At 38.3% G+C, this 120,805-nt stretch overlaps 3 protein-coding genes across 13 annotated transcripts; all 3 read left to right on the top strand.

Moving 5' to 3' along the window:
* The first annotated feature begins 981 nt into the window (after positions 1 to 981).
* CCNJ (cyclin J) lies at positions 982 to 11,011 on the top strand. 7 transcript variants are annotated; one of them, XM_062000979.1, is made up of 6 exons: positions 982 to 1,013; positions 1,330 to 1,430; positions 3,299 to 3,509; positions 5,893 to 6,192; positions 6,284 to 6,443; positions 7,869 to 11,011. In XM_062000979.1, exons 2-6 carry the CDS (start codon positions 1,362 to 1,364, stop codon positions 8,272 to 8,274), a joined length of 1,146 nt encoding a protein of 381 aa, XP_061856963.1. In that variant the 5' UTR covers positions 982 to 1,013; positions 1,330 to 1,361; the 3' UTR covers positions 8,275 to 11,011. The 7 variants fall into 7 exon arrangements, with proteins under 7 accessions (XP_061856963.1, XP_061856968.1, XP_061856962.1 ...); XM_062000981.1 differs by lacking the exon at positions 982 to 1,013 and adding an exon at positions 1,722 to 1,799 and having other exon boundaries at positions 1,366 to 1,430; XM_062000984.1 differs by lacking the exon at positions 1,330 to 1,430 and having other exon boundaries at positions 992 to 1,013.
* Positions 11,012 to 34,266: 23,255 nt separating this feature from the next.
* DUSP11 (dual specificity phosphatase 11) lies at positions 34,267 to 57,970 on the top strand. Of its 5 annotated transcripts, XM_062001660.1 has the most exons (12): positions 34,267 to 34,355; positions 35,302 to 35,378; positions 41,478 to 41,553; positions 41,979 to 42,110; positions 42,942 to 43,065; positions 45,630 to 45,690; positions 45,794 to 45,840; positions 46,298 to 46,373; positions 50,420 to 50,521; positions 51,068 to 51,943; positions 52,757 to 52,867; positions 54,002 to 56,827. In XM_062001660.1, the coding sequence occupies exons 2-12, from the start codon at positions 35,350 to 35,352 to the stop codon at positions 54,312 to 54,314; spliced, it is 1,947 nt and encodes a 648-aa protein (XP_061857644.1). In that variant the 5' UTR covers positions 34,267 to 34,355; positions 35,302 to 35,349; the 3' UTR covers positions 54,315 to 56,827. The 5 variants fall into 5 exon arrangements, with proteins under 5 accessions (XP_061857644.1, XP_061857643.1, XP_061857646.1 ...); XM_062001659.1 differs by lacking the exon at positions 34,267 to 34,355 and having other exon boundaries at positions 34,589 to 35,378; XM_062001662.1 differs by lacking the exons at positions 34,267 to 34,355; positions 35,302 to 35,378 and adding an exon at positions 57,893 to 57,970 and having other exon boundaries at positions 41,330 to 41,553; positions 54,002 to 54,165.
* Positions 57,971 to 66,432: 8,462 nt separating this feature from the next.
* BTAF1 (B-TFIID TATA-box binding protein associated factor 1) lies at positions 66,433 to 111,155 on the top strand. The gene is made up of 38 exons (XM_062000814.1): positions 66,433 to 66,858; positions 75,751 to 75,874; positions 76,826 to 76,940; positions 79,606 to 79,752; positions 81,908 to 82,071; positions 82,368 to 82,504; positions 83,146 to 83,257; positions 85,139 to 85,207; positions 87,640 to 87,729; positions 89,168 to 89,263; positions 89,507 to 89,683; positions 90,237 to 90,377; positions 90,504 to 90,628; positions 91,653 to 91,773; positions 91,867 to 91,971; positions 92,192 to 92,341; positions 92,929 to 93,071; positions 93,249 to 93,423; positions 93,904 to 94,107; positions 95,040 to 95,466; positions 96,528 to 96,718; positions 97,653 to 97,806; positions 97,898 to 98,007; positions 99,933 to 100,134; positions 100,546 to 100,694; positions 102,355 to 102,507; positions 103,004 to 103,125; positions 103,329 to 103,496; positions 103,673 to 103,750; positions 103,833 to 103,962; positions 105,397 to 105,538; positions 105,691 to 105,821; positions 106,292 to 106,417; positions 107,418 to 107,570; positions 108,128 to 108,339; positions 108,477 to 108,636; positions 109,182 to 109,352; positions 109,570 to 111,155. Exons 1-38 carry the CDS (start codon positions 66,845 to 66,847, stop codon positions 109,714 to 109,716), a joined length of 5,535 nt encoding a protein of 1,844 aa, XP_061856798.1. The 5' UTR covers positions 66,433 to 66,844; the 3' UTR covers positions 109,717 to 111,155.
* Positions 111,156 to 120,805: the final 9,650 nt, after the last annotated feature.

The following is a 120,805-nucleotide window of genomic DNA, read 5'->3' as shown; positions in this document are numbered from 1 at the left end:
ATCTCTGTAGCAGGGGATTACCAGCAAGTGGAAAGCATCCACAGAAGGGCCTTCTGAACACAAAGCAGGTGCACAGCACTTACTGCTAAACCGGAAGCACATGTGGGGCCTTCATCTAGCCATCTGTCAGGACGCAGAGGCCCCTTCACTCAGGTAAATAGCTCAAGCTATTTAAGATGATTGTTGCAGTTATTACAAACATTGTCCCTGGAAATTATCTAGCAGTGAACAGAAGCTCACCCACAAAATAATTCTAACACTTGAGCCCCTTAGCTTTTGCACCCTAAGTGTATGTCCGTTTATCCCTAAGGGGAAAACATGCCTGAAGTGTAAAGATGACACAGCTCCTGAGACAATCACTCCACGTGTCAAAAACCTCGCAAGTGAATCACAACAGGGACAAGCCAGGTGGAAAAAGAAAAAGGTGAGAAAGGTGGCATCAGGTGCTCGGGGGATCAAGCAGCACCGTGCCCCAGGCGGGCAGAGTCCCGAGATACTCAGTCGGAAGGCCCCAGGCACCCCACAGCCCACGGTAATGGTTACAGCCCGTCCAGGGTCCCCGCGAAACGCTGCAGAGCAAACCCCCCGAGCCCCCTCTGCCTCCCTGGGGTCACGTCCAGCAGCACCACCCCTGACTGCAGCCGGCTCCTCCCGCAAAGAGCCAACCCCGCCTCCGCCCCTTCTCTCTGGGCCTTTACCGGGGCGGCTACGGCAACCCCACGGGCCCAAAGCCTGCCCGCGTGTGGCCGCGGGGCTCGGCGTGCCCCGTGAGTGCCGCGCCTTGATTGGCGCCGGGCAGGCGGGCTGTGCTGTAAGGCGGCAGGCGATTGGCGGGAGGGCGGCCGCGTGCGGGCGCTGCCTGGCTTTGTACACACGCCGGCCCGCTCGGCCCTTTAACAATGGGCGAGGCGGGCGGCGCCGCGTGATGGCGGGGGAGCCCTCAGGACGCCGCGCCGCGCTCAGGTGCCCTGGGCCAGGCCCCGCCGCGGCCGCCAGCCGCGCCGCTGCGTAGGGTGAGTGGCGGCGTCGGCGGGGAAAGCGCCGCCGGCCTCTGCCGGGGCGCGATCGCCTTCCCCCAGCGCCGCGGCCGCCAGCGCCTCCGCGGACCCCCTTCTCCCGGCCGTGCCCCGCGGCGGGAGGGGGAGGCTTAACGAGCTTCAGTTGTGCCCCGCATGGCGGCCAGCTGGGCCGGGGGGCCGGGGGCGCCCCGCGGCGCGGGCGGCAGCTGAACGCCTTTAACTGGAGGCGAGCGAGGAAGGGGCCGAGGGTGGCGTTGCCCGTCCCGCCTCACCCGCGCTCAGCGAGCGCCGCTTCCTCCCCTGTGCCCAGGCCCCGGCTGCTGCGCCGTCGCCGCCCCGCCGATGGAGCTGGAGGCGCAGTGGTGGACAGGACAGCTGGCTGCCGACATCCACCAAGCGCTTCGCTACAAGGTAGCCCAGCGGGGGGAGCCCGGGGGAGGCGAGGGGGAGGCCGCCCGCTCCGGCCCCGTTGCGCGGGGGAAGAGGGGGACTGGCGGTGCCGGCGCCTTTGTGAGGGCGCTGATAATCGGAGCCGGGCCGGCGGCGGGGAGTCGGCGCGGCGGCCCGGAGAGGGGTGGGAAGCCCAGGGGAGGCAGCTGCCGCTCGGCCCGGCGGGGATTTCGTGGCGTTTGCTTTTCTAAACCCTGAGAAATGCGGTGTCTGCTCCTCAGTTCTCAGGCTGTTTGCCCTCACTCTTGACAGGTACTTTGACTGACCAGACTCTTCTCTCTCAGCCTTTAGCAAAATGGTCACGGTGCGCTTGGTTTTCTGTTTGCTTGTGTAAGTGGGTCCACGCTTAAACTCAACAGAAAGCTTTGCTATTGTAACAAAACAAACCAAACAAAAAAACAAACCCACCAAAAACCAAACAAACAAGAACTAGGTATAGTAAGAATAGCCGAATGTTTAGGCAATACTGCTTCGAAGTTGTTTCGACTAAGTTGCTCTTTGGGGCTACTTCCATAATACAACACATCTTCTGCCTAGAGCTGAAAGTCTGTTTACAGTGCGTCTACTAAAATGTGCTTTTGACACCTGACGGTACCTGATGAGTGGATTATCTTTATTGAAGGTGTGACTGCTGAAGGAGCTTTTTTTTCTTTTTCAAGGGTGGGGAGGAACCCAAGAAAACAGGATTTATTCACCACCAAAGTTACCATTGCTAAAACTAAGTGTTATGAAAGGTGGATTCTAAAGCTTAAAGACGGATTTTAAAGCTTGCTTAGGGGTGAGGAGGCGTTGTTTTGTTGGTTGGGTTTTTTTTCACTTCAACAGCAAGTTTCAGAACTTTGAATTGACTTTAAAACTTTGAAAGTTTTGTGTGACTCCATTCCAACTTGATGCTATCAGACTGCCCCGCTGCAAGTTTAATTGTATGCAAAATCCTACTTACAGTAAGTAGGCTGCACAATCCAACTCATAAATTTATTCATGATAACAGAAGACAGCACTGCTGTCCTGCTGAATACAAGAGCAGATACTAAATACGAGGCAGGAGCTTGGGGAGCGTTCTTTCTACCAGTGCAAATTTTGTATTCAAAATAGATCATACCACAGATTTTTCTCATCTGTAGGGTTGGTAAGGCTTTTGTTTTGTGGGGTGTCCTATTCTTTCTCTCCTCTAAATCTGAGACCATGTGAGGTTTAGCTATGCTAAACTAGATGCCTGAGAGCATGCTGTAATCATGTCAGTGCAACATCAAATCAGATCAGATTAAGTCAAGGTTTAAACAAATGCATGCAACAAATGTTGACACATGCATGCTTCATTCCTCTTCCTAAGGTTGCTACCTTAGCTAGCTGTAGTGCCCTTCTCCTGAAGGCACCTGCAGGAGATCTGGCAGCATTGGAACACGCAAACACTTCAGTACAAAGTCTGATTGAGCTGTGGCAGGACAGGACTGTGTTAACTATTGGACTTTGCATTGAAGCAGCTGAGGACTACTAGCTTACCCATGCTGTTTTTCTCCTGGCAGGTACAGCCTTTACAGTAGAGGTAATAAAACAGAAACAGTAAAAGCAAAAGTCACTTGCTGGTTGTCCAGTTGAAAGGTCTTAAATTTTAAATTGTACTAACATTGTATAGAACCAAATGATTTCGTAGTTCTTTAATACCACAAATAAATTTTGTTCAGTGAAAGGGGATGCTGAAACAGAAGGAAGGGGGGAGAAATCCTTTAAAATTATGTGATAAATTTGAGAGTGTCACCTGTATTAATCTAATACCAACTAAAACTAAATGATGGTTTTCATCAAATTATATGCTGCTGTCTGTCTAGGAGCTGAAGCTGCCCTCCTACAAAGGTCAATCTCCCCAGTTACATCTGAGAAGATACTTTGCAGATCTGATTGCCATTGTGAGCAATCGATTCAGACTCTGTCCTGCTGCAAGACATCTAGCTGTCTATCTGTTGGACCTCTTTATGGATCGTTATGACATATCTATACAGCAGCTGCATGTGGTTGCTCTTTCCTGTTTACTTTTAGCAAGTAAGTATGTAGCACCAAACTTTTAACTACAGTAATATAGGTTCCACTGCCAAATATAAGGCGTGTCTTGATGGAATATAGCAGATAGGGGAAGCAAAGTAGTTATAAAGACAGGCAGATAAGTGTGTATCAGTTTGGCCCAATGGTAGAGCTTTTCTTTACACTCTTGTTTTGACTTGTGTTGGCAGCTGATGAAACTGAGGGGAGAAAAAACAAACTGCAATTAAAAACTCTATGTTTCTGCTTAGAAACAAATTATTACAAGGTGAACTTTCAGAGCTGTATTGTAGGACTAGAAAGACTGTCTTTCTGAGGACATCTCAAAATAGGTAGATCCAGTGCTGGAAATGAGAAACTTGCGTGGCTGTGACAAAGGAAGAAATTAAACACGATGTAGACTGCACTGCACCCTGCTGATGGTGCTGTGGTTCTGGAATACTTCAGATTTCATAAATGGCAATGTTCTTCAAGGAAGCTAAGGCTGTAAATAAATTCTGTATTGTCCTATGCAAAATATAAGACTGGTGAAATTCATGGGTGAATGCACAGTGCTCTGAAGACAAGAATTAATTAAAAATGCTCATTGTGAAGAGTGCTGCTTGTACTGACCTTGGTTAGATTCTTGTGGTATGTATCCATCATTTGACCTTTGTGGGCTTCTTTTAGATCTCCCCAAAGAAACAGGGGTGTAGGTTGCTGGGATACCTACTGGCATTTGTTCTTTAAAACAATAGATTCAGAGAAACACATCCTGACAGCAGAACTAACTGTTGTTTCAGTTTCTGCTGATCATATTTTTAAATAAGCGATATTGCATTGTAGCTCTGGGCCCTCTTTGCTAGAAAACCAGAGCACTGAGGTTTTGGCTATTTTTAGTATACTGCTTCCTTTCATTGCATCCCCTGTCTCCACCAGTACAGCTATTCAACAAAACAAGAAAAAGGTTATTTCAGATTCTTTTGGGGTAAGTTTTGACTGGATGCCCCCAGCCAGCAACCTTCTCTTTGCAAACAATGAGGTGCTGAGTATAAAAACCTTGCATCAGAAACTAGTGTAATCCATTTAGGAAAATGGATTGACTTTGAACTAATGCCAGGTTTTCAAATTAAATTCATGTTCTGAAGACAATTACTTTTTTTTTTTTTAAATCACCTCTGCCACATTTCATGACAAGCTGCAAATATAGCTCCAAAGGCCTGGAGTACTCTCTTCTAAGAAGCAGTGTATGAATTGGTTCAGAAGGCACAAACCAGAGTGCTATTTTAAACTTTTGACCTCTGTGGCTTGAACAAGCAGTTTAATCAACAGTGCAATAAGTTGGACAAATCACACTGTGATAAATCTGATAAGGCTATAGAAGTAGTAAGAGAAATTATGATGTGACTCCTGAAGCTTTTATTTCTGTAACTACTAGAGTACGGGAAACAAAAACTAACAGACTGAGACTGCTGTTGGATTAAGTCCTGTATAAGTACCTCCACTCTTGAAAAGAAGCAAACTTTCAGTATATTCAGTCCTGCAAAACTCTACAAATGTGCATTTACAATATATCATGTAGTACTGAATTGAGAGTGTAAGCTGGAAAGAATGTGCAATGAAATTGAAATAGCACAACCATATGGCAAACTGTATGGAAATGTGACACTTGTTTCTTTTATTCATGGGTTTTCTACATACACTATTTTGCTTCAGGCTAAAAACATACAGGCCTGAAAGCTAAAGTTACTGGCAGTGTTCTAGTTGAAACAACAGTGTATGACAATGTGGGTTTTCAGATGCATGTTACTGAAATCCCATTGTTTGAACTGCTGGCCTGGTTTGCCAGCTATCAAATCTAAACCTGAACCTCCCATAACGGGCAGTAAAAGCTGCACATTGGCTGCAGCTCTAGCTATACTCGAGTTTTAGAAACAAAAAGGGTATGTGGGGCAAGGAGAGTGATTAAAGCCTAATGCTGTGGTTTTTTGTGTACTGAGTCACATCACAGTGGTATTTCATTGATTATTGACATTATACAATTATTTTGTGACAAATACTTGTATGTGCACTGCGAGTGATGTCCTAGTACAGTTTACTTCTGCTCTTGCCAACTGGCTCCTTTGTGCTGGAGTAGGAAAACTGACAGGAAACAGGGCACTGCACAAGCTCCTAAGCAGTGTTTGACATGATGTGCTGAAATTTATCCCTTTATAGTACATAGCCCTTTTTGTCCCTGATGACGTCTTCCATTTGAGCTTTGCATCTGCAGGAAAGTCTCAAACTTGTTTGACATAGTAGAATTGAAATATGACCAATGCAGACATGAGATACAATCCATCTTATAATTCATGTGTGCTCAACCTTTTTTCCCCCCCCCCCCCCTCCTCTTTCTGTTCATCTGAAGGTAAATTTGAAGAAAAGGAAGACAGCGTTCCCAAACTTGAACAGTTGAACAGCTTGGGTTGTATGACTAACATGAATTTGGTACTAACAAAACAGAATTTGCTTCATATGGAGTTGTTGTTACTAGAAACATTTCAGTGGAATTTGTGCCTCCCAACTGCTGCTCATTTCGTCGACTATTATCTTTCTATTGCTGTCCATGAGACTGACCTTCATGATGGCTGGCCAATGGTTTGCTTAGAGAAGACTAAGTTATATATGGCAAAATACGCTGATTACTTTCTGGAGGTATCACTGCAAGGTGCGTTAGGTATTTCAGGTAATGACTCCTTGGTTGTCTAGACAGACAGTGTCCAACTTAAATGAATCTTTTTCTTATTCCTTCTTTCTAGATCATGCATTTTTAAATTATGCCCCTTCTTTAGTTGCTACTGCCTGTGTAGCTTCTTCAAGGATTATCTTGCGTCTCTCACCAACGTGGCCCACCCGACTGCACCATCTTACTGCATATTCCTGGGATTTCCTAGTGCCATGTATTGAGCGACTATTAATGTAAGTTAACAGCAGCAGCTCTTTTAAGCCCATTTCCACATCTGTTGGTATGCTCAATTAAGTAAATTTATTTTTAGTTTCAAATTTTCTATTCTAAAAACACTTAGCTAAAATTGTTAGTTAACCATTGTTTTGTTTTTTCCAAAAAAGAAAACCTTACCATATCTAACCTCTTTCTTGTTCTCTCAACAAACAAACCTCAGCATTTCCACTGAACACCTTCTTGCATGCTTTGAGGATCTGTTAAATAGCTTGTTCCTCATCTCTGTAGTCTGCTCGGAGAGCAAAAAGTGATAGGCACAGGAGCATCTACTTAATGAAGACTCTGGCTTGGAAGTTCAGGCTCCAAACCTGTTATGAATCAAACATGCAGACTGAGTAGCCAGCTTTGCAGTGAAGAAATGACCAGGATGTTGTATCTATTTTTGCTGTATCCATTTTTGCACTACAGTAGAGAGATACAGCTGACATATGATGAAAATGCCACTGAATACCAAGCGAACCTTACAGGGAAGGGAATGTTACACAATCAGTTCTTCTGTTCTAAACCTTAAAACCATAACGCCACCATAACTGCTTTCCTCCTACAGAAGTCTGCTCTTGCCCAGGTCTAAACATAGTCCTATTTGGAAGAATCATTATCTCCCTTATTAGTGTAACATTATCACCTGTGGTGGCCTCTTGCCTTCACTGATGTAAGGAAAGGAATAGTACCAAAAGGATCCAAGTCCTGTTGCAGAAGTGTTTTCAGTGTTGCTTTCAAACATGGAGGGCACAAAGCCTTCCAGTCATCTTTGCAGTGTACCATAAAAAGTTAGCAATCTTGCAGGAAAAACTGGTGAAGGGTTGAACCCCAACTATCTTCAAGAGATCTGCCCTATATAGGCAGTACCAAAAATCTTTGGTTTAGGCTTGCCTGAAGTGTGTAGGTGGCACCTGAGCAAGGGTATGTCTAAATACATTTCAGACAGGTGTAAATCAAAGGCAAGTCAGGTGAGCTAAACTGGGTGAGGTAGGAAAAAATGTGGGAGGAAAAAAAATAGGCATTTTTACTCCCCAGAACAAGACCTGATAACTATACATACAATCTTTAATTACTATATAATGTAGATCTTCAAAAACCCTCAGCATATCTTTAAAACCCCTAAATTCTGTTAACCAGGTTAAATGAAGTAGAAGTGGTAAGTAAGTTTTATTTTCAGGTTCTGGTAATTTGGCTGAAAATTAAAATTTATGTCTCCAGGATATATTTTAAGCTTTGGATGATTTTAAAGGGTAGCCTAAATGCTTTTGGTTTTTTTAAAAGTTTTGGAAGCTTTCAGGTAATTGCACTGTTTTTTAGAGTGCTCTTAAAACTTAAACCAAAAGAGTTTAAATTATTTTAATCTCTATTTTCATGTATTCTGTCTTCTCAATTTGTTTTAGTGCGCACGATAATGACGTGAAGGAAGCAAACAAGCAAAAAGGACAACATGCTCAGTCTGCCCAACATACTGTATTTCAGACTCCAGCTCCCCAGCAGGCTAATGCTCAACAGCACATACCACAGTATCTCCAAGCCCATCAGTCTTCATTACAGTATCACCATCAGACATCACAGCAGCAAAACTGTCAACAGGTATTATCATCTAATCATACAGCATCTTACCCACTTCAGACTTGCCCTGCTGCCTTACAGTCTAGCACTCAGGCTCGAGGCCACGTACAGACTGGTGCTGCAATGTCCCTCGCCGTCCCGCTAGAAGTGAAGCCATGTGTAAGTGTCTCCTACAACCGGAGTTACCAAGTGAACGGACGATACTCCTGTATTACTCCCTGCTTTGAGAGGTGATAAGTACAAAAGAGTTTTGTGCCCATTTGTTTGGGGCAGGAAATGGTGTTGAGGGAGAATTGTTTTGTTTCTTTGTTAAGCCTCAACTAAGTTTGAGGGTAACAAATTGAATAAAAAATGTCTTTCCAGAAAAAAAAAGCAGCTGGAATGGCAACCAGTACCATAGCTCAAGTACAGACTGCAAAAAAATAAGCACACAGAACACCCTTTAAAAAGAATGTGCATAGCTGGGGGTAATAAGTTTTTACTCTGGCACTCAGAATACTCTGTGCTTCTAACACACATCTTTGAAATGCTACTCAAAAGAACAATAGCTGTGGACTAACTAATTACAGACTTACCTTTTAATGAAGGAGATATGCAGTATTATGTTGAAGACATTTATGTAATACCACTGTACAGTATTAACACTCACTTCAAATTTCCTGAAACTTAAGAATCCATTGAATGTCAGACTTCTCCAGATGCATGGGGACCCCAGGAAGAAACAAATCTCATCTAGCTAATTCCATACTCTTGCCCCTTTTTCAGCACTTGTGTTGGATGTTTAGGCTAAGACATTTAACTGTTTTTTGGGCTACTTTAAAAGTTTTGTACCTCACAGGATAGACACTATGGTTTTCCTTTTGTTTCTCCTCCCTATCCTTCTTATGTTTCAAGTAACTCTTTCATACTAACTCAGGGAATGTTCTACTTGTCACTCTGTGCTGCTGGGTTGTACACTTCATTGTGTATAACTTAAGGGAGGAAAGTAGAGAGGGAAGAGACTATACAAGTGGAGTGGCTTTTCAGGGCATCTATATACAGAGTACCAAAGGGGTATGTGAGTGTTCACAGAATGTACATGTGAACTACTGCCCAGCAGTGTGGTATTGAGTAATTGAAGAAAAGAGAAAGTTTCAGCTGAACTTATATTAGAACTTCTATGGTGGCTGTGATTCCTCTGTGTACACACACACACACACAAGTACTAGTAACCAACAGAAAGCATCCTCCAATTGTACTGACAGTATCACTCATACAAAAACAGTACAGCAAAATACTTGTAGAAATCTGCTTCTGTCAGGCTTACAGTGGAGGACAATTCTCAGGTAATCATGGGGCAACGTTTTCTTCTACTACTTGGGAGTTCATGAAGAAAAGGCAGAGATTTACTCTTCTAAACGGGTGGATCAAAAATATATTGTATAGTGAACTGCTTTATCACAAGGTGCTAATTACATAACTTTATGGAATTACACTATCTCCTGTGGAGTGGATAGTCTGATGGTAGAAAACTGCACTCATCCAACTCATGGATGAAAGTGGTGGTATGAGATATAAATGGAGGAGTTTTGGGTTTTTTTTTTCTCTAAATGAGAAGATACCTGACTTTCTTCTGTGTTACAGTATGGGAGGAGGAGGTATGGATGACAGCCTTCTTACTACTTTAAGGTATCTTTACAGTATGTGAACTTAAAAGAGGTTTCTTGTTTTGTTCTTTTACCACCTTCTCCCCAGTCTTAGTGGCAGCACTTAAAAATGTGTACCATCTAATAACACTGAAGTAGTTGAGAATCTTACAGAGAATGTTTTGAAAGTAGGGGTGATTAAGATACATTGTCATTAGCAAGATGAAGGCATTATCACAGGAGAGGGGGCCTTACTTTAAGGTTCAGAAAGGAGGAAGGACAGCTGTGTTCATTCTTTCTGGGGCTGAGTGGTAATATGCTATAAAAACCTATTTATTGTTGAGGAGAAGAAATCCAGTTTTTCTTGGTTTGTTGTTTTTTTGGTTGTTGTGGACTTTTGTACCATATATGTGCAAGTCAAGGGGGATAGGAGGGTGAATGAAGGAGATGACCCTCTGGTTTTTGATAGAGAATCAACTTGGAAATAGGCATAGTGTGGTCCATTCTTAAATAAAGTGCAAGTTGTTTTGGGTTGTGTTTTTTTTTTTTCCCCCTCCTCTCTTCATCTCACAATGAGGATTTCCCCATGTCTGAGAGTAGTGTTAAGTAGAGACTTTCCACCTCGTAAGACCCCATACTTCTTATTGTTACCCGTTTAAGAGGGAAATGAACGTCTTTCTGACAGTTTGTTTTGGGTTTTTTTGCAATTCTATATCTAAGTCCTCAGTGCTCTAACTACCTCTGATGCTATGAATGTACAGTCTTGTAATAGACCATGACTTGAAATAACAGCAGATGCCTGTAGCGGGGTTTTGTTTTGGTTTTTTTTCTGTAAAATCTTTAAATCAGTTAAATTGTCATCTTTATTTGTGACACAGCAGTATAGGCTCTTCTTTTTTGGGGTATTTAGTAAATTTATCCCATAGGCATATGATATATAAAATTTAACTAATACTTAACACTGGAATTATGATGGGCGGGGGGCTTATTCAGTTAGTTAATACTGCAAATTTACATTTACTAGGGTATCTTTTATTTTACTATTTTAAGATGTTAGGTCAACTCTAAAAAGATTCACTACATGCTGTTTGTTTTTAATTTATTACTTAGTTTGAGGGTTTTTTCTGACACTACAGCTGCAGAATGACTACAGAGAAAATGTACACTAACAGTTTCAATATGTTATTTAAAAGGGCTTTACCAGTGTACATTAAAAATACACTGTTCTTACTATTAGAACCAAAATGTGATTTTTATGGCATAAATAAGAATGGTGCTCCTAAATGCAAAATGTCCAAAACAATGGAATCTTTGTGAGTGCTATGCATTCAACTTATTTTTTAAAATAAAACTAGTTTTGAGTAAGAAGGCTCCAGTGTGTATTGTGCTCTTGTGTGTGTGTGTGGTTCTTTTAAAATATGTAAACTGACCCTCATGTAAACTTATCCCTATGGATGGACTGAAGATATGAAGACTTTCTTCTTTCTCTTCCCTCCTTTCTGTAACATTATACTAAGCTTCAAGAACACTCTGACTTTACAATTAAAAAACCAAAACAACCAGGAAGGAAATAATGCAGGAAGGGGCTTCAAAACTAAGTGGACCCGTAGCACATGCTAAATGTTGTACACTTCAACAGTGTCTAAGTGCATAGGTGCAACAAAGAAGTCAAGAACAAAAGAACTGTAGTAGTTCAAGAGCAAGGGGTAAATTGATTGTGTTCTCATTTTGTAAGAAAAAAAATGATAGTGGCACTCTTGCACTTCAAATAGAAATAGAAAAAAAGGAGATTTAGGAACAGCGTAGCAAGAGCTACATGCACTTAGGTTATTTATAGAAGGGGTGAAAGTTCAATCAGGCAAAAGGCAGCATAACATCATGTTAGCATCCTAGCAGAAGTATTTTTATCTGCTTAGAATTGGACAATTGCTTACTCAAAAATTCTAGTTCTTCCTACTAACATGCACACTTCAGCCTTGTAACAAGGTCATGGCAGGAGGGCGAGCGCCTCAAAAATGAAGGGAGAAAATTAAATTCTGAGGTCACTCTTAGCTTGCACCAATCAATTTAGGAATAAACTTGTGATTGTGAAAAACTCTTCTTTGAGGGCTTGGAGACAGGGAGAGGAAGCTGTACTGTCCCACTACAGCAGGGGAGCAGTGCTTCAGGCTGGTGGTGGCATGCCTCTGACAGGAATACTTTGGAGAGTTACATCCTTGCCTGCAGAGCAGCGTGACAAGTCTGTCCAGACTGTCTCCTTGAAATCTCAAGTTTTCATATTTTTTACAGTAATTACAAAATAGGAACTGGTCATGACCTTAATGAGTCTCTAACAACTATACCGATTGCCAGCTACTTTTCACTTCAATATTTCAGTACAAGTCTCAAGTTCAGATTTTCAGTTGCATGCCTGAGGCTTTGTGTTTGTACATAAGAAAAGCTTTATCCCTGCTTCCCCTGAGCCAGATTCATTATCTACATTAAATATGAGGATATTTATATTCTTCCAGCATTTCAAATTAAACTCTAATCTTTTAAGCTAAAATGTTGGTGACTTAACACAGCGGCAGCAATAAAGGGTTTTTTTCCAACTGTAATACTGCTGTTAGGAATATATAAGCCAGAAAGCACTGTAGTATCAGCCTTCAATAATTTATTAGCTCTACATTCTGAATGTTCACGGGAATGAAAGTCCCTGGAGTAGATAAGGCTTTATCTGACTGAACACAAGTGCCCAGTTAGTCTTACTATGTCTGTCAACAGCAATTTTTTAAAACATCAAGTAAAGCAGCAATAACAAAATACACAGTGTTATTTTTAGTCGCCATTGCAATATTTCAGAAGTTGTGGCACAAGCACACACATTTCTGAAGTTTACATGTTTTTCATGTAATGAATTTCTGAAACTTCAATAAACAAGATGTACATTCTGACAAAGGAAAGCATTTGCTACTAAACATTCCAAAAAAACCCCAATTTATAACTGAATAATTAAAGAGTAACAATATAGAAAATAGGTCCAGCTTTTAAAAATTCTCAGTGCAACCCAGGATGTGGGCTTCTGCTGCCAGTCCTACCAAGAGAAGGGAACTTGAGGAAGACTTACAGGTATTAAAACCACAAACCTGAGATTCAGTATGTAATATTCATATTCATCAGTGCACACCTGGTATTCACACTAATTAACTGGTCTATGCTTTCTAAAACTGATCAGAAGTATTGCCTCCTTTTCTTTGAACATTTGAATTTACTCTCCTGAAACATCCCGATAAAAGAACAACCTATGAAAGGTCTTAAACTATACATATTCTGTATTCTGAGTCATTTGAAAGACTAAGACAATATATTTCATTGGAATGTTTTCCTTCCCTTCCAATTGAAATATTCTATTACCTTATTCAATGAGATAAGCAACAGCAAAAAAGCAACAGCAACGTTGGTTTTAGTTTTCTAATGTTTAAAAAAAACACTTATTCATGATTGATCAAAAAAACTAAGCAGACCCACACAAACAATGTATTATTTGGATATTGATGAAAATGCATATCAAGAGAAATTTCTTCGATAGCAATTTTTGAAAAAAATAGTGCTGCTTTGGTACAGTTTGAGTTAACTGCAAATGCACGTGTGGCATCTGGATATCGTATCTGATAACTGGGGAAAACATTTCAGCTGTGACTGCAACTTGGAAGAATTATTTATGAAAAAAATTGTTACATATCTTTATAACCACTCTCTAGATAAAACTAATACATAAAACATGCTCTACCCTATGCAGTGCTTGTAGTTTAAGTGAAGTATTTTACAGTTACCTTTTATGGACTCAATTTCTCTGGTAACCAAGCTCTTATATGTCAAGAAATATTTTCTCCTTAAACACCTTTTTCTATTCACTTTCAGGTGTCTCAGTATCTTTATTGTATTTAAGAAAACAAAGATATGTAAAGTGTTACAAATGTTAAATTAAAACAGACAATTGAGTAGAAGTAGCTGAAAATCACTGTATGTGTATTGACATGTTGACAGTTACATTATAGATATTCCAATACTCAAGCTTATCAGACTGAGTACTTTTAAGACATATCCTCCTTTCAGTTTGACATCCAGGTTTACTAATGGGACTCCACAGCAGAAGAGAACAGCACATTGTGCATCTGCCTATTGTCAGCACAATATTGTGAAAGATTTTGCCAGTTGGTGTTCTGCTTTAGCCTTTCCTACAGAGGTCAACTGTAGATACATTTGCATTCCAACCACCTATCAATTATGTTACTTAGAGCAGAGTTTTCTGTTTGGTTGGTTTTAAAACAGTGACAGCAGTAACATTTCACTATGTGTTTAGATGCATGGATTTTGCAGGAGGGTAAATAGCACTCCAGATGGCATTTCCAGAGATGGAGAAATTCTTCTGAAATGCCACAGAGAGGTGAGTTTCCAGGGAAAGTGCTTGTATTTTGAAGAGTGGTTCTATGTTTCTAACCTTGCATCATATCTTGGTGCTGTTATCTTAGTGCTTACTCACTGTAGCACAATAAGGACCATCTCCAAGGATGCAGATATTCCATATCCTTCCTTCTAGTAGAGATTATGCATACCAAGAAGACTATCTTCACTGACAGATGAAAGACTGCACATGCAGCCATGCATCCAAAAGACTGCTGAATGACAGATGTGAAAATAGGATAAGATCCTACTAGGAAATGGGTTTTCTACTAGTAGAAAACTCTCTCTCAGGCTTCTATACCTGGGTTCAGATTCTGTGCTCTAAAGGGATCCTCCCTCAACACAGAGATGGTTTTAAGTTTGTTTTGAGAATCTCTTAGGACAAAGGCTAAGATATATCAAGACTTCTTTACCCTTCCTCAATCAAGTAGATTGTGAGAACACAAGAAGTCACTTGGAAGCTTTCCATCACCACCTTCTTTTCAAGAATGCTGCCTGCTTTGTTTGTTTCCATAAGCCATTCCCTGTTTATATATTCCTATTTACAATAACGTTAGTACATGCATTGGTTTCTATTTAACAGGAAACCATTCTATGTCCTTGCTGACTTAACTACATATTCTTTACATTCTCTCTGTAGCAGTCAACATTCTGGAGAGGATAAAAATCTATCAAACTGCTCATAACTTGTACTACAGCTCCATTAAGAGATTCCAAAACAATTTTTCCAGAATTAGTACAGATGACATTTTTTCCCCATATCAAGACAAAATAAGTATCAACAATGATGTACACTTCCAGTGGAAAAGAAAGGAAAAAGGTTATCTAGCTTTCTTATACACTTGCAATAAGACTATAGACCAGATTTAAAGCAACACTTTTCTTCTGCAGCCTTTTACAAATTGTTCTCCTTCCTTTGGAAAAACAGTGCAGGACAGCTCTGAATAGTTCAAAGTCTTTCACATGTCGAAAGAATAACTACAGCACAAATTACAGTTTCAAATACGACTGTGAATTGAAAAAAAACAGGATTAAAGGCATCAAATTCCATATTTACTTTTACCTCATAAAATTGCAGTGACTGCACTGACAAACTGAACAAAAATAGTATTAAAGAAGATTCTAGTAAGAGCAAACAGCAGCGAGGTGCAAAATAATAGGGCAGACAGGGTAAAATTGGCATTCTTATTCATCTCTCCATTATATAAAAAGATAAAACACAGAACATTTAGTGGACCTGGAAGTCAACATATTTAAATGTAAAATGAACTAGAACAAATTATCACAGTTTTCAACAAGGGCAAGAGCTTAGCAGGATTTTCAAGAGATTAAGCATTTATGTAGCTGATGAAATCATTCAGGATTTAAGCCAAATATTAACGGAGGCAAGGAAGAAATACCTCTTAACACAAATTAGTCAGTAAGTGGTTACAATAGAATTTCTTGCACTTTCCACTTAGCAGATCTGACTAAATGCAGAAAGCAGAGGACTTCACTAGACTTGACACAGTACAGCAGTTACTTTTCAATACATTTTTGTGGTATAATAGATATAGATTCAAGTTTGCTAAGCACTTCATATGCTGTATGCTTTTCTTAGGCCTAGAAATAAAAGTGTCAAACATTTAATGAATTAAATACTTGCTTCTAAACAGACATTCACAAAAGCACGCATGATTTCCTCCCAGAAATATAGAAAATATTTACACAGGAGTATCACATGTTGTTCTTACTTTCCACAGCCAAACTGATGCATTACGATGTGTAAAAGTATAAGGAATAAACTGTTAACCAGAATTCGCCCCCTCTCTGTAATACTGTTTCTTTCCTAGACACAAGTTAAGATAATTCCATTCTTCCTCTGCCCCACACACTTTCTCTAGAGCTCTTGGAGGAAAGAGTTGCCAGTGCTTGCATAACTCTCCTTGAACTTGAAACTTGAAAACTCTCCTGGAACTGTATTATTATATGGTTATTGTCATACTCAGGTTTGACTCTTAGCAAATCATATAGTCTGTATTTAGCTAGCAATTAAAGATTTTATTTTCCCCTCTCTGTAAAGCAAATAATTATTCTGCAAGAATTTAAATGAACTTAAAACAGATTGTTTCAGTCATCTCCTATCTCATTTACATTTATGATTTATTATGCAATTTTTACTTCTGATGTTCTCTAAATATCAACATCCTTCTCATCCACTGTGTTTGATCTATAAGGTATTAAAAATACAAAAAAAAGGAACTACAAAAATTAAAATTTATGTAAATAGACTGCACATAAAAGTGGTGAATGAACTACAATCTATGTTATTTACAAACCATCTATAGGAATTATGACAAAGATTATACTCTATTAGCTTCCATCGCCACTGCCAGCAAGTTATCAATTACAGTGTTAGATTGTGAGTCAGAGACTAATTTCACAACTTCTGGGTTTTTTACTAGCTGCTGAAAAATAAACTCATATTTAAGTTATGAAAAATACCCAATAGCTTTTACAGCAGATTCAGCAGTTTTAATGCAGTTCACTAAAACTCTTCTGCCTTCATTATTAAAACCCGCAACTTATTATTGTAAAAAAAATGCATGCTCTTTGAAGAACTGTCCTACAAACTAGAACATACAAATTACTTAGATTTGTAACCTCAAAGCCTGACTACAAAGGAAAATCATGTACATAAATAACATTGCGTGCTCCAAGGGATTAATCCATCTTGTTTTGCAATTCATAATGAATACACATACCTACTAAACTGATATTTAAATTATTTTGGACTATTTTGAGTGGATAATAATTGGTTTGACTGTTGCAATGACGGTTAAAAATTGTATTATCATGAAAATTCTGTCCGTCATACATATCTGTAGGGAATAAATGTCTTCTTCAAGGTGTACCCAAGTAAAACCTGTGGTATAGTCACACAACAAGCACTATAATTATGTCTTTTTGCCCATAGATCTGTATTGTATAAACTCACTTTAATACAGTATAAGAAATTGCATTTGAGGTATTAAATCTATTTGATTCCATTTATATCATATGAAATAAAAGGAAATATTAACTATCTTTCTCAAAGGATTTTGCTCACTAACTTCTGGAAAAGGACACCAAATTCTCATGGGAAACAGTCTTTATTAGTGTTATAGTATAAGAAAAGTGGAAGAGAAATCTTGGAATTATACACTTAAACATGAAAATCTAAGGGACCTGTAAAATGAAATTGACTTGACAGTGCTAGGTGTATGGTTGGATTCTATAATCTTAAGGGTTTTTTCTAACTAAATGTTTCTCTGACTCTATTCTATGATGTTAAGAGCTCCAGTATTCTGCAATTCAAATTGACAAAGGTAATTTAAATAAAAGGAATCTGTAAAATAGATTAAGAAAAATTTTTGTAAACAGCTATATTCTAAATACTCTTTAATTCTCTCTTTTCTCACAAAACTCCTACTACATTCTCAAGAAAGGCATCACCTATGGCGGAATGCAGAGTATGGAGCCTGGACAGGACAATCAAAATATTGTGAATTCTGTTCTTCTCTGAACAGTCTGTTGCTCTGACAAACTTAATTTCAGTTCTTTGAGGCCTCCATGCTGTCTTCATCACGGGGGAAACATGCCCCCACCCTTCATTGTAGTCACAAACTGGACAAAAGAAGTGCTTCCTTAAAAAGTTTGGGGAAAGGCTATTTTGGAATCATGGTAGCAAAGTGGGGGGCCTTCATGTCAGCTTTAATACACAGAGACACACAGTCATACACAATAATACCCACTGCAATTGTTGTTATAATATATACTTCAGAACAATGATTTTCTACAGTATCCACTAAACTTAAACATTTTATCAATTTGCTTTTATAACAACCAAACCTCCTACAGAGTTTTGTGAACACCATAAGAATATCTTATATTTGATTTTATATTACTTTCAACTGCTCCAGAGGAGCTGAGAACAGAATTATAACTGGCTTGGATCATTTCCTTCTCATATGAGTGGCCATTGCAGTACTAACGGCATTTCCTATCAAAAGGCAAAGATGATATAACTGAGAATACAAAGCCAAAACTCCTTGTTGGCAGACTGAACAAGTAACTGCTAACAGCGGTGCAGATACCAGATACTGCTTCCTCACATGCTAGCTTGGATCTAGCTGGTTTTCTCAGCTCAAGATGGAGCATAGTGTTTATGTATCTGACTTCCATGGGCTTTGGAAATTATATGACTACATCATTTTCATACAGCATCGCACTTTGAACTAATAAGCACTGCTGGATGCAAGACAATGCTGTACAGATTAAAGACTTAAGAGTCTTAAGCTCAATGTTTATGATTTCAAAAATACAAAAATTATCTCTAGCAAAAAAACTCATAGAACAGCAAAAGAACTATTCGAAAGTATAGCTGCAGTATCCTAGAGGAAGTCCTGTATCAGATGAAGGGTTCCCACAGTGTCGTGAATATTTTCACATTTCACCAGCTGTCAGTCTTCCCCAAACATCACAGAAAGAGAAGCTGACTGTTTTGCATCAAAACATCTGAAAAGTGGCCTCTGATTTTTAACTAACTGGAGAATGGTAATATGGCAATACAGGAAAAGGTTGTTAAGACAGAAAACATCAAGCGAGAAGTCTTGACAAGGGGTCTAGAGCTCAAAGAATAGAAAGAAGATCAAAACTTTAAAATATTATAGAGGCAGAAATGTCAGGTTCTGGTTACACAGGTAAAGCAACACTTTTCTTCATTAGAGTACTGGTGGTGTTCTGCCACCTACTCATACCTTTCAGCTCTCTCTTTTTTACCTGGCAGTTTACTCATAAGATATTCAATAGATGAGTAGGTGACTCAGCAAGCTGCTTTGTCTGGCATATCCACATGCAGTTACACATTTTGAAATTACAAATTTTGAGAGAATACAGCTCTTCAAGTAAACATCCAATGAATAGCCCTGTGCACAGCTGTCACTGATGGTGCAGCACATATGTTGACACATATGCTAACAAGGTCTAAAATAATTCTATAATGCCTATAATGATAATAAATGGAAGGAGTAAGGAGTTAGTCAGGAAATTGTTTTGCAAAAGGTCACCGTGCTACAAAGGGTTTGAGAATTGAGATAGAAAATATCCAATATTATCAATATATTTTGTCAGCTGTACTTTAATTATCAACATTTGTGGCAGTTGTTTATACCAACCTTTATCACAGGCTTTATTCCCTTGCACTGTATGATTCAGGAATCCACACAATCTTTTCTGACCCTAAGGGCAACAATAAAGAAAAATAAACACTGGCAGGAAATCTACAGAAAATCTCCATAAAAATGGACCTAAAAAGCTAGTAACTCCCCAAATACACCCATCTTCCGCAGGAAAGAGTTTACAAACCTGGAATTTAACTGCTAATCTTGGCACAGAGACAGAGCACTATGAAAATATTACAAAAAAAAATAATGACTAGCAAAAGTATTTCAGAGCATGACAGGTTTCTTGAGAAATTTCTGATTGTAGCTAAAAAGTTCAACACTTTTGAGAACCCAGAATGTTTCCAAAACTAGAAACATTTAAATTTAATGATGTCCATGCTAATTTAGTGCCATTGCCTTTGCTGACTCTTGCTGTGCCTCAGAGCTTCATCTCTCATGATAAATTGTTGCAGTTCATTGTCAGGGCTCACAATGTTTCATGGAATATATAGTGCTGTCTATAAAGACTACATGAGAAGCCTTCCATTCTACAAAAATCAGCATGGCAGATGTAGTAGCTATTCAATATGTTAGTTTTCAACTACATCAGAGCTTCACTTTGGGACATATAAGTTGAGGGAAAAATTGTTTGTTTGAATAAGTGTTATAGTATCTAGCCCTAATGCCTGTGAGTAAAATTTTGCATGCTATAGTAAATTTGTATTTGGATCACATAATTTGTACTGTTAATTAATGCTTCCAATATGTTTCCAATTACAGTTAATCTAAAAAAGTCAGAGATTGAAGATGTCACATGTAAGTTAAAACAAAAATTCTACCTGAATTCCTGAAATATTGTATGTGGTATCTCCCTATAAACAGAGGTACTTGAAAATAGGAGAAGTTTAACTATATAAAGTTGTAAATTGCAACAGCTGGAAGCATTTACACTTTTTAATATCTTCTTCAGTAACAAAGTTAAATTCTTTGTGCAGCTGTTCAGGACAAAAGTATTTTGGAATGGTTTGTTCCTTGGATGCTGCATACCATGAAAGAATGCAAGAACGAAGCTCGAGGCTTACAAATTGTCTCAATTTCAAAATATCTTTTACTTCTCTAACCTTTACATAAACATCCTCAAGACTTCTGATAATATATCTTTCTGATTCACACCAATAGCAAAAAACTTATGCTAGTTAGTGGCTTATCTGAGCAGAAATTCTTTATCAGGCCAAATTTTAATGTCTTGGTTGTAAACAAATCCATACTTTACTAGAGTGAATTTTTAGTAAAAGAACACGTTAATGCTTGTTCTACAGCTTGTGGGGTTTTTACTGGATAATCATTAACCATGTAATCATTTAACTGGATTATATTAACCATGTAAAGTTACTACATGCATCAGATGTATGGATCCACATAGGATATGCAGCCTAAATCCAACACATCCCCTCATGTCAGAATTGCAGCCTGTGTTCTCTGAAGTTAATCTGCATACATGCAACGAACCTAATGCATCTCCAACATCCTAGAGTTACTGAGCAAGCACAAGGCATCTGTGCATCCTAGGAAGGACAAGACCTTTATCCCAGTTACAGAAGTGACCTTTATGTAACTGCAGCAAAAGATACACCTTTCTCAATTTGTTTTATTTTTCTGGTACAAGACCTAATCTCCAGCAACAGTTCTGACTGGGGTTTTAAATAACTATAACTACTTACGTTCCTTCACAGCCTTTGCTTTTATCTATTAAACCTTTTAAAAATGTAATTAGTCTTAACTCAGTCCCTGCTATTTGTAATCTTGAAGCCAAAGAGTTTGCCTGAAAAATATCAATAGTATTTTCAAGTATTCTATCTGCTAACACAGTACAGACAATACGTATTTTCTTTTAGAAAATGTGTAGAAATGTGCTCTCAAAATCTGCTAAACATTGCTATAATCAATTCCATCACACATGAATATCATCATACACAAATACTCAGGATATCTGGGATCAAGCTCGACTGCTTTGGCCCCTTCACTGAGTTTATGTATTAATGAGTCATCAATTTCCAGTAGCTATTTCTGCAGTTATCATTTCTTGGCATATCAAAATAAAGTCATCTAGCATTAATTGCAGAACATTTAAAAACAAATCAGAAGTTTCTTATAACGGATACAATTCTTAAAACACATTTCCAATTCTGACAGGTTAATCGCTTCTCTGCTGCAATGTTACAGCTGTTAAACAAAAAAAACCCCAAAGCTTAGTGCTTCCCCTAGGAAGCACTAAGAAATCTTACCCATCATACAAACATTTCCCACAGTTCTGAACATGAAATCCTAACAGATGAGAATCCTGATAAACCATAAAAATATATGATTCATTACCACCTGCATCAAGCAGAACTTATCAGTTGAGAAACAGGTGCTACAGGAAAACACTTCCTTCATCATCTGCCCATAATAAAACATGCATGAGTTTGCCTGACATCAAAGGATGTAGTTTATCTTTTTCATCTAGAAGAAAAGGTACATCTAAGTAAATATTTGTTTACAGAAAACACCATTCAATACAATTGTGCGTGTATCTATTTAAAATATATTTGAAAGGTCATCGTCTTCCTCCTCCAAATGAAGCAAACCTTCCACTTAATTTTAATTGACCATACATGGATTTCAAACAAATTCACACCTTGCTACCTCACAGGCATAGTGCTTCACCTGTTTGTAACAAATGAATGGCCAATAAGCATGTGCTTAAGTATTTTCCTGAAGGAGGATGCCTTCCAGAATTTAGAGTTAATAGAATTGAAAAAAATCAATTCTCTAAAACCTCCAGAAAATATAGAATTTCCAAATGCTTAAAAAGAACAGGCAGAGGTCAATACTGCCAGCCTGTCAGATCAGACTCAGAGAGCTTTTTTTTTTTTTTTTTGGGGGGGGGGGGAAAGACATACCCCTTGGGTTCTCCTTTCAGGATAAAAAGAATGGTGTTCAGAACTCAATCCAGACCAAATACTTATTTTAAGGTATCACCTACCATAGCTGTAACAAAACTCACTACAGAAATGGTACAGTCAAGGACTTGGACTTAAAATAATTTTCTTAAAAACTTTAAGAATAGAAATTAGCAATCCCCACAATCCTTACAGAACTCCAAGAGAATCTCTAGGGGAAAAAGCAGAGCCTTAACAACCACATACTACAGGACTCTATGAAACAAGGAAAATTACTTGAACTGAAATCTGTTATAAAAATCTTGAAAAAAAATCTCATAGATAGAAGCTGGCCTGACAAGATTTAAAGCCTGCAAGTCATGTCTGTGAACTTAACTATATTCATGGACATTTGTCCTTACACCAATGGTTTTAATTTAAATCGTTCTTCCTTTTCTGGGTTTCTCTTCCTGCTCCACTTATAGAAAACAGCTATGGAAGAGCTGCATAACTGTTCACCCCATCACATGTCTAGGAGCACATGTTTCAGTAAGCAATGCTAAAGATGGGAAGAGGAAATTGCAGTCACCTCAGCCTCCTCAGTAAATCCCTCTCTGACCACAACTGCGCCCAGATCTTGGCTCTGCTCAGGATAGTTTTCTATTCTCACAACCAGCCATTCCCAGCATTCTGGTACATCAGTTTTGTTCTGATCTTTCTTGAACACAGGCAACTGGAACTGTACACAGCATTCCAGAAGGGTTCTCAAATGGGGTGTCTCTCACAACAGAGAGAAAAGCAGAAATAGAGAGGAAGAAAAAAAAAAAGCCTTATCTACCCATTAAAATTTAACAAACTCAGAGGAGAAAAATCTTGTATGACTTGAACAAACAAAAGAAATCACAGTGTCTGTGATTTTTACAGACTGAACTAAACAGGAATTGCCGAGGAAAATCCTTACACTCATACAGATTAGTGCTCTAATAATCTAGCTGTTCCTAACACAGGGCTGGATAACATTTAATATTCCTTTGTGTTTGGTTCAGAAGTTCACAAGAAGTAAAATCATTGAAGGCAACACTCATCTTTGAAATTAATCCCTCAAGTCTTTCCAGGCTAAAAAGCAATCTAAAATTGAAGGAATGCGTAGTAACACAGGCAAGGTAATAACATAATACCATTGAATATTTACAAAAGTGTAGCCCTGTTACCTTAGATTCCAGCACGATCTCCAAAAGGATGAAGTCCCCTAGTAAATACTAAGGTAGATAACATTCATGGAAAATAGACTGCAAAGGATATTGCTTTCAATACTGGGGCTATGAAGTTAAAAATTCATTTAGTATGGCTAAGTGACAGGTTGTACCTCTAATTTATGACATAAGCAAACAAAACAAATTTGCACAACACATATATTAGTAACAGAATACTTCCTGTGCCTCCATTTGTAGGTTTAACTTGCAGATCACAGCCGAAGTTTGCTTGGTTTGGTGCCAAAAATATACAAGTCTTATTATTGATTTCACTAAAAGTGTTTCTGTGTAATAACAATTTATCCGTTTAGTGACAGTTATTTTAAGGTCTCATTTTTGTTCAAATCTTAATACTTTAATATCTTACTGATACTGTACATGATAATTTTTATCGAAAAGTCCCTTCCAACCCCTACCATTCTATGATTCTATGAATATCTGATATTAGCATAGAATTCTTAAAATATATTTAATAAATTTATCAACCACCTTTGTAATTTAAGTGATTTTTTTTTTTAAGTAAGATTTATATCTAAGTATACTCCTGTCATTCAGCTACCAACAGAATCTCTTAGATTTTCAGTTCTTGAGGATTGATGTCGCCTCCCTAACAGCAACAGTATTTTTCTGAACCTCAAAAAGAGTTACATCAGTCCCTTGCATGGCAGAGATATTCACAGTGAAAGTAAATTAGGTATCTGTATCTTAAGATTCAGACCAATTTAATACTCAAATACTGAATATCAGGTATCACTTTAAAAACTATTTGTAAGTAAAACACTGATATGCTGGAGACTTGCTTTTTGTTTAAAAATATTTTTGTATAATACTGAACTTTGAGACCACACTTGGAATATTGTGTCCAGTTCTGGGCTCCTCAGTTCAAGAAGGACAGGGAGCTGCTGAAGAGAGTTCAGTGCAGGGCCATGAAGACGATGGAGTGAACCATCTCCCTTATGATGAAAGGCTTAGGGAGGTGGGGCTCTTCAGCTTGAAGAGGAGACTGTGGAGTGACCACATTAATGTTTACAAATATGTAAAGGGTGTGTGTCAGGAAGATGGAGCCAGGCTGTTCCAAATTTTTAAATAAAAATATGAAAAATAATATAAAACTAATTAAACCCATAATGGTAAGACTATAGAATCATATAGGCCTACCTAGAGACTATTATTGTCTTTACCGGAGATTGAAGAGATATCTGCATAGCAAATAAATGATGCTTTCAGTACACTTTCAGCATTAGGTAGCCTGTGTTTTGCATACCTGTTAGTACCTTTATATTAAAATAGTTCATAACAGATTTCTTCCATTAGTTTATCTGGTCCCCTTTTGAACCTATATAAATTTTTAGCCCTAACAATATTCTGGAATATGGTCTTCTACTCTGAAAATTATTCGCTCCTTTTGATTGATACTAACTTGGCCCTGACAGTTCATCTGACATCACCTCTCTAACTTTTCTGTTTTAAGTGAAAGAGAACAGTTAAGCACTGTTCTTTTTTTTGCATTCATTTAATGACTTTATAGGCACTCATCATGTTCTTTCCCCTTCTAAGCCATCTCCTTCCCAAGTCGGCATATACTGGCACATTTAGCTGTAATTCCTTATGTAAGAGCACATCTTTCAATGGATCTCTTTCATTTTTGAAGACAGTTTTCCATCTTTGAGACAGGGGGCAGAACTGCAATACTAGTAAAAAAAGGTGAGGCAGTCTAGGCTTATAAAGTGGCATAACAACAGCCTCGTCTATTCCCTATTCCATTCCTAGTGATTCACAGCACTCATTTCTCGTCTGACTACCACTGAACACTGACCTGATGTTGTCATATGTAATGTAACCATGAAGTTTCAAAACTTGAGAAACTTTTACTAGGTCATAAACTATCACAGGGGGCAGAATTATTATTTTCCTCTATGCTATTTGCCGTTTTCTTGCATAGTCATGCAAAACTTCTGCAATCTTCATGTTTGGTTTTTTCACTTTAATTACTATGGATAGCTTAGGACTGTAAAAAAACCCTGTGCTTTGTGTTCTTACCAGTCATTGCAATATTCCCTAGTTCATACTCTCCAGCTGTAATACAAATGATGGGAACCTAGCTTCCTCCTTTTTCTGAGTTTCAAATTCATCTGAGGGAAAAAATTGCAGTCAATACATATATCAAGTACTTTAACTAGAAGTGATACATCTGTATAGGAAGTAACATGGACAATGAATTTGCATTTCATAATTTGTGCTTTGAGTGCATGTTTCTGGGATACATACTTGAAGAAGACTGCTTCTGAGCTAGAACATTTTTCTGCAGACTCATATGATTATCTATTTTATAGATGTATATGTCTGAATTATACTAATAAATTACTTTTTTAGGTGGATATCTTCTCTGGTTTCATACTGAGCAAGCTACCAGCATCAAGCAAACAATTAAAGCAAATAATCCATTACGCTATGAGCTAAAACATTCAAGTGAAATGGTCAAACAACTGTGGGAGTTGTTACTTCCCTTTTCCCTCTTGCTTTACCAGAGAAAAAAGTTATACTATACTGTATAGATACTAAATACCTGTAAAACAAAAAAGTGCTACATGGAGAATGTCACAATTCAGCAATTTCATAAAGGATTCTTTTTTATTTTCAATTGAGCAAACAAAATCTGCAATCTTTTATAGCCTTTCAGAGTAATTAGCCATAAATATTGATAAAAACCAGACTGAAAACATACATACTGTCTTAAAAGAAAAAAATAAAGCTGAAAGTATTGTCTTCTAGATATAAGCAGCTTGATTGTTCTCAAAGTTACATTATTTTAGTTGCCATTTGTAGTCATCTAGAGTTTTTAGGCTTACTTTGCTTGTTTACAAGTTTTCTCCTATTACTTTTAACATTCAGTGTTCTAACCTGGAATAAAAATCCCATGAATTAACAGACAAAAAGATTCCACATAACTCAAACTACCTTAACATACATTACCCAATCCAAGTAAAATCTACTGGTTTTTAATTACAGTTTTTAAGGTTTTGTATAGACCATTGTTTTGGGTCAGGTTTTGTTAGACCATTCACCTTGAAAAATTACTTTCATTTATGGTAGTTGTAAGTCACAACTGAGCACATTTGACAAAAAGTGTCAAAAAAATATCTAGAAGCATGTTTAATTGCAGTCACAATAGGGGACAGATCTTTATCAGCTTTAGACTCCCAAAAGACAAAAGCCTAACTATGACTGCAATGGAACTCAGGGCATTGGAAGATGTTATCTGATCCTCCTGCTGAGACTTCAGTTTTGCTGATCTTGTCCCATAAATAACTGAAAGAGCAACTCCTCACCACATTCACAGAAAATTCAATCCAACATGAAAAAGTATTAGAAAAATTACCTCAGGTAAGTTTTGACTTAAGAAGTCAAACTATTGAAAATTTAAACTTTCTTTTACAACAGGGCGTCCTTCTTTGTTCAGTAACTTAAAAACCACACTGTCCAACATGACATCAATTGTTCTTTATTATGGTACTGCTACATATAAATACTCCATCTGTAGGACAAAACAGTCAACTGCAGGTACGATTGGCTGGTTTCAAGCACTAGCCGAGAAGTTACCTTGTCCTTTTTTTATTATAATCTGCTATAATCTGAACAAGCAGATACCATTTAAAGTGGCTAAATTCAAATATTATTTTTGTGCATCTGAAAGAACCATTCATTTTAAAGAAAGCAGGACTGATATCACTGAAGTACCTCTCCAGTTCATATTCTACAGTGTAAGCTTCAGATTTTAATATCAATTCACAATTAACAACTTTCAAATGTTGAACAAGCACTGCCTGTTAATGAGCAAGGCCAATATAAGTCAAACATTTCCAACATTGTTTGGAATTCAGGTTTGAGAAGATTTAAATAATTTTACGCATGCTAATCTTGAGCAACCACATATATTGAGGGTACATTTCTAAAATAATTTTATACTGAAGCAGAACAATACACATCCTCAAACTTATTATATTCAAAGTACTGATGGTAGGTGAACTGAGATGAGAAAATACAGATGTATCTCAGTTTTTTATTTTAAAATGGTATTTTGTTCTGTGCTTTGTTGTATCAATGTTGTATCTCAAGAATTCTTGAAACACAAAAGTACACTCAGAAATGCTAAATTATGAGCCTTTTTTAAACAATGATAATGTATACTAGATCAGTGCATCCTTAAAGCACTACTTGGCTTTATATTCTTTCCAAGCATTACTGGCCTCTGTATTCAGGACTGCTGGAAACAGGCTACAGAAAGAAATCATTTTTAGTCTTGTCTGCAATAGTTGCATATGTGACGTACAAACCACTTCAAAGTGGCACGTCACTGCAGCTCATAATCCTGCTTGCACCAAGGTACCTAACTCAAAAAGTAACTATCTACACATAGGCCACTTCTGTTCATAAAATACCTCTAATTGAGACCCATACAGATTGTTGAGTCCAACTCCCTTCCTTTTGCAGAACTTCCCTTCTCTACCAGAAACTGAACCACATGACTAAGAGCGTCATGTTCATCATGCTTCATCCTTCTGTACATGGTGATAAACCTTGGGTCCACTCTCTTATTTTCCAGCCCCTGTACTGGCATTGGTCAGGTAGGTGGAAAGTCGAGGTGATGGTGACGGGAAACTCAGCAGCACAGATTTCTCATTTAAGGGAGTAAAATATTTTTAGAGGTTTGGAGGCATCCCTCCTCAGAAATAAGGCCTCGCGCCTCATACCTCATCTGGACGTACTGTTACTGCTGAGGAGTGAATATGAGGAAATTAAATTCAGAAATCTCTACCTTAAATCATGGGAATCGACACCAAGTTCAATGGGATTAATCAATGTAGAGCATATAAAAATAAAAATTAATAGACTTCAAGCTGACTGTTTTAAGTTTTTACTGCAAAACAGCAGCAAATATGTAAAGACATACATAAATCCCATATAATTTTTTCGTATGTGTTAACTGACCAACTGCTGTCAGGGAATATAAATTTTAACCAAGATTCCAAGTGTTTCTGATATTTGAGATTTAACATTTACCAATAATTTCCAAATAGATTATTTTCTGACATAAAAATAAAGAGCATGAAGTTCTTTGCCTACTATTCTTTTTAGCTAAGTCCCGACCATGCAATTCACTCCCTCTGGTGGTCCCAGATCAAATCTGTTTCAGAACAGATGTGGAGGATGTTTCACAAGTGAGACTAGCATTTCATAAAATGAACATAAAAATACTTACTCTTTTTGGATCTGCATTGTTTGGAATGTATTATTATATTCATTAAAAAAAAAAAATCAGACTGAAGTTCAGGCTTCTTGGTTCACAATAGAGGAAGAGAGATTAATAAACAGTAAATTGCTGTTGGAACCTATCACATTCAAGCCAGTATCTAACACAAAATTAATCAGGAATATTATGTAGCATCACACTGTGCCACTAAAAAGAGAGCATTGGTATTGCTCAGATGGCTGCTTTAAATTTAAGCCAAATGTCAAAGTCACCTTTTGAAAACAACTGGTTTACAGCACAGATCAGCTATGAGTACTTGATCTTCCTTCAATCTAGCAATATAATCAAACTGCATACAAACATCCCTCTAAGACACAAAAATGTATATTTGAAAAAAAATCTAGTGTAAAATCACTGAATCCAAGTTTTCCCCTTTCAAAACTTTCAAAGTTTCCCCCTCATCATCAGCTACACTGGTGCGAATTGACACTACTTATATTCAAAACCAAGTGCCATTACTCAGATGTACATCAGCATTGCTGTTAACAGAATTTTGTATTTGTACATTTCAATTTTCATTTACATCCCAAAGACTCTCCTTTGATTAAAAGAACAAAGACTCTACAACTTCAAAGAATGACTCAACTGAAAATGGAAGTGCTTATCTGATGTTTAATAACTATACAGGAGATCAAAAATGTGAAGTCACGCTAAAAGAACTATGCAAAATAAAATGAACAGGAATTAATTATTGGTTTGTATACAAAGTCAAGAGGAATAATCCAATATGAAAAGCATCAGAGACAGTATATAGAAAGTGTATTTGTAAGTTTCATAAATAAGGCCTCTCAAAACTGCTGTACAAAAACACTTTCTCCAAGAAAAAAGTGAATAAAGTCTTTGAGGAAATAATACAATGAAGAAAACTCTTTGCATAAAATATTTAATGCATATGCTCCTTGAGCCATGCCAGATCATACAGTATTAAGTAGATGTCAAAACTTATTTACAAACGAATTATGAGGACCAACATTACAGCAGCTGTTTAATTGTAAATTATGGTTTAAATTTTAAAAACGTGCTTCTTTCTAGTAGTGACAACCATTCTGGCTATCATCCACTGATAACAACTCAAGAGTAGTATGTAGGAGTACTTGGGAATAATTAAGTACACTAAAGCGCACCACTCAATGAAATTTCAACTACATTAAAATCAAAAGAAAATTGGCTTAAGCAAGAAAGATGATTAGCTGTTTTCAAAATCTGCATTATTTGACTAAGAAGATTAACTATTTTGAAACATTTAGTTAGAAAATAATTTGGCATTAGCTCTAGCTGTGAAAGAGATACTCTGCTTAACGGATGCTGCTATCATGACACTAAACTCAAGTGACAGAAAAGAAAAGCACAAGTTCTGGGAACATGCCATAATTTCAAAGTATACTTCGCACTACTACCAGAAAACTGAATCTAAATAGGGTTGAGTGATAACAAGAATTTGACCTGAACTTCAGAGGGTCCCTTGTGGCCTACTGATCAAAAGGCTTACTGCACAGACAAGCACCTTTTCCTTTTTCCAATCAACTGAACAAGAAAATTGTCCATGTGACAGAAAAAAAGTTGATGACAGAATGGTAAATTCTGACAGAACAAAAACAATGCATGTTCTTCAAGCCTCGTACACTCAGGCAAGATGCTTTTCTAATAACAAAGCTGCACTACGCAAAGCATGTAGAACACACCTACAAAAGGCATCCTGAAAAAGCAGTCACTGTACAAAAAAAAAAACTAGAAGTTAGAGAAAAATAAATAAACTGCAGATAAAATTCCATGTAAATATAAAGTAAAAATAGCAGTTATAATCTTTGGTTGTAGAAACATGATACAGTACTGCAGTACTGACCTGGCCAACAACACTGAGGTCCATATTTTAAAATGTAACAAATGAAAACAAGAAACAACACAGTAAAAAGCTGCAAAATAATTATGGAAAAGATAGAAAAGTTTCCTCTAAGGGGATTTGAGAACTGTAAAAAAAAAAAAAAAAAAAATGTCAGTCTTCTTAAACACACTGAAAGAGGAACTTGTGTCCAAAATGACTACTCTTGTAGAAAAAAACAAGAGCTAAGAAACTGAATATAAACTCTAAATAAAATGTTAGCAATTAAATATGGGTATAAAGTAAGATGAGGACGTGGATTCTCCATCTCCAGAGATGCAAATAAAGCAGGATGCTTTCATTTTAACTTTTAATATAGATGTAAATCAATTCAATTGAGTAAGTCAATATATAAAGGGACTCATGCTGAAAAACAGTATGCTTTCCCCCTCCGTCCACTGAAGGCATCTATGAAACAAACCTAAAATTCAACACAACAGAATTTAGCAACTATTTCTCCAGTTTCAGACAATAATCCAAACAGTTCAAAGTTTAGGCTACAAATATTCTTGTTATCTAAAACAATGCCATTTTACAGATTTCCATTAAAAAAAAAAGTATTACTGTAATCTACATATGACTCAAATTCAGCAGAAAGTGTACTATTAACAAACTAAGTTTCTTCAAAATAAGAACTCAATGACTTTCACTTTGAAGTTAATTTAAAAGAGTCCAAAAGTCTTTTTTTACAGAATACAGTTCCCAAAACTTCAGCTCCTTAGTTCTGCTAACAGTAAAACATACATTCTGATGAGAAAATTGCAATATTATTGTTTTAGAAAAATATACTTAAAGCCAATTTGAAATTGTAAGACCACTAATATATCCATTTTTTGTTTTCCAGATGTGTTAAAACTGCCCAACTATTAGCAAAGAGTATCAGTGGTTATTTGTACTGTTTCTAGAACTGCTGTCATCCATACTGACACATAGTAAAGCATTCCAAAACTACATACAGGAAGCACAGCATCTTAATTACCTGAGAAATAACAATGATGAAGTATTTTTGCTTTTCAGTACAGAGACACTCAGTTATACTGTATTAAGAGGTAACATTAACAGACTACTTTTAACTGTCAAACTATTTTTCAAGATTTTTTTTTTTATTCTTTCTGGATGATTAAAAATAATTTGGCAGAGATAGATTATACATTTACTGTTTACAGAATACACATCACTAGTATAAGACTACAATAAGTTGATAATAAATTGCTATTACACAAAAGGTAACAGCTCAGAAGCCCCTAAAGTCACTGCTTTGATATTCTACTTAAACTGTGGAGCTGAAGAGTTCTAACTACTGCCTGCTTTTCCTTGTTTGCTCTGCTTGGCTGATAGACTGCGAATTACCTGTTTGCCCCTTGTACACTCTCTACCTTGACCGGGCAAGCTCTGGAAGTATCCTATACAAAACAGTCAGAAGAGACAGAAACAACAAAACAGGCATTTTCTTTGTTACCTCTAAGACAATGCAATGCAGTTAAAATGTAAACATCTTCATCAATCAATTTTCCTACATCACACTTGTCTCTAAAAGTGAAGACGGCACCATATGGCCCACTCTCCTCTCTGCTGAATGCTTCAGACTGCTTCTATACAGTATCACAAAATAGTAGTGCAGAAAGGCAAATGATGACATACCAGGAAACAGCTGTCTCCATTATCTCAAAATAAACTGCACACGTGTGTTCAGACAGAACTTCAGCAAAGAAAATGAACATGACTGCTCTCACAGAAAACTCAATGGACACATAGTTGTTTAAGCTTAATGTTTCACTGGAGGCATTGGGTACTGATCAAATGCACACATCAAATAATTTTCGTTAAGACTAACAATTCTGTACAGGACTACATCACAATCTTTCAGCTTCAAAATGAGTTTTGAGAGAGGCTGGGAGTGTTGCTTTTTCTATTATGCACATAAAAAAGATTATGCTCTAACCTGAACTCTCAGCTCTAAAGCATTACAGACCTGCTCTCATTCCACTAATTTAATGAAATCAGTTATGACACATTTCTTACACAGATCTGGAAAACAGGCAGAAAGTGAAAGTTTTTAGCAAAACAGAACACTTAACGGAACTTGTACATTTGATATCTATTTTCCTAGTTCATACTTCACAGTAGTGTGAACAACAATAGGAAATCTGGGATTTTAATTTTTGGCCCTTAATTATTTCAGCTGATGACTTTTCATTTTGTCTCTAATCGAGATCCATTTCTTTTAAGTATCTGCATTAAAACCTAACTAAGTTGTAACATGTATCCTGGAAAAAGGAGCACTGCTGCAGAGTACATTCAGTTCAGCAGAGTAAACAAAAAGATACGTAAACATTGCTTTAAAATGTGCATTGAAGGAGTGAAAGACACAATGAGACACTAATGTATATTCAGGAATTACAGTTGGGTTTTTTGTCCAGTACATTAACTTTTAAAAAACTCAAAAGCACACAAAACTGAAGTCTGTAATACTCTCTTAGAAATATTGAGAAACAAAGTTACTCTCTTTTTATAAATACCAGCACAATAATTTCAAATTGCAGCTCTCTATTTAGTAAAAAGGCTGATCAATTATGTGGCAAACAACTTAGGAAATTTAATACCAGCAACTTTTGTCTCATAAATAAGTGAAAGTGCAAAAACGTTGTTACCATTTCACAGCACATGTACTTTAACACACTGTGTCAACTAGAAGGTTTTTTTAAGTGACAAACACTTGGAGGAGCTTCAGAAGCAACTTAAAGGGCTGTCTGAAAATGAAAATTAAAACCAATATCACAGACCACACATTAAAATAAGCAATCCAGCAGTGGCTCACAGATTACCTCTCCTTGGCCTCGCACTTGTCTTTCATTCTAAAAAGAGGGCATACCCTCTCACCCATCCACAGCAGACGTGACCGTGACACTGCTGCAACCCAGAGGCTAGAGGCACGGCACACGAGGCTATAACACAAGCAGAGGAAGTCCAAAAAAAATCAAAAACCAAAAAAAACCGGCCCCGATTAAAAGGCAAAAGTGGCTTCAAACGCAGGACCAGGCATCTCTTCTGAGAGGAAAGGCATAGATGGGGATGTAGCACATCTGGCGATGTAGGACGTGGTCAACACATCCTTCCCGCACTCCGCGCGTTTCTCCCTCACTGATTCCTTCGAGCCCCCACAGCCCCGCTGAGCTCCCGGCAACAGCTCACTCAGCTGCTCAACTAGGCCACCAAGCTTGAACCCCAGCGTTCTGCTGACACAAAACTTCCTACTGAGAAAAAACACACCCGCTTCTTTTAACCCACCCAGCACAGAGCCCGGAAGGAGCTGAAGGACCCCTCACCAGCCGGTCGACGCCACACCGCCACGCCCCAACACCCCATCACCCCGCAACGGCAGCCCCTCCCTGCCCGCCGCCGCGCATGCGCCTGGCTGCTCCCTGCACCCCGCCAGGCGCGCATGCACCCCGAGCTTTACCCCTTCACCCACGGGCTCGCGGCGCAGGCGCACAGGCCGCCCCGCCCGGTCCCACTGGCCGGCAGCTCCCGCTTCACCGGCCGCATGCGCTGTCAGCGCTACCCGGCCCAGCTCCAGAGGAGCAAGCGCACTCCTCCCCCCCCTCCCGGCAAGCTGGCTGGGTGCCGCGCCGGCGCAGTCGAGACCTTTTCGGGAACGATCTGTCTCGCAACAATCTTCTGCAAAGGAAATCGTGTCAGGGTACGGGCCGCCCGCAGCCCCGGTCCTTCCTGTCCCATTCCGTTCCGTCTCGCCTCGCCTCGGCGGCGTCCGGGCCTCTCCCTGTTACTCATTGCTGCTGCAGCCCGCGTCCTTCTCCGCACAGCCCGTCCTGTCTCTGACAGCCCCCCGCAGTCGGGCCGCGACCCTGCCCCCCCTCCGCGCCCTCCGCCTCCGATGCCCTTTTTTCCTCCCCCGAACTCAGTCGCCTCCCACCGAGAGCTCCAAGGCTGCCTGGGGGGCGGCCCTGCACGGAGCTCCCTGTGTGCACGGGGTTCCTGCGTGCGCGGGGGACGTGCGGCGTTGAGGAGGGAGCTTCACGCCAGCCTCGCGCGTCTTCTCTGGAGTGGCGGACATGGGCCCTCCGCGGCGCGGGGGAGTTCCCCGCGCTCCCCTTTCCCCTGCCTTGGTCCCTTTGAGATGGGCGGGCGCTGACGGTGCTCAAGATCTAGCGGGATTGGACCCGTCTAGATTAGAGTGGGACAGGTGATGGGCCTTCCTTTGCTGAGGTGCTGGCCTCGCCTCTTGCAGTTGCCTGGAGTTTTTTCTCGTTGAAACACGAGTTCTGTCTGTGGGAGCACAAGGGAAAAACAGACTGCTCCAAGCCACAGGAGAGGGACGGAAGGGACAGCCAGGAAGATCACCTCTGTAGCGCTGCTGCTACAGTTAGAGAGAAGCCTGCTGCCTCTCCTCTCTTTTTCTTTTGATCTTCTGGAGAGGAGAGGCAAGTTGTCTTTCACTGCTGTGATGCTGTAGCAGTGGAGAATATAGGCTGTCTTGCAAGCTGCAGAACTTGTTCGAGATGGCTTCAAGCCCCAGCTAACTGCTTGGTTTATTTTATTTGAGAGTCAGCCCTGTGAAAAGGCCCACTAACAGAGAAAGAGATTAGCACCGTGTTAACTGCGCGGTTCTCTCTCCTTTGCTGCAGTGCCCACTTTAACCGCTGTCTCCTGCTCTGCCTGCTCCTACTTTCAGTATGGTAAAGAAGAACACTATCCCAGATGGGTAAGTATCCCTCACACTACGCAAGAGGCAGGAGTGGGTACAGTCCTGCCCAAAGAGAAGGGGCACTGACTGCCCCAAGCACATTCTTGCCACAAGTATCTTCACCATCTACAGCCAGGTAAGGTAGGTATCTTTTCCAAGACAGAAACAATCCAGCCGTTCATCCCCCCAGGTGAGTATAATGCTTCAACTTGTCTGTGAACACTTCTTCATCAGCCAAACAGAGTCCCTTTTTTTTAACCTGGGTGTGTGCTTATGAGGCAAATACGAGACTAATCCATCCATCTGACAGATGTTTGTTACCAGTAGTGGAGGAAGAGCTGATATGATGGGAGCAGGTGTTTGCGTGTATATGTTCAAGGAATACTTTCATGGATTCAGGTCCAGAAACATCCTGTATTTTTAACAAGAGGACAACAAATTTATCAGTGAAAGTAATAATAATTTTTAAACCCCTCAAATTCAATATACAGAGTTTCTGATTGCTTGATTGGGAGTGCATATGAGGAGCACATAACAATTTTACTTAAACTAGATACAGTTATATTCTCCAGATCTACTGAAAAAGAAAAAAAAAAAGAGAAAATGTGTTACTGCTGACATCAGTACAAATTTCTTGGATAGTAGAGTGCGCTGAATTATAAAGGCACACTGTAATGGTACAATAACTTGCAGTTATTATTGCTGTCAGCTTCTCCAGATGCTTTTTGATACTATTAACAAATCAGACTAGACATCCACTGTATTGGGATTTTGGCAGTAAAGAAGCAAGGAATTATCTCTAACAGTTTCATGAAGTAGTATACTAATGTCATCCTTGTGCTAGCACAGCATGTTGTAGTTGTTCACTGTGGATTAGTTTAGTACACTAGGAAAAAAAGCATCGAACCCTGAAACAGGACTTAAAGAAAACTAATTTTAACCTAGGTGATTCTCCACATGCAATTTATTGGCCCTAGAAGTAGTTGCTGTCAGAAGTGAAATTGTGGTACAGTACAGCATAATGACCAGTACAGACAGTAGCGTAGTATGGGAGTATAACCTCAACCATGTCACAGTATTGTAATAGCAATAAATCTAACAGTAGCTGTTTTGTTTTTAATGGTACTGCAAGAGAAACACTAGTAGATTAAATAAAGTCATGCTACATACAGGTATTTTTTTAATATTGTCTTTCTGTTACTGCCTCAATTATTTATACAGGCTTAACAGTTTTAATCCAAATTCCATTATGCTAATTAAAGCAATACAATAAATGGTTGAAGAAAAGCAAAGTGAGAAATCTGTGTAGTAACAAATGATTAAGAGCTATACTCCCTCCCTCTTGCTTTTGACTTGTTCAGTATGTGTTCTGTTTGACAGTGTGTCATGGTCTTTGCATAGCTGTTTTTTATTCAACAGAAGAGTATTAAATCTGCTGTCGGTAGAGGTATGGAAGCCACTTAGAAAATAAAACTGTGAATCATGCTGTATCAATAGCCAAAAAAGGGTGAATAAGTAATAGTATTTTCTAAATTATTTTGCTACAGCTGACAGTATTTTAGACTTGAGTTTTCTACAGTTACAGTAACTACCTTTTTTAAGTGTTTTGGAATACACTTTCTCAGGTAAGTTCTAAACTTACAACTGCCTCATGATCATAGATGCTCATGAGGGGCTCCAGAATTTAGAAGCCCTTGAATTGTTAAGCATAGGCTCAGATATTTTTCTCCATGCCCACTGTAGCTTTTGAGTAATGTGTAGCTATCAACAGTGTTTTAGTAACACCAAGTTTTCACTGATTTTCTTTTTGACTGACACTGATTAGGTTAAAATCACTCTGAACTAATGCCTTGAGTTCAGCACTAGTTTCTCTTACTCTGGAATACTTTAACATGTTATTGCTGAACTGAATGTTACACACTTGGAACTGTAAGTTGAGAGCTTACTTCTTTTACACTTAAGGTTTTTTTTTCCAGTCAAAAAAATACCATAACTACTCTGTAGAGATGTTAGAGATTTTATTCAGGTTTTTTAGCATATACTAATGTAAACATCAGCTTCGTAGGTGATTTAAAGTGGCTTTACACTTCAGGAAGACCAACAAGTTAACTGTTTGCCATAAGGAACTTACAGGATATCTGTTGATAGTTTACTGTGCTCTGTATTTTTATTTAACCCTGAGATCTGACAAACTCAAACACGATACTTTCACATTATTTTCAATTCAGTGGTTCCATCCTGTTGTACTGTGAATTATTTAGCAACTTTCTTGTCTAGTTTGACAAGATAAAGATATATAATATCTTTATGTGAAACAGTTTCTTCCTGGATATGCCTTCTCATAATTGTATTGGGAAGCTGCAGTGTTCCTCTGAATTTACATGACTCTGAGATTCTTATCACAACATCTTTCTAATGTGAATGCTGTTTGCTCTATGGCTAAAGCTATTACCTCTGTCATGCAAATACCTGGATTTATTTTTAGGCATAGAAATAAATGTAATGTGTGTGTCTCAGTAAGCTACTGCTGCCTTTTTCAGAAAACTCTTCCTGTCATCTTTTTAGCTACTTCAGGTGAAGCTTGTTTATCACTCAAGCCTCTGTTACATTTTAGCCATTGGTACAGTAATAATGATGTTGCCAAGTCTTGTGATAACACGTTTGGCCCCTGGCTTTCTTTCTTCAACTTATGTTCAAGTAGGACATGTGATACAATTCTCATTTGTACTTGTTAAAAGGTTTATTTATATCTTTGCTTCTGTAACTCCTGTTTATATGACCACCTGCAGCTCACTAGTCTTTGGTCATTTCTGCCTTTATGTAGACTTCTGTAACTTTAACTTTCTTCAGTCCCCGTCACCTTATTATTTCCAACAGTACTCCTTTTTGACAACAAGGCAAATCACAATTTATTTCCTTAGCCAATATTTGCTTAATTTCAGTCTACTGGTTTTTAAAGATAACATGGAAGATGTACCCTTTGCATTATTTGGTGAAGAGTGCCTTCTGCTCATTTTCTACCACAGAGCTGTCAGCAGCTTTTGAATTTCTTGCTGACGTTGCAGATTTTTTTTTCTGGGAGGATTTAAATGGCTTTAAATACAGGAGAATAAAACCCCAGGGTTGTTAAGATCTGACAACAAACTATGTAATCCTGGTGTATTGTTCTGTCAATGCCTTATTCAAACCCAGACTTTTTACAAAGTCTTTTTTACAATGCTAATTAACAAAAATAAGATTTTTTTTAATCCTTCTTTTTATTTCTTTTTGGTTCCTAATTGCTCATGTTTATGATAATCATGGTAGATTTCCACTCATAGTTTTTCAAGAGAAAGCAGATTAAAATAGATCTGAATTTCTGATTTATGGCATCTTTTAAATTGTCTTATTGCATAACTGGTCTTTTGTCTTTGGAATTTTTTTTTCTTTCATCTTCCTTCAAAATGATTGTAAACATGTATAACTGGATATGGCTGGCTGTCAGATTAAATCCTACTTTTGCAAAGCTTTTTGTACATTTTATTGGTAGAGGTAATGCCAAAGAGTAATTGAACTAGGTTGAAGAAAAAAATACTGTATTGTTGGTTTTATCTCTATGCCAATATTTGCTGCACTGGTTTCTGTATCTCTGGGTACAGCCTGTTTTCAGCCCATGAGAAATGGGACATAGTCTCAGATTTTCATTTTCCTGTTTTACAAGTAGTGTAGAACTAGGAGACTCAGAAGTTTACAAGCTTGAAAATTCACTTAGGAAGACTTCCCAAGTTGAAACACTTTTCTTCTATAATACAGAGGATGTAAATTTTTGAGCAGCGCTTTTTAAACTATGGTGATGGAGAATGTGCTCTTTTTTTTCCCTGTACGTAACTACCCTAAGATAAGGGAATATATGAAGTAGGAGAGTGGTTTTGTTCCCTCATTGCAGTTATGAGGTACAAAGTTCCTGCAGTAATTTAGAATTCGTTAAAAGTTTTTACTGCAATCACTTAGCTTGCCCTTATACCTTCTCGCCTTGGATCTGTCCTCAACATGACAGCTGTTTGCAACATTCTTCCTTTGTAATTTCATTTGTTATCCATTAAACTAATCATCTCCATGTGTACATTGGGAGCCTCAGTCAGTTCTTTAGATCACGGTGAAGATGAAAAAGATATTAGTGTTAAAGACATTAATGTAATACATTATTACATGACGTGTTAATATCAATTATGTTTCTGGTCATCATGCTTTAAGTGTTTCCTTTGTTACCTCCAAGCATCTATGAAGGGTAATGTTATTATTTATATGCTATAGCAAGTATGGATATTTTGTTGTGAGTTTTACAAGGACAATATCTAGTTTCTTATGTGATCCCTTATGAGAATTGTGAAAAATGCTTAGTGGCTGGAATATTTTTAAATAGTGTTTAGTTTATTTCATAATTTATGTGGTTTTATAGAAATCAAAAAGGAATCTAGAAGCTGTGGATGCTCTCTTTAAATATTCATTCAGGAAATTGTAAGTGAATAGGCACCAGAGCTAAAGAATCTTATGAAAATATTTAGGTTTTAAAAGTTGAGGTACTAGCTGAAAATGCAACAAGGCTACGTAGATTTTACGACATCCTGATGCATCTTCTGAGGTCATAGAGATAATTTGTTCTTGCATATGGAAAAGAAATAAAAATCCTAAATTTAGTAGGTTACCTTTTTGAAGCAAAAGTGTACAGTTTGTGAATACCAGTTCTTCTAAAAAAACTTGAAATCTCTGAATTTTGAGAGTTTTTTCCAATGCAATGTAGAATTTGTGAATAGCAGATCTTTGTAGTTTTGGAATTACTAGTATTTTGAGTGTTGTAATAAATCTTCATATTAGTAGGTGATTTTTACTAAGTTTTAGTGTGATGGAATGTTCTCTGTGTTTTTCAAAGTATCAAGAGAAAGTGCAGCCAAGAGCACTTCTTTGAAAATGAAGCATATTACAGATTATACATATTTGCAAAATCTTGAAGCTTGGTATTTTTAATAAAAGTAAAGTTAGCATTTCATTGTCAATTAAATAACTTATGCAAGTATATGATAACTTTTTGAAGGTGTTTGAACCAAGTTGAAAAATTTCCACCAACTATAATATAACAATACTTTTTAGCTTGTTGAACCTTCCCCATCTGCTTTGCTATATATTGATGCTACTTGTTTGTAAATGCTGTCCTACTGTTTTGAGGAGAGGATTTTTTGGTAAGTTGAAGGAGGAAGGAAAAGGACTGTGTTCAAATGTCCTGATGATACCTTGAAACCACTTTGTGGAATAATTGCAGATTTTGGGACATAATTCTGTGGTATAATAACAGCAATCATGCACATTCTCTCTAAGAAGCATTTTCTTTTTGGTGGTGCTCTACAAAGAAAAAAAATTAATTTTATATGGCTCCTGACTTTAGATTTCCAAACAAAAAAAGTCTTTCTTTAATCTATGCAGTGTACTATATAAGCCTCTGCCCTCATCAGTGCAGTATTCTATTGATATTTTTCTAGCATATTTTCTAGCATGTTTTAGACAACTCCCTATTTCTTTTATCCCCAAATAATGCTGATCTATTAATTTTATTCAAATATATAATACATTTTTATAGTCGACTCTTATTTTCTTGGTGAAACAGGCAGATTGCTAGTCAAAGATGGATTTTTTAAAAATAACTTACTTAATGGGATTTAGTTGGTCATTTTTTCAAAGTTATGCCCATCTGTTATAATTGCTTGATTATATGGTCAAGGAATTTTAGGAACTCTTGCATCCTGCAGTTTGGAAATCTGAATCTTAATATAGTATGCTTATAGCTGCATGGCTCATCATAGGAAAAAAGATAAATATTATCTCTTTTCTGCTTGTAGAAGTTTGAAATAACAGTTTGTATTCAGTAACAGTTTGTATTCAGATTTGCCTGATATTTGTAAGATGCTTCACGTATTTTGAAATAACTGTTATCATTTTCAAGGAGCATAAATTTTGTATGCTCTTTTTACCAAAGTTTTCATCCTAATAGGATTTTTTTTAAAAGTTTTGCATGAAGCTGTGGGTGTCTACAGTTGAATCATGTAATTTGATAATATTTGAAGATGAACATTTGTTTCATTACAGATGGCGGAGTGTGACACCGATTGGACAGCCTATACCTGGAACAAGATTTATTGCATTCAAAGTACCTTTAAAAGGAGTATGTATAAAAAGTAACTACAGATTGTCTCTATTAGATACAGTGCAAAGGTAATGAAGAATAGCATGAATATCCATGCAAGCTTTATGAAAGTTTTCTGAAAAAAAAGTTTATTCAGATTTATGTTTTAAAAATCATAAACTCTTTAGTCAATCAGCACAGTTATTTTCATCACTACTGAGTGGTCTAAATTGATTATTTTATGTAACATATTTTCATGACTATTGTAAGACAATGATATTGGAAGGGGTTATGATATGAATGACAATCTAGATGACGTAATGCTAAATATATTTTTATGGAAATCAAGCATTCATTAAAGGATACTCTTTTGAATACTGAAGTTTCCCAGTGCTAATTAACACAGCTGAATATTACAAATGTCTTGTTATTAAATCTTAAAATTCTTTCTATTTTCACCATAGGCAATTAACCAGAGGCTTACTCCAACTCAGAAATTTACACCAAAGGACTTAATTGCTGCAGTGAAAGCACTAAATGTGGAGCTTGGATTAGTTATTGATTTAACGTATACCACACGATACTATGAAGTTAAGGTAATATGAACATAATAGCAAATTAAAATAATTGCTGCAACCTTTCTTTTTAAAGTATTTACACATTTGCTTACTTTGGAGTAGACAACTGAGTCATCTAGACTTACTTTGTGTCAACAAAAGAAACAAAGTGTTTTACCTCAGAGGAAATAACTCCTCCGCCCAGTTGCATTTGTGTCTTATTTGTATGATGGTAATTCAGGGTAATGGATAAAGACTCAATGCCAGACACTGCAGAAGAGATGGAGAAGACTTAGTCTATGTCCTGGAAACATTCTCATTTATTCTTTTTTTTACTGATCTTCAGTGGAATCCACTAAGAAAGTTTCCATTTTTAAACTATCAGTTTCAGTTGTTTTGCCAGCATGGTGCAAAGAACTGTGACTAATCAGCCTCCTATTGAAAAGGAAAGTAAATGTCATTGTTATAACTGAATGCTGATCTTTGAATGTACGTGAACTGTAAGCATTAAGGGGCTGAATATGTGAATATATCTTTGAATGTGGGTGGGTGGGACAGATATTGCTATTACAATTATTTGTAAAACAGGTTTGAATGGAATTACAAGAATCTGCTCACTTTAGTTTATGCCCTGCCTTATTAGCAAGGATAAATAAATCTTTTGTAGAAACTGTTCTTTCTTTGAGGTGAAGTCTTTAAAGTGGAAATGTAAATGGTAGATTCTGAGAGTGTCTCTATAGAACTGTGTCAAGACTGTTTCCAGCTTCTACTTGGGATTTACATTGGCATTATGTTAGATGTTGCTGAAGGTTTTTCATGGATGCAAGACTTCAATATTTTTTAACTTGTTTTTTTCTTTTTTGTTGCTAGGATTTACCTAAAAGTGTGCAGTATAAGAAACTTTATACTGTTGGACTTGAAGTCCCCGATAATGCTACTATCCTACAGTTCAAAAAATGGGTCAGAAAATTCCTATGGGAAAATGCAGGAAATGGTAAATACTAACATCTTGTGCTGTAAAACCCCTACAATTTAATTTCAGTGCTGTGTACTTTATTAATTCCAGTAAATATTTATGTCACTGGGGACCTTTGACTTTATATAGCACTTTATTATCGTAATAAGATACATTACATGAACAACTCCTTATTTTTATTCATTCCAGACTTGTCTTTTCCAATAATGATTAGTAACTTAAATGCCTTTCCTAATAGTTATTTGTATTATGTGTCAAAGCAACTGCAATAAGGCTTTCCTATCTCTGACCTAAGTTGTCTTAAGTGGTGTAGCAGCCAGCCCTTTATGGATTTCCTAAATAGCATAGGGTTTCTCTGGAGGCACTAGGCACTGATACATGTAAGCATAGAATCATAGAATGGTAGGAGTTGGAAGGGACCTTTAGAGATCATCTAGTCCAACCCCCCTGCAGAAGAAGGTCCACCTAGATCAGGTCACACAGGAACACGTCCAGGAGGGTCTTAAAGACCTCCAAGGAAGGAGACTCCACACCCTCCCTGGGCAGCCTGTGCCAGGGCTCCCTCACCTGAACAGTAAAATAGTTTTTTCTTATGTTTAAATGGAACTTTTCATGCTCCAGCTTCATCCCGTTACCCCTTGTCCTGTTGTTATATACAATAGAAAAAAGGGATGCCCCAATGTTCTGACACCCACCATTTAGATAGTTATAAATATTAATTACATCAACATGAGCAACTTACATCCTTTTAGTCTGATGTAGCAGGTTTTTTTACTTATGAATCTATTATTACCTCCATATCCTAGCAATTCTTAAAAATCATATTACAAATTGTTGCTATTTCCACACTGTGGCTCTGCTGTTGTTTCAGCCTTTATGCAATAGTACAGTTCTTGCTGAGATGATGTAAGACATGTTTTGCAGAAATAAAATTGTATGTATTTTGCCACAGTCTATTTGCAGTTTTACCTTTTCAGTTGTTTTTCTGGTGATTCTCTGTAGGTAGACTTTAACTGTTTGTCTATCCATTATTGGAGGACCATTCTTTAAAGCTTTTTCATGCTATTTGCAGTGATTACTTAAGCATTTTCTGTGCAAAAGTACAGATATTAACTGCCCAGGTTTGGCTGGGATAGAGTTAGAATCAGAAGTACTGGGAAAATGAAATTACATAAAAAGCAGCTCTGGAAGTTAGTGTGTAGGTTCTTCCTTTGCTCATTTTTGGCTTAGAGAAATTACTTGGAGATTATTAGTTTTCTTCTGGTTTTGTTCTAGAGATTTTTCTTGTGACAAAGAATATTTGAATACAATTATTTCTGATTCTCAAAATCGAGATAATCAATTCCTAATTTGTTACTGGATGAAGACCTACAGTTCCAGCATGTAAGACCATTTTGTCAGGGCTAAGCTAACTTAAGAGTTGGGAGAACTTTCAAGTTTTGTTAACTTACTCTTTGTAACTTGCCCTCTGTTTTAGATTACCTCTAAAATTTCTCAGGATTCTTCTTATAAATAGTTTTTGACAAGTTGTCGTCTTTTAGTGTTTGAAGTGTTAGGACACCACTTACAATAAACTTATTGGCAATTTGACTATCCTATTCTGTGGCAAACAGTTATACTTTACCTCATTCAGAAATTTATCAGTCTTATTTCAAAGACTGTCTGTCAATATTTAAGGGCAAAGTTGGCATAAGAAGCAAAAGTTGTTGCAGAAATCAAAGTTTTTCTTCTAAATTCTAGCCTAAACTCTCGATTAACATACATTTATTCTTAGGCCAACTTTGCCTTAAGTATTGCTGTTCTCCAACCCCATTAGTATATTCAGTACCTCAGATTTAGTTTTACAGACTAAATAAGCCAAGCTTCCTAGGTCTCTTCTCATAATTTTTTTTAATGACCATCCTAGTGGCCCTTTCTATACATATTTCAATTTGATTTTTTTTTCATTAAATACAGATGTAGAATTGTATAGGATAGTTTGGATATGAGGTATTACCAGTACCTTGCATGACCATATTAGTGTTTTCCTATTTCTGCTGGAAGTACTTCATTTGAAACAAGTTATTCTGCATTTAGCTGATTAGTAATTTCTCTAGAGATTACTGGTGCTTCTTTTCTCCATGTATATCATGCTACTAGACAGTAAGAGCATTATGCATGTTTTCTCCTTTTAGTAAGTTTTACTAGAATCTGTTAGTTAATTTCTTTAATTTTACATTTACTTGTTTAGATTTCCTTTAAAAAAAGACATTTTATTCTTTTTTTTCTTGTTAAGGCAGTTCTGGCTACCAGCTGCTTTACCTATAATCACTCCTTTTTCTTTTTTCCTACATTCTGCAGAATTAATCTCAGTCTTCACAGGTTTGGAAGTAGTGAGCTAATTGTTGCTAGAGGTCCAGCATTAATAGGACTGGACATATCTGTTCTTTTACAAGCATGGCAGTATACTTCTGTAAATAGCAAGCATTATTTATCATTACTTTGTTCAAAAAGTACAGCTTTTGTATCTTTGTTTGTCTTGCACTAATTATTTTGTAATTTCACTTTGTGAACTAAACAGACTCTGTTTTCCTTTTTGACAGAGAAACTTATCGGCGTTCACTGTACTAACGGAATTAATAGAACTGGCTACCTTATATGTAGGTAAGGGTTGTATAAAACCAGAAAAAATTGTTCACCAAAGACAGAATACTTACATTAATCTGTAATCCCTTTGGGATGATAATACAATCATATTTTTCTTCAGATATCTTGTGGATGTTGAAGGCTGGGATCCAGAGACAGCAATCCAAGGTATTTATATGGTTTGAACTAAGGCACACGTCGGGTTGTAATTAACAATGACTATAATTGTATTCACAAATACTATAATTCGATTTTGGTATCTTCAGAGTTATTTCATGTGCTGGCTTCCATATAAGATTTTATCTGACTGTTGATTGTATTCCAGGCAAGACTTGAGCATTAGCACATTGACAGCATAGTAGGAGTATGTTTCAGCTGCTTAAAATATTTTTTTTCCCTTTTGCCTTGAAAGATTTTCAGTCATAGGTTACTACTACTACGAGTTTTGGTTGTTTTAATAAAAAATGCTGCAACAATGCCAGCTTGATGAAGTATTTGGGTATCATATTAGAATCGTTTCAAGTTCAGCATCCCATGATGAACAGAAAATTTGCATTTTTATGGCGCAGTTTGAACACATTTTGTTAGACTCGTGGTTTTTTGTTGTTTTATTTTTCCAATTTAGCTTTTGGTGATGCAAGAGGTCATCACATGGATGGTCTTGTATATCTCACAGATCTCAGAACACAACCAATGAGAAGGTAAACAAAAGCTTTTAGTTGCATGCTTAAGATTTCCTAGTGTGTCTTCTGGTATTTGTAAATTTTCGTTTCCAGTCATAAGCCAAAATCAAGCCCCCTCTTAAACTTTTAATATGCAATCACAAATATATTGTAGGACCTCTGATATGAATAACAGTACAGTGAAGTACAGTGTACTTCATTCATCTTTTGAATTTATATGGTTCAAAAAATCTTTTTAATCCAACAACTGCTATTGAACATTAGTGGTGTTTTATCATATTGTGGCAAATCTTTGAGTCTGTGTCCTCTCATTAGAAGCTGAAAGGGGCTGCTGCAAAGATATCTTTATAAGCTGGATGATTTGCCTGCTGTTGTTGGGATCATGGAACCAGATATATTTTAAAAAAATGAGTAGCACAATTTTAGGAAAAAAAAAACTATGGAAAAGCCTGAGATTGTTCTCAAGTTCTCTGTTCATAGTAGTTGTACACCTGTGTAGTGGTTTAGGCCCATCAGGGAACAAAAGACCACCATTAGCCTCAAGTACCAAAGACCTGAGGATTGCCAAAGGGCAGGGATTGCTTAATTGCCGCTTAAGGCCCAGGACAAAACAGACCAGGCTACTTGGCTTGAGGATGAAAAGAGAAAATAATTTAATGCAACACCAACTAAAGCATAACCATAAAAACCCCAAACATAACCAAAATAAAACAACACAGAGTGGTACAACAATGAAGAGTCTGACCAGCCCTTTAAGACCATCTTCTCCTCACTCCTCCCCTCTTCCTGGGCTCAGAGCCCTGATCCTGGTGTTTTTACCTCCTCCTCCCTGAACAACCCAGGGGGGCAGGGAGTGGGGGTTTCAGTCTGTTCCTGATGGCTTCTGCCATTTGTCTCTCCTCACGGCAGGTGGGCTCCCCACCAGTCCTGCTTACAAGTCTGTAGGGTACCTCACACACGGCAGCCCTGCACAGACTGCTCTGATGTGCATTTATCCCAAAGGCTGCAGCTCCTCTCTGCCTCTTATGTGGGGCTGCTATGTGGCATGCAGGCTCCAGCACGGCCTGTGCCATGGCCGCCTCCTCACACAGTCTCTCTGCTGTCCAGGTGCTCTCACACAGAGCTGCTGGTAACTCTCAGTCCTACCATGGCCCCGCATCGGTTGCAGGGGTACAACTGCATTCTCACCACGACTTGCAGAGTGATCTCTGGTCTGGTGTTACTCCTTCCTTCCTCCTTCTCTGACTGTGAGGTCCGCGTGGTCGCCTCCATCTTGTACCACTCTTACACCTCCTGCCAGCACTTCAAATTCCCGTCCCCTACATAGTGATGGCAGAGGCGCCAGATTGGCCCAGCTGGGCCGGAGGTGGGTCTGAACCCAGGAGCCAGGGAGAGTCCAAAAACTCTTTACTGGATCTTCACTGCAACCCACTCCCCCTGTTACCTAGCAAAAGCTGCTCCTTGCTAAACCATGACAGCCTGATGTGTAAGAATTTTATGCTTTCCATATTCACCTGAGAAGAGCTTATCTTTTTATGTCTGAGTTATTTGTGCCAATGGTATCTTGCAGTAAATGAATTTTAAAACTAATGCCTGAGTATTGCCTTTTCAAGCAATTGCTAGGGGACGTCTTGTGGGACAGGATATTAGAGGATAAAGGGGCCCGAAGTAGTTGGTCTCTTTTCAAAGATCACTTTTTCCAGGCTCAGTATCAGAGCATCCCAGCAGGTAGGAAATCAAGAAAAGGAGCCAGGAGATCTGCATGGTTAAACAGGAAACTCTTGGGCAAACTCAAGTGGAAGAAGAGAGTCTATAGATCTTGGAAGGAGGGGATAGCCACTTGGTAACTACAGACTGGTCAGCTTCACCTCCATCCCTTGAAAGGTGACAGAACAAATTATCCTGGGTGCTGTCTCCAGGCATTTAAAGGACAAGAGGGTCATTAGGAGTAGTCAGCATGGTTTTGCCAAGGGGAAGTCATGTTTGACCAACCTAATAGCCTTTTATGAAGATGTAACCAGGTAGATAGATGGTGGTAGTGCAGTGGATATGGTTTATCTCGATTTCAGTAAAGTATTTGACACCATCTCCCACAGCATCCTCATGGCAAAACTGAGACAGTGTGGGCTTGGATGATCAGGTAGTGAGATGGATTGTTAACTGTCTGAAGGGAAGAAGGCAAAGACCTGATGTCAATGGGGCAGGGTCTAGTTGGAGGCCTGTGACTAGTGGAATCCCTCAGGGGTCAGTGCTGGGACCAGTACTGTTCAATATATTCATTGATGACCTTGATGAGGGAACAGAGGGCACTGTCAGCAAGTTTACTGATGATACTAAACTGAGGGGAGTGGCTGACACCAATAGGCTGTGCTGCCATTCAATGAGACGTGGACAGGCTGGAGAGTTGGATGGGGAGAAATCTAATGAAATTCAACAACGGCAAGTGTAAAGTCTTGCATCTGGGGAAGAACAACCCCATATACCAGTACAGGTTGGAGAATGAGCTCTTAGAGAGTAGTGTAGGGGAAAGAGACCTGGAGGTCCTGGTGGCCAGCAAGATGAGCATGAGCCAGCAATGTGCCCTCGTGGCCAAGAACACCAATGGCATCCTAGGGTGTATTAGAAGGGCTGTGGGAAGTAGGTTGAGAGAGGTTCTCCTCCCCCTCTCCTCTGCCCTCTTGAGACCACATCTGGAGTATTGTGTCCGGTTCTGGGCCCCTCAGTTCAAGAAGGACAGAGAGCTACTGGAGAGAGTTCAGCACAGGGCCACAGAGATGATGGAGTGGAGCATCTCCCTTATGATGAAAGGCTGAGGGAGCTGAGGCTCTTCAGCTTGGAGAAGAGGAGACTGGGGGGAGACCTCATTAACGTTTACAAATATGCAAAAGGTGGGTGTCAGGAGAATGGAGCCAGGCTGTTCTCAGTGATGGCAAATGACAGGACAAGGGGCAATGGGTACAAGCTGGAACATAAGAGGTTCCAAAGCAATACAAAGAAGAATTTCTTCAATGTGAGAGTAATAGGGCACTGGAACAGGCTGCCCAGATGGGTTGCTGAGTCCCCTTCTCTGGGGCCATTCAAAACCCACCTGAATGAGTTTGTATGTGATCTGCTCTAGGGGATTCTGCTCTGGCAGGGGGGTTGGACTAGGTGATTTTTCAAGATGCCTTCCAACCCTTAAGATTCTATAATTCTATGAATGTCCTTTGTTTTACTTCTGTCATTGTTCTATAGTCTGTGCATGATTAAGTTAGTACCATGTCAGATGTTTGAATAGGGTGCTTGTCTCACATCATAAAGGATGTCTTTCCAAACTTGAGAAATTTAGGTATTTTCTTTGCTTTCCGTGCAGTCTTTCCCCAAATAAATTTACAAGATGAAAATTTGCTAAGTTATGAATGTCTGAGCATTTAAATTAGTATGTTGTTCTGTTTTTGGCTGGGATAGAGTTAATTTTCTTCCTAGTACCTGGTACAGGGCTCTCTTTGGATTTCGTGTGAGAATAGTGTTGATAACACATGGACATTGCAACTATTGCTATGTAGCATTTATTTGAAGGGAAGTGCTCTGCCAGTGAGAAGGGGCACAAGAGGCTGAGAGGGAGCATGGCCAGGACATGCCAAAGGGCTATTCTACACTGTAGAATGTCATGCCCAGCATATAAACTGTGGGGAGCTGGCTCAGAGGGGTGGATCACTGCTTGGGTTTGGCTTGGGTACTAGGTGGTGAGCAGTTGCATTGTGCATCATTTGTCTTGATTTTTATTTCTCTCTTTTTGTCTTTTTCATTTCACTTATTTATTATTGTTGTTATTGTTTTATTTTGTTTTAGTTATTGTACTGTTCTTATCTCAACCCATGAGTTTGACTTTTTTTTTCCAATTGTCCTTTCCATCCCACTGGGAGTGGGGAGGAGTAAGCAAGCAGCCGCATGGTGTTTAGTTGCTGGCTGAGGTTAAACCACAACACGTACAAAAATGTGTGTTATTCTGAACTGAAGAATTTTTTGTGTATGGGTTTTTTTTTTTTTAATTATCACTTAATAGATGTTTTTATTCTTCTTAGTAACCTTGGAATGGATGTATGGGATTCAGATGAAGATATTATTCCTCCACCACATGCAATGGAAGGACCTGTAGAGCGGTTCCCAAATGAAGATTTTCAGGGGTAATAGGCTGAAACATGGAATTATAGGAACAAAAACCAAAGCCCAAAACACACAGAGAGAAAGAGAATTGCTTCTTGTTGAAAATACTATAGATACTGTAATTTAAAAGAGATTTTATGAATATTGCTTGCTCATACAAAATGTAGTTGCAGAGTTTGATGAAACAGTGAAAAGATAAGGTAAACAAAGAAAATGTGTGCTGTTAGAAGACTGTAAGTAATTAGTTCACTTGCAAAAATTTAGATTTTTCCTTTGCCCATCCTTATTTATTATTCTACAGTAGTCTGCAATTATTTTTAATTAATTTGGAATCACATTTTTTGCCTCTAACAACCACTGTAGAATTACAATTCAGTTTTTATCTCAGCTTCTACTACGCACTGAAAGTTTTTTGATCTTATTGATAGTTTGGATTCTCAGTAGCTTTGATACCTATATATTTGCAATGTCTTTCATATCAGTTCTTGGTTAAGAAAACCTTATTTTCAATGACTTGTAGCACTTGTAAGTATAATGTTCTATTTAAGACAAAAACTTCTTTGCAGGTCTGGGAAAAGATTAAGAATTTATGATGACCACTCTCACAATGATTTGCAAGGACAGATACCATTGAGAGATTTTGATTTCATTAATAAGGGATCTGGACAAAGACCATTTCATGACAGTCAGGCTGAGGATAACTTAAGAGCACCAATGCAGATGAGAAATTGGGACTACAATAGAGGACCAGGACAGAGGCGAAGACCCTTTCGTGATCACCAGTTTTATGAGGATTATCAAGAAGACGTGCAACTGAAGGATCCAGACTTCAGTAACAACAGACCTGGACAAAGGTTGAGACCTTTTGATGGACACCAGTTTCATGATGAATGTAACAAAGGCCGTGGTCAAAGGCAGAGATCTTCTCCTGACCATCCATCTCATAATGATTTGCAGGAAGATAGGCAGTCAAAGGATTTTGGTTTTCGTGGCAGAGGCCGTGGCCAAAGGCGAAGACCATTCCATGACCACCAGTCTCATGATGAATTTCAGACTCAGATGCAGTTGAATTGTGTCAACAAAGGTCCTGGCCAAAGACTAAGATCTTTCCATGACTATCAGTTACAGGATGACTTACAGCCACAGATGGAATTGGGAGAATTTGAATTTATTAATAGAGGTTGTGGGCAGAGGTCGAGACCTTTCAATGATCCCCGGCCTCACAATGACTTACAAACAGAGATGCAACTAAAAGATTATGATAATAAAGGCCCTGGACAAAGGCACAGACCTTTTCATGACCATCAGCCTTATGATGATTTACAGGAACAGACTCAGTTGAAAGATTTTGATTATTTTAATAAAGGGCACGGACAAAGGCCAAGACCTTTTCATGATCATCCAGGTCACGATGACTTGCCACATGAATGGTGTTCAGACAGGTAAAGCATCCTTGAGCTGTAAGACCTGAACTAGAATAAAAGTATAAACCTCAGCATTTTAATTTTTTTTTTTTAATTAAATTAATTTAAAATCAGTTAATCATCCTTTAAAAGTCATATGTAGATGATCAGTTAATTAACTCTTTTTATTTTGACTTGTGGAAAGGTTTAATGTAAGCTGGAGTGTTGCAGCTTTGAAAGCCAATGCTTCCTAAATTAGAAGGTTGTGCTTCTTGAAAGCTATGTTTTCTTTATGTTTTTAGAGTCAGCTTGAAAGAAATCTCTTTGTCCCACTTTGTTTTGTATAGAAACTTACATTTGAAAAGCAATCCTTGAGACAGAAGAGGATACAAAATTTTAGTTATATGCTCAGTCAAACAGATAAACAATAATGCTACAAGGAAGTTGGACTTGCATTTGTTTATTGTATGAGTTAATAATTTGTTAGAAATCCTGTTGCTTTTTAACTTGCATCATATTCTCCCAAACCCATATATCACTTAGTAATAAACCTATTGGACTCTAACATAACACTTTAAAATAATTTCATATTTCAGAATGTATTTCAGATATTTGTTGGGCTAGTAAAATTCAATTTAACTTCTTCTATTGTGCAGCTGAAACAGAGGATATCACTACAATGTCATACCATTTTGAGGCATTAAATTAATACAATTAAGATAGTTTTTCTTAAAATTTTCAATGAATTTTAATTAAAAGTGAAAATATTTTTATCTGAGTAATGCTTATTTTTTAAAGAAGCTTACAACTGTTGGTACTTTCCTTAACGTGCAATTCTTCGGTCATTTGCAGACGTCAGTCTTTTTCTTTCCATGAAAATGTACCAGATCCTCATTTCTCTTCATCTCCTCCACCTCACAGAGATTATGGGTCTGATAATGATGACTTTAACAGAAGTTATAGGTAAATATCAGATTTCATATGTTGTTTTCTGATTTAACTTTATACTGCTACTCCCCTAGTTTTCCAGTTCCATAATACAAATTAACCACATAATGTAAAAATTGATGTTAATATTTTTGCTTAAATGCAGTTTAAACCACTGAATCTGAACACTGAACAAATAATGTGACTAATTTGTAGTCCATCTATATTGACTTTGAATGTGACTATGAAATGGTTTGAGAATCTCTGACTTAAGTCATTGACATGACAAGTACTGTTGAAGCTAGCACATTACAGAATAGGAAAAGCTACTGTCAGAAAGAAAAAAATCAAAGTACAGATGCTATATTTAACTCTTAACTGTTGTATATAACAAGATAATGAGTTTTAGTGTGAGGGAAGGTCAGATACTGAAACAGGTTTCCCAGAGCAGCTGTGAAATCCCCATCCTTTGAGATACTCAGAACTAGCTGGATATGGCCCCTGTACAGACTCATTTAATTAGACCTACTTGGAGTAAGTGGCCCTAGGTACTTGTAGAGATTCTTTCCAATCTAAATTAATCTATGGTTCAGTGATTTTAAAATTACAAACATTGTTCCGAATAAGTAAGGTACTTGAGAGTAAAGGGAATCCAAACCAAAAGTATATATGCTTTTATATTTTAAATGCTTCTGTATGTATTTTGTAGGGAAGAGATTCTTCTATAGCAGAAGAATTAATAATTAAAATGTTTGGAGCTGTAAATCCAAAATATATTGTTGCCTGTTGAGACTATGTACTAGAGAGCTACTGTTACATATTATTCACAAAAATGAAAACATGGGCTTAGGAACAAAAAGGGCCCTGAGGTAAAGAGGCCCTCAGTAAATAGGAATTTTAATTAGAAATAGCGTTTGAAACGAAACATCTTCTAGTAGAATTACTTACTATAAAGAACCATAATTTTAATCACTATAATTGAAAAATTAATATAAACAAGTTTGCTACATCCAGTAGACAGGATTTTAATTTTAGGAGGTAAAAACAAGAATGAGGGTCTGAATTGTTTTTTTGAGGTTACACAAGTTTAATTTGTAATGATGGCCACCAACAATAAATCAACTGTTTCATTTATAAGGACTTAATTGTTCATATTTGTTCTTCTTGCAGTAATCGACTGAATTGTCCTGAAGACAATAGGAGAATGCATCCCTCAGATGAATTTAGTAGAGGAAAAAACAGATTTGCACCGTATTCTTCACGAACAATGCATTCATCTTCATCTGTACACCAAGAAGACAGTTCAATAGACTATGAAAGAAAACTTTTTCAAGGTGAAACTACCAGAGAGACAGAACAAAGCAAAAGATTACCAGTTGTAGCAGTTGATTACAATTATGGTCTGCCATTAGATTATGGACCTGAAGAGGGAGAGAGAAAGCATTATGATTTACCTCCAAGAGACTGCTACAACTGGAACTGAATAAAAAGGACAATGTTTGCTCAGCTTAGACTTACTCATTTTACTTTTGTATGTGGACCAATTTGGTTTTTTTTAAATTAGGAAAATACAAATTTCAGTAGTAGAGAACTGGTCTCTACTGTAATATTAGCTTCTACAGATGTTTGGTTCAGTCTCAGTACAGAGGGAATTAAAGTAGTCCTTCCTTTTAGCAAAATCAGAACCCTGTACCTTAAAACAAACAACTGTCTAAGTGATTGTAGTTCTATCTTTTGTTTTACATTTCTTTAAAATGTATGGAATTTCCAGATGCAAAGCTCATAATAAAGTACTACACTATAAGGTAGACTAGGATTGAGATTATAGAAAAAATACTATGAAATGAGTGAAGCAAATTTGTGTCCACTTGATCCTTTATTTTTAAAATAGCAGTTTGAATTATTGCTAAAAATCTGTGGCATTGCAGTTTAATTCCAGATTTTCTCTACCATCAACTGAACTGACGTGGTTGCACTGTATAGCAGATTGTTTCCCAGATTGCTAAAAACATGGGAACAAATGGAGTTTGAATACTCTACATGTAAAACTTGCTTTTCAGTAACCTGGATATCCCATCCTGACTGTATTTTTTTTCTGATCCCATAGGTTATATATGTTTCAGAATTTCCTAGTGCATGCAAATTTCACAGTTTTCTCAGCAACACATCCAAATGAAGAAACTTGTGCATCATCAGCTTACCTGTTGCAACTGGCCAAAGTCACCAGTGCCGATATATTCATACCTCCTTCTTTGTCAGTCATATCTGTCCTGCTCTACAGTTCTATTTTTTACCAGTTTCTTTTTACAGCACAGCAGAGTAATGTAATTGGAACAAAATAATCTCTTCATGTAGGTTACAAAATAACCTCTACATGTATTGAACAGTCTCCTCTGAACTGCCACTTCAGTGGGTCTCAAGAAGGTAGTGCAACAAATTCATGCCAGCAGCTGCACAGTAGCAGGAACAGCTCCTACTTGGTGGAAAGGAAATCTTAGTTTAGAGGATGGAAAATAGTATTAATGTAATAGGTAAATTATTACACTTTAACAAATTTGTCATTTTAAAGCCATCAGGAAAAGGATAAAGCTCAACCACGATATTGAAATAAACAATTAACATGAATGCTAGACTTAACTTATGAAATTAAGAAACTGCCTCAAAAGCAGCACAGCTGCAAAGCCTAAAGCAAGAGAGTACAGGTATACACTAGAAAACTGGAAAAAAAAAAGTGTTCAAAGCCAGAAGCCAAAATACTTTTTTGCCTTTTAGCAGCAGCACAAAACCCAGATTTCTGAATTCATGTTTTTTATGACTGCTAAATAAGGACTAGATTTGAAAAATGTGGGACATCTGGCAACCGTTGTTTTGTAACACATCCAAAAAGTTCTCAAAATCAAAGGATTCTGGGATATAAATTCAAATTACAAATGCTTTGCTGCCTTTGCAACTGGTAGAACAACTTTGGCTTTGTTCATTGCATAAAGTAATTAGCTTTCTCATTTTCACAGCAGCTAGTCAATTGTATTTCCAATTAGATCTCTGATTGTGAGCTTCATTCATGTGGTGTGAGGAATGAAGCTTCTCAATATATAAACCGGTTATGGAACTGAGCACTAAATGTTAAGGCATTTGTTCTTTCACTTGCCTTTTTTCTTTAATTTGGAGGCAAAATGGGTTACTACATTGCCAGAGTCTTTAAAAAAACAACAAAACCACTTTTCTGGTATTCTTCAGTAGGGAGCTAAGAATTAGAGACCAGTATTACAAGCACTTGGTTGGGTTTTTTTTATATGTATGTACTACAGGCATGTAGTACATATTTTTTACATGTAGTACTACATATTGCAGTATGTAGTATTCATAATGGGAACAAAGGGACAACATTTGCCCTTCATATTTTTGTTTTAGCGTTTGAATTATGACCCTACAGTCAATCCTTAGTTACTTCCAAATGTGGGAGCTAGGACTCTCTGGAGAGTTGAAACACTGGTGTCCAGTACAAAGATAAATGTGGTTTGAGGAGTTAGGATCAGCACTAGCTGTTACCAGACCTTGGACAGTTCCTGTAGGACCCTTGGAAAGTTTAGATACAGTTTCATAACTATGTTGAATTTCTCTTTTCAAGCAAAATTAATAGACATGATATTTCCACAGATGGCTTGGAGATGAATATATGAAAATAACCAAAGTTTGATTTGTATACTTTCTTTTCTAAGAATTTAGTGTAAGGCTTTCCACACTACTGTTCCTAACAGAATTAAGGCAGAGCTAAGCCCACATAATACATTATAAACTGTTACTAACATTTATCTCAAATTCCACAGCTGAGTCATCACTGCCTATTTGCATCTGTAGTATTCGATTACTGATAAATCCACATGGTGGAGAAAGAAATGAAATGTTTCTTGTTTTTTAACTGCATATTGTGTTACAGTTGTACTCCTAAAAGAAAAAATTCCACAAAAAAACCCCAATAACTTTTCTCTTATTTATTTCACAGCTCTATAAAAATGTCATAAAATCGTGGTGGCCTCTTGTGTTTGTGTTCTCAGGAAACCTGGAAATAGCCGCTGTTCTGTCACAAAGCAATAAAAAGCAAGACTTGGCTGAACAGTGTTGGCTTCACACTGCCCTGAGTGTGAAATCTTGAAGAAAAACACATGGATACAGAAAAAACAGAGACGGCACAAAAATATTTGAAGGAGTTCTAAGAGTTTTCATCTATGTAACTATTGAACTAATAGTTACTAATACTAATCTATGTAACTATTGAACTCACAGAAAACTTCTTTTTCTGTTGCTGTCATGATTTAATTGGGGGCCTGATTTTTATTGGGTGGTAAAGCCACAGGGCCAGCTTGCCCTGAGGTATTATCATACTGAGTTAGGAAATGTTCAGGCGGTTCTTGGAATGTGATGGGAGAAAGTTCAGACAAACTCCATGCAGAAGGCTGACTCTCAAGAATAGCTTGGGAAAAAGAGAGCTCATCTCCATCAGAAGACTAGAACGTAGGAATATGACTGAATTTATATGTAGAAATTTGCATTACATGCACAGCTAATTTAGACATTTGTCAAAAAAGGGGATAAAAAGGTTTTCATGTGACTATTTTTCTCTCAGCTGGAGGAAAAGGTGAATGACATACAAGGAGCCACAAGTACAGCTAGAATCCTTTCCCATTTTTTTGCAAGCTGCAGGCTTTTTTTTTTCAATGAGCAAAAGTAATCAGTGATGTGTTACTGTTCAAATTCAGGGTGCACTGCTACAACTAGTGTGCTAGGACCAGCAGTTAAATGACCTGAGCACTAGCTTCTGAAGATCACTTCCTTCTTAAGATGTTTCTCATGAGGCATCCAGAAATGCAGACACCTAAAGGCCATTTACACTTTAGAATCTGCTCCGTGCTGGGGAAAGAAGGAATGTACTCTCTGTTGGGTTCAGCAAGGAGATATGAATCCCTGGTCACTGTGAATGGAAATCTGTTTTAAAAGTATGTGCAAACAAAAGGCAATGGCTTCCATGCTGTTATCAACCACTAGTGTTTGCTTCCTCTCCAGGCTGACTCTTACTTGCTCCAGCTGTCAGCAGACTGTGCTTTATTGGTTCCAGTGGAGAGCAATTACCAAGCCTGCAGATCCATTTCTTCTTCTTGAGGAGAGTCAGAAAAAACAAATGACAAAAAGGAATCAGGTTAGGAGGAAACTTGGCTCTCTTTCCTCTTGAGGTGAGAAGACAATGGGGGGACTAGGGGGAAGGATGGGGAAAAAATAAAGTAGAAAAAATGAAAGAGGAAGGAAAATAAAAACCAAAATGTTAGGGGGAGAGAATTATCAGTGTGAGGGAAGAAGTAGGCAAAAGCTCCATGTGTAAAACCTGACTGAAAGATTACAGAGTATTAAAACAGTGCACATGTTGAAGGAGGAGTTCCTGCAAACTTCTTATCTGAGTCTTCTAAGCCGTGCCTATGGCTCTGTGTGAGCACCATGCCGATGTAAATAACCGTTATCAAAAAAATTCAGGAACGCTCACACCTCTAATCCTGTAATAAAGTCATGTGGGAGCTTAAAACTAATTAAGGCTTCACTTTCAGCTTTAAATCTACTCTATGTGAAGTATAATATCCTGAAGACATTCCCTCCAGAATCCAATGAGAGTTTCAGACAGTCAGGTAAGAAACTACTGATCTGTTTCACACAGTGAAAACACACCAGGATTTTACTGGCTATCAGGAATCCTGTCCTTTGAGGAATCTGAGACTCAAACCCCATTTGTTCATTACAAATACATACCAATCTTATTGCACGCTTTCAGGACAGTATCAAAACACACTATAATGTTGTTGTTACTGTACTGATCACACAAAAGGTAGTTATAAATTAGTTACAATGAAACAAACAAATCTGAAGTAACCATCTGTGCAAGGAAGTTAATGTGGAGTCATACTGAAAAGAGGAGCCATTTTCTTCCTTTATGAGAAACGTTCAAGACTGAATGTTTCACAAAGGAAGATGAAGGAGCCTCCAAGACAGGTGAAAGTTGACACAGACGAGGATGATCCTCATGCAGATCTTCAAAGGACCCTTCCTACCATAAACAGACAGAAGATTTTACTCTGCAAGTTATACTACCAAAGAAAAATACAGTAAAATTAACCCTTTAAGGAGAAGATAGACTACAAGCTATTGTCAATATTTGTTAATCACTTTTAAATACAGATTTGGAAGGCATATAGTAAATAAAAGAAAGTATAAACTAATATTGCAAATGAATGCTACAGCTGATTCATCTTTGTCTACACACCTCAGTGGAAAACAGGACCATCACATCCTGATATCTATATCACACAGAGCTATTTAATAGCAATTCTGTTATATGGTGAATAGTAAATCCTAATTTTAAAAGGTTGCACTCCAGAAATCTTTAATATGCCTAAAATATTTCCTGAGAAACAGTGTTTACTAATTAAAAGGACATTGTTTTCTATCATTTAATATATTAGTTATATTAGACAGCAAAGTATATGTTCACCAGATTTGTTTTTAACTGTAGCAGAACTCGTGCTGATGGCCACAGATTAGTTTTCTTTTCTATATTTGAAAAGCAACAGCTTTTGGAAAGAGCTGGACTAGATGTGAAACCTCTGGCCCTGTTTATTCAGCATTATAGTGTGTTTCTGAATCCTTACATCCCTGATGACAAGGGTGCTTTTCTATTTATGCTCTTTGTATTCAGTTTGTGCACACTGGAATTATATGCACTTTTTTTTTTTTACAGCACAGGAAAATGTCCCTCTTGCCTTAGCTCATGAAAAAAGAACAGTCTGACTACTAAAATTAAGTAAAGAAAAAAAAAAACCCAAACTTACAGCCACACAGGCTTAGAACCATAGAATCATAGAATCATAGAATGGTAGGGTTGGAAGGGACCTCTAGAGATCATCTAGTCCAACCCCCCTACAGAAGCAGGTTCACCTAGACCAGGTCGCATAGGAACATGTCCAGGTGGGTCTTAAAGACCTCCAAGGAAGGAGCCTCCACACTATCCCTGGGCAGCCTGTGCCAGGGCTCCCTCACCCTTACAGTGCAATTGTTTTTTCTTCTGTTTAAATTGAACTTTTTGTGTTCCAGCTTCATCCCATTACCCCTTGTCTTGTTGCTAGCTACTATAGAAAAAAGGGATGTCCCAACCTCCTGACACCCACCCTTCAGATATTTATAAATATTAATAAGATCTCCCCTCAGTCTCCTCCAGACTAAACAGCCCCAGTTCCTGCAGCCTTTCCTCATAAGAAAGATGTTCCAGTCCCCTCATCATCTTGGTGGCCCTGTGCTGGACTCTCTCCAGTTCTCTGTCCCTCTTGAGCTGAGGAGCGCAGACCTGGACACAAGACTCCAGATGAGGCCTCACCAGGGCAGAGTAGAGGGGGAGAAGAAACTCCCTCGACCTGCTGGCCACACTCTTCTTGATGCATCCCAGGATGCCATTGGCCTTCTTGGCCAGGAGGGCACATCGCTGGCTCATGGTTAGTTTATTATCAATCAGGACTCCCAGGTCTCTCTCTGTACTGGTGCATGGGGTTTTTCCTCCCCAGGTGGGAGACTCTGCACTTGTCCTTGTTGAACCTCATCAGGTTCCTCTCTGCCCAACTCTCAAGCCGGTTGAGATCCCGCTGAATGGCAGCACAGCCTTCTGGGGAATCAGCCAGTGCTCCCAGTTTGGTGTCATCAGCGAACTTGTTGAGGGTACACTCTGTCCCCTCATCCAGGTTGTTGACAAAGATGTTGAAGCTTACATAATAGAAGAACATTAAAAGTCTCTACTTGTTTCTATCATGTTATTTTCATGTTCTATTTTTCCACAGGCCTATGTAGAAAAACCTGTGGACTTACAGAAAGAGTTTTACCTCATTATTTCAATTTCTCTTTGACTCTAGCTGTGGCTCATTTCAACCTGTTACCTTGATCCTAAAAAGACCAGTTAGGTGCCCGACAGGAGCTTTTCTCCCCTTAATCACCTTTGTGAATATGAAATATGCAATTCATTTTTATTTATGTATGCATACCTATGTATAAATGTATGTATAATGTGCATTATAAACATATTTATAACCATTTCTGTCTATAAATGGAGAACATAGAACTCTAGAATCATTTTTGTTGGAAAAGATCTTTAAAATCATCAAGTCCAACCACTAACCTCACACTGCCAAGCCCACCACTAAACCATATCCCTCAACACTTTGTCTACACTTTAAATATCTTTTAAATATCTCCAGGGATGGCGACTCCACCACTTCCCTGGGCAACCTGTTCCAATGCTTAGCAACTATCTCAGAAGTTCTTCCTCATCTCCAATCTAAACCTCCCCTAGCACAACTTGAGCCTGTTTCCTCTTGTCTTATCATTCATTACTGGGGAGAAGAGGCCCACTCCCACCTCACTGCAAGGTCCTGACACCCAGCTTAGTGTCATCTGCAAACTTACCGAGGGTGCACTTGATGCCCTCATCCAGATAACTGAAACAAAACATAAACAAAAGATATTAAACAAAACCGGTCCCAATACTGAGCCCTGGTGAACACCACTGTGGAACACCATCCAGAAACTGGATCTAAATCCATTCACCAATATTCTCTGGGCCTGGCCGTTCCAATGAAGAGTATGTTTGTCCAAGTCATGGACAGAGAGATTCTCCAGGAGGATGCTGTGGGAAAGTGTCTAAGGCTTTACTAACATCCAGGTAAACCACATCCACAGCTTTTCCTTCATCCACTAAGCAAATTATCTCCAAATGTCAGTGAGAGATCAAGTAAAATGATGCAATTGTCCCTGTGAGTTAATATTGTTACTCTCCTAATACTCTGAGTTCATAAGCTAGATTTAGTGAATGCATCTTTATCTCAACATAGGAAGTGGTGGAATTACTAGCAACACCCTGCACAGACAGGTGAAAAGAGAGTGGATTTAAGTGTAAACAAAAAGTGTGTTTAGAATAAAAGAACAATTGTAAGAAATTGATAGATTATATCATTTCCTAAAAAACATGCCATAGGAACAATAAACTACCCAAACTATAACTATTTATTGAAATTACAAGCATGGATAACAGCTAGACAAAACTAAGAAACTTCTATTTTTATACATAAAACACATTCAAAGAATACAGTAATTTAAGTTTTCATCTGTTATGAAATCAGGTGGAAAATAGAGATGAGTTGGAAGAGGAGAAGTTAGAAATCATGGAAGTGAACGCTGAAGAAATTACAGACCATGGCTAACAGAAATGAGGTGGTTGTACAACCTTGTACAAAATTTCTGTTTATATTGGAGAAGGGCAAGGAGTATCATTTCTGAATAAGTCCATGCAACCTCACAAGAGAAAATCCCTGGGAACAGAAGGTCACAAAAGAGAATCACAAATTTTCTATTTGTCATATCAGGAGCCTCTCATTCAGGAAAACTGTCCTGAATGTGCTATGTTAAAACATGATCAGAGGGGAACCTCATGAGGTTCAACAAGGACAAGTGCAGAGTCCTGCATCTGGGAAGGAACAACCCATGCACCAGTACAGGCTGGGGATTGACCTACTGGAGAGCAGCTCTGCAGAGAGAGACCTGGGAGTCCTGGTTAACAATATAATAATATTATAATAATATAATAATTATATAATATAATAATATAACCATGAGCCAGCAATGTGCCCTCGTGGCCAAGAAGGCCAACGGCATCCTGGGATGCATCAAGAAGAGTGTGACCAGCAGGTCGAGGGAGTTTCTGCTCCCCCTCTACTCTGCCCTGGTGAGGCCTCATCTACAGTACTGTGTCCAGTTCTGGGCTCCCCACCTCAAGAGGGACAGAGAACTTCTGGAGAGAGTCCAGCACAGAGCTACCAAGATGATGAGGGGACTGGAGAATCTTATGAGGAAAGGCTGTGGGATCTGAGGCTAAGAAGGTTATGCATCTAGTCTAAAATTTCCTTGGAGTAAAAACGAGACAAAATCATGAGAGTTGTCATGGAAACTTGTGAAGTTTAGATAAAAATAAATACACCTTTAAATAAAAAATGATCAGAATAGCAATGAAAAATACTAATTAGCAAGAAACAAGAGATTATTTAAGAAAAAAAATCCCTCAGCAATCAGAAACCTGATTTTATTATCATCAGTAAAAAGAGGCCTAACCTACAGAGATAAAATGTAAAATAAAAACTAGGAAGATTAAATTATACTTGAAGAGGAAATAGTTACATAAAATAAATGAGAATTTTTAAGTGTTAGAAATATCCTAAAAGGTAACTAGTTCACAGACCTCAGAACAGAAAGCATAATTAAGAAATACATGTTGTAAAGAACCTGCACAATTTACCTGCAAAGGACCATAATACATAAATTTATCTCAGAGCAATTTTTTCCTCAGATAATCAAAATGATAGTGATTAAGACAGCAGCAGAGAACAAACTGCTAAGCAGGGGACAAGCTTCTAAGACCAGCTTCTCTTTAGACAAGACTTCAAAGGGAATTCGGAAACCAAATAAGACAGCCACTAAAATGCAAACTACTATGAAAATTATCTTTTTTTTACCGGAGTATCAAATATTATACCTACAGTTACAGAGAGGCTGGTGTGATCCTAAGCAATAGTAATCTACAAACCTTCAGGACATTAAAAAATATCTGGAAAAATAAAACTAGAAGACTAGAACGTGGAGAAGATTATGGTTTGTCACGTCTAATAATGACAGATTCCACCAGGAAAACTTTGCCTATGTCATTTATTATTTGCAGAGCTGTAGCACTCAGAGACTGCACAATTTTTTTCCCTAGGGTCTGTAGGCGTATGTAGCAAATAAGAAAGCTGCAGTCGTTATGAATCTGCAGACTAAGCAATAAGAGTTCACAGGTGGGCAGAGTTGGCAGGAGGAGGAAAACAAATAGAGATCAATACAGGAAGTAATGATCATAACATACCAACTGACTGGAAATTACTTTTATCTAATTTAGGAACAGGTTTGAGAGTGTATATTGCACACAGCAGGTTTTCAAGAGGGGGATTCTTTTAACATATGCAAAAGGAAACTAGAGAAAATGTATGGCTACTCCTTGAAAAATGGGTCAAAAGAAAATGAACGTGCAAAAAGAATTGGTATGCCTTATAGAGCAGGTGAACAGATGCATGAACAAAGAATTGTTTTTTATACAGTGTCTGAAAAAAGATTGAGCCAAAGACAGGCAATAGTTAAGTGACAATGTGCTTTACAAAAACTTCACATCAAAATACAAAAATATATGCTGCAAAACTTAAATTAAATGTATTTCAGTCCAGAGTGTTTACTGTTCGGTAAATAATGGATCATTCTTTCTTTTGCATATTGTTTTGCCTGAACTGTAGTGTATCATCACTTCAGCAAGTATTCAGTGAATACCCCCTGCCAGTATTTTGCCTATACTTATTTTTATCAGGTGAGATAACCCCTGTGGAGCTGTTCAAAACAAATTTTCTTGCACGTTTGTTATGCCTTTTGCCTTGACTGCTATTAAAACAATGCACAAAATGTTTTCAAGGAATCTAAAAGGAAACATGGTGTTAGAACTGGAAACAGCACCTATGGAGCATTTCAATAATGCCCACAGAACATGACGGCTGCTGATTCCTGGCTAAACAAATGTGGAAATATTATCAAGGATGTTTGCTATACATCCATGTCAACGGTATTGAACCCACAAGAAAAAATTATCCACCATCAACCTGTGCCTTTCTGCTCCCTAACTCAACTGCCTGCTGTTCCTCCACACCATGTGGCTAAATAGCAGGCACCCCATCATGTGAAAACATATACACACATGGGACAGAAGTAGACATGTGCCTTGGATCACAAGTCAGGGACTCAGGAAGGTGCATCTGTAACACTTGATGCCATACCATGGCAGAAAGGAACGTATACATAGTTTTAGAGTACTTCAGTAAGAGGCTGTTGGCCTGTCACTAAACCGACTGATAAACTTTTTGTGTATTCTGCTACAGGAGGAACACAGAGCTAACTAAAGACAGTTACTACATTGGAGCCATGATAGGGAAACAGCATTATCTGGGTCATTGAGTGTAGCAGTGACAAAACCCATCACTGTCACTGCAAATGAAGTCTGTGGTTTGCTTTGGTCACATTCTGTGATTCAGAGGCCTCAGGCTGACTCATGTTGCTGGTGTTTGCTTGCGGTTTTGATGCCAGCTCCTTAGTTACCACAGAGCTCCCACCAAAGGACAGGAGTCACTTGGGGCAAACCTTTCTAGAGGACTCAAGCATAGACTGGACCCACATGGATAAGAATAGATTAGGGTATTGTATATATTGTGTATTGTATATCTTGTTTATAGATGTATAAAAAGAGAGTGAACATGCAGACAGCATTAGTAAGTCTATTTGAAATATGCACACATTAGTGGGGAGTGAATGAGCAAACTGAGACATGAAGAGTTAACTATGACAAGGAAGGAGAAACCATCCAGTAGAAAGGCTGAGGCAAGCATTAATCCGTATGGAAAGGTTTGGTATGAAATACACACCCCTATAGGCTTTGGAGAAAACCTTTTTATCATACAGTATTATGTAAATTAATGCATTTATGCATGACTTACAAAGAAAAATCTATTATTGTGTTCTCAACTTATCACATGAAAAGTTACATACACCGACTAAATTTGCATCTCTATTCGGGATCGTTAATTTGAATGATTAATCGGAGGCTAATTCCTTAATTTGTATTTCCCCGGCTCTGATGGAAGCCGGTACGACGCGCCTGGGGAGCCTGGTCTTGTTTCCTCGAACTGAAGCTGCGGCAGCGGCCCAGGTTACGGCCTGGCAGGCGGGCGGCCAGGTGGGACCCAAGGGGTCTTTAAAGTCCCGTTCTGCTCCTCAGGCCGCCCGGAGGCCAGCTGAGCCGGACGACGGGCAGTCTGCCTTCGGCGAGGAGACGGCTGCAGGGGAAGGAAACACGGTCGGTTATGGGACCCCCGTGACTGAGCTGGGCTCAGGTGGCCCCTTGCTGTCTGCGAGGAGGGGGTATGTGGCGGGTGATGCCTGTTAAAAAACTCTCGTGAGTGATCGACCGAAGCGAACGCGGTGGCGCCTCGCGTCCCTATCCCCCGCGGGCAAGGTAGGGCAGGGCGGGCCGAGGGAGTGAGGGAGAGAGACCGAACAGGCGGCTGAGCAGCGCCGAGGCGCTCAGCGCGCTGCATGCCGGGACTCGTAGTCTCCACAGGCCCAGCGTCCTCGCCGCAGCACCAGGCGCAAGTAGAGAGGCGGCGCACCTCGGAGACTGGGGAGCGCGGCGTGAGCTCGCCGGGTTCCTGGCCGCCCTTTCCCGCCAGAGTGCGGCGGAGAAGCGCCTGGAATCCAGCTAGCTAGCAAACAAACGCGTGTACTTCGCGTTCTGTTGCCTCTGCTCTCCTCCCGGGGTTAGCGACCGAGGCGCTTCTCTTCGAGCGTTCCCCTCTCGTCTATGCCGATGGTACGTGCCGGTGGAGTCCAGCACCCTCCCCCAGCCGGCTCGGCAGGCTCCATGGCCGGTCCTGCTCAGTCCGGTCGCTGCATGTGCCCGCCCTCCTTGCTCTTAGAAGCGCTCTTTCCATTGGTTGCGGCCTGGCGCCCTTGCCAATCAGGAAGCGGCTATCATGGAGGAAGGGAATAAATACAAGATGGCTGCTCATATAAAACCAGGCATTAGGCTTCGTCCCGGCGATGGGGGAATAGACGTTTTAACTTGTGCTGCGAGAGTTCTGCGCTGGTTCTACTTGCGCTGCCGCTGTCCCCCGGAGGGGAGCGAGTCTCTGACTTTTGCCGGCCACAGCTGCTCTCAGCCACCGCCTGCGGATCGTCAGCGGGGCCGAGGCCGGGTGCGGCGCCCTAGAGGCCTGAGCTAGGCCCTGTGCCCTCCTTTCCGGCAGAGCGGCGCCGGCCCCACCGCCTGCTGCCCCGCCGCTCGCATCCAGCGAGGCTCTGCTTCGTGCGGCTATGGCCGTTTCCAGGTCGGTAGAAGCCGGTAACTGTGGGGGAAGAAGGACTGACAGCGGCGGCCCGCAGCCCCCGGTCTTTCGTGTGGTCTGGTTTCGGGGGGTGCGAGGGTGAGGATTATGGCCCGGTTTCCACCCTTTCTCGTTCGGGAGCCTGCGGAGGCCTTGCCGGGACTTCCATGCTCCTCGGCGATACGGGCCGCCTAGGTGGGGTTCAGGGGTGGCAACGTTCGCCTGCTCCTGGGCTTGCTTCTCGGCCAGGGGTAGTTACGTGCCTGGCGCACAGGGGAGTCCCCTCCCTTCCTCAGGCCGCAGGGGCTGTGACTGGGGCGTCCTCGGGAATTCGACACCTTCGTTTTGTTGTACAGTCCTTATTCGGGTTAAACACCTAGGGAACAGGGGGTAATGATATCGACTCTCAAAAACTGGCAAGAAACCTTTTGCTTTTCAGGGACCTTAGTTATGAAGTAGTCGAAATAAGACAAGCTTTCATGGAGAAAAGTGATTAGCGTGTCCTGGCTTTGCCTCAAGGTGTTGAGTAGTATCTGCTTACACACATGTGCACCGGAGTGTGCCAGCGTTTAAAGTGCTCGCAGATACAGAGGCATGTCTTAATAGAGTTGTTTTATAAAAAATGCTGAGTACAAGTTTCTGCCATCTTTTGAGTGTGTGTGTGTGTGTAATGGACATGTTAAGCTTCCTAACACGGTAGTTGAAAGGGAACCATAAATCCAAATTAACCTTGTGATAGATTAGCTTCAAGTCACATGTTGATAGTATCTCTGTGCTTCTGGAGTGCTATAACAAAAATAAATTTTGCTTCTGAAGCTGCGTATGAATAAGTTTAGAACTCTGTGTAGCAAAGTAAGGGTATGCACATTTATAATGGAAAACTGTTCTTAATAAAAATTTGTAGCAGCAATGCACTGTTTAAGGCTTCTAGTAGCAGGTGGTTTAGTTGAGTCTTCTAGCTTAATTACCTTATTGCTTTGTCTTACTCTTATTTTTTTAGCAACTGTATAAATTTGTTCTCACACATGCTTTTTAATAGATACAGCAAAACTTATCTACATCCATTTGAAGTTACATGGCAACTCTTGACTAATGAACCTTTTGACTGTTTGACTGTTTAAAACATTGGATTTTTAGGTCCTTTTCTTTCAGACAGATTAGCAATTATTGTTTTGTACACATGTACCACATAACTATGTTTCTTTAAAGGTGTAGGTCTAACTTCTGTACCAGTTCCGATTAATTGTAGAAATCTGCCTTTTTATTCTAGGTAGTTAAAGTTGCATTTAATATTCTTTTGAAGGACCAACATAATATTGAATTGTTAAACAATTCTACCTATACAAATGTAGGGAGTGAGGGAGAAGTTGATTTAAATTAACCTTTCTTCAAAGATCCTAGTGTGGTTGCTGAGTGTGTACCAAGCACTGATATTAACAAAAGAAGAGTTAGTTCTGTACTGAAACATTATTTAAAAAAAAGGCACAAGCCTATGGGGGGGGGGGGGGGGAGGAGGGTTATTTCTATAGTCTCAAAACAGTAAATCATCAAGTGTTTATTTTCAATTTTGTTTTTGCTGTTTGGCCAATTGGAGACCCTAGTCTGTTAAGGAATATCTAAACAAATACAGGGAATGCTTTGAAACACCTCAATCAGATCAAGAATTTGCAGCTTTTCTATTAATAAGGTAATCTTAAAAACAATTCCCTTGTAATCTACTGACAAAACAGATGATGTTATTTTATTCTGCACTTCAGGTATACATGCTTTTTTTACCAGATCGTGCCATTGCACAGACTGAAAACCTCCTTCTATATAAAGCTACTGTGATGACACTAGAAAGCAGACCTAAAAGCAGAACAAAAGATATATCATACCAAAATGTGTTGCAGAACAGTTACTGCTTGTGTGCTCATCTCTTTGGTAGTTTCATGCTGAAAAGACTAACTAATGAACACAATCCTCTAGACAGGTGGTTGTGAAGGCTGATGTGTTTTCTGTGAATGCATAAGCTAACCAGGTAGGCTTTATCTCCTGTCTCCAGTCTTCACAGTATATATTAGGCTGTATAACGTTTGTGTAGCAAATAAAAAAATAAGAAGAATTACTGGTAGTGGAACTGAGATGGAAAAAGGGAAGTGAAAAGTTTTGCTTCAACTTCGTTCCTACAATAAGTGATCCAAGTGAATAGACAGAATGGTGAAGTAGTGATATTTTGAGATACTTTAGATGGAAAAAGTAATATTGCAAGTTTATGAAAAGTGACCACTCATAGATTGCTTGGAGTGACTGAGTTTCTGTAGATAATTGAGTGTTGATAGTTTCTTTTGATATCTAATAGAACTTTTTTCTGATGTCTTTAATGTGTTCAAAGGCATCTTGTGTATGATTATCCCAACATGAAGGCTGTTAACGTCTCTCATTATTGAGGGCCTTCATGGTACAGATTAGAACAAATATGCTTTTAAATTGTGATGAAATGCCTGAAGCTGTTAGGATGCATTAAGAATAAGCAATTTGATTCTAATAGGTATATCTTTAATTTCACCCTGAAGTACTTTGAAGACGACCTCTTCAGGGTTTGTTCAAGTCACTTCCTTAACTTGCTGCTGTTGAAAGCCATTCTGGATATATTTAAAGTTTAATACTGATTTATAGAGTTTTCAGTGTTTTAATTTACTTGGAGTTGTGTGTAACTGTTGAAATGTAGATTAGGAACCTAGTTTTAATTTTAAAAAATAGAAGACTATGATAATAAAGCTTCTGGAAAATAGGTGGGCCTCATGTTGCTCTTGGTTTTAGATCTGTGATATCACAAAAACACCACCTGCACTGGCTGGTGTCATTACTTACGTAAGGTTGAAGTTCTTATAAGATATCCAAATTAGCCTCAAAATCTCTTTGATAGACCCTGTGCACCTGTTAGAAATGTTCTTTTGAGGGTTATCACAAACTTTTTATTGAAAGAATTCATCTTTTTTGTTTGGAAGCTATTACTTCTTCACTGCTCTTGCATGAAAGGCAAGAGTTCAACTGAACAAGTAGTATATTTTCACTACTACTCAAAGACATGTGCCTGTACGATCAGAATAAGTAGATGCTCTACAACAAATGAGATTACAGGAATTCCTACTGAAAAGGGAGGAAAAATAGTGTAACTCTCTTCTCATTGATGGAGACTAACTTGAAGATCAGACCAGTGGACTGCCTTCCCTATTACTCTTTATAGGATGGGGTGCCAACATAGTCATGAGGAGGGGGAAGCAAAAGTAGCATGGGCACTGTGGCCCAGATGAGATAGAGCTGTAAAATTTCTCAGATACCTAACAATTTCTCAGAGACCAAAACGAAAGCTGAAAGCCAGGATAGCACTCTGATAAGAATTCTGTCTTACTCTAGCCGCTAGAACTTGAATTCTCACCAAGGCATTCCCCATATAACTTGTTGATACACTGCTGGTATTAATTTGTCTTTGCAGCTGGTTTAATTTCCTATTTCCTCCATTTTTTTAATGTAATTGACCATATGTTTTTGGGCTGCACTGCTGAATGTAGAAACATGGGTAGTAGTTTACAAATACAACTTGTACAATCTAGTGCAATGGATCATATATTACATGAAATGTACATTACATAGAGAATTATACTAATTTTAGCATTCGTTTGGCTTCTGTATGCAGTATATAGTACTGTGACTGATGTGATCATGGAGCTCTTGCTTTGTTTCAGGTGACCCTTCCACTGCTCTGTATGAAACAGGCTGTCCACAGCCTTAACTTCATAACTATGTATTCCACAGTCTCCCACCTATGAGAAGTAAAATCTGTTATTTGTATCTGTCATAACACATTTCATTTTAGTGGGATGTTTTTTTTTTGGTTGGTGATTGTATATCAAAAAGCTGAGCGCTTTTTTTTTTTCTGGATTATTTAACAGTTTGAGTGCTTTGGTAGGAGCTTGGATTTTTTGAGCTGCAAAGTTGACCAAGCTTGATTTTGACCAAATGATGAAACACCGAAGGATTATCAAGTCAACAAGAAAACTAAGTCATGTCCACTAGAACTTAAGTTAAATTTCACAGTGAGCATCAACCCTTGTCAAGTCTAAATTTTAATTTAGTGATGGTTTCTAGGTTTTTGGGTTATTTATGTACTAAGAAATAGTGCCTATGTTCAACCCCTGCGTGTTGAAATGTGATTTATACTGTAAACTCCTTAGACTATTCCCATGCCTTCTGATGAGTGCTAGCTAGCCTTTTTCCAAAGAGCTCTGGGCATAGCTTGACACTAGAGCTTTCCAAGGACTACACTGCTAAGGACTTTTTTTGTGTGGTCACACATTTTAATAGAGGAAATACTAGGATAGTTATGAACTGTTTCTGTACCAGTTGGCCTTGACTGTTAGGGACTGCCCTCTGGCCAGTTAAACATAGTGGCGTACACAGATGTAAGGTCCAAACAGATACCTTCAATGACGGTGGTGGTCAGTTCAGTGTCCCTTTCAAGTCTCAACTCAATTGAAATAATCAAAGGGGAAGTTTCCCCATCTGTGGGGACCCAGTGCAGTCAGAATGATTACTCTGGGATGATGAGGATCTTTGTGCAACTCAACTGCAATATGTCGTGCTTTGGAAATGTTTTGGAGATACTGTTGATAACCTTTGTATCTTGACCTGGTCATTAACTGTCCTGCTGCTCTCTTTTTAATGCCTTGATAGCTTGCAGGGCTTTCAAATTGACACCATCCAGTGTCCACAGGAGTGCCATAAGGATCACTTCAAATAATATAACTGTCCCATCCAGTGGAGATCAGCGTGCCATATGGACACAAACCTTTAGGCAGCTAAGAACTGAAAAGTAACGTGAAGAACAGAAGAGACCATTTGTTGCAACATTTGTCTGCTGTGCTTGGGTACAGTCATGTCTAACTTGGCTTAACACTGAGTATGTGAAACTGATTGAAAGCAATGACCAGAATGTGGAATTACCATGATACCTGGAGACTGCCACTGAGTTAGTTGGAGTGGTCTTTTTGAAAGTACTTGCTTTTACATTTGTCTTTTTTATTATTTGCTGCAATAGTGTTCTGCAAGAGCAAAAGACTTGTTACATTTAGTGACTGGGGATCAGTAATTGTTCCTATGTACTTTTATTTGCAATACCACCTTTAGTTCACTGAACTAAGCCTATATGCATAATCATTCTGCATCTGTGTTTATTAGAGACATGATGTTCTGCCTTATGATAGCCACCAGTACTGTTCTGATTAATAACAATGCAAATGAAATGGTTTACTGTTACTGCAGTCCTTCTCTGAGAATACTTTTTTGTTTTTTTCAAATTGTTAGATAAAATTGTTTGAGTGGTGGTAGTCTAGTGGTGGCAAATTTTGATCCAATTTGTAATGGCTGTTCTAGTTGGTATCCTGATCAGAGACCTACTCAAGATTGAGTATATCCCAGGTGTTTCTGTTCTGAAAGTAGGAATTCAAGCTTTAGTCTCTTCAAAACTAGTGTGCTTTAATGAAGTGCTCTGAACTTGACTTGGAATGTTTATGTGAGGAAGATTCACTTGCCTAACTAGTCTAGGTCTCTGGTGCCAGTTTAGATGGTATAATGTGCCTTTACCACTTCAAAATTAAAAGGATCTCCTGCATCCTGTCATGTCTGCTGACCCTGTGTGAAATGACTCATTCTGAAATGTCTCAAATGCTACTAGATGCCTGTTCTTAAGCACCTATATTGATGGCTTTGTCAGAAGCATTTCTAGTGAACTCTGTGTCGGTTTAAAAGCTCCTGTGATATTTTGTAGAAGGAAAAATACTTCATTTCAATGTAATGCTGTTCCTAAGAACTTTGTATTGCTGCTCCAAGTTCTGTCTCACTGATACACTTCAAGCGATCATTAGAAAATCTCAAATTTCTGAAGTGAGAGGAAAAAGGTATCTGCCTCTGAACAAGTCAGAGCTTTAATGAGCTCACACGGCGTGAGTTCATGTAGAGATGGTGTATGGTTGCTGTTGCTGTTGATGACAATTGAAAGATGAGTCAGAAGGGTTATTTAAACCATTGCTTTATGAGTTTGAAGGGAAGAACTTTGTGTTTTGAAGCTGTGATTACAGCAGTTAACATGCAGGAGATGCAAGTAGCTTAAGGGAGATATTTCACTTTTAGCATTTGTTGGTATTTTGATTTTTCATAACAATCCATAACTGTGATTTTTCTTTTACAATTTTTTTCTTCCGCTGAGTACTGCCTGTATTTCTCATTTGCATGTGTCTTCTCTATGCAGTTTCACTGACAGCTTATGCTGAAGTCTTTCATAAAATAATTTTTAAAATTATCTGCGTTGTAGAGCATTTCACTGTACCACACTGATTCAGATTTCTGTTTTGTGAATGTGAACCATGCAGTGCTCTGCGTACAACACTGTCTAGCATGACAGGTAGAGAACCACATGCCATTAGAAAACTCTTGGTTCTCTTTGGCTTTAAGAACTAGTTTAGATACTGTTAGTGTGTTCTGAGAATGAAAACCTTGTCAGAACTTAAATGAATTTCTTTCCAAAATGCAGGTCCTCAAAAGTGATTTCTTTAGGATTTCTAGTATTTTTTAAATTCTTAATGAAACTGAGAATGGAAACTTTAATTTGAAAAAACCTAGCAGTGCTAACCAGTGGCAACTTTGTCAGGGCTACCCTTCCAACTAGATCAGAAGAATTCAGGCTCTGCCATACTCTGCTGCAGCAACACCGGAACTTAAATTAAGACTCTTAATACTTCAAAAATATTAACTGGTTGGAAATTATACATCATGGAATTCTGAGGGAGGGAAAGGAATAATATTTTGTACTGTTAGTACAACAGGAGTACTGTTAGATATTGTTAACTGTATTTGCTCATCTTGTTTTCAGTTGTTTTGCTAGACTTTAGCTCTGAAACCTTCCTACAGTGTTGAGGGACAGTAGGTAGGAATTTTTTGTTTGTTTTTATTTTGCATTCCTAAGTTAGGCATATTGCAATTTAGTATTGCAAATTACAAACCAAGCATACTGCAGGTTAACAAAACACCAACCAGCTGTATTTGGTATGTAATACAAACGTTGTGGGTTTTAGGAGTTAAAATCTAGCGTTGTAACAGATTGGAATGAAATGAGTTTAAGGGTAGACTGTCATAGTGGTTTCCCTTTGTTTTAACACATGAAGAGCTCTAGCTGAGGAAGTGGTCTAAGTTTCACATTCAACTTTGGAGATAGAAAAAAAGATACTTTGATAGTTAAAGGTGTGGGTGGTGCTCAATAGCAAACTTGAGTATGGAACACTGAAGTTGCACAGAGATGAAGAATGAAAGGGGTGAGTTTAAGAATGAGAGAACAAGCGTGTTAGAGCAAGCTGTGGTTGCTTGGCGAGCTAGCATGTTTTGTACTGAATAGTACAGAGTGCTGCATATCTGTATGCTCTTAATTATTGTTCAAATGTACTAAAGAGGAAATACTGGTAAATAAGTATCTGGTATGTTCCTCCGGTCTACTCTGCTATCAAGCGATTTGGAAGAGTTGGATCTGTAAAGCTTTTGTTTTCCTCTTTGACTGCCTAATGATACAACTGCTGGTTTAAATACCTTTGGGGTTTCATTTTTATGTAACTTCAAAACAATTTTCTAACTAGTAAATCACAGCAATTGAAACTTGAGTTTTTTACCTATTTCAGTAGCAGGAAGATAATTATTTCAAAGCTGGCACATAGTACAAGTGTGTCTAAAATACTGAAATTACTTGAAATACCTTCAGGTACTTTTTTTTTTAACTAATGGATATTTAATACCTCCAGTTGTGAGAGCATTTGGGTTTAGAGCTGTATTTCTCACATTACTGCCTTGACTCTGTAATGTTTCTCTGCTGTTTCTAATGTGTTGTGACACATTACAAGGTATTATCAGGAGTAAGTGCAGTTTAAATGTGTCAAAGAAAATACAAAATCCAGTTATAGCAGAAAGAGGAGTTCCTTTATTTTTCTTTTTAGGTGGTTGGAACTAACATTAAAGGCAATTTCAGTGAACTGTAGTTACTAGCAGCAGGTTAACAGGCAAAAAAAAGATATTTCCTTCCCTGTACTCACCCAAACCCAGGGTATGTATTTATGAGGAAGGGGAGTTGTTCAGAGTACTGATATCCTTATTGTGTTAGGATGATTTATGTGAGCTTCACTGCTATGTAAATTCTAGCTACATACTGTTGCAATATTTGGAGGAATGTTTTTAAGATTAAGGCTAGAATGGACAATTCTGATTGCACTATATGGACAGATTCTAGACTCACATTCAGTAATAACCTCATACTGCCCAGTAACTAATGGATAAACTAAGCACCCTGTAAAGAGAGTTCTAACTGACCCAATTATAGTGGAAGGAATAACAAACAGTTATTTCCATCATCAACTTGATTGTCTAGGTAGTTTCTATTTTTATGTGCTTTTTTTGTATGATGACTTTTTCTTATTTAGTAACTCTGTGCAAGAAGCAAGATTTTCTGTTTCTGAAAATAGATTATCAGGATCTCTTTCACTAAATCTGTAGTTACTGTGAAAAATAGATCTGCTGGTTAAATTACTGCATTTCATGGGAAGTCCAGAGGTATCACATTAATTCAAAGCTGTAAATACAACAACAGGTTTGGTCTTACATATTCCAGGTAGTTACCAAATTAAATGTGCTTTTAGAACAACTAGGCTTACTATTAGGAGAAAAGTACCTTTTTCACCGTGTCAGTTGACAGTTTTCAGGCAAATATAGTTTCTGTTTGCCTTAGATAAACTGAAAAATGTGAGGGGCTATTAACAGAAATGGACAGCCAAGCTATGAATAGCATAACATTTTTTCGTTTTTGTCAATCATATTTAGGCTTGATCGTCTCTTTATTTTACTGGACACCGGTACAACCCCAGTAACAAGAAAAGCAGCTGCACAGCAACTTGGAGAAGTAGTGAAACTGCATCCTCATGAACTGAATAATCTCTTATCTAAAGTAAGTTATTTTTTTTTCAATACTTGAATGGTAGAGTAAAACTAATTTCAAAGGATATGGATTCTGTGGGAAGAAGCAATGTAGTAGTTTTGTGTGATCAAAAACAGGAGACTAAAGAAAATTAGGAGACAACCTCTATGAAGCCTATTGTTTTGTTAGCCTCTGAAATGGTTACATAAGTGAGGTTTCACATTGCAATCAGTAGTGTTAGTCAATGTTTACTGTAAGTTCATAATGTTTTCTATAAAGAGCTCTACTGCCTTATAAAAATTTCTGCTCCAGCTTTTAAAGATTTTAGCTCACAACAGCATTAAAATATAGGAAGGTGGAAAAATGGAAGAGATTTCCATTAATTTCGGTCTTAATCTGGACAAGTCTCCTAAAACCAAAAATAGTCTGTATCTGACAGCTGGAGAGGGCTGAGTGACCTCAGTTCTGCTCTTGTTGAACAGGTGTCTTCACCACAGTTGATGGTATCAAGAGTAGCCAAGGAGTCATGACCATCAAACCACTTTGAGAAAAAGAAATACTTTTTCCAGATTTTAGACATAGTTCTAAATTAGTTTAGAAGAGCACATGTTGCTTAAAATAACCCATGCTGTCCCTCTTCTTGGGTTAAATGACTTCAGAGTTTAGAAAGCAAAACCTGAAAGTCTTTAAGCCCTGTTCAGTACCTGGAGGAAATCAAGACTGAGTTTGATGAATGGGGCTAAATGTCTTAACTTCTTAATGTCTGGCAATGGCAGGAGTTTTGTGAAGCAGTGAGAAATATAGAGAAGGCTGCTTGCATTTGTTTGGTTTGTTTTCCTGTCTTTTGGGGGTTTTTTTGTTTGTTTTGAATGCTGTTTTAATCCATATCATTAAAAGTAAGTGTGTTTTAATACAGCATAGCAGTGGATGGATTTTCTCTAAGTACTTTTTAAGCAAGTATTTCTTAATCTCTCCTTAAAGGTGTTGGTATACTTAAGAAGTACAAATTGGGATACTCGTATTGCAGCTGGCCAAGCTGTTGAAGCAATAGTGAAAAATGTACCTGAGTGGAATCCAACTCCAAGATCAAAACAAGGTGCTTCTTAAATTATATAGAATTCATTGCTTATGATGCAAACTGACTGTGATAAGAGGCTTTAAAACAACTGTGTCATCCTGATTTTTGACATAAACTTCTTGTATGCATAGATTACCAAACCTAGATATTCCTATTCAATGTGTCTGACCTTTGTTTCTTTTAAGGTTATGCTTGTAGTCTGTATCCTCATAAAGCTTTTACAAATAAAAGTAGTAACTAGTAAAATGGCAAAACTTAATCAACTTTGTCATGATATTTTACAGACTCATTCTTCTCTGTTCCTTTGCCCAAAGCACCTTTCTGAGGGAGATAAAGTGGCAGCTTGCTGAAATCTACTCTGTTTATACTCACTTGTCTGAAATTGTCATGTTAGAGTTGCTTTTATTGTCAGTTTAAAGACCTGTGGTCAGTAATTTTGTTTGAACCAGTTGTCACTGTCTTAGGTTCACAACCTTACCTGGCACAGGGTCTAGAAATTCACTACCTGTTTTAAAAAAAGAATCAAAACAACAAACTTTAATCTGTTATGAAGTGCTCTTAAATTTGCTTCATTCAGTGCTTCCTGGGTCTGTTTCTATAGAATTTGACAAGCAAGTTCTGCATTTGCCTTATGCTATGGCTTTTGTGAACCATATTTGCTATCCTCCAGCAACTTCTCTCCAGATTGAAGAATTGCCATCTCTTCAGTCTTTCCTCACAAGACAGCTGCTTTGTCTTTTAGATGACTTTATTTATCCTTCTCTGTGTTTTTTCTTACTGAATGTCCTACTCAGGCTGCATAGAACTGCACACAGTGTACTGACATCTCTAGAGTTCTGGTATTTATACATAGTGCATAATGACGTACTTTGTCATGTTTCAGTGTCCTTCCTGATGCTCCCCTATACTTATTTGTCTGTTTTGGCTGTCACTGCCCAATAAGCTGGTTAAAGAAAACTGTCAGAACTGCCTCCAAGATCTTTATTAAATGTTAACTGCCAGTTCTGAATTCAGTGTTGTGTAGGCGTGATCTAACTTACTCACTTTGCATCTTATCTGCCTCTCTGCCTGTTAGTCTGTTTTGAGAGTCCTCCTTGGATTCCTCAGTTTCACTATGACATTTGGTTATTCAAAAGAGCTTAATGTCATCTGCTTGATTGGAGAAGAGTATGTAGTGGAATCTCCTTCCCATTGCTTAAGACTGATAGAACTGGTTCCAACACTGATCCCTGAAGGATTCCAAAGTGAACTTTTATCTGTATTTAATCACCTTTCAGTCTGTAAAAGGATATTTTCCCCAGTTGTCTGGTAACTTAACTATTTCTGTCTTTTTACATGAAATGTTGCAAAAAACTTTAAAATATATTAGGTGATCTGAATCCCCTCTATCCACCTGTTGAAAGTCTTTGAAGATGTTGATAATCAGGTTAATGAGAGGGATTTTTCAGTAGCAATTCTTTCCCAGTATGCCTTATCCATTTACTTTATAGACTCTACTATCTTACCAAGGATAAAAGTTAATTTCACTAGACCAGTTTGAAGAATTTTTTACAATGCTCCTTTTGTACTTGGAAATTAGAAAACTTGGTAGTCTGTGAGTACAGCAGCTCTTTTGGATGCACTGTCCAGATCTTGCATATCCACCTATCAGATATGAAATTGAAATGGGAATTAATGTTTTTGAGAAACTGCCATTTAACAGGGCTGTCTATACAGAGATTTATTTGTTTTATTTCAGTTAAATTGTTTGATGTAGTAGTCGTATACACATGTTGTAGTGGTCTGGTTGCATTTAGGTTCTTAGACTTGCTATAAATCACCTTTTTTTTGTGTATATGTAATGAAATATTAACTTAGGCCTGAAAAGATGTAGGTGGTGTTTTTGTACAGCATTTGTGCACTTAGACTCATTCTACTGTAAATAAACAAGTTTTCAGAAGTAAATCATAGAATCATAGAATGATGCTGTACTTCTTATAGGCAACAATTGTATTGATACTGCTGGCTGTGATTCGGGGTGTGAGTGTGTGGGATTATGTAGGAATAGCCGGTCTTTTTGGATACTGAGCTGTATATGACTAGGAGTCACAAAGCACGTTAATCTGAGTATTGAGGGGAGGGAATACTTTGGAAGTGAATTCATAACCAGGAAATAAGACACCTTGTGGGGAAAAAGTCTTTTCTATATTGGTTTTGAACTGCACTGTACCTGCAGATTGATTCAAGAAGAGTTGATAAATAGTCTTCAGCAGCCCTTGGTGACTGACTTTCTCCTATACCTTCCAAGACTACTCTCCAGCATCCATACCAATGATGCTTGGCTGTTGGTGTTGACCTGATACTTATTTGAACTATTTGTGAGCCATATTGCAGTGCAAACTACAAGTTGACCATACATGTATGAAGAAGTCCTAGTGATATGCCAACGTTAAAAATTTTAAAAAGCCAAATCTATCAAGGAAATAACATGTTTCTTTTTTCCCTACTCAGTTAAGTGCTTCAAGTGAGCTTTTTCAATCTTTGTGGCATGGAGCCATTAGACTCTGTGAATCAGAATGCTTTGTCTGATGGTTTGGAGGAGAGACATTATTTCTTCCTCTTTCTATTGCTTGATTTTCTGCCAGAACTTTGAAGAAAAATTTCATCACATTGTCCTTAATATTATTTTCAATGTCCTATCTAGAACCAGGATCAGAGAGTCCTATGGAAGATGCAGCTTCAACAGATCGGTTGCGTTTTGATGGATTTGATATATGTCGATTGTTGAAACATGGTGCATCTCTTCTTGGATCTGCTGGTGCAGAATTTGAAGTCCAAGATGATAAATCAGGTATACCTTTGTATTGCAGACAAGAAAACGTAATGATTTCAAAGTTTGTTGTGGCAATTTTATCACAAAGAATCACAAGAATGGTAGAAGTTGGAAGGGACCTCTAAAGATCATCTAGTCTGCCACCGCTGCTCAAGCAGATCGACCTAGATCAGGTCATGCAGGAACATGTCCAGATGGGTTTTGAAAACCTCAAGAGAAGGAGACTCCACACCCTCCCTGGACGGCCTGTGTCAGGGCTCCCTCACCTGAACAGTGAAGAATTTTTTCCTTACATTTAAGTGGAACTTCTTGTGTTCCAGCTTTTGTCCATTACCCTTTGTCCTATCACCAGACACTACAGAAAAAAGTTTCACCCAATCCTCTTGACATACACCTTTTAAATACTTGTAAGTGTTAATGAGATTCCCATTATGAGTTCCCATCCATGTCATTATGAGTCATGGTGAGTTTAGTCATCCCTGGTTTCTCAGAATGCTTAGAAATAATGAAATAAGATATTCCCCAACATAAATGGTTTGTATTATCTTTCTCAAGTGAAACAGATTTTTTTCAGGTGTGTATTGTTTGATTTGTTTATTGCTCAGAATTAGTATGTGTACAGAGGGTAAGAGGAGAGTGGAAGCCTGAGAGAAGAAGGAGAAAGAGCTGTTAAAAACTTTTGTAGATTTTCTGTAGATGTTTTTAAGATTTGCAGGAACTATCGCCACTTGCTCTTCATTAAAACAGTGGTACCAAATATAATATGTGGCTTATTTGAAAGCTTGATGGTCTCAAGAATAGAAATATTGCATGAAAAACACTGTGATAAAAACTGTCAAAGTTGAAAGGTCAAATATCAGTGCCTGTGTGACATCTTTTGTTTTCAGACTACTTGTCTGATACCTTTCTGCAACTTTGCAGCTGAAAGTGTTTGTGTCAGTGTAATGGCATTGAACTGTTTCATGCTAAGATATTTTTTTGCTACTGCTGTTCTTTCCTGCTCTAATTCTAGTCATGGAATAATTACAAATGAAATGGTACTGTAGATAAGAATCTGCTCTGACTGCATAGCCCTGATACGCTTGTTCCCTGCATGTGATCGGTTCTGCGACATGTACACAGATCACTCCTTGGCAAGGAACAGGATCTATGGCTGTTGACCCTTAAGCAGTATCCCGTCTGTTAAGCCTGCCTGCTATTTTATTGCTTATTTCGTATGCTAGATTAAGAAGGTGTTGTGCAAGTTTAATTTCTTCTAATGAAACCTTACCTGTTCAGAAATCAAACAGATAGAATTCTGACAGCTGTACAAGTTTTGGGTTACTTGGAGAGTTTTTTCTACTCAGGCACTAAAATCTATTTTAAACATCAATATCAGGTGCTTCCACAGTCTAGGTGTTCAGTAATGAAAGTATTGAAGTTTCACAACATTTTTGAGAGTGCTTCTGTTAACTTTGTAAATGAGTCATGCTTGGCACATGAAGTTTAAGAATAAGATTAAGACTCCAGCACCCTAGAAAAATCATGCTTATGCTTCAATCTGTATTACCATCAGGAGTTAGTTTGTAAGGAAAGGAGACACCTGGGTCAAATGTGTTTTACAAGGAGGAACACTTCTGGAGAAAAGAGGTTTGTATTCAAGCTAGCTTAATACAGGATATTGGATTGAATGCCATTTGAGAGGGTTTATTGATGGTCATTGTTTTTTAGGTTTGTATTTCGTAATAGAAGATTAAGTTTAGAAGGAAAAGAAACCTTCTTTAAAAAAACAAAACAAAGTGAACCCCAAAAACCCAGATTACCAAAATCAATAGGTGTCACAAGTATGAACGTGCTCAGTAAAAAGAGGGACATTTCTTTCATCAGTTGCTGGGTTGGTTTTTTTTTCTTTGGTGATTTACTGCTTTCAAAGTGCACTTTCCTGAAAATTTTTGAAAACTTCTGTAGACCAATTGCAATTTAATGAACTTTGAGGGTGCTATTTTCTGGCTTAAAAATTGATCCCAGTTTAAGTACTAGTATAGCTTCAGCAGCAGAAGCAGCCTTCTTTGGTATCAGTGTGATTTGGTTTAAAAGATTGTACTGAAGTATTAGCCAAGTATAATTTAATTCTGTGACATTTAGCTTTATTTCATTAAGCAAATCTGTGACACATCTTCCTTTTTTTTTAAAGGTGAAATTGATCCTAAAGAGAGGATAGCACGACAGAGGAAACTGTTACAAAAGAAACTTGGCTTAGATATGGGTGCTGCAATTGGGATGAATACTGAAGATCTGTTCAATGATGAAGACCTGGACTATTCTCCTTCTTCGATTTCGCTAGTAAACAAACAACCTGTAGGTAAAACCGAGGGCTGTTTGACTGCTAGGAATAGTACAGTGGATTTGCTTTATTTGTGCTTCCGCAGTTACGATCTTGATATATTAGGTACAGTGATCAATGCCTAGAGTGGGATGGCTTGGCTTCCTGAATTCTTATGCCCCTTAGTTTAGTTGCATATGGTATTATTTGATGTTGGACTGCTTCTCTCTGAGTTTGGAATGGAGGGTTGTGAAAGTTCAGAGCAATATGAGTTGGAGAATGTTTCAGGACCTTCATTGTAAGAATTGACAATGAATGACTTCTCTTTCAGACTCTTCAGGCTGCTGAGTTAATTGACTCAGAATTCCGAGCTGGTATGAGCAGTAGACAAAAGAATAAAGCCAAAAGAATGGCTAAGCTGTTTGCAAAACAAAGATCCAGAGATGCAGTGGAAGCTAATGAGAAGAGGTATAATAATAGTGAACTTGTTTGCTTTTGTTTCAGTTAAGTTGGGACTATGATTTGATTTATCTGTTGAAAAACTTACTATAGTCTTTGCATGTCACCTTCTATGTGCTAATTGTGCTGATGGTAAAAAGCTTGTGTACCATACTTAGTGGAGGTAGAGCTTCACTAAGGACTTAGCTTCAGAGGGATCTGGAAGTAATGGGATACTATAGTTAAAATTTGTTATTGCTTCCTGTTACGAAATATGGCTCAAGAATAGTGCATGAGGTGGAGGATTTAAGAAGATAATAAAATTTAACTTTCTGATGCATGCTGTGTTCCTCACTGCAGTGTCTAGTGACATATTGTATCTACTGTGTTTATAAGAAGCAGTAAACAAAATTCTTTCATTGATTCTTATTTAAGAATTTCTATATTTCTTTGAAAAGACTGAGAAAGATTGCCAATTTAGGACAGCATTCTGCTGTCTCCTCACTGAATTTCTTTACAGGCAGACTTGCCTGTTTTGTATATTTGTGTTAAACCTCTTTGTTTAGTATTCTTGATACACTTCATTGTATTTGAAGACTTGAGTTGTAGAAAGTAGTTACTTCCCATAAAGCATACTTTCAGTTCATAAACTTGTATATATACCTTTTTAGCAATGATAGCACTGATGGGGAACCAGAAGAAAAGAGAAGAAAAGTTGCAAATGTTGTTATCAACCAGCCTGCTACAGACTCAAAAACATTGATAGAAAATGCTCCCGAAGAGGTATGATGTGGTGTTGTACTGTTAGCAGGAGTGACCTGAACTAGGTGGACCTGCTTTGGCAGGGGGAGTTGGACTAGATGGTCACCCACTTGGTGGCCAGTCATGAGTGGTGTCCCCCAGGGCTCAGTACTGGAGCCACTCTTAACATCTTTATTAATGATTTGGATGAGGGGACAGAGTGCACCCTTAGTATGTTTGCAGGTGACACCAGGCTGGGTGGAAGTGTTGATCTGCTTGAGGGTAGGGAAGCTTTACAGAGAGATCAAGGTAGGCTGGATGGCTAGGTGAAGGCCAATGCCATGAGTTTCAGTAGTGCTGGGTCCTGCACTTGGGTCACAAGAACCCCCAGCAACGCAAGAGGCCTGGGGAGGAGTGACTGGAAAGCTACCAGGCAGAGAGGGACCTGGGAGTGTTGACAGACAGTGGCTGAACATGAGCCAGCAGTGTGCCCAGGGGCTGCCGAGGGAGGTGCTGGAGTCACTGTCCCTGGAGGTATTTAAGACATGGGTGGACGTTGCACTTAGGGAAATGGTCTAGTGGTTGATAGGGCTGGGACAAAGGCCAGGCTCGATCTTAAAGGTCTCTTCCAGCTGAAATGATTCTATGATCTCTAAAGGTCCCTTCCAACCCCTGCCATTCTTTGATTCTATGATCAGTCAGGTTTTTAGCAAAGTAATGTAAAACAGAACACCTTTATGCTCACAAATTCTTAGGCATTTTAGCATTAAGAGAGGTGAAATACAGAATGCCATTGCCAGCTTGCTTTTATGTGTAATGAAGTACATTAGCTTGAAAATGTATATAGCATTGAGGAAAAAATGCATTTAGTCCATTTGGTAGCGGTTTGTGATCCAGTGTACCTGAGTGGGTGGATTACAGCTGTCAGACCTGAGTATTATACTGTAAAACAGTGATGAACACTTAGCTACAAGGATTCTACTGAACCATGAATAATTTGATCTAAACGATCATGTACATTTTATATAATCTTTGCCTTACTTTAATTAGGCTTAATTTAGAATTAAGTTCTGTCTTTAGTAGTTGAAGACTGAAACAACTACTTTAGTCTTGAAAAAACATTTGTTTGTTTCAATGGACTGAAAAGCTGCAATACTAGAATACAAAAGGTACATAGAAGTTCACTTGAGGAGACTTTATCTTGAGTAGTCTGTATTCTACAGAACAAGATTTTTTTCAGACATAGCTTAGTAATTCTTCTTTGCAAAATGATGATTGGAAAATGAAATTGAGAGATTAATGGTAGCTGCAGTCTGAGTAACTGCTCATTGCTAGCCTTTAAAATGCCTTGTGTTACTGATGGTGTGAACTTACTAATGTTAGTAGTATTATTTCTTTTCCACAGCCACATCAATTTCCTTGCAGGAAACTTTGGCATAATGAGTATGTCTCTGACTTTCAAAAATATGGAACATGTTTTCAACTGGGTGATACTCATTACCGAATTAATTGACCCAATTTGATCAAGTAGTGTAATTTCAATCCGAGTCTTGCCCATTATGACAAAGTTTATAAATGTAAAGAACCACCAGGGAGGATGATAAACTCTGCTTAAATTTCTGCCTTAGTATGGTTCCTAAAGGGAGGCTGAATTCCAGAACATGAAAGTTAATTGGCATAGAGAAAAGGTTATCCTACTAACAGACAAACTCCATAAGCTTTTTAAAAGATCCAGTGCCAGTCAGCAAAGTTTCTGAAGTACGGAAGATCATTTGTTTGAGGGGGTTTTTTTCAGTTCTGTCCAGTTACAATGAAAAATACTTTTGGGAGATCTCTATTATCTTCAGGTATTTAAGTGGTGTACAAGATAAGCATTTGCCTAATCCTTCTGTCTTTTAATGTTTTAATTTTTTATGAATTTAGGCAAATGAATGGCCTCTGGAAAGCTTTTGTGAAGAGGTGTGCAATGATCTCTTTAACCCTTCTTGGGAGGTAAGACATATGTGCAGTATCTCAGGTGTATAGATTCAAAAAAGGCTTCAAGAGAGGCACAGGAATTGCATGTGTGGATCTCAAATTATATCAAATATGAATACAGATTATATAGCCACGACAAATCTAATTTAAATGAAATGTAACAGATATGTGGTGTATACTGTGTGTAGAGTGGGAAGGATATGGAAAACAATGATTGTAAGTGAGAATTCTGGAAGTATTGGAATTCAAGCAAAATAAAAGCATCTGAATCTATGGTAAAAAAGATAAAGCAATTAAAACAGACTTACATTCACCAAGACTTTGAAGAAAATGGTACAAGTCTGTTGCTGACAAGTGGTATATTTGTCTAGTGCTAAGCTAGGAGAAAACTGGAGGACGAATCCCTCCTTCGGTGTTGGGGGAGTGGGCTACAAATAGTCAGTTGTTCTCCTCATTTATAAAAAAGGAGCTTGTAACTTTTTTAGAATGATAGTAAATACCAGCTACAAGAACTACATATTTACTTGCCTAGATAACTTATTTTCAAAAAAAAAAAAGAGTTAAAACCTGTTCTGCTTACCCTTTTCTCAGTCCTTATACTATTTTCCACAGACTTTCATATTAGTTCCAAGCAAAAATATGAAGTAGTTGAACATGGACTGTCTTCCTTGAGCAGAAGATGGAAGTAACTGTTGTCAATCAACTTTTTTTTTTTCATTGAAAGATTAAATGTTATCACTAACTACAACATGCTTAAATGTATCTAGCACAGTTTCAAAGATAGCAAGTTGACTGCCCATACTGACCTCAAACTTGGAAACACAAAGATAAATTATATGTAGCCAGCACAAGTATTTTGGATCCAGAAAAAGGGTAACTGCATTTCTGTGGTGCTTTAGTGTATCTGAGGTAATAAATTTCACCTTATTTGAAAGCAAGCTGTTTGCAGTTGAAGCCAAAGTCCACTTGTCTTCTGGAATGCACACCTTCTCATAGCTTTCTTAGTACCTTTGATATAGGGTGCACACATCTTAATTAAGGAAGTAGATCGATATGGAATCATTATTACATTATGTTCTAGCTGAAAAACAGGTTAAACTACCTCAAATATATGTTTACAAGATTGCCCTCTGGCATCTTCTTGCAATGTCTAGAGACAACCTGGATGACTGACTAGTTAAGATTGCTTGCCTGCCTTTTAGGGTCAGGCAAGGTGAGTCCTACTAATGGCATTTCGTTTATACATTTTTCTGTCTGCTGTTGTCGTGTGTTTGCAGAAGCTGAGAAGTTAACTAGCAAAGTCTTCCTCTTTGAGCTAGTTTTTACAAACTCATAAGCAATCTTGGACCAAATAAATGATTGGTATATTGTGATTCTAGGACTAGATTTTTTTTTTATTGCCTTACCTTATGGCTTTTACCAACCAGTGGCTACTGAACTGTGCATAAGAGACGGGTATCCTTGCCTTGTCATCTTAAATATTCAGATTAAGGTAGGACCTGCCAGCTACTCAGTTCTAGTTTTTACTATCATTAAGTGAAATAAAAACTTTCTGCTAGCAACAAGCATGTATACCAAATGCCCTTTAAAAAGAATAAGTGTTGCTCTAACTGATATAAAGGCCTCTTAGTGAAAACCTGTTTCAAAATTTTTCTTTTGTTAACTTTCAATGTATCTATTGAATGGGCTTTTCTTGATAAGACAATTTCTAGTCTGGTGATGTATCAAAAATACCAAAAACAGATGTGTCTGTAGTACATCTTTCTACTGATCTTTCTGTCCTTTACAGAACTCATAGTGTATTCCACTGATAATGTTTGTTGGGAGCATAGCAGTGGTTAAAATCTGCTTTCCCATATCACTTGTTCACTAATTTTTTTTTTTTTTAGTATTTAGCCAAGTGAGGCAGGTTAGTAAGCTATTCAGAACAGTAATTCTCAGAAATGTGTTTTGCAGATCTCAACATATTCATCAGTGGAGATCCAAACTGTGTTTTATAAATATAAAGAGTTATAGAGAAATATAAGGAGAAATATGAAGTTCTCAAGAGACAAAAACAATATTGCTTTTCAGCTTATAAACTTCATGAAAACAGTAATACCTTCTAGTTGCTCTTTCTCTGAAAACTAGTGTCTTTCAACAGAGTGAGGTACAACTAAATGAAAACTGGTTTTGTTGGCTACATTACTGCAAACATGATAAATATCTTCTGTTAGAAATCAGGAGCAATTCTGGTCAATACTTAAACAGGTTGCTTTTGGAAAGAACAGTATTTAAGTGTATGATTTGATCTAATGAAGTCCTGCTCTTTTGCACAAGACTAAAAATAACTAACTCTGCAGCACTTCAAACTTTAAGAATAAAGTAGTATTGTTTCAGCTGCCCAGTGTAGTTTTTATCCTCTGATCCTAAATAATTAAAAACCTATTTTTGTTTCACTGTTTTAGGTTCGACATGGTGCTGGCACTGGACTGAGAGAGATACTTAAAGCTCATGGTAAAAGTGGTGGTAAAATGGGAGACAGCTCCTTAGAAGAGGTACATTTCCAGTCATGTAGACTTAACACATTACTTAAGAAGTCAATTTTCTAAACTTGATTTAAAATACTTAAGCTTTGCAGGAGGTGGGTGATATGGGGAGAATGAACCATGATATTTGTCTGCTCAAAATACTCTTCGTGAAGTCACTGTATGCATTGATGAAATGTTGATATTTTTTTAAGTCCTGTGCAAAAAAAGCTACTACTGTGTTAATGGCTACTTATATGTAGACTCTGCAGTAAAGTTATTTAACACTGGCTTTCATACTAGAAAATAGTATTTTCAGGTCACAGTATGTGCTGAAATAGAATTGAGAGGTTGATGATGTAACTCTAGAAAGTGTCTTAGACCATCTCATTCTATTCACTTAAATAGTAAGGTGGCTCTTATTGATCTGCTTTCTTTATTATGAGGAAAAAGTATTTAAAAAGTCTATTTAAAAGACAAACACTTTTAAAAAATATCCTGATAGTAATAACTTGTTTACTAACAGTGAATCTCATGCAGATTCATAGTAACTTGCCTGCTATAAAAAGCAGCTGAGAGATCTTGTGGTTTAGAGAGCACTGAAGAATGAGGAGATACGTTTATCAAATATAGAGAGTGTGCTGAATTAGCTTGATATTATGTATGGAAAGGCAAAACCCATCTTGCCTTGCTTCCATGTGGAGTAGGGTTGTAATAATACACAGTGCAGTGCTAAGGTACTTTTAAATGGTTTCTATTTAAGTCACTGTTTAGGAAAGAGTGTATGTACTCCAGGCTGGCTTCAAAGGCTGCTGTACATGCTGTATGCAGGCTGTGATTCTTTCACATATATGGGAATATAAAATCCATAAAATTATAAAAGTTCTGTTCATTAAAATGGCAGTTTTCAAGGGAAGTGGTGGTAAAGTAGGGAAACAATGGAGATGGGAAAGATGATGCCTGTGCTTTTTGGGGCTTCTGCTCTGAGATTGAGTTACAGAGCTATTGGGCCTCTAATTAACAGAAGCCAGAGCTTCTAGATGAGCTTGGTCTAGAATCTGAAGGAAACTTGGCTGGAAAGTACTGCTTCATAGTTGATGTTTATTTGTAAGTATTCTTCAAAAGATATATTATTTGCCTAGGGTGTGCTGATATTAATCAGTATAAATTATCTGAGTGCCCTTATCTTTGTGTACTGTGTAGGGACAATTATCTGTCTGCTTTAGAAAGTGCTCTCTGGCCTTTTGATAAATGTAGTATGTGGTAGATTTTTCTGAAATACATTGTGATCTATATAAATAAACCAAGTGAGCTGACTATTTTGCCTTGACTGTCTGTGCAAGATGGCTATATTCAGTCAATTTAAACATATGTTGTCATATATTTATATACATTTTGGCTAAAGCAAGGATATCTGAAGTCCTTTATGAATATAGTCAAGGTGTTCATTTTTTTTTGTTTTTTACAGATGATTCAGCAGCATCAGGAGTGGCTAGAAGACTTGGTTATTAGACTTCTTTGTGTATTTGCATTAGACAGATTTGGAGATTTTGTTTCAGATGAAGTAAGTTTTGTCCCTGAGAGAACAAGTGGATCAGCAGGATTCTGCAGATGCTGCAGCAGATTTGTTTTGCACAGTGCTATTGCATGTGCCTGTTGTAATTGCTCAGATATCCTTAGTACCAAGTAGCCAATACATAAATTTCATCTTGTTTGTATAGTAGTTTTGATCATCTGCCTTGTATTGACTTCTTTCAAGTCAAATTTCATACAGAAATACTTGTCTTTATCATTTATTTTATCCTAGGTTGTAGCACCAGTACGTGAGACTTGTGCTCAAACCTTGGGAGTAGTATTGAAACACATGAATGAGACTGGAGTTCATAAAACTGTGGATGTTCTCCTGAAACTGCTCACACAGCAACAGTGGGAAGTAAGACATGGTGGTCTCCTAGGAATAAAGTACGCTTTGGCAGTACGTCAGGTAATAACCTTCATGACAAATTTCAGAGAGCTTTGGAACAAACAACTATGCTTGTAGTGGAGGATGTGACTGAACAATAGGTAGGTAGAGTAAGGCATGTTGACTTACATTACAGCCTCCTGTGGGTTATAAAATGAGTGACTGTAGTTTTATATTCAGGCTGCAGAAATCTGCAGATATGTAGCAGAGTTGTACTGTTGTAACTTAAACCACTTGCACAAAACATTGTAAAGAGACTATGCTTGCCTAGTTTTGATTATACTTTCACAGGTGAGGATAATAAGAGCTGGGTGCTACAAGAGTTTTAGTGAAATCGTGGAATTATTCTGCAAACATTGAGCTCTGTTTACACTGAAACTGATCTGAGTTACGGTTTGTTCAAATCTATAATATAGGCTTTACTTGAATTGTAACTTAGAACATTTACATCGTAGTCTTGGAAATTTAGCTTCTGTTTTATATAACAAACAGTTCACACACTCAGCGTACTTCTTCCTTGTTTGGGACACTATGTGCTTTCTAAGTTGAAAAATACATTTTATCTTTTTGGCAGGACATGATTGACACTTTATTGCCTAAAGTGTTGCCTGCAATAATTGAAGGTCTCCAGGATTTGGATGATGATGTCAGAGCTGTTGCTGCAGCGTCTTTAGTACCAGTAGTGGAAAGTCTCGTCCAGCTTCAGTCTCATAAGGTAACTGAATTGTTTTCTGTCAATTCTGATTGAAAAGTTCACTTCTGAGTGGAAAAAAAATAGTTACAGTCAGCACTTCGATTTTTCTCTTATACAGTAAACTCTCCTGCTTATTTGTTTATGTAGGTGCCTTTTATTCTTAATACCTTGTGGGATGCACTTTTGGAGTTGGATGACTTGACAGCTTCCACAAACAGTATCATGATCCTCCTTTCTTCCCTTCTGACTTATCCTCAGGTTCGCAAATGCAGGTAACTTTTTAATTATCATCGATTCAGTATCACAGATGTGCCTGTCCAGTTGTTTTGCAGTTGGAATAATCAAAATTGCTTTGAAATCATATGCTTGATTTAAATCGGTATTTTAGTTTTACTCTTTTCCTTAAAGCTGAGGATAGGACACTGCTGCTATTGTCACTACATTAGTAACAGACAACAAAATAATTTAAAAGATGCTAGACATAGTTTATATGTGATGATTCATCTTGGATATTCTAGTAAAGGACCATATGGTGGTCCTGGCCACAGGCTACTTGTTTAACTGTGCTATTAGAGTAGGGCAGAAAAAAACTACGAACTTGAAAATTCACATCAGTAGCACAACCAGTAATTTTGTGACAGGTTAAAGACAATGTCTAGTTCCTCTCTGTTTGGCACTGTCAAATTAAAGGAGTTGCATGGTAGTATGTTAACATTTTTCATAATACACATAGTGAACTCTAAGCATCTGTGCTTAAGGTGGATATTTTATGCATCTTATCCTATCCAAAACCAAAATTAAGAATGAAGTTTTGTCACTTATGTCACTTAATTCAGTACTGCTAGCATCAGCTGATGTGCAAGTTCATGCACAAAAGATCCAGGCTTGTTTTAAATTATTCCAGAAGTCATAAATGCTTATGAATAAGGTCAAAACAGGAAAAACTCTTTTTTTTAATAAATAGTTGAACAAAGCCCAAAGTATAATCTGGGAAACAACACAATAGTAATATGTGGTTGAGTTGACTAGTTCTTTATACCACTAAAAAGAAAAATCCAGTGTTTCCATAAGAAGAGTTATTGATTCAAACTAAAATGGCACTGACTCAGCATTCAAAGTGTTTAAGCTGTAGTAACTTGATCCTTCGTTTGAAATCACCAATCATATTCAATAATACTTCTCTTTTTTTTAAAAAAAAGCTTTATTTTGTGTAAGACTTTATAACTGAGAATAAACAAAATTAACTTACCTTCTGTTTGGTTTTTTTAATCCCTGTCACTGCCTCTGCATCTCTAGTATTCAGCAATCACTCACAGTTTTGGTCCCACGTGTGTGGCCCTTCTTGCATCATACTATATCTTCTGTGCGAAAAGCAGCACTGGAAACATTATTCACCCTGCTGTCTACACAAGATCAGGTAAGAATTAGTTATTAGTGGCTTACTATGATATATATGTGTATATATGATATACTAGAAACTAGAATTGATTGTGTAATACCTTTGTTTCAGAGCTCTTCAACATGGTTGACTCCAATTCTGCAAGACATGTTGAGGCATATATTTCAATTTTGTATCTTAGAAAGCAACCAAGAAATTCTGGATCTTATTCACAAGGTATTTGCGTGACTTGTACTCTGGATATATAGTGCTTGTGTATCCTGCTCTTTCATATCCTCTGCACTTTTATGCAGATGAGAGCAGTGTGTTCATGTTTTGTAGTTAGCCTATGTGATGCATTATTATAGAGTGAAGGAGAATGGAATGGTTTGTACACTTTATCTTACACAGACCACATAGAAACTTGTCATGATTTCCTTTATGTTTCTTTCCTCAGGTATGGCTGGAACTGTTAAACAAGGCATCTGTGCAGTATGTGGTTGCAGCTGCTTGCCCATGGATGGGAGCCTGGCTCTGCTTAATGATGCAGCCGTCTCATTTGCCCATTGACCTAAACATGTTGCTGGAAGTAAAAACCAGATCAAAAGTAAGTGAGACATCACCTCACTAAGTGTTCTAGGGGAAGCAGTAAATTGATTAGCTGCATATAAAGACATGTTCTAAAGGTGTCAGAGGGGAGTGGTGATGCCTTTCTATAATTCTAAATGTCATCTATCTTACCTCAAGTCTGTACTGAAAAATAGTTCTTCCCAGGTTATCCATGAAAATTCAGCATGCTTGCTGTGAATACTTTATGAAGTCTTTATTTACATAGTTCCAATAACTATTGTGGTTCCAAACCTGACTCTTTAGGAGGACCGAGTTAAGTCAAAAAGCATTGTGTTATTTCTGAAAACATGAGGAAAGAGGTTTCCTATGTGGACTCAGTTCCTTCACTATAATGTTAGTTTCAGCTGTATGTTGAGTTTTATCTCATACATTTAATAGACCATAGAATACTACTGAAGTGATTTACAGTGATTAACTACTTTAAGAAGTCTGTTATCCAAGGAATGTTTTGGTTTAGTCCACCTTTTGCAGGGTATGATGGTTATTGGAAATGCTACAGAATGAATTCATCTTTTCTATTACAAACATATTTACTTTCAAACTCTCTCAACTTTTATTCCACAGGAGAAGGCAGGTGCTAAGCTGCGTCAAGGTCAAACCCAGAATAAGGAGGTGATTCAGGAATATATTGCTGGAGCAGACAGCATTGCAGAAGATCCAGCAACCAGGGATTATGTTGTCATGCGAGCTCGGATGATGGCAGCAAAGTCAGTTCACTGGAAATCTGAAAAGAAAAACCAAAACACCGAAAAGCAATTGATGTTTTCAGTTATACAGTGTTTTTGTCAAAGTTTAATTACGTAGACTTTTTTGGTATCTTGATTTTAAATCATTAATTGCAGAGGAATTGTAATATTGAAATGACCTTTCTTTCTTTTTGTCAGGTTGCTGGGAGCACTTTGTTGCTGCATTTGTGACCCAGGGGTAAATACTGCTACTCAAGAAATAAAGCCAGCAGAATCATTAGCTCAGCTACTGCTATTCCACTTGAATTCTAAATCTGCCTTGCAAAGGATTAGTGTTGTGTTAGTAATCTGTGAGTGGGCAGCCCTGCAAAAGGTAGGCTGTTTCTGCAGCAAAAATAAATTATGTCCTATCTTAGTTCACAGCTTGTCATCTTCTACTTAGATTGAAGTAAAACTTCAATTGATAAGCTAAAATGATGTTTATACATCTAAATACTAAAATCATGGTTGTTAGACAATGGAGGACTACTTTACTTGATAGCTAAGTGCCAACTATCAGACTATGAATCAGTAAATGTGTTCACATTTCTTCTACAACTAAGTCTTTTTCTCAAGAATTGTGTTATCTAAGGTCAATGCTTCCTTTTAACATGATTTCTCTGTACTCACTTGTCACTTCTGTTCTGGTGGTGGACTGAAGATTTTGTTTAGAATCTTTAATATTCTGGGTTACAAATGTTTATTATCTCTCGGGGAAACTAGATTTTTGCAGCTAGATTGCACTGTTAGTATCTAAAACCAAACAAAAAAAATTGTGATATTTCAGAAAGACAAATAATGTCCTCTGTTACAGGAGTGTAAAACTGTGGCTGTGTGTGTGCAACCTCGCTTACTTGGGGTCCTTTCTGAACACCTCTATTATGATGAAATTGCTGTACCTTTTACACGAATGCAGAATGAATGTAAGCAGCTCATCTCATTGTTAGCTGATGCACACATTGACATTGGGAACAGAGTAAACTGCAGTGTATTTACAATAGATCAAGCTAATGAGCTGGTAAGTAGAGGCATGCTTGCCTTCAAGTCTATTCTTGTCTTGAAATATCTTCAGTGTAATTATTACACAGTAACTTTCAGAAAAAATGTGGTGACTTTATACATCCTTTGACGCATGATATATAATAGATACCACTTCCCCTGTGATGTTTCCAGATTATGCCAAAAAGCAAGTAGAGTGCAAGGTAGATAGATAAAATTACAATCTTCTGATTCCATGTGTAAATTCACTAGTGAAATATAGACAGAAGGAAACAAACTAGACTGGAACTCCTTCAAATCACTGTTAAAAGATATGTAAAACTTTGTAAATTCTAGATCTTCTTTCTCTTGCCCCCCAAAGTGTGTGTGTGTGTTAGTGGGATTTTTTTTCCTGGTTGTTCAATTGCTTTGTCTTTTTATTAACCTGAAAACATTGAGTGTTAGATGTGCTAATAAAGGTAGCTCTTGACATGAACAGCTCTGTTAGCAAAAATAGATCTAATAATATTGGGGCAACAAATAAAAAGGTTCTTCCAGCCCTGATCTGTTCTCCTTCCTGTGTGAAACCGTGCCACATAATTTCCAGCCTCTCATATTGATACAGCATTTTCCCCTTGCTTATGTCACATGCCTGTATCTTGCTTAGAATATCTGGATACATCTGGCAGATACTGGACAATCTAAACTTGGACTAGTATGCAAACTCCAATTTCAGCTTTGGAAACCTGAATTTGGAAGTATTCATCAAATGCTAGATTTTTTTTTCCCATTGAGCTGGTGTTCAAGATTCCAGAAATTACATTTTGGAGTGTTTCCTGCTGTTTACTGGAAAAATGGATATGATGCTACCTGGTGAAGTGATTCATGTTCTGCCATGAAAACCATGGTTTTCAGACGATATCCTGTTGTTTACAGTAAATAGATTTGTAACTATCTTCTTTTTTTTATTAGGTTACTTCTGTTTTCAATGAAGTGACATCATCCTTTACTTTGAACCCTAAAATTCTACAACAGTTGGACAGTAAACGACAACAAGTCCAAATGACTGTTACAGAAACAAATCAAGAATGGCAAGTGTTGCATCTGCGAGTCCATACATTTGCTGCATGTGCAGTTGTGAACTTGCAGCAACTTCCAGAAAAACTAAATCCTGTTATAAAACCCTTAATGGAAGCTATCAAAAAAGAGGAGAATACACTTGTACAAAACTATGTGGCTTCATGTATAGCAAAGTTACTTCAACAGTGTACAACAAGATCTCCTTGTCCTAACTCAAAGATTATAAAAAATCTCTGCAACTCTCTCTGTGTGGATCCACATCTCACCCCCCTAGCAGCTTGTCCTGCACAGCCTCAGAGTAGCCATGAAAACTCAAAAGGTATGATGCTGAAGACTGCTGGGATTCTTAAAATATGTCCATGCTTGTCGTTGAACTGTTAAAATGAGTATTTGAGTGAGTTAAATTTGAGTATTGTGTTCAGTACTTTTAAAATGCCAGCACCTGAGTCTTCGTTTATTAGCCTGTTAGAAGAAAGTCTGGCTTGTATTACTTTCCATAGTCTAAAAGTAAGATAACAAAAGATGTGGAGAGTGTTCTAAAATGAAGGAATAGTCCTGTGCATGCTATGATCATGGATTTTCTTGAAATGACTCAGTCACTAAAAACATATGGATTGAATAAACAACACAATTAAGACCTTAATACTCTCAAAGATTCTAACCTTCTTTAAGGTTTGACCATTTTACCTTTTATTCTTTTCCTAGTGAGTGTAGTAGAATAACATTCATGTCTGAATAGAAAATTAAGCTCATTAGCATAAATAGAAACATCAAAAAATCCAAAGATACTGGTGGCATCTGGTGGTATGATAAAAATTTTTAATAGCTTAGAAAGGACACAACATAATTTTGTTTAAACTTTAGAACATAATGTGTTGTTCATGTAAAAAAATTGTACGAACTTTTTATATTCACATGAAGTTTTTTTAACCTACATTTCTTGCTGAGTAAAAGTTTGTAGTAGTTTGCACACTTATATTTTTATGCCAAGTCTGTAATGTGCTCTTTCCAGAGTAACCCTACTCAGTACTTAAGATTTTTCCGTCCTTGAGGGCATTGACATGTCTTTAAAGCATGCTAAGATCTGCAGGTAACATGCTGTCACTTCCACCTGTGTTTTAAAAACTGGAGTGTAAGTTCACAGAAATCACATAATGGTAGGAATTGCAAGGGACCTCTAAAGGTTATCTAGTCCAACCTCCTGCTAAAGGAGGTCCACCTAGATCAGGTCACACAGGAGTGTATCCAGGTGGGATTGAAAACCTCCGGAGAAGGAGACTCTACACCCTTCCTGGGCAGCCTGTGCCAGTACTCTTTCACTCTTACAGTAAAGTAGTTTTTCCTTATATTTAAGTTACCATTTGTTTTCTTTTCCTTTAGGGCCCAACTCTGACAAAGATGGGATGCATCATACAGTTACTAAGCACAGGGGAATAATTACATTATACAGACATCAGAAAGCTGCTTTTGCCATCACAAGTCGTCGAGGTCCTACTCCAAAAGCTCCAAAAGCCCCAATTGCAGATCTCCCCACTGGCAGTAGTGGAAGCATTCCTACAGAACTTGATGAGGTAAATTTCAAGAACTCATGTTTGCACCATGCAAATCCATCCCTCCTTCCATTCCTTTGAATTGGAAGTGGTGGAATCTTTCCTAGGATCTTTTCATGAGAGAGCTAAGTTGATATAAAATTTTGATGCAAGCAGCTGTCTTTGCTGTTGATACTTTAAATCTTCAAATGTGTCTTTAAGAAAATTAATAACTCCTGAAATAGTTGACGTGGTACAGAATACAAATATCTCAATGTTAAACCATGCAAATGGACTTCCACAAACTGTATCTTGTTCAACACGTTACTGTTGGTCATTCTAATGCTCAATGGGTGCTGTGAAACATTAAAAACAGTATTTGAAATGTGATTGGCTTTAGGATGGATGTGTGACTTTCACATTTGATAATATTTTTTTTGTTCATATAAAATTTCAACATGTTTTAATGAAATCCTAGGACTTAAATTAATGGTTTAGGACTGTGGTTTCTAAACAATGTTGTGGGGCTTACTCTTAATTGTTAAAGTGATCTTTCTTTTTTTAATTATTAATCAGTTCCTTTTCCTGAAGAAGATGGGAGTGAGAGAAAGGACTTAAATCAGTTACTGCTTTGGGGAAGTTGTACTAGTGTGTTGCCATTCTTAGTGTCTGTATATTGGCAATATCAGAGGTAGCGGAGCTGGAACTGGTTGGTAAACCTCTTGGTGAATTGGGTTTGTGTCAGTAAAAGTCAAAACCACAAACTTTATAGGATTAAAATTATTTGCTATACAAGATTTTAATTTTTTTTAACTGTATAAAGTAAATAACTTAGGAAAAAATTGACCAGCAAATGTCTTGTAGGTAGCTATAAACAGGGTCAGAACTGAATGCCTATGTAATAATGGGAGCTTCCTTAAAAATAGTTTTTTCTTAAATGTATCTGTCCTCACTTTGTTAAATTACTTAATTCTAGGCTCAGAAACCTTATCTTGTACAAAGAAGAGGAGCTGAATTTGCCTTATCTACTATAGCTAAACATTTTGGTGCTGAAATGGCAACAGGATTGCCACATCTCTGGGATGCTATGGTTGGTTCACTAAGGAACAACATTCACATAAATAATTTTGGTAATGACTCTTCTGATTTAAGCAGGGGGAGGGGCTGGTAGCCAGGGGGCTGTATAGCAATCCTAAGCTGAACACTTTTTCTGTTTAACAGACCGGAAGTCCTTACTGGAAAAAGGAGATGCTCCTGCCCAAGAGCTAGTAAATTCTTTGCAGGTTTTTGAAACAACAGCAGCTTCAATGGATACTCAGCTACATCCTCTGGTAATTAAGCAGTTTTTGCATGAAGCAGTTTAGTCTGTTCTTTGCCACTGTTGTAAATCTTCCCATAAGGCTTATTTTTAGATGGCTTTCTAATTTAGCACAAATGGTGTTTTTATTCACTTGCTAGCCTCCCTGTTTTCAAAGTCTTGTATCCTACTCTTGATGAACTGAAGATACAGCCTTCTGTCTTCAGCAGATAAGCTGTTAACCTTTAAAGCTGTTTTTCTCTGTTCTCTATAGGATGTTAAGTTCTGTATTTGTTTATGCAGGCTGCTTACAAAAGCAAACACCTACCTATAATTTCTGAGATGCCCAAACAAGATTGTGTCTAAAGTTTGAGTTATGGTAATATTTTTGCTGTTGTGTTAACATAGAATAACACAGAACTAAGATCCAGATTTCTAATTCCAGATTCCCTAAACCTGCAGAAAAGACTGATAATATGGTGCCTTCTCTTTGTTGCTAAAGTACAGATGAAAATGTTGTGCTGCATTATATGGCTGACTGAAATAGGTTGGTTTGTAAGAGATTGACATGTAGTTTGTGTGGCCAGAGCTGGGGGAGAAAGGGTAATAATAAAGCCAACATAGTTTACTGCCTGACTGTGGTGTAACAGACTAAAGGTTGGCAGAGAGGCTCCCTGACCAGGAAATGCAAAAATTATGGGAGACTTTGGTTTATCTCCAAGTACATTGGATTTGATTGATTCTTAAAATTTTCTTTTTACTCAGCACTCAGTGTAAAAGAATTAACGTTACATTCAGGATAGGAGTAGGTTCTGAACTGACTGTTTCTACGTAGGAGAGTGATCCTGGAGTTAGTATAGTTCTGTGAAAGGATCAGCTGAATGTAAAATAGTGGTTAAAAAAAAAAAAACAACACAACAGAAAGTTAAAGAAATGGAGCATGTTGTGCCTACACCTGAACATGGTCTTCAGTACTAGTCTATCTGCAGTACTATACTTCAGAATAAAAATAGTAGCACTGGAAGAAGGACATCTGGATGATAAAAATACACAAAAAGGCTCTCATGCAAAGAATAAGTAGGCCAGAACTCTGGGAGGAATGTGTTGGGAGAGGATGGATATAAGCAAGGGCTGTAGAATTGTGAGCAGATGGAGGAGATTGATATGGAACATATGGAAAAGTTTCTTAGCTATTTTAATAAGATACTGAAGTGAGTTTGAGTCAATTTAGCACATGCCATAGAAGGATTTTTGTAACATGTTTTTATATCTATACACGGTTTCTGTAGTTTGGTTTTGGAGTTGCTAATACTGCATATGGATTTCAAAAAAACCAAAAAATCATAGAGAGTCAGAAGGTGGTTCATCAAACCTAATATTAAAGGACTTCCACACTAGGAAAAATTTCCCCATCTGTTTAAGACCTGACATGAAAACATACTTGTGCTGATGAACAACACATACGTGCACACAAACCCCCTTGAAGATGTAGATATTTTTCTAGGTGTCTTTCTTGTCACACAGTTGTTATGAAACTCTTAACATGGATAATTCATCTGCCTAAACATATGTCATGAGCCTAGGCAAAGTTTGGTAGCTGGAAGGAATTCCTTAATCTGTGAATCTGTATTTAAGCAGTAGTTAATAAAAAGTTCAGAGTCATAATGCTGTATTTTTCCAGTGTGAAACACTTTCTACAGTTACAAGTGTTTCTGTAATGTTTTCACTGAAATACTAAGTATTTTGGTACTTTGAATTTAAATAATTTAATTAATACTTGTTCAAAGTTAATTGTCTTACTCTTCTTTTTCACTTCTAAATAATCAGATTTTGTGAAGAAGCCATTTAAAGCGTTCTTTGGAAGGCAACAGAGACTTAAAGATTGTTTACTTGAAAATAATTCAGTAATTCATTTAGAACTCAATTAACCCTTTTTTCCCTCTGTACTTTTCTATTCAGTTAATACAACATTTGCCTCATCTTTGTATGTGCCTTCAACATCCCAGCACTGCAGTGAGACACATGGCTGCTCGTTGTGTAGGTGTTATGAGCAAAATAGCAACCATGGAAACAATGAATATCTTTCTAGAGAAGGTTCTACCATGGTTGGGAGCAATAGATGACAACACCAAACAAGAAGGTGCAATTGAAGCACTTGCATGTATCCTTGCTTGAGTATTCAAAAATGCAGAAAGCTCTTTGCAGTTGTATAATTTTGGGGGAAAAAAGATGATTGCCTGAAAAAAAAGGGAGGAGGAATGCAATAAAATATTAAGCTGTTTTCCTCCTAGAGATAAGAAATTGAAGTTTTTATTTCCATTACCTTTAGCTACCCAGTGAAGATTTGGTGGAGATAATTCAATTTCTCAAACTATGGAATTCACTAGGCTAAATGTAACTGAGTAGATCAGACTTGCCCACACCTCCCTGCCATTTCTTTATTAGTAGAGATCTTGTTCATCCCAATGCAATGTATTAATGACTTTGTCCTATTGTGTGGCATCTGCCAGGGATATACTGATATCAGGCAATCCTGAACTGGTGAAAAATGTTTCCTTAATAACTGATCCAGGTGTAATGGAGCAGCTGGATGTTGGTATTGTTCCATACATTGTCCTTCTAGTGGTTCCAGTTTTGGGTAGAATGAGTGATCAGACGAACAGTGTACGTTTTATGGCCACTCAGTGCTTTGCAACACTAATTAGACTAATGCCTCTTGAGGTAAGCTTGAGTTGTAAGTATACCACCAAGCATATGAACTGTCCTGTATTCACTTTTTCACAGCAATGTCCAAGTTTCTGGCTTATTAAATTCAGAATAAGTAACTTTTTATAGATGTTGAGTCCATAACAGATAATTGAAAGTGAGTCCTTTATAATGTAAAATGAGTAAAATTGGACTCTGTTAGTAATTTTCTAAATTAAAATTTTTCTTTTAAGAAACTCACTTCAGCTGTGTACATGAAGCTTAAGTGTATATTCACTGATTCTTTTTTTTTTTTTTTGGTTTTTCATATAATGCTGCTTTTATTAGTTTTGGCTCAAGTCTTAGGAGTGACATGTGTGCTCTCCCTAGGTACATGTGATATTCTCACTGTAGTCAAGAGAAGTGTATAAAAAGCCAATCCTGATTTAAAAGGAAAAAAATGAAACAGCAGTAATAGAAATAGTGTGGAGATTAAGTACAGTTACTTATTTCTAGTTCTTAAAATAAAGCCTAACCCTAAAGCTTTGGGTGAAATGTTGAGTATTATGATCTAGTAGTGTTTAAACAATACAGATTTTTTTCAGTTACAATTTGCATACCTCAGACACTTTCTAATACTGTAGTTTGAGGATTGCGGAGCTCTTAATTACTTATTTTCACCACCAGATGGTAATAGAGGACAGTTCAGAATGTATTTGCATGTTTCTAATGAAAAAAAAGTCAGTTTAATGGGTTTGGAATCTTTCATTGTCTCAATTTTTGAATTTAGCATAGTAGAACTTTCAAATCTGAAAACTAATGCTCCGTTTAGAGCACTTACCTTCTGTGTGCTTACACTGAAATGTTGAAAAAGTTGTGAGAAGTAGAAATTACTTTCTAAAGTGTTGCTGTTTATTCCAGTGCCGTTCCCACCACTGCCCTTTACACTCATCTAAATACAGTCCTGTGGAACACATGGAACTTAGGCTATTTTTTAAAAGCTGTTTTAATAGAATTTAGTGAACAGCTCTTTAAAAATATAGAATACTTGTATAATTGCCTACATGTGTGTGATCCATGCATGTTTCTTTTCCACAGTTACTCAAGAACTTTGTTAGGACTTCCCTTTCTGATTAAAGGAAGTTTAGTACTATATTGAACTATTTCTTATGTAAATTTACAAATGTGCAAGAGTGAAGTAGATTAATAATGAGAGAAAACACCAGTACTGTTGTGGGACAGTTGTTTGAATGCTAACAGTTTTAAATGTTAGGCCAAACAAGAAACTAAAACTGATAACTGTAAACAGGTTGGAGTCATTTCAGTGGAAAGAGTAGGGGGCAGTTTGATAGAGACTAGGGACATGCTTGATTAAGGATTAGAGGCACAATAGCTCAATCTCTGTAAAATCTTACAAGTGTGACCAGGATTTCCCCTCTTCTGTGTGATTGCCCTGAAAAGCTTGATACAGAATTTCTTTTGCACCCTACAACTCTGTATGAGTTATCTGCAAGGAATCAAAGAAGTGTAGCACTGAGTTTGGATTTATGCAATTTAGGATTGCAGATATTTGCCATTTGTTAAAAATGTTTAAGCTAGCGTGAGACTTTATTTCTTAGTGTCTGTTATGAGCATTAAGTACTGTAGTGATCACATTTAAAATCTTTTTTTAAAAGCTTTAAAAATCTTTTCCTAGGCTGGGATACCAGATCCACCAAACATGTCTGAAGAATTAATCCAAATGAAAGCTAAAGAACGTCACTTTCTGGAACAATTATTAGATGGAAAAAAACTGGAAAACTATAAAATTCCAGTACCAATCAAAGCAGAGCTCAGAAAATATCAGCAGGTAACAGCTTATACTTTTATTTTAAGGGCACTAAGCTCTAGTCTGATACGATTTTATGGAAGGATAGGAATTGTTCAAGTACAGGGGGGTTTTGTGGTTTGTTTTTTTTCTTAGCTATGCAGTGTGTATGTTGGACTCTTGGGTAAGGAAGAGCAAATTAAGTAGTCAGTTTTTTGTTTGTTTTCTTCTAATTGTATCTTCCCCCATTCCCTCTGGATTCTGTCAGTTTTTTCAGGAAATGGCCAAGGGACCATGTCTTGCTTCGGCTGACTGTCAACTCACCACTGCAAAGCCTCATTGTATGGTGTAGCTGCTGATGTTTCTCCCTTTCTTTATCTATACTTTCAGTCAGTGGGCTGTAGTTGGATACATTTGTGGTGGGGAAACAAGCTCATAGTTCTGTAGGGATGGATAACAGAACATATAGATGTTTGAACTGAAGCTTAAGTAGCCAAAAGACTGGTTTTACTTCAGAGGCACTCTCATTTTCTTTCAGGATGGAGTGAACTGGCTGGCGTTTCTCAATAAATACAAACTTCATGGAATTCTTTGTGATGACATGGGTTTAGGAAAAACTTTACAGTCCATTTGCATTCTTGCCGGTGATCATTGCCTCAGGTAAGCTTAAACAAATAACATATTTTCTTAAAGGCTTTAAGGATAGGCTTTATCTGTGTTGATAACTGGATGTAGTAGACGACCAGCTGTAGGTGGCTCTGCTTGAGCCAGGGGGTTGGACCAGGTGCCTTCCAAAGGTCCCTTCCAACCTCAGCTATTTTGTGAAAAACATTTTTTCCAAATTTGTTTTGGTATTCTCAAAGGGCTCAGGAATATGCAAGAACAAAACTGGTGGACAGTATTCCTCTCCCTTCCTTGGTGGTGTGCCCTCCTACGCTCACAGGACACTGGGTGGACGAAGTGGGCAAATTTTGCTCAAAAGAGTATCTTAATCCTTTGCACTATACAGGACCTCCTACTGAGAGAGTGAGGTAACATATTTTGCACTTAAAACTTGGGTAGAGTAAAATATCACATACACAGTTTTGCAAATCACTTTACTGATTTTCTTCTTGTGGGCATGGCAAAACTTGCAATGGTACCTTTAAGGGCTGAAATAAAAATGTATGTAAGGAACGTCTTAGTTATAATTGCCTCTTTTCTTAAGATTGCAACACCAGGTGAAAAGACACAATCTCATAGTGGCTTCATACGATGTTGTAAGAAATGACATTGACTTCTTTAGGTAAGAATTGGTTTGTTTTCTGAGGTTTTTTGTTAATAGCTTAGAATTTTAAATGCTACTTAAGTCTTGTGTTTTTTTCTAGAAATATTAAGTTCAATTACTGCATTCTTGATGAAGGCCATGTAATAAAAAATGGGAAAACAAAGTTGTCCAAAGCCGTAAAGCAGTTGACTGCCAACTACAGGATCATTCTTTCTGGGACACCAATCCAGGTAACTGCTTTCCTTTTTTCCTGGGGAGTTGGGCGAGTAGTAGAAAACAACCAAGAGCTCTGTTTTGCAGTCTGTTTTATTGTACTTTTAATCAGAATTATCTTGTTTGAAGTATACATTGTGGGGGAAAAAAAACCAAACCTTTTCTTGCTAATTGCTTGCAACTTCATCTTTTTCTTTTCCCAGTATACCCATGTGTAGGGGAACAGGTACAGGATCCATGGTACTAGTGGGGCCTAAAAGTTGGCAGCAAGACTTTGGTCTACCACTTGTTCTTTATGTAGCAGGCAGAGCAGAGGAAGAGCACATTTAGAATCATAGAATCATAGAATTGTTTCAGCTGGAAGAGACCTTTAAGATTGAGTCCAGCCTTTGTCCTAGCCCTATCAACCACTAGACCGTTTCCCTAAGTGCAACATCCACCCATCTCTTAAACACCTCCAGGGACAGTGACTCCAGCACCTCCCTTGGCAGCCTCTTCCAATGCCTGACAACCCTTTCAAGTAAGAAATTCCTCCTGAGATACAGCCTGAACCTCCCTGGTGCAACTTGAGGCCATTTCTTGTTCTCTTGTTTGTCACTAGGGAGAGCAAACTGACCCCTGCTTTGCTACAACTTCCTTTCAGGTAATTGTAGAGAGTGATAAGGTCTCCCCTGAGCCTTCTTTTCTCTAGGCTAAACAGCCCCAGATCCCTCAACTGTTCCTTATTGATGTGCTCCAAATCCTTTACTAGCTTGGTAGCCCACCTCTGGATCCCCTCCAGCATCTCAATGTCCTCCTTGTAGAGATGGGCCCAAAACTGGACACAGTATTTGAGGTGTGGCCTCACCAAAGGGGAGCTCAAGGGAATGATCCCCTCCCTCCTCTTGCTGACAACACTGTTCCTGATACAGGCCAGGATGCCATTGGTCTTTTTGGCCATCTGGGCACACTGCTGACTTGTGTTCAGCTGCTGTCAACCAACACTCCAAGGTCCCTCTCTGCCTGGCAACTTTCCAGCCACTCCTCCCCACGCCTGTAGCTGCTGGGGGTTGTTGTGGTGATATTGTTTCTTTGTGCCTCTAGTGAAATTAGCAAGAAATTCAGTTCTGGTAACTCTGTATTTTGGGCTTCATCCTAATGACTTGTCTGTGGAGCATCTGTTTCCTACACGATTAGGACCACAGACGTTTACTGGGTTTTCTTGTCCCGAACAATGCAGGGTATGGTTAAGGTGTCAGACACGGTACAAAGTCCATTTCTATGTTGAGGTGCATGTACAGGTCTTCCTGTAATTTGGGTTGATGAAAGAGCCACCAAGTTCCAGGAGCTCAAATGTATATTGAAGTGTTCTGTTTTGTAGGCAGAACTAAATATTTATAAAAAGTGTTGCTGGTATCTTGTAACAATTCATTACTTGGGAAAATAATTTAACAAATGTTTTTTATGTTCAGAACAACGTCTTGGAGTTGTGGTCATTGTTTGACTTCCTAATGCCAGGATTTTTGGGTACTGAACGCCAATTTGCAGCTCGTTATGGCAAGCCAATACTTGCAAGTAGAGATGCCCGAAGCTCCAGTAGAGAACAAGAGGCTGGTAAGGACCAAATTTTGAATCTTGGTTTTCTTCCTTTAAATGAGAACTGCTTAATGAAAAGAGAAAGTTTGGTCAGGTACAACACAAGGGATAGAGGAATCTGAATATTTTGGATTTTTTTTCCAAAAATCCTGCTTCTGTTACCTGCCCAGGGGTTCTTGCAATGGAAGCGCTGCACCGCCAAGTTCTGCCATTCCTGCTAAGGAGAATGAAAGAGGATGTACTGCAAGATCTTCCACCCAAAATTATTCAAGACTATTACTGTATTCTTAGTCCTCTACAGGTATGCTTGAAAAGTGTCTGGAAGCTTAGGGGTTGTTTTTTCAGTACAGTTAAGACTACAAAAGAATCACTTCAGTATTGCTGGGTCAATCTTACAGCAGCTCTGACACTTTCTGGGCCCACAGGACTAAAGTTTTTCTAGTATGTGTTTAAAAATCTATGTAAAGTTTTCTAGTATGTGTTTTGGTCCAGTACAGCAGAATATTTCTTTAGCTTAATTTCTGACATTGTTCTACAAGAACAATATGTAGGTATCTACAGGTGTGTTTTTTTAAAGAATACTTTCCAAGCAAAAAAAAAAAAAAATTGCCAGAGATTCCACTGTTAACGTTGATCTTGTGCTACATATCATAGGTTTTTCTGATCGGTGATAATTGAGAACTTGAGCTTGAAACTAAATTCTGAAAATGACTGTCTTTACTTTTGTTGGGGAAAACATACTCATTCTCTTTTCTGGGGCCTGGTCTACAGGTTCAGCTTTATGAGGATTTTGCCAAGTCTCGTGCCAAATGTGATATAGATGAAACAGTTTCTTCAATCTCACTGAATGAAGAAACTGAAAAACCAAAGCTAAAAGCTACAGGTCACGTATTTCAGGTACAGATTTCATCAGTTGTTTCTTTATTTTTGGTAACTCTATTTGTGGGGTTAATAACCATTTTATTCTAATTCTTTATCTTATGCATTTGTGGCCATACGATCTCAATAAAATATTTAAGAGTTTGGATCAGATAGCCTGGAACATGACATATAGCTGCTACACTTATGGCTGTGTGTCTCGTCATATAAAACTGTTGGAAATTTTTTTACTGTGTTCTGCTCAACTGGTGTTCAGCTATTTTGTGGATCTTGGATGATACTCTTGATTAAAAACCAATTGCCAGAAGTGCAAAACTTCAAAACAAGAGAGAACTAATTTTGATGTCTCCAGTTGTTACACTACAAAATTCTAAAATATCTCAATCACAGAATGATTGGGGTTGGAAGCGACCTCTTGACATCATCCATTCCAACCTCCTTGCTGAAGCAGGTTCACCTCATTCAGGTTGCATAGGAATGTGTCCAGGCAGGTTGGGAAAACCTCTGGAGGGGACTCCACACATTCCCTGGGCAGCCTGTGCCAGGAACAAAAGTTTCCTCAAGGTTAGATCTGAATTTATGATGGTTCACAATCTTATAATCACAGAATGATCAGGGTTGGAAGGGACCTTTAGAGATCATCTATTTGCAGATTAAGTCTTAGCTACTCAGAAACAATGATTCTCAAAGTCTCTGCACAGCTGCCAAATCTGTCTGTTGTCTCCCACCCTCACATGAAGATGTGAGAAATGGTAATCTTTGCATTGTTTCTTTGTACTGTTCCTGCAACAGGAACTAAAGTCACTGTGCACCTAACAGTTGTTGGGTATGGTTTGAAATACAGCTTTCCTTAATAGAAACGTAGAACTTTTTTTGAATGAAAGTACATGCTAAAAGTCCAAATTGTGGAATGTGGCTGAGTGGCCACATCCTTTTTCCACCATCCTTTTTTTACCATCCTTTTTCTGTAACTCCATTGTTGCTAACCACTTCTTTGCACTCTGTTTTGTGACTAAAGGCATTGCAATACTTACGGAAGCTATGCAACCATCCAGCGCTAGTGTTAACCACCCAACACCCAGAATATAAAAGAATTACAGAGCAACTTGCAGCTCATAATTCATCCCTTCGAGATATCCAACATGCACCTAAGCTGTCTGCTTTAAAACAAGTGAGTAGACTTGCATGTTGTGCCTTGCATTTCCTAAATGTGTATCTGCTGATGGTACAACTTAAGAAGTTTTGCTTAGGACGTCATCAATACGAAAACTGACCTTAAAGCACTACCTAAGTAGCAAATGAAATAGAGTGTGTTTTTTCTGGCATATGTCCTGTTTTTCCTGTTAACTCAATGGGGAGAGGGAAGCACAAGCTTGCTTAAGGTGATGATATTTAGAGAAATTTTGCTGTCTTGTCAAAAGCCTTACTGCTTCTTATTCCTCTTCATCTTGTTACAGAAAAACTTTTCTCCTATTTATTTTACAGGAGACTATTAGCTCAAAGTTGGATTGCTTTACTTAGTCATTATATACAAATTGTGCTCTGTTGTGTTTACTCTTACATCTTTTGTAGTTTGACAGTCAAGCCAAACTTTGCCTGGTCATTTAAGTGACTGTCACAGACTTCTTTCTGTAGTTTGTTTATTTTTACTTGTGACAGTTAATGTCAATACTTACTTGAGATTTTCTGTCATTCTGATGATATATTTCAATGCTTTATTCCTTTAAGCTGCTGCTAGACTGTGGTTTGGGGAATGGGGGATCTTCAGAAAGCGGTACAGAAGCTGTTGTAGCCCAGCACAGAGTACTTATCTTCTGTCAACTTAAAAGCATGCTGGATATAGTGGAGCATGACCTTCTCAGACCTCAGTTACCTTCAGTTACTTACTTACGACTAGATGGCAGCATCCCTGCTGGTCAGAGGCATTCCATTGTTTCACGGTAAGGATATCCCTTCAGAACCAATATGAAGCCAGCTATAATGAACTAAATATTTATTTTGTCTTCCTTAAAGCAGTGGAGGCTTCTAAATTAATTATTTAAATGAAATTTACCATGCTTAACTATTTTGTATGCAGGTTTAATAATGACCCATCTATAGATGTTCTTTTGCTTACCACTCACGTCGGTGGATTGGGCCTGAACTTAACCGGGGCTGATACAGTAGTATTTGTGGAACATGACTGGAACCCAATGAGAGACCTGCAGGCCATGGATCGGGCACATCGCATTGGGCAGGTGAAAAACTCTTAATTTTTCTCCCTTGTTGAACTCCTGTTTCTTCAGACTTTGAGGTTGTAGCATAGGAAAAAATTACATCCAAGGGGTTTCCACCAGGCTTCCATTCATACTGCTTTCTTGTAAATATCCTGACCCCAACTTGATATGCCTTCTCTTCTGTGCTTCCTGAGCTGCTGAGGAGAGAGGCCTAGGGAAGAATCACCCTTCAGGGGAGGAAGAAATGCCAGTAAGAAAAGGAAATGAAGGGAAGCCTCACAGGGTTGTCTTTCTCTGATGCCTCAACAGGGAAAGAGTGACTACTGTCTCCCTCTACAGCTGTAACAAGGAGTGAATTCTTAACTTCTGAGTACAGGTGCAATTGTAGGTGCCTCTGCTATATGCTGACCTTCATCTAACATCAGTCTGACTTTGACTGAGTACAGCTACTGAAGGGTGATTCCAGCCAAACTGCTTCCAGCCTTTCGATGATGAATACTAAAAGGTTTTGTTTTCTTGAATACTGAAGATGATATTTGTAACTAAGTATGCTTTTTTTCTTCCAGAAACGTGTTGTTAATGTCTATCGCCTCATAACCAGGGGAACTCTGGAGGAGAAGATCATGGGTCTTCAAAAGTTCAAAATGAATATTGCAAATACAGTGATTAGCCAAGAAAACACAAGCCTACAGAGCATGGGAACAGAGCAGCTTCTTGACCTGTTCACTCTTGACAAGGTAAAGAACCATTTTCACAAATAATTACCAAAAATAGAGTGAGCTCATGGAAAAACTTTGTTTTGAAATGTAAAAATCCATCAGATGCACAAGGGAACTTGGAGTGATGAATAGCTCTCCCTGCAACAGAAGGAAGTGATATTTCCCCAAAAGAATCATCAGGTTGTTCTTAATACATAATAATGTTTTGAACTGATTTATTTTTTCTTTTGTGAAGGATGGAAAAACTGAAAAAGCAGATACCTCTACCTCTTCTGGGAAAGCATCAATGAAATCAGTACTCGAAAACCTCGGAGAACTATGGGATCAAGAACAGTACGACACTGAATACAGTCTTGAAAACTTCATGCATTCATTAAAGTAACCATCATATATTCGTCATACAACTGCTGCTAGTTCACGTATTTTTCTGCTGATATTCAGCAAACTTCAAAGCATATATGGTGAACCTTTAGCTTAATGTGTAAATATGACTTATTGAAAGAAGAATCTTCAAAAGACTGGCACTGAGTAGTGTCACCTGTTTCACTGGGGAGTTACTCTGTCTTAAAACATTTGCACTGTATAAAAACTTTAAATGTGTAAACATTGTGAGGTGGTTTGAATTCTACTTGTTCTGAACGGCTGCGAATTCCTACTTAGTAGAAGAAAACAAACCAAGTTTTTACCTATGTTAACAAGTGTTACTTCTGTTTGAAGCTAAGTCCACCATTATTTCTTTCTGTACCTGTAATAGTTTTGTACAGTTGTTTCAGTGAGTACTTCAGGTTGTTCAGTGTATGTGTTTCTTTTAAACACAGTTTGCTTTTATAGTATATTAAAAAACAATTTTCAACTTCAACTTTCAGATTATTTCAGGACTTGTATCACCCAGAGGCAAAGCCTAGAAGCCTTGAAAGTATTGAATTAAAGGGCACTAGGTATGTGCACCCATCTTTGTATATTGAGTATAAATATATTAGGCTCTTCAGTCTTTCGACACCATCTTGAGAGAACAGCTGACTTGAACTTTTTAATGCAATGAGCTATATTAAACACAGGTAATGGCCTATTTGAGGCCATGTTTGCATCCTGTTAGCAGGGGTGCACTTTTTTAATTTATCTATAAGGCTAGAATATAGCCACTTTGAGAGATGCATGTATTCAGTATGTTTCAATCCTATATATTTTTTGTAACTAAAAGAAGAAATTAAATATACAGACAGACGTTTTCCAGGAGCAGATTTTACACTGTCTAGGATTCTACAATCCATGCTAAAGTGACTGTTTACTAAACTGATGCATGATTTAAAGCTTCTTAAAGGAATAGGGAGGACTTTTTTTTTGTTCTTTAGGAGAAAATATACCTAGAAATACCTACATTTGGTTTGAGGGAATTGAATAGTTGAAGTGTGTAACAAAGCTAGTAAAGGACTTTTAATAGCAGTGAGTGAGAATAATATGGCTGTACGTTACACAGCTTTTTTTATAAAAGGGAGGCAGTAGTGAAAGTGTGTTTCTAGATGTGCATATGCACCAGTATATGCACTTTTTATAAATAATAACTTACAGCAGTTGTCTGGATACATAGACTATATGTATAAATATAAAACCTAAGGTTTGTAGCTTGCTGTGTGCTTAAGCGTCAGAGCTTAAAAACCACCAGAGACCTCAACTATGTAAAATAAGATTGTTTTAAAACAATATATAAATCAAGACTGTTTTGCAGCATTGGAGGTTAATGTCACATTTCAGTAGTTACCAACTGCCATATTGTAACTAAATTAGCATTCCATGAAAATAAACAAAACTGGGAATATAGAACTTGTATGTTGCCTATGTCCGTGTTCAGGGTCTTCTTCTGTAGAGAAGACTTTTTCACTGTAGCTGACTCAGTAAAAAAACTAAAGTTCTTGGAAATCATTGATGGGTTACCAGTATTATAGAAGTTCACTTCTACCTTCCTGCACTGGACATTTCTCTCTTGTTTTCAGCTGATGATCCGGAGAGAAGATAAGGTGGGGCTGCTTGTTCTGTTTGCAGAGAAATTTTATAATGTTGGAATACCAAGTACTTTAAGGTAACTCAGTGCAGTAATCTGGTGATAGTGCCCAGAAAGAACAAGAATAAAGAAACCTCTTATTTAGTCATAAAACACTGCATATGTTTTTCTTCAAGAGTTTTTATTAGTTGCAGTGGTAGGAAACTGTTTGGCTCCTGTTGGAGAAGAAATACACAGCTGTTTTAAACCAGTTATTTATCACCTTTAGGTTGCTATGCAACCACAATAATGATGGCTTTCTTGGAAGTGACATCAAAAAGACTCCTGCATCTGCAAAATGGAGTGCAGCAGAAACAAGAATAATTGTTTCAAGGTCATTGTATGTACTGACTGATCTTAAGTGTTCTGTGAATTAACACTTACAAAATGGAAACCAGCAGGAACACTGCACTAAGTATATAAAAAACATTTTTAGGTACGTTTACTATTTAACCAAGAGCTTTTTGATGCTTTCCAAGCTAGCACACCACTTACCATGATCTGGCTTGTTTGTGCAGTGCTCTCAGTGAACAAACTGAATTCACTTGCAGCCAACCTCAAGAAATAGGCTTTTGCAATGCCTCTAACTGCTTTTGACCTGTTTAGTGGGTATTCAGCTGCACCAGACCAAGGTCTGGGCTGAACTAGAAATGTGTTTTATTTCTAGGCTGCTCTAAAAACTTTAATGATAGTTGGGGCGATTTAGCCCTGGCTGGGTGCCAAATGGCTACCAAGTTGTCCCGTCCTACAGTGGACAGAGGAGAGAGCAATATAATGAGAGCTTTGTGAGTCAAGATAAGGACAGGAAGATCACTCAGTAATTGACATCAGTGGCAAAACAGCCTCCCCTTGATTTGGTAATGAACTTTCAGAACAGGGAGATGAGAAATAAAAATGAATCCACTCCTCCTTCCTGGCCTCTCCCTCTTCTTCCCCACCCCTTGTCCCAGCGGCAGCAGGGAATGGGGGTTGGGGTCAGTTCATTGCACATGGACTTTGCTGCTGCTTCTTGGGGAGAGGCCCCCTTGCACTTTCTACTGCTGCTACAAGGGGGTCCCACCCATGGGACATAGTCCTCTATGAACTGCTCCAGTAGGGGTCCCTTCACACAAGGGCAGCTCCTCAGACACTGCCCCAACATGGGTCATCCACAGGGTGAACAGTTCTTCAGCTGCTCCAAGGCAGGTCCCTCACATGATAACAAGTCCTGACAGCAAACCTGTTCTGTGGTGTGTGCTTCACTCTCTCTAGGGGGTTCCCAGGTCCTGCCAGGAACTTGCTCCAGGGTGAGCTTCCTACAGAGTTGCAGCCTCCTTTGGGCATCCACATGCTCTGGTGTGGGGCCCTCCACAGGCTGTGAGTGGATCTCTGCTCCGCTGTGGACTGCAGGGGTACAGCCACTTCACCATGATCTTCACTACAGGTCACAGGGGAATCTTTCTTCCAGTGCCTGAGCACTTTCCTCCCTCTCCTTCTCCACTGGCCTTGGTTATCTGCAAAGATGTTGTTCTCATGTTCTCATTCCCTGATGCTGCTGCTGTTTTGCCACTGTACAGCAACTTCTTCCCCTTCTCAAATACATTAATCACAGAGGTGTTACCTCCATCACTAATTGGCCAGGCCTTGGTCAGCTGTGGGTCCACCATAGTATTGACTGGCCCTAGCCCTATCAGTTACAGGGGAAGCTTCTGGCAGCTTTTTGTTTCAAGAAGCCACTCCCATATACCCCTGCTACCAAAAGCTGGTACAGACAAAACCACCACAGTAGTGCATGGGTGTCAGGATCTCAGCAACAACTGTTTTGTTCTCCACCTTTTGCTTGTACTGCAGTTTATTACTTGCTAATGAAGACAGAGCCTAAAGCTTTAATTGACTGCAAGTTCAGGCATGGCTGGCCCCAAGAAACATGAACTGTGAGTAGAACCACACATGCCAAGGCTTGATCCTTGCACTGAGTTACTGGTCTATCTCCATTATTTAATTGCATTAAAAGACCAACAGCTACACCTCCACATTACCGATGTAGTCTCAGATTGAAAGCTTGCTAATTCATGAAAAATAACTACCTCTTACTGGTGATCATGTTCTGGGCTGTAAGAACTGCTTTGCAACAGCTGTGTACATAATGGTGCTTTTCAACCTAAGACTGCTTTAAATCCTACTTGAAGCTACTTGAAGCTACTTTTAATCCTACTTGAAGAAGTTACCTTGTGCAACCATGGCCCAAGTCTACATAAACATGCATTCTCCAGTGTCTGTTAAAATATGAAATCAGTCTGACAAGTCTTCTTCCATGCATGCCAGCTTTGGAATCCATTTAAGCAGGAGGCTGTTTGCTTTCAGCAAATCTAGTTATGGCTATTGTGAGGTAGGTTGGTTTTTTTCATCCTGCTTGCTTACGCTTTTGAAGGTTTTCTATCAACCTTGCTGAGACAAAAATTACACTGAAGATCCAAGGTAAGCATACCTATGATTTAGTCTAACTCAGGTTAATTCAAGTTGTCTTTTGCTGTAGTCCTTTGTACTAGATGCCCATTATCTCTAGAGAGCTTGTATTTTACCTTAAAATTACCAGACTTAGAGACAAATGCACTTATCATTAGTAATATCCCCAGCTTTACTAGCCTGCCATGGTTATACAGGTTACTAAGGCAATAAGCACACACATTATTTCTAATGAAGTCTTAACTGAAGCAGAAGTAGGGCAACTTCAGCCATGTTAGGAGCTAAGGAAAATTTCCAAGATTAAAATATTCACATATACAAGATTTTATTCACCTGCTTACAAATGGCAAATAATGTAGTGTTAAATACAGCTAAGTATACAGTGTTAAATAGCTTTGGCGCTGGCCAAGCTTTAAATCTTTGAAGGACCACAGCAATAACTGCCTTGTGGCTGGTGGTAAGTTGCTTTGCAATCAAAAGCCTAAAAGCCAGTGTTTTCTTTAAGCCAAGCAGGGAGATGCTTTATAGTAAAATTAATTCACCTTTTAAATCACGTTTAAGCAAGTTACTTCAAGAAGAGCTCTCTGAGTACAAGCAACCTTCCAGAGATTATTATTAATCTGAATTGTTTCAGTGTCCTAGTAAAAGACGTGACCTTTGAATTCATGAATTCATGTCAGAAACTCTTGGCTCAACACTCTACAGCAGGTTTAGAGATACCTGTTAATTTACACTATTTAAAAGCTAACTCACTGCTCAGATGTCAAGTTTTAGTTGCTACTCCGGCAGCTAAGACCACAATCAAACCACAATGGGGGACTCTGTCCAACAAAGGAGAGTCTCCATGGATGTGAGACTCACAAAACTGCCCTCTCCAGAACAGGGATTCCACTCCTGGCAGGTGCTTCTGTGAGGACAGTACAACAGCAGGGTGAGAGCTCTAAATTCAAACAGTGATCTTGGGTGTGACCGAAGGAGATGCAGGGCTTCTCTCTGCCGTGTGCATGCACAAGCAGAGCTTTCTGCAGGTATGAAGGCAGCATTAGGAGAGGGAAAGTATTAAACAAGTGAGCAGATCTCAAAAAACAAACTGGCAATCCACATCTTTAGAGCAGCCTTTGAGCCATAAGCCTAAATAAAGTAAGAAAATGAATATCCATTCACAAGCCTTATACAATGAACAACAAAAACATGATTTTCTATTGTTTGTAGTAAGGTACCTTTAACGTTAACATAGAGAGTAGAAGGTCTGTGCCAAGCTCTTAAGTATCTTTTTTTCTTGATCGACAGCTAAGCATGTTGAACCAGGCTGGCTTTTTGTTTGTTTTTAAGACACTTCTTTCACTAGCCTCTGGCATTAGGGCAGGATCTCAATTTCCATAACACCCTTCCTTTAATTAATTACTACATTGTCCAAAATTTAGCAGTAAATAATAGCTTGCTTACCCTCTCAGTGCCTTGGTATTAACAACACCTTGTACCTAAAGCAATCAAAATCCTCAGAATAGCTTATGACAGCAAATCATTTCAGTACTCAACATTTTAATATTGGTTAAATGCTACAGTGAGTTGTTCATGTTTGGATGTTTATAACTGTTCAGTCACAGGAGTCATGCACAAAGAGGACATTTTAAAATGTATTTACTCTTATTTTGGGTGAGGTAAAGGTGCTTCTACAGTGAAAATATTTCTATAAACTAAGTTTTGGACCAAAAACTTGTGCCTGATGATCTACAATGAATTCTACAGGTGCACATGCTTCCAGCTCTTACTGCTGAGAGCTGGTTTGGCTGCTTTTTTTTTGTTACACACAATTGTGTATTTATTTGCGAGGCAGAGTACTGGAACCTTGAAATGGCACATCTTCACATTTTCATTTGTATTGCCTCCACAATGAATGTACTACAAAGGGTTTAAAAAGGAAAGTGCTTCCTGCAGAAGTACTAAAGAAGAGTTGAATATGGGTGAAGCTGAAGAAAGATTACTAAGGCATACAACCTCAAAAAGTAAAATGAAGTTACATGGGCTAAGGTACGTAGCCCATCCTAAAAAAACTTCTTGACTGATCAGAAAACACTCTTACTGCTGGGTTATGCTGTGCTCTGCAACAGTTTTTTCAAGTAAAAATGTGCCTTGTCTTAATGTTTACCCTTTACTAAAGTTAAGCTATTTTAATGAACTTCTTGTAGATCTAAGGATCCAAAGTTGCAACTTTACATCTCCGTTTAAGTTGTGCCCAGCCAGCATTGCACGGGCACAAACCAGCACATGCAAAGATCAACATTTTCAACACTTGTCTTCTGCTTCGCCCATCAGTAGAGCTGTGCAAAAATACTTTAAACAGATTTACTACATTATTTTTCATTGTAAATGATTTTTCAAGACAGTGTAGTACATCTCATGAAACACAATTTCAGTAAAATTAAGGTCTCTATTTACACTGGTTGGAAGGAGTTAAGACCGGGAGACCCATCACTTAAAGCTGAAGTCTTATGGTATGAAGACCTGCTAATTCTCAGAGTAGTCAGCATAAAAATATGTCTCTGGTACCTTATGTCAGGAACCCAAGTTTAACAGATTTGTCTCTTTGTAACTTATATAGAGGAGGGCCAAGGCTTAAGGAGAAGCACCACCTCCTCATCTCACTAATGATTCATAAAACTGAGATAATGAGATATCTCATTATCTCATTAGTGGATATTATAATGATTAGTATCAGAAGCAGACAGTGGAGAGTTAAAAACAGCTGTCTTCAGAGGAATGGTTGAAGTCTGAGCAGTAAAAGGTGTGGTACAGGCTTAGTACCGTACTGTAGAAGACAAGGAAACAAAATCTTGATCTCACTAAACAAGCAAGATTAAGGAAATACTTGTGGTCATAAGGTGCTTGCACAAGGGAAACACACTAAGTTCAACTTATACCTAGAACTTTCCAGGCACAGATGGTGTAACACCACTGGATAGGGTAGGGTGCTTTCACTGTGCCCATGTAAGAATACCCGCAGTCACACAATGAGGTTACTTGCTCAGTCTTTCAAAACATCAGGAATGATGCTCATATCCTGACTGACAAGTACAGCAGCCACCAAGCTCGGGTTTGAAAAATTACACCTACTTACAAGAAAAAAGACAACAACTATGAAAAAATTACATTTCAAATACTACTGTTGGAGCTTTCAGGAGAAAGATTTAAGCTGTAACACAACAAATGCAATTTCTATCAATCCTGACAGACTTTTTTCTTATCAACTGGAGGCCATCCAGTTCAGTGACTCTCCAAGTCCTAACATTGCTATGCCAGCTGAGTGAGATGCCATCCCTCAACCATCATCACTTTGAACGTGTCATTCCTCATAATAGTACAGTTCTCAAGACTGGTACACCACCGATCTCTCATTAAACCGTAGGAACATACTGCTGAATGGGATGAGAGTCTGGTTTTCAGAATCCGAAGCTGCTGTGCAGACAAACATTCCAAGATTCCATGAAAAAATTAGTAGATCTGCTGCTTACACAAACAGAGCTAAGAGTAAATGTACACTGACTAAAAAGTTGCTACTTTAATCCACTTTTGCATATAATATGTCAAAGACTGTGCAAACTCTAATGCTGAACTATGCCAAATCTTGAATACTTTAAATGGAAGAAATAGTAGAAGAAATAAATTGCTTAACACCAGGTAATACTAGGGAACTCTGACATGGACTTAGGAACTTTGTTGGATTATCTTCCCCTTTCCCTCCCCCAAACCTTAAAAATGTCACACGCTCGAAACTTGTGCTATTTTCTTAGCTCTGTCATGTGGATATCTAACTCGGTGTTGGGTGTCTGCCATTAATTTGGCACAAGATCAACAAATATACACTCCCAAACATGATGACCTGCAATATTTTCTTTCAAAGTGAAATTCAGACCAAGACTTGCTAAGTTGTAAGAGGAAAACTCCACACACTGAAGAAAAACATTTACTGCTCAATTTCCCTCTTTAAACAAGGGAAAGAAGTTGATCCAGAGAGCAGCAACTTCAAACCTATGAATTCAGACTCAGGTACAAAAAAAATGCAGTAAAAGTAGAAAAGGCTGAAGTGCAGAAACGGGGAGAAAGGAAGAGTAATACCTGCCAAAAGGTTTGCTCCAGGAATGTGGCAAATTGAACTAATCTGCAGTTGTCAGAGGCTCAGAAATAGCTGAACTATGGGAACATGCTGGCCGTGTCTCCAATAGAGTCTGGTTCCAGGGGCCTTTGCGGGGTGATGCTGTGCTGTCCGTGCCAAGTCTGTGCCTGCCAGAAATTTCCCATATGCCAGAGTAATTACATTTCATAGTTTGTGCAGGCTGGCTGTTTAGATACTCCATCAAGAAAACAGGAATACTTATCAGCACATCCGCAGCAAGTGAATTGAGTGGTTAGCTCTGGTATGCTTTTTTGCTACTGTTTCTGTGTTATTTCTCTTTGAATAAATATTTTCTCTCCAGATACATGTTTATGTATTCTGACCCTGTTTTGCATGACTCATGCTGCACTTACGGTGATTTAATTATCAGTCACAGCCTAGAATCCTAGAAATAAAGGCTTCAAGTACAAATCTGTACTGATAAGCCAAGGGAAGAGCTAATGCAGATGTTCAAATCTAGCTGCCTTTGCAAGTTAGGAAACAGAGCTTGAAAAATGTCAGTAGAACTGTACAAAATCTGTGCCATAGCCAGAGAAGGAAGACATGAAAAAGACATCAACCTGCAGAAAATAACACAGATTCCTGCCTCTCTTTTGAATCAGAGCTACTTCACTTAGGAGCAAAACTGACTTTTGACTGTGCTAGCAAAACAACTGTGACTTTAGGAAAATGCTACACTATATTTTGACCTATTTCCTCATGCTGCCCACATTTTTCTTCATTGAACTGCCCACTCAGTCTAAATCATAAAATACTTCCAGGAAAGTTGCAACTGTTCACCCTTGGTGTCTCTATCGTCCGTCACTCAGAAAATACAACAGTTTTATCAACCAAACAGAAAGTACTGAGGTGCCATTTCCTGATCATTTGGAAGCTTTGGATACCTACATGAACACAGGCAATGTTCATTTCTGTGCACCAAGTCAGAATACTGCCCATACTCATATTCAGGAGCATGTATTTTCAAGACGTTGCAGAGGAAAGAGCCATGCACACTGACCAAACCAACAGCAATGCCAACCCATCAATGTCTGTATTTGTTTACAATTAATTTAACGCTCATCCACTTAAGCATCATATCAGTTGAATTATCAGTTTGTTCGCAAGCTGGAAAGGACAATGTGTCAAAATTCAGGGTCGATATTTCTACTTTCTTTGCCACCCATGGTAAGAAATGCAAGATGAGATCAGCATTTCAGGCTTCTCACAGCCGGCGCAGTCAGCAGTAGTTAATTATTGTTTATCAAATCCAGAACTGTGTGTTCTTGCAGTTACATGTTACATCACTCTTTGGCTGTGCCTGTTATTTATCAGCTGAAGAGCAAGGCAGCAAACAAAGCAAGAAGAGTGGAGGGGAAAAAAAACTCCACCAAAAAAATCAAACAACAAATCATGACAGTTTACATGGACTGTGTGGGGCCAGGGAAAGTGAAGGAAGGGACATGAGATGCACTTGCCATCAGCCCATTTTCCCTATCTGTTTGGTTTATTTCTCCCTACAACTCACTGTGCAGTATTTTTGCCTCCAATACAGATGTGATCATAGCTACCAAAGCCACCACAGTGCTGCTCTGGAAGAGATTTAAATGCTTTACTTCTGGGAGCCTCATGCGCCGCATTGTCCTCTTCCTACTTGAGCAGGAAATGCAGCTTTGGCCACCATCAAAGGAGCCTGGCGTGCCACCACCAGAGGAGAAAACAAACCAGCCAGCCTAGAAGTCCAAATAAACTTAAGTAGCAGATAGCTGCAAAGACAGCCCCCTCCCCACCCCGCCAGCTCCTTCCGTCCACCTGGAAACCCAAAGAAGCTACAACCCTTACCCACAGGCTCCGAGGCCCAACACTGGCTGCGAGGCTGTGGCTGAAACCCTTACACACAGCTTCCGAGGCCCTGGGCTCCCTTCATGACTTCACCATCCCTTGGGCTCAAAATAAAACTAAAAAACCATTAATAATAGAAGAAAAGGCCTCAAACCTGCAGGTCCTCGCTCGCCTGCTCTCAAGACGCAGCAGTTGCATCCGCCACAGGCAGCAGGGCCACCCCACCGGTAGAGCCTTCCATAAGTCATGGTCACACCACCAAGTTAACGTATGGTGTGAGGGACGGGGCAGGCTCCCCCCGGCACCCTCCTCCCTCTGAGGCACCAACGGTCGCCTCCACTGCAAAATGACGAACCACACACATGCATATACTGCCATTGAATCCCCAGCTCGTATTTGCATTTGTGCGCCCCCCAAAAAAACCCAAACACCTCAGGATCGAGGGCAGTGGGGCTGCCGTCCTCTCCCCCAGCAGCAGCAATACTGCTCAGCTGCTGCTAGAAAGGCCAAGGAGTAGTGGGTGCTCCAGTGGTTTTTTTGGAGTGTTCCATAGGCCTGTTGGTAAAGCAATGGGGCTTGGCCCCAGGGGGTGGCTTGTCAGGTGTTGAGGTAGAACAGCAAAATCACCATCTTCATCTGCTTTTTGTTTCTTTCTTGGCTAGTGAGGATTAACTTGAATTTGGGGCTGTGCCTTATGAACTTATTAATCTATTCAAGGTCTCTAGAGATAAGGAAACTTCCTCTGTGTTTGTTAGTCTGCTGCTGTCTGTCATACAGTGAGACTTGCGTCTGTGACAGAGATGTATTCCAGGCACTAAATGGCTTTTGCTATTATTAGATGCCTTTATCAGCTTTGCTTTGGCATTTAATCAGCCACAAAAGCTATTTATTGCCTCATAAAGTTCTCTGCAGCAAACATTATCCCTTAATTAATCCCTGAAAATTACAAAGGTTGATGAGGTAACTTGTTTTTCACACTATCTAATTAAGCTA

Source organism: Colius striatus, chromosome 8, assembly GCF_028858725.1.
Source record: "Colius striatus isolate bColStr4 chromosome 8, bColStr4.1.hap1, whole genome shotgun sequence".
Classification (NCBI taxonomy): domain Eukaryota; kingdom Metazoa; phylum Chordata; class Aves; order Coliiformes; family Coliidae; genus Colius; species Colius striatus.
This window is presented reverse-complemented; position numbering and strand designations above follow the sequence as displayed.

Coding starts and splice junctions, on each gene's coding strand:
- CCNJ (XM_062000979.1), top strand. CDS start 1,362: ATGGAGCTGGAGGCGCAGTGGTGGACAGGACAGCTGGCTGCCGACATC. Junction 1,431..3,298: donor ACCAAGCGCTTCGCTACAAG/GTAGCCCAGCGG, acceptor CTGTCTGTCTAG/GAGCTGAAGCTGCCCTCCTA. Junction 6,193..6,283: donor TCTGGAGGTATCACTGCAAG/GTGCGTTAGGTA, acceptor CCTTCTTTCTAG/ATCATGCATTTTTAAATTAT.
- DUSP11 (XM_062001657.1), top strand. CDS start 41,404: ATGAAGCTGTGGGTGTCTACAGTTGAATCATGTAATTTGATAATATTT. Junction 46,374..50,419: donor AGAACACAACCAATGAGAAG/GTAAACAAAAGC, acceptor TATTCTTCTTAG/TAACCTTGGAATGGATGTAT. Junction 50,522..51,067: donor CCAAATGAAGATTTTCAGGG/GTAATAGGCTGA, acceptor ACTTCTTTGCAG/GTCTGGGAAAAGATTAAGAA.
- BTAF1 (XM_062000814.1), top strand. Junction 97,807..97,897: donor CATTCACATAAATAATTTTG/GTAATGACTCTT, acceptor TCTGTTTAACAG/ACCGGAAGTCCTTACTGGAA. Junction 106,418..107,417: donor CTACAGGTCACGTATTTCAG/GTACAGATTTCA, acceptor TTGTGACTAAAG/GCATTGCAATACTTACGGAA.